Source organism: Ursus arctos, unplaced genomic scaffold (assembly GCF_023065955.2).
Source record: "Ursus arctos isolate Adak ecotype North America unplaced genomic scaffold, UrsArc2.0 scaffold_21, whole genome shotgun sequence".
Lineage (NCBI taxonomy): Eukaryota > Metazoa > Chordata > Mammalia > Carnivora > Ursidae > Ursus > Ursus arctos.
The window spans coordinates 14,277,908-14,422,086 of NW_026622886.1; the positions used below are offsets into that span (position 1 = coordinate 14,277,908).

The following is a 144,179-nucleotide window of genomic DNA, read 5'->3' on the forward strand; positions in this document are numbered from 1 at the left end:
AAAAACATGAGTATTTCAAGACTCTTCTTACCGTGTCTGAGTGTGAAATCAAGACAAAATTACAGGAACTGGAAATTCCTGTCAGGAGCCTTCCACGAACCCAAGACTGGTGTAATCTATAGAACTGTGTGTTCTAATAACTGACAAATTATTTCTATTATCTTGGTGATTATTAAAATGAGCCTTACTGAGACAACCTTCTAACAGATACAGCAACTTAGGGAACAAATACTACTACTTAATGGCAGAATCTTACAATCTCCTGGGAGCAGTGAATTCCACAAGTGTGAAAAGGGCAGTTTAAGTAGCAAAATCAGAACTATTCTCAAACTATGAGAGCTTAATATATGCAATTTCTCACATGAACCGAGTGATCAGAATGCATTCACAACACACAAAAAAGCACACTGAGAACTTGGTGCATATGTTTAAGTTTTAATACTTGAGAAAATAGAAGTTAAAATCTGATACAAACACTGCTGCACAAGAAAAGAATGTATAAAAATTTGGATTCCAATGGAGTCAGTACGTGAACCTGGATGTACAAATGTAACAAAACAACCTTTTATTGAAGGCTTTTAAAGAAGTAATAGATTTTTAAGTCACGTAGAGATTAATAGATTACAGAAGGAACAGTAATTGTTTCTCAAAAAATTTCCCTTATCCATTAAGAACTGTAAACTCCGTGTGGCGAGGAAAGTTAGAGGTCACATAATTCATCAAGGTATTCTGAAGACTTAAGACACAAACGCCCGCTGTACGTCCAACCAATCTAAAAGTAACCAGTATTTCGTTTTCCTCCGAAGATCAGTTTGATACACCAGTTTGATTTTATGAAAAATAAAAACTCATTCCATTCTTTTTTGAAAATACACGTTATTTCTTCCGCCAAGTGCTTTAGTAATTTAAGCTTAATTCATTTTGTTAAATATGAAACATGAAATATCTTCTAAGACCTTGCACTCTTAGTAAGAGGAAATGAAAACTTCTTTCCAACTTCAACAATGTTATTTTAAAATTTGTGAAAATGATTAGAAACACCAGCCCTTTAAGAGCATTTCAAAATATATTTGAAGAAAGTAACTTTCAGCTGTTGTTTATTTTTAAAAATCTTTATCTTGAAAGGGGAAGCTTCAAGGGTATCTTGAAAGGGATCATTCAACACCAATATAATTAGAGAAATTCCCTACTGATGAAGAATAGGGTCATTTATAAACTAACTTCCAATTTTCCAAAAAATTCTTGGAATTTGTGCCAGGTGCCTGTGGGATACTTTTATTCCTGCTTACTCTCAATACAAAAGTTACTGTTTAATATTGTAAAATCTACTTTATTTCATGGGTTGGTTGGATTATCATTGCTTTTTAAGTTCTAGAAGTTACCAATGCCTAAGTATTGCTTGATCTTATGAGGGAATAAACTCCTTCTTGATGGTTAAATTCTTCCTCTTTGAAAGATGCATTAAATACTTCTGGTCACTAAAAATGTAAAGCTTCTAGCACTTCTTGAACACTGATTTCACTTTGCAAAAATGTAAATATTCTCTCAAAGCCCAGAGCAACAGAACTAAACCAAATATTTGGTGACTGTCTCTTTTAAGAAGAGACAATTTTTATTGTTATTATTATCAATTATTTCAAAAACTAGCCTGCATATATCTCTGATTTTAACTGTATTCCTCAGACAAAAGATCACTTCGTTTTATACAAAGTTTTCTTGCTTTATAATCTATAGAATGTTAGTAGTCAGCTTAAGATGCTTATCTTATAATTGCACCCTTGTGTAAACCATTATTTTTCTTTAGAAAACACATTTTAGCTTAAAATAGGGAAACACAAACCTCCGTATTGAATATAATAACCTATGATAACCGATAATACTATAAAGTTATTAAACACACCCCTAAAAACTTCTGAAAGTACATTAATAATTTTTTAAATAGCCACAATCCCTTAAAAAACAAATTCTTTACAAATACCTTAGAGCAATGGAACCTATGCAGTCGTTACATGATGTGGGCATGTTCCTCGGAGAATCTGCCTACAGAGAAGAAAATGCTGCATACATACTGTCCACTTGCCATTGGGAAACCGAAAGCAGCATGACTTGATTAAAGAAAATTAATATGATTGGAAGGATCTAATTAAAACTGGCATTGTGCTATCTAAAGAAAAATAACAATCACATGATAGAATTTTTTATATAGCACCACCATAAGATTCTTTAATAACACCTTAATTTTAAGATTGTCAACACATAATTCTGATGTTAAAACATTATTTTAATGTAAAAATTCATATCTGCACTCAGAGGAAACTATATTAAACATAGCTGTAATATGCTAAAACATACTAAATCAGTTTCCCCTTTCACATTGCACAATATCCATCTAAAATATAAGGTGTTCATGCTTATAAATAATATATAAAAATTCTTTTTTTTTTTTTTACCAAATTTCAGTTTATATTTCAATATCTTGTGGTTTTTTTACCAAAAATATTACAAATTTTTTACAAAAAATATTAAAAAATATTACCAATGTTAATATAAGCCAGTCAAAAATCAGTTCCTTCTGATTTGGAAAGCTTAAAAAATTTTAAGTAACAGGATTCTACCAACCCTAGAGTAACGTCAAGCTAATTAGCAGCAGCATGGGTACTTAGTATTGTTCCATCAGGTAATCCTGGTCAAGAATGAAATTAGGTGCCTTTTGTAAGACAAGTGCCAAACCGTTGCTATTTTACTAAAATGCAATAACTAATATTAAAAGCATCACCGTTGCTATTAGCCGGTATATAACCTCCATATTTAATACATATTCTGAAATACAGCAACTATAATTATAATTCTAGTAGTGTTATTTAACTCTACATTTCCCTTAGAGGGCAGACATTAACAAAGATGCTATGTACTGAAAATCATATCAATGTGTATCATTAATAACAACCTTATGGCGATTTTACAACTGTCTGCCTCAATAGGGTACCTTCTGGCGAACTCAGAAATGTGAATTCTGATGCACCCTCTACTCCCATCCCCAACTTCCAACCCCCACCCTACTGTGCCTAATGTCTGAACCTATTTGGACAAACACAAACTGGAGAAACTTTTAAGACACGATGCTAACACATTCATTCTCTAAGGGGTTTTCTGTCTTTCTTAAAATGACACATCTATATTTATTTTCCTGTTTTCTTAAAATGACACATCTATATTTATTTTCTAGGTTTCTTACTTCCAGTCATAACAAAATAATGGTCATCGTCTTCCTTTTTCTTTGCAGTAGGTTTTTTATCTCCACTCACCGCTTCCTTACCAGATGAGGGTGGTTTCCTGGTTGAAGCCGGGGCTTTGCCACTTCTTGGAGGCCCTTTCGCTGAATACTGGCTCTTAGTGGCAGCCTGTGCTGGCTTTGGTGCGGGTTGTGTCTTGACAGAGGACTGGGGAAGACTCATGAGGGACAGTGGGGTACGGCCAGGGGACTTCGAGGAGCTGGGTCCTATCTTCTGGGATGTACTTTTATTCTGAGGCTGCTTTTTGGCAACTGAAACCATATTCTTATCTTTTGACTCCTGTGCAGCTTTTGTGGGTACAACTGAGGATACGGAGAGCGGCTGGTTTACATTTAGGGCTGACTTCAGCTTCTGTGCTGGTCTTGTCCTGGCTTGTGGGGCTCCGTCAGAGGGCTGAGACCGCGTTCCTAGACTTGTGGGTATAGTTTTGGCACTGGATTTTGTCATTTTTGCAGGAGAATGGAGAGAGGGGGAAGGTTTAGACCTTACGTGTATATTTGCTTTAGGCGGCTTTGGTGATGAATCTGAATGTGCTGCTGAGCGAGACTCTGCATCATCCCTGGAAGGTACAGGGGTGTGTTTCAAATGCTTTGGTTCAGTTTTTCCAGAAGCCTTCTTTGGCAAAAGTGCAGACTCGGGCACATCTCTGGGCCTCTGGGCCGTGACAAGCTTGGCCTTAGGAGTATTGGGTGATGAGATACGTTTTCTCAATGACTGAGATTCACAAGGTGGGGTTCTTGATGAAGCGGGTGAAGAAGTGCTTTTACCTACTGCATTGTTTGAAGGAGCCTGTGGTTTCTTGGCTATGCCTTTTGAAGATTTGAGCTTAAGGTGAGAAGACGCTGCTGGAGAATTTGGCAATTTGGAACGGACTGACACGGAGCCCAGATTCCCTCCTTTCAGGGAAGATGCTGACAGCAACCCACCCGGTGGACATACCTGCTTTTCTTTGCTTCTTGGAGTACCAACTGGTGTGCCAGGTTTTGACTTTTGTTTCTGAAACATGCTAACGGCTGACAAAGGATTCATTTCAGGAGGCTGAGGTGTTCTGGTGGACGAATCAGGTACACTTTCGTTGGAAACTCCTTTTTGAAAGGCTAGAATTTTTTGTTCTAGAGTAGCAAATTGTAATATTCGGCAGGGATCATATTTAAGCAAAAATCCTTGAAGAGTATCCCAGCCTCCACCAACACGGACCATGACATGTTTTCCATGAAGCATCTTTTCCCCCAAAAGAAAGTTAAAAAAAACAAAAACAAAACCATAAGGTCCACAGTTATAATTCATTAGCAGTCACAATTTGTGATGTTTATGATCTATGAAATTCAGAGCGTTTGCCAGCAGCTTCACTATAAATTGATAGCCTATTTCTTAGATTATGAAAATAATCAATTTAATTCATATTGAATCATACAACTAAATATAGGTGCTCTGATTTTAAGAAAAAAATTTGCACATAATTTGCATCCTAAAAATCCAAATTACAAATATACAGAATTGCAAGGGCAATATTGTTCAATAAAGAGGAAGAAAAAGGAAAGGAAAGGGGGAGGGAGTGGAAGAGAAGGAGAAATGAGGACTTACAGAAACTATGCCTCATAATAAAGAAAAAAACTATGGGGAAAAGACAAAAACAACTAAAATTTGTACTTTACAATTTAATAAATTACTTCCACATATATTTTAGCAATTTAACCTTTCAAAAACTTTGATATAATTTATGATTTAGTTCCTCTTTGCAGACAAGAAAATTATGGCTCTGCAAGGTTGAGGAAATTGTCTCAAATCACACAGCTTTGGCCTGGCCTCAAACATAACAGGCTGTGCAACCCAAACGGTGCTTTTGTGCAGAGAGGATGCATCCTGGGTCAGCCAGCACAACCCCAAGCTGATCTTCAGGCCCCTATCCATTCAGCAGGCAACTCTGCCCCATTGTAGGAAATTGCCCTGCAAATTTTAACTCCAAATCCCGCTCTGTGCATCATCATTACATCAGACTGCCTTAAAAAAAGAAAGCTAATTAAAAATAGAAAGTCTTGGAAATGTTTTCATGTGAGTTGGGCGGGGTGTGGGGAGGTAATGATAATATATGAAACTTAAACATATGGATGGTGAAATATTTTTAAATACTTTTATATTATATTCCTAAGTTGGGAATAAAAGAGCTCTTGTATCAGAAGTGGACAGAATGCTGAACAGGTGAAACTTCAATCTCTTTACCAATCAAGGGTACAGTTAATCACCTGCGGATCACAGAAGGGAGAAAGGAAGGGGATGAACTCGCGCATCAGCATACTCGTAAACACACTGATGCTGCGTCAGTGAAAGAAGTTTTATACTTTAGACCCAATCTATACGTTATTACAAACTTCAACATTTCCACCTCCTTTTCTGATTACTGATATTTAATCTTATTACATGTATTGTTTTAGCTTTTTCTTCTTATGATCGGAAATTATGCCTTTTCAGAAAATTTAAAAAATGGAATAAATTAGCTGAGGTATACAAACATTTTTTTTCCACACAATGATATTAAATGTCTGAATAGTCTTAGCAAACCTTACCCAAACTCATTATATACTCATGAAAGCAAGTATTCCATATTTTTCCTGTACAGTAAAATTCTTCCATTAATAACACTACCTATTCCAATTTTTTAAAAAGTAAAAGGGAAGTGAAAGGAATTTGGTAAAATAATAAATCCAATTTCAAAATAAGATCTGTATGTACATAGGATAAAAATGGACTTACTCTTATAAACAGTATTTTATCCCCAAGTCGGTACCGTCCTTCAGATAAGTACTCAATAGAGAATCGATGGGAACAACTACAAGGAGGGTCTTCAGCAATATGTTTAACCTAAGATTAAAAATAAACAAAATACAGTGCTTGTGACAAAAGACATTTAACACTAAAATGCAAGGTTATTTGATAGATGGGAAAATCAAACTCAAAAGATAAAAATTTAAAGGCAGTTGAACCATTTAGTATCTCTCCTTGTTGACAAATACTGAGATTAGGATTTTTTTTTTTTAAAGTAATCTCTACACCCAACATGGGGCTTGAACTCATGACCCTGAGGATCAAGAGTCACATGCACCACAGACTGAGCCAGCATGGCTCCCCGAGAGATACTGAGATTAGACATTAGCTAATCCAATCAAAGCTGACAGTGACAAAGTCTTTTTTTTTTTCCTTTTTTAAAGTAGGCTCCACACCCAATGTAGGGTTCGAACTCAGGACCGTGAGATAAAGAGTCGCATGCTCTACTGACTGAGCCAGCCAGGAGCCCCAGTGATGAAATCTTGAATCTTCTTCTCTCCCTCCCTACCCCACCTCTTCCTCTCTCTCCCTCTCTCTGCCTAAGTGCAGTCAGGGTCCTAGTGCATTCACTGACTGCTGGAGGCCTGTGAAGGTCTGTGAATGTGTACAACAGGGAAGTCAATTCAAAACACATTCATTAAGTCATGGAAACACATGAGTTCATTATTAAACTTTAGTAGAAATTCTCACTTGTCCCTTAAAACTATGCTAAACTAACATTTGGAGGGGGATATCTAGATTATTCCAAAGTTACTGTTAAAATAATCAGAGGCATATTATTTTATCTATTCACCCAAGATTGGGTGAAATTTTAAAGAATTCAATTCAAGAGGCATTTTTCTTAAAGTGTTCACTTTGTTTCAATGGTGTGCTAGGGAGATGAGAACCGGAGAGAAATCCCTACTTCTATCCCTCAAGGAGCGTACAGAATCTTTAACCGCAGTAAGGTCTAAAAAATTATAAAAACGAATATAAAAAGAAATTCAGGAATTCTATACTTGGAATGTGGAAATTATAATAAACTGATTAAAAATAAAAATATCAATTGAGATGTTTGACTGAAAAAAAGTTGTATATCAGTCACCATAGAAAATATTTTGTTTTCCTAAAATTACATTTTTGAAGAAGCAAGGCCACGAATATTTTTCTCAATTATTTGTCACACAGAGTATATCTACACAAACCCATTTAATTTGAATTTGGGTATGATGCTAAACCAAAGTCTCTTCAGATATGCCTAATTTAACTAATAGAAATGCATGATTGTCTTATCTACCCAAAATGAACAGCCACAGGTGGACTCGCCAGGACAGGATCGGAAGGGTCCAGAATTTATCTCCTTACATCATTCATTTAACAAAATAATATGATCATAAATAGAACCGATTTTCATAAGCCATTCAATTAAGCTTCTCTCGTTCATGGCCTGGTATATGTGCCTGTGTACACGCACATTCACGCACACACGCGGCACATGCATAAAATGGCTAAATATACACTGAACGTGGGTAAAGTATTTACAATTATTAGAACCATTTACACATTAGTTAACCAAAGTAATCAGGAAAGAGGTATTTTTTTCGGTCACCACTTTCTACCCACCAAAGTTTCATAAGCATACAGAATTACAGCTGAATACAGCACTCTAAATAATGAATCAGATGATAATTGTTCCTCACTTTAAACATGACCCCCAAATCTCTGTAGCTCATGTATGTACAGGCGGACACTGAATGTACTCATGCAGCATATGCATATTTAAAGAAATGAGTTCCTTTTCAGTGTTCACCACAAGAATGTAGACATAAAAAGTCACTTGTTTTCTTTGTTTAAAATATCCAAATACCACTTACATTCAGCAGTAAAAATTAGCCTTAACCCATAATCTAAAAAAAGGAGTAGGCCTAAAAGAAATAAGAGCTGAGGATAAAAAGTGTTCTCTTACAGTTTTATCTACCGCACAATTAACATTAAAACACTAAAGGAAATAGTTAAAGAAATTAAAATCATCTAAAAAGGCACTAACCTACTATCAATTATTTTCATTCTCCTTTTTCTTATAGTTTGTCTATATATACACACTTTTCACCAAATGTTTTTGTTGTTGCTATGTAGTCTTCATACTGATCACACAGAATGATTATTCTGTTAAGATAATGAATCCTAACTCACCCAGCCATTGCTCTATTTGAGAGTATTCACATTGCTTCCAATTTTCACCATTATAAATAGAACAATAAATACTTTCATTTGTTCTACTTTTTAATCTCCCTTCAATTACAATAAAAATGAAAGAGGAACATTTTTATGGTTCTCGGTATCCATTTGTCAACTTGTTTTTCAAAAGTTTACATCATTTTCCATCACAAGTAGCAAATCCTAAGTATAGTTTTGCCAGAATTTACCAGCACCAGGTTTCATAATTTAAAAAAATTTTTACTAATAAGGCAAATTGTGTATCTTAAATCCTTGATTCTCAGCAAGAATCAACACTGTATTTTCCTCTTGTGTGAACAACACTCCTTGCCCATTTACCTTCTGGAAATGCTTTTCTTATCAAACTGTACATGGTCTTTCCTATTCAATAAAAAAATACTTTACCAGTGTTTTCTTCTTTATTTAATTATCATTACTTTAGGTTATGTAAGATTTAAAATAAGTTTTATTTTTTAACCTACTGCATTATCACTGTGTCACATACTGACATTGACAGTCGTCATACAAATCATTTATATAATATAGATAAATATATTTTGGCCTGGTAAAGAATATTCAGGCTGACATTTTCTTAATCTGTCTTGCAAGGATATGCAAATCTTTTACTATAGACTTTTATTATGTTAAACAAAACAATCAAAGCAACACTTTCTAAATGTTTATCAGTAATGACTTATTCGTTATTTCTTTAAATAATTTTGGACATTAAGCACTTTCATAAAATGCAACAGCCTGAAAAAGACCATAATTCTAACCAACAGTGGAAGCAGAAAAAAAAGTTTGCCACTCAGTTCACCTCCACCACTCACTGGACTGTAGTCTCTATGGAAGACACAGCCAGGACAACAGCAGCTGTCGTGACCTCTGAATACGGACGACCAGGTAAAGCTCAAAGACTTCCCAGCTGAGACCCACCATCTAAAAGTCTGCATTCATTCTGTCGGGGGAATATTCCCAAAACCCCATCAATTTGCTCTCACAACTTTGCCTCCTCCTATACTTTCCAAGTACCAGTGTACCATTTATTTAGAAACCTCAAAAATTACCTTAGGTTTTCTCCCTCCTTATCAGAATTAGGATTCTTCAATTCTACCTCCTAAATATGTCCTGTTATTGTTCCTTTTGCTCCATCTTCACTACTGCTGCTCTAGTTCCAGTTCTCATCACCTTACACCTGGATTACTACAATAAAACCAACATAACCGCTACACGACCATGAGAGTAAGCCTTATAATTTGCAGATCAGATTAGAACATTACCATGTTTTAAAAAAGAATCAATGAATTCTTGTGGCCTCCAGTACCCTTCATGACGGATTCCAGCCTATTTGCCTCCCCACTCAACTACACATCCATTCCTCACCTTTAACATACAGTGCCCTAAACTCATCAAGGAGAGGAAGTTAGTGCTGGTGTATGTTCTGAATAAGAAACAGTCTCTTTTAAACACAGCATCACCTGTGGTAAACTATGAGACCCTGACACATCACAGCTGACAGAAAATACAGCGATTACTTACAGCCTCATGCAGCTCTTCATGCTGACAGCACGATTTCGGAATGTTAATGGAATCTTCAGGCCCAGAAGTATTAAGTAAGGTCTCTTCCAGTTCAATTTCTTTCTCAAGTTTTACTAATACTGGTGGCTCAACCCCATATCTGAAAACCAGTTAGGAGATCTCATCATTCAAGAAAAGTCCGACCCATTCACTTCCCTGAATATCACAGTAGGTTATGTTTATTTTTAAAGTGAAGTCTATTTGACTCTCTTCTACCAACCGTTTCACTGGAACATCTGGAAATGCTTTTTAATGTCCCACAGACCGTGAAAAAATTCAGGATATAATCTTCACATTCTAGCATATATTGAGATTACTGGATGCTCCAATATTCAACCTGGGATCCTGAAAATCAGTCACCTTTACAGTCAGCTTGAGAATAAAGATGGGCCTGAGCCAGGTATAGAGGACACTAAGCCTCAGACTTCTTACCAGTTCTTCTTTGCTTCCAGAGGATTTGCCTTGCCTTGAACTGCTAAAAGACTTTTACATGCTCTTACCCTATTCTTAGTCTAAAAAATTTAAGCAACCACTTTTACAGTTTAATACTAAATGATGGCAAAGTATATGGGGTGAGCAGATGTTGACACATGACACAGCTCACGCAAACAGAACAAAGTTAATTAAAAAACAAAAACAAAAGGAAATTATTTTATTTCAATCAAGATTTTCTTTTATTTATAGAAAATAGTGTTCTATCTAAAATAAAGCAGCTTTTAAAAAATCAATGACATAGGAGTTCTGAAATAATGTGAAATACACACCTCGACACAATTCGGCCAATTTCAAGAAGACAAAGATAAACCTGTCTTGGATCTTTGTGCAAAACTGTGAAAAAATAAGACCACATATTTTAAAGGGCAACATTAAATAGGGAAATACATTTCTGGCATGGAAGAAGTGAAAAAAAAAAAAAGAAGAATGAAGACAGTAGGTTTACTTGTTTGGAGACTTAGAAAAGACTTTTTTTCTACTTTTTTTCATCCATAAATTAAAAAAAAAAACTGGCTAAAAAAAAAAAAAAACTGGCTAATAAGAAGAGGATGAAAACTTAGCATGTACCCTAATTTGTAGCATTTTAAATCTAAAAAATTAAGGGCTTAGTAACATTAAATAATTTGTATTTCAGATTTCACAACAGGAGATATTATTTGAAGAGATAATCATCTCAATTTTATTCTAAACTATCTTTAGCTTAGGACTATGTGTTAATGGCCTTCTCTAACTTTTTCAAAATCAGAAAAGAAGGAGTACTTCCTAACTCATTCTATGAGGGCAATATTACCCTGATACCAAAGCCAGAAAAATCTATCACAAGAAAACTAAAGACTAATATCCTTTATGAATACAGATGTAAAAATATTCAATGCAATACTGGCAAACTGAATCCAGCAGCAAGTGAGATTAATCCCAGGAATGCAAGGTTGGTTCAACATCTGAAAATCAATCAATGTAATCCACTATATTAATAAAGGAAAAGAAACACAATTATCTCAGTAGACACAGAAAATGCATTTGACAAAATCAAATACCCTTCTCATGATAAAGAAAAAAAAAGACTCAACAAACTAGGAATAGAAGGAAACTTTATAAATCTGAAAATAGATATCTATGTAAAACCCATAGTTATCATCATTCTTAATGGTGAAAGACTGAGAATCTTCCTCTTAAGATTAGGGAGAAGACAAGGATGTCCACTCTCACCTCTTTTATTCAAAATTGTACAGGAAGTTCTAGGCAAGAAAAACAAATAAAAGGCATCCGGATTGGAAAGGAGGAAGGAAAAACTATCTCCACTCAGATGACACTGTCCTTTGCATAAAAATACCCTAAGGAATCTACAGAAAAAAGTATTAGGGCAAACTCCAGTTCAGCAAAGTTGCAGGATACAAGATTAATATACAAAAATCATTTCACTTTATACACCAACAATAAACAATTTGAAGATGTAATTTAAAAAACAATTCAATTTACAACGCTTCAAGAAGAATAAAGTACTTAGGAACAAATTTAACCAAAGAATTTTATGACTTGTTTATTGAAAACTACAAAATATTGTTGAAAGAAATTAAGGAAGTTACAAATAAATGGAAAGACATCCTGTTCATGGACTGGAAGACATAATATTGTTAAGATGACGAAACTCTTCAAACTGACCTACAGATTCAGTGCAATCCCTATCAAAATTCCAACAGCCTTTTTTTACAGAAATGGTTAAGCCGATAAAATTCATATAGAATTGTAAAAGACAGAATAGCCAAAACAAGAACAAAGTTGAAAGCCTCGCAATTCCCAATTTCAAAACTTACAACAAAGCTACAGTATTCAAGACAGTGTGTTACTGGCATAAGGATAGACATAGAGACCAGTGGAATGGAACTGAGTGTCCAAAAATAAACCCAGATGTTTGTGTTCAATTGATTTTCAAAAAGGGTGGCAAGAGGGGTGCCTGGGTGGCTCAGTCGTTAAGCGTCTGCCTTCGGCTCAGGTCATGATCCCAGGGTCCTGGGATCGAGCCCCACATCGGGTTCCCTGCTCCACTGAGAGCCTGCTTCTTCCTCTCCTCACTCCCCCTGCTTGTGTTCCCTCTCTCACTGGCTGTCTCTCTCTGTCAAATAAATAAATAAAATCTTTAAAAAAAATTTAAAAAAGAGGATACTAGCACAGTGCCCCTTAGAAGTTTAAAAAAAAAAAAAAAAAGGGTGGCAAGACAACTCACTCAATAAGGAAAACAGCAGTCTTTTCAACAGATGATGCTAGAACAACTGGATATCTACATGCAAAAGAATGAATTTAGACCCTTACTTCACAACATATACAAAAAAATAACTCAAAATGGATCAAAGACCTAAATATAAGAGCTAGCACTATAAAACTCTTAGAAGGAAAAAGAGGTGAAAATCTGTGTGACCTTGGATTAGGCCATAGTATTTTAAATATGACACCAAAAGCACAAGCAATCAAAGAAAAGATAAATTGAACTTAATCAAAATTTAAAATTTTCACCCATCAAAGGACATACTAACAAGAAAGTGAAAAGGCAGCCCAAATACTGGATGAAAATATTTGCAAATCATATATATGATACGGGCAAATAAAAAACTCTTACAAGTCAACCAAAAAAGACAAAAGATCTCCCCCAAAAATGAGCAAAAGATTTGAATACATATTTCCCCAAAGAGACACACAAGTGGCCAATAAGCCATGAAAAGATGTTCAACATCGTTAATCATTAAGGAAATGCAAATCGAAACCACAATGAGCCATCACTTCTCACATCCACTAAGATATCACTAAAAAAAAAAAAAGAACAATAACAATAACAAGTGTTGGCGGAGATGTGAAGTTGTGCGTTGCCAGCGGGAATGTAAAATGGTGCAGCCACCGTGAACAGTTTGGTAGTTCCTCAAAAAGATAAACATAGAATTACCATATGATTCAACAATTCCACTTCTAGGTATATCCCTGAGAGAATTAAAAACATATGTTCACTCAAAAATCTGTAAACGAACGTAGATATTATTATGCATATTGACCAAAAAGAAAAAACAATCAAAATATCCATCAGATGATAATGTTTTTTAAAAATGTAGTATGTCCATACATGGACTCATTCAGCCACATAAAGGAATGAAGTACTGTTGAATGCTATGACATAAATGAAACATGCTAAATGAAAAAAGCCAGACACAAAAAGCCACATACGGTATGATTCTATTTACTTAGTGTCCAGAACATGCAAATCCATAGATGCCAGGAGATGCCAGGACTAATTGTTAAGAGCTATGAGTTTTCTTTTGTGAATAATGAAAATGTTATGGAATTAATTAGTGGTGATGGTTGCATAACACAGCAAATATATTAAAAACCACTTAAGTGTACATTTTGAAATGATGAATTTTATGTTATGTGAAGTACATCTCACATCAGAGTGAGAGCGAGCGAGCACGCGTGCGCAAGTAGGGGGAGGAGCAGAGGGAGGGTAAGCAGACTCCACGCGGAGCACAGAGCCCAATGCGAGCTTGATCCCATGACTCTGAAATCACAACCCAAGCCGAAGTCAAGAGTCAGATGCTCAACCGACTAATTGAGGGGCCCCAAAGTATATCCCAATTTTAAAAAATGCTATAAATAAAACAAAACCTACTATGCTTAAAATGGTTAAGATGGTAGATTATGATGGTATATTTATGCTAGCACATTGGGAAATTTTATTTTTTTAAAGGAACTCAAATACTAATCTAATGATTCAAACAAAGATCTCTAATAAAAAATAAGGCCGGACAAACAAAAAACCCTGATCGTTAGAACTCAGCTAAATGCACCAATATGGTAGTTGTGATCACCTACCTTCCCGCTCCTGTCCTTAGAGATAAAAGTTCTAGGAAACTTCGGAGCCCTAAAAGAATACTGGTGTGTGTGGGTGATGAATAACATGCACACTGACTCCCCCAGTGGAAATGGCAGTTGTTGTTTGATTTACGAATATCATCTATTTTATACCCCAAGCACAAAGTACACCCTTCCAAAGCAATAAAAAGGCCTATATTTGACTTCAAATTTCATACCAAAAGGAATTTGTCCTGCAACTTTTATTCAACTTGTTTCTCTAAAAGTAGCTGTTAAGCATAATTTAAGCATAGCACTATTTTTTTTTAATTGCTTTGATTTCCTAGCAAAATGTAAAAATATAGAGGCTTATCTCTGAAACCTTCAGAAATTAAAAATATTAGCTCTTCAGTTCAATGCCTAGAAATTAATTAATGTTATTGGCTGTGCCTTATTTAGTCCTATACTGACCTTCAGGACAGTCAGAAGATGCCTTCTACTGACAATGAGAAATATACAATTTTATATCCTTTCAGAAACAATAAACTGGAAACTAGAGAATTCAAAGCATTTCTTCTTTCCTTTGATCTCTACAACCTGCCTATGCCATGAATCAACCTCATTGTCAATAACAATCAGCACACCTGGATTAAAATGCGGTACAAAATGGGAAGTAAAATAGTAACCCATTACATTTTTTTAATTGTATGCTGGACAGGAATATCCAGAGGCGTATCAGATGGGTGGCAGTGGGAGCAGCCTACCCTGTCCTGTGTGCAGGCAACGAGCATATGCACAGTCAGAGCATTTTATTTTACTTTGTTCTGTTTTTAGTTTATTTTCTTAGTTTGTGTTTGGTATGGAACTATGAACAGATGGTTACCTAATAACCTGAATCTTTGCTTAAGGCAGTGAACTAGTTATTCCCTTTTTTTTTAAATTCAGAGAATTTTCAAACTATAATAAAACCACCTAAAAATTTGTTTGTTTTTTATTATCACCATGAAACAGCAATTCCAAACAATGTCAGTGATAAAGTACTTCTCTCTACCAGGGTACAGTACTACTCCCATGATCTCGGCCCACCCTTGGTATGCTACTGCTCCTGTCAAAACGTTATAAATTCTATGTGTGTATGTATATACAAATCTGAATGCTCTAAGGAAATATATATATATATATATATATATATATAGTAGTCTAAAACTTAGCTAGCTTCCACGTTAGTCACTGCGCAGATGCTTCTATTGACTGAAAGTAAATGAGCCAATATGTCAATAATTATTCGACAGAGCATGACGTTTTAAAATGAATTGTCAAAAACATGAATCCGTTTAGATAATCAACTCGGCAGCTGCTGTGTACCAGGTAAATCTAAATACCATGAGTCTACGTCAATTGGCCTTCTGTTATTTCTATAATTATCCAGTTAAAAAGAAATTACTAGTAATTTAGATTTTGGTAGAGCAATTCTTGATGAAAACATTAATTAGCAAAGCATTAGTCCAGAACCTTTCCTTGGCCAACTCATTTAGGAAGTAAAATATTTCTAGGGTGTTCTAAATATAAAAGATCTTTAACTATAAATGAAAAGCTAAATATATATGGTTTAGAATCTGATTCTCCAATTGTTTTACATATATTTAAAGTATAAATTTTTCTAGGAAAATGAGATATGGCATTTGAGTCCTTATTTGGAAAAAAATCAGATGTGAGACATACAAAAATACCCTAATAAATAATTAAACATAGTGATGACAACAACACTTACCTAAACCTTCAGATTCAAAGAGGTAGGTCTCATCGACCCCAATATGCCGGCACCAGTGAAGGAAGTTCGCAGTATTGTCTCTAGCAAAGAATGAACCTGAGGCAGCATCCTTCTTACAGGGCACTTTTCTCATTGGAAAATTCTGGAAAAGATGAAAGAATAATTTCAAAAATTCCTATCAAGGACATTTTCATTAGATATCCATTTTAATATTACTAAATGTTTGGTGTATTGAATATGACTAAAAAGTACACAACATTAGGAGGAAAAGCTATTTTCAAAAATTTTGTTTGTTCCAGAAAATGACTCCTAGGAAATCAATCTAGTCAAAATTAGCAGTAGGATCAAGCATCTCTAACCTCTTTCTTCTTAAAACGACACAAGAGTCTTAATTAAAATAAAAAATGACAGTCTAATAATTCCAAAGCACATCTCTAAATGTCTCTCCATACAGAGTTCAATACAAACACAAAATTATTGCTGTTAAAGGTTAATGGACATGCTCATTTTTGCTTCCTTCCTTATTTGCAGATTCCTAAATATGGTTCTGGGTTTCTTGAGGAGACTGTCAAATAAGGAAGTAGTACCCCATTCTTAATTGGACTTCTTTGAAAATTAACAGTCTAAGTTTTATATAATCCTAATTTTTTAACTATCTGGATCAAGAATAGTTAGATAATCCTGCTGAGGCAGAGGGGTTTTAGTTCTGTTTTAAATTTTTACTTGAAAAAGCAATTTATGCCTAAGATTTTTTTAAAATGCAATAGGCACAATAGGGCATAAGTCTGTCTCCCACCTCTACCACTCAGTTCCTCTCTCTTCCTAGAGATGACCACTATTACCAGTTCCTTATATACCTTTCCTGTTGTTGTACTTTCCAGAATTAAAAGGGCCTTGTGAGTTTTTCTAATCATCAGCTGAAATCTTCGCACTCACATGTTAGTAAGCATCTCCAGGCACACGGGTACGCCTATCTGCATCTACAGAATGCTACACAAACGTGCTAGCCCGCAATCTGATCTGTGTGTGTGTGTGTGTGTGTGTGTATACACACTTAACAACAGGCTGTGGGCATCTTTTGGGGGTGCAAAATAACAGATTAAAATAGTCCTTTCTAATGAATGGATAACGCATTTCACTCAGTTTAGGTACATAATTAATTCTTAACAACTTCTTTATTGATGAGCATTTAAACTGTTCTTCAATTTTTCTGCACAATCATTTTTGTGAATTTGTAATTATTTTCTTAAGTTCCTAGGAGAATTATGTTACGTATCAAAAGATGTGCTCTACTTTCAATGGGATCTATATCACCCACTGTCTCCCAGAAAGATGATAGCAATTTATATTTCCACCAACACTATGTGAATATCCAGATGCCGCACTCACAGACCCCAGATCTCATAGGCGACCAATGTTTGAGGAAAACTTATCTAGTTCAAATCATGATTTCAGGGCCAACGGAGGAAAACTGCCTAAAAAAAAATCATTATTCATTTAATCAAATTATAGAATTTACAAGACAAAATATGGGGAATATAAAGATGGTGATGATGATGGTAATAATAATAGTAAAAATAATAACTGTGTGTCAGAAACCGTCACAAGCTCTTTTCTCATTTAACTCTCACAACGAATGAGAGTATCATTCTCAAGGAGAGATAAATACTTACTGGATATTTACTTACATTAGGCACTAATCTAAATACCATCCATACATTACTTCATTTAATTTCACCAAATCCTTGCAAATAAATCTAACAACGTAAATGTTAATTCTCCCATTTTGCAAGATTAGGTAAATTATCTAAGGTCTTATACATAGTTGGTGGAGGTTTGTAACCTTTCAGATATGATAAGAAATGTACATAAACAAATTAATATGTACCAAGGTATAAAATCACCTACTGTCAGGGCACCTGAGTGGCTCGGTCGGTTAAGTGTCCGACTCTTGGTTTCAGCTCAGTTCATGATCTCGCAGTCAATAAATGGAACGCCACATTGGGCTCTGTGCTCAGTGTTGAGTCTGCTTCCGATTCTCTCTCTCCCTTGCCCTCTGCCCCTCCCCCTGCTCGCTCTCTCAAATAAATAAATACATAAATAAGTAAATTTTAAAAAATCACCAACTGTCAAACACGTTCTTACCCCAAGTTCTTCAGAGTCGCAAGCTTTCACCATGTTTTGAAGGACATCAATCAGTTGGCATAATAGTACTCCATTATCAAGTTCTTCCAATAACCTTTCTGCCTTAACTTCAATACCTAAAAACATATTTCAAAGTTAAGATTCTACTAGAAACAGTAAATTCAAGCAATATGGTTAAAACTTAATAAATGTAACTAGATTTTAGCTGAAATACGAGACAAATATTAGATCGGACTCCAAGTATTCACTCTTAGAAGCTACAGTTAAAATAGATAATGCAAAATTAAGTAAAAGACCACTGAAACAAAAATGTCTGTGATGTAGAAGAAAAAATAAAATGACATTTTATTGCATTTCTTAAAAACCAGAATATTTTACATTTCAATTTTAACTGTTACGGTTAAATTTTGATTCCCTGAACATTACTACTGCTTGCAGAAGAAAAAAGATTCTCCAGAAATAAGATGGACTTTGTTATGATTTTAAAATTAAAGATAATAGCGTAACACACACCCTGGGAATACCGACTTTTTGCCCCTAAAACCCTTTCTTTAGAACCATTATTATTACATAAATAACTTTTTAAAAAATTATCCCACTCATCAAATTGATATGAGGTAATTAGAGTGTGCAGTGTTTTTAATTATCTCAGGAAGGCCATATACGAAATTCTGTATTTAAAAGAAAGTGTTTTTCTGGGGAGAAAGTTCAGAGCACTCCTAGTCTCTAACTGAGTAAAGAAATATGAAGGCAGATATTCTCCAAGCTGACACCTCCTCCTAGGTTTCACATGCCTCTGCCCCTCAAGGCCTCAGAAGTAGCAATCATATTAACTACGATACACAGTCCACTCAGAATTTCATGCTTTATATGAGATGGGGGGGTACATCGGTAATAGAGACCCCAAATCAGACCTATACACTTTAAAAAAAAAAAGGTTTTAACACTGGCAGTGAAAATGTTGATAATTCAAAGATTACTACAGACCTCTTCTGTTAAGCCTCAAACTTCCTTACCATCCAAGCCCTAAGGTTCGGGGTGAACTGGAATACCTCCCCAGCTGGAATGTGAGAACAAGGATATCAAATATTCCATTCACTAGAGTATCCCCAGCCTGTAACAATCACGCCTCGACAAAGAGTAAGATTCTCAATAAATATTTCGTAAATAAAAACTACCATTCTGAGTACCTTTTCAAGCCTTACCTAATAAACCAGAGAGCCAGATCGACAGATCCTCCTGCATGGGCAGCAGGGTGGCTGCATGCCTCACGGCTATCCACTCATCATACTGACAGACGTCAGCCAAGCCTGGCCCGTGTCTGGGGGTCAGAGGACTCCGTGGACTTAGAGGCAGGTCTTCTCCAAACCAAACCTAGAGAAAACACCCACCAAACGGATGCAACCTTTTTAAAAGTTAGTATAATCCACACTTATACGTAAATGAATCATAGACCATATATAATACACACATGTCTAAAACCGCAGCAGTTCACAGAACGTTTATAAACTAGAAGCTAACTGTTAATCTCAAAACTTGAGACACTTTCAATATTCAATACTGTGGTAAATATAAGTGAATCCCTAAGCAACGAATGGATTCTACTATCAAACTAGAGGGTAACAGTCAACAAATCATATTTTTCATTCATTTGCTAGCTAAGTTTAATAAATTACTTGAACCACAGCTTCAGCCTCGCAGCTATAAAATCAGTCAGTTACCTGCCTTACAAGATACATCCTTGTAGCACCTAGCATCGGGCCTAGCAACATTTGTTGTATAATGGATAAATGAATGAATAAATGCATAAATGGCATTTTATAACTTCTGATCATAATAAGTGTTAGCTTAAAAAAATTCTAGATAATCTGTCATGTCACCTGATTTTTGCATGTCCCACAATCTAAGAACGGTTTTTACATTTTAAAATGGTTGTTGTATAAGCACCTACGTAATAGCCTCAATTTTGCCTACTGACTCTCAAAGCCAAGAATATTTACTACCTGGCCAATCCCTCATTAAGAATAAAAATTGACATAAACAGGGGCGCCTGGGTGGCTCAGTCGTTGAGCGTCTGCCTTCGGCTCAGGGCGTGATGCCGGCATTCTGGGATCGAGCCCCGCATCGGGCTCTTCTGCTGGGAGCCTGCTTCTCCCTCTTACACCCCCCCTGCTTGTGTTCCCTCTCTCGCTGGCTGTCTCTTTCTCTGTCAAATAAATAAATAAAATCTTAAAAAAAAAAAACTGACATAAACATACTATCAAACCAACACTTGCAAAATTTTGAAATACAATTGGATATGCTTTAATATAAGATTATTTAGAGAAAAGACTTTCACTTCTCAATTCAGGAAGGTGTACTCGAGCACAGGTGAAGTGATGGGGGATGCTCACTGGAGGGAAGCTTGACATGAAGGGCCAGAGCTTGAGTGAGATGAGAGAGTATGCACACATGGGAACAGCCTTGTGCACAGTATCAGGCCCTGGGTAGGATGAGGAGGGTGTCCCCAGGGGACGATGGAGGAACATCCCAGTGCGGGGTGTCAGAGCCCAAGTGAGCTGAAAAGGCCATTAACTCAGGGACGGGGTGGCAGCAACAATGGAAGATTGTGATATTCACAGGGATTATCGAACGGAAGCCAGGTTTCTCACTGCCTAAGAAGAGAGGTACAACTCTTCTACGGAATGAGAGAAAACTAGAATGAATCCTATGGTGACTGGAATACCTCTTACCAGAAAGCAAAGAAGGGCTCAAATACTGATGGGGACAAACCAAAAGGACACCGAAGTCAACATGGAGGGACTGGTACTGGCTAAATCAAGGGCAACTTCAGCACACAATCATATAAATGGATTATAGCACATTGAATAAAATAGAGAACTGTTAGTTCATATAGATACAAATATATGAATAAACTGGAATTTTGACGAGGAATGAGATTTTTATATAGTTTCAAAGTACTTCCCTACAAAATACTTATTACAAAGAGAAGAAAGAGTAATTTTATAGTGGAGAAACCTGACAGACAGCAACTTAACCAAGTGACAAAAGTAAACACCATCAATAATGGGACAAATCAAAATCACATTCCACCTGAGAGGATGCAAAGAGAAAACACAGTATCCCTCTATGATCTCCCTGCCAAAGATGCATAACCTGAACCTAATCATGAGAATATAACAGGCAAATCCAAACTGAGGGACATCCCACAAAATAATTGGTCTATGATATTCAAAAGTGTCAAGGTCATTGAAGAAAGCAAAGGTACTGTTCTAGACAGATCAAGGGACGTGACAACTAAATGCGGCACGTAATTCTGAACTGGACCTTATGGGAAGAACTGACAATACTTGAATGTGGTCTGAGTATTAGGTGGCAGGACTGTACCGATGTTAACATCCTGGTTCCAATCATTTCATTGCAGTTGTGTAGGACGATGTCCTTTTTTGTGAGAAGGACACACTGAAGTATTCAGAGGTAATGGGGCATCAGACTGGCAACTTATTCTCAAATGGTTCCACAACCAAATATCTATGTTCTACACTTAACAGCTACTTTGCAGGTTTGTGATTACTTTAAAATAAAGGTTTTCTAATTTTTTTTAAAGAGGTATGAGTACAGGTAATACCAAGTGGATCTATATTCCCTTCTTGATTTTTAAATGTAGATAATTTTCCCTCTAAAATAGATTAAACTTACTGAGGTGTACTTAAGGCAAGTCTTACTACACCAAATCAAAATCCATAACACCATTGTTAATCCAGACCAACTTTGGAGGAAAAAAGAAAGAAAGAAAGAAAGAAAGAGCAGCTTCCAAGTTCCTTTGATGAGAAACAAACACATTTAAAAAATCCCAAATGCAAAGAAAGAACATGAATACATAGCACAAGAGGCAAGCAGGAGTAGTGAAACTCAATAACAATATCCAAAGATAAAAACAACAACACATAACTTATTTGAGGTCCGTTATTTCAGGAACTAAGGGTAGAGGTTAGGAAATGAACTCCTAAATATATAAAGATCTTATAAAGTTTTAGGAAAAAGACAAGATGTCTTTTTAATTTATTTCTCTGAATTCTCTTAAAATTATTTCAAAGGGAGTACAGCAAAGATTTACTATCTAAATTTTCCTTTCATAAGCATGTCTTATTTCTGTTTGTAATCCCAGAACTCAGTATAAGATATAGCACATGGTATTCAGTTAAATATTTGTTGAATAATTGAGGACATTAGCAAGTGACTCTTTGCACCATCAAAATCAAGATGCATCTTACAGTTGAAGGTAATTTATAGCCAATAGAATGTTATTTGTCTTAACCATTTGGCTGAGCTGAAAAAAGGCAGAGCAGCTGCAAAAGTTTGTCAAGAAAAGATGTGCAAGAGTTAGAAGGGTGGTTTTGGAAAAAATCACGTGTGTAAATGGAGAAGCAAACATTAAGCCATTCTAATTTCTTGCCACATTAGGGAAAAGAGTACTTGGATTCTCCTACTCTTGCCAATAAAAGTCTCTATAATAACCTGGGCTAGTCCATAGCATATTAATGTTGTTAAAAGTTAGATGTCAAAGCAAAAACTGCATGTATAAAGGTTGTTCTCAAACATGTGAAAGCTGTCATATTGCAAAGATTCTTAATCCACAGTCTATAAACTTGAGTATGTACATAAACTTAACTTACAATTAGGTAAAATTTTATGCCTATATACAAATGGGTCTCTTCTCAGTTCATAGCTTTTTGTCAGATTCTCAAAGGGGACTATGTATGGCCCAAAAGAGATCAGGAACTATAGTTCATTGATTTTTAGGCTGTATGTTTATTTACTAATCAGAATGAATGATATAAAAAAAAGGGGAGACAAGGAAGATCTTAATGTATTAAATTAATAAGAAATCAATTGATAAGCTATCTACTGGATGGCTCCTCTCTACAAGGCACTTATGAATAACTACATAACTGTCTAATATAATTAGAAAAGAAAGAGGTGAAAATCCTACAAAGTTTTCACACTCATCAGGGAGGAAAGCAAAAACGTCCATGACCAGATGTCAAGAGTATTCTTGGAGAAGAATTAATAAAGTTGGATCTATAGACACTAGATCAGAGAAGGTTTCATGGAACTATAAAACAGAACTATGAAGAAAGTCACCAAGTTAAGAAAATATTAATGGCATTAGGGTAGAATGAGAAAAATATAGTCAATGCAGAAATTATAAAAAGCACCCTATAGAGAATCAAGAAAATATAATTAACACGAAACTGATGATGTTTCTGAGACTTAGATAAAGAGAGGACAAATAGAAATAATCAGATAAAAAATGGTTTTGAGTAATAAAGGAGTTTTGAGCATACTCAATATGGATTTGAGAGGACCCCAAGAGCAAGAATAAGACCTTTTGGGAGACTGCCATGTACTCCCAAGTCCCAAAAGGAAAAATGTATAATAGATCTCTTTATAACACACATAGGACAGAGAATAAGCAGGATTATATTCAGAATTGTTAACATTTGATAAATAATCTTTAGTTTTCACCCACTGTCATCTTGCTAAGCCTTCTTTCAAAAGAAAGAAACAAAGAAAGGAAGGAAGGAAGAAAGGCTTTCATGACACAGGTATAATCTCCAGTTTTATATGTGAAGAATTTTGTTATACCAATGATACAACCAAATTTCTGAAGTGTCTACTATACGACATACATTCTAGCAGGCACTTTGCTCATGTTCTCTCGTTGATTCCATTGATTTCCTGAACAATGACCCTGAAAAATAAGTGCTATTATATTCACCTAGGAGGTGAGGAAGCAGAGGTAAAATAAATTGCCAGAATCTCACAATCAGAGTGGCAGAACCCAAACCAGAAATGATTGATTATAAAGTTCTCGCTTTGCAAGGCAAAGTGCTTACATCTTTATAGGTAGAATTTCAATGTGATTTTTATCTTTAAATTAAGATTCAAACATATTCTAGTTATATCAAAAGAAAACTTTTGAAAGAATACAAGAACAATATAGCAAATACCAATTCTGGAAATCATTCAAATGTGAGATTATTCTGGTTTATCTAATTATCTCTATCTTGCCTCCCCTCACCAAAAAACGAACAAAAAAACACTTCACATTTTAATTTTTAATGTCTGGTCATTTATAGGCATTAGAGGCCACAGGCATAATTATCTAAAATAAATAATTTATAATTGTTTTCATTGAGAGCTCTTTTACTTTCAAATACATACTAAATTGTAAGGAAAGGAAAACGATAAAATGTTCCGATTCTCTTCCCAACGTAGTGTAAGTAAGATGGACTCACCAATTCTAAGGAATTTTTGACTCTTACAAATAATTTGTATAAATGACAGCTTCAAATTAAAATCTTTTCAAAACTAGAAAGTTAAAATATAGTAATTCCTGTTATTAAAATCTGATGCTTAAAAGAACTAGTACAGTAAAAACATTTCGGGATAATTTTAGTATTCTACTAATTATTATAATTTTATATAATCTCATATAATTATTATCTCATAATTTAAATACATTGTTTTCCAAGAAAAACACTTACTTGAATTGCAGGTTGCATGGTCATCTATATTGAAATGAAATTGCTTTTCTGAAAATAGAACAAAACATTAATATGCAAATAACAGTAGCTTTCCTACTCCCCAAACCCTCAAATTACAAGGAATCTGCTTTAGTCTGCTATTTGTCTGAAAACCCAAAACTTTTCTTCTATTTGGAATAGTGTGACTGTAGCAGAATTCAATAATCACTCCTAGCTTCTCACTTATGAAAGTACTCCTCATTTGGAAGAGGAAAACCTGAAACACATTTAATATGTAGTTTCTGGCACTAATATCAAGGTAATTCCGGAAGCATCTGGCTAGAAAAATAAAACTGACAATAAAACTTAGCACATACAAAAGTCTCCCCCAATTTTCCCCTGTAAACATATTGTAAACTATAATGCAAACACCAACAGCACAACAACTGATACTGAAGTCAAGTATCTCTCATCTGGTTTTTATAAAGAGATCATATCATATAAGTTCATCTGGACTTTGTAGAAATTCACAAGCTTAGCCATTAGCTTCTTCTGCCAGACAACAAGGTAATAAAGACAGACGTCAACTTTAACTATAAAACAATACAATGCCTTTCCATAATAATTTTTCATAAGCTATTTTCTCCATTAGGTGCTAAAGACAAAAAGAAAAGAAAAGAAAAAAGAAAAGAAAAGAGAAGAAAAGAAAGGAGAAGAAAAGAAAAGAAAAGAAAAGAAAAGAAAAGAAAAGAAAAGAAACAGCAATTTTAACTTCAAAGTACTATTTTTGAAATCTATAGGAAAAAAATACAATTTTAATTAATTAGGTTAATACAATTATTTAATGTTTTTTTAGATGGGGAAAAAAGTGAAGAGTTTAAAAACACTCAGAATAATAGAGACTATATAAAACCTAGGATTTTTGATTGCTTAAAACAGCATAATATAGTAGTCTATTTTTTATTATAAACCACCATTAAAACATTAGAAGAAAAAAATAAAAATGGTCTATAATGCTGTCAATTTCCAAGGAAAAGTTACTTTCTCCTCTAAGTTATACCAAACATACCTCATGCACAGTATCAACTACATATACCACTTTCCTTTAAGGAACATTTCTTCTGGTACCAAAGTCGAACTTGAGCTAATTCTAACTGAAAAGTCTAATATTACACCACGTTTTCTTTGTGGCAAGGCAAAGGACAGCAGAATGTCCTTTTTGATGTCATTTTTCCTTCTCTCTACCACAGCAAAAGGCCAAAGTACAATTGAGCATTACAAATGAGCTTGTTATGCTTCCCACGAGCTAATTCAGTGCGGAATACATTTTCCTTTAGCATAAATAATCCTTTGTCCTCAACAAAGATCCACAGTAAGAAGCTTCCGAGACCATTTTTTAAAAATGCAGCAAAGAAGCTGCTGCCATTAAAATAAGGAGTCCCACATAATCAGACAAGAGCTTTAACAGTTGGAACTGCCAACCCAAAACAAAAGAAGGCCTAAATTATAAGGCGTGTGCAAATCAAGAACAGTGACATATTCACAAAGAAGCTATCACAAGAATGTTTAGTAGTTGCACTTTTTATGGAAAACCCAACAAAGTCGGTTTTACGAAAGAAATGAAGAATTTGTGTACAACCTTCAGTCACTTGAACTTTTAGAAGAATCTTTTATATACATATTTTTCAAAGCATTCTTCTTGTGTAATGCAAAGAACGACTTTAAAGATGAGAAAAATATAACCATCTGAATTACCTTTAAAAAGAAATTCTCTAGGGGCGCCTGGGTGGCACAGCGGTTAAGTGTCTGCCTTCGGCTCAGGGCGTGATCCTGGCGTTATGGGATCAAGCCCCACATCAGGCGCCTCTGTTGTGAGCCTGCTTCTTCCTCTCCCACTCCCCCTGCTTGTGTTCCCTCTCTCTCGCTGGCTGTCTCTATCTCTGTCGAATAAATAAATAAAATCTTTAAAAAAAAAAAAGAAATTCTCTAATGAAATTGTACTCAGATAAGCTATAAATGTATCTTCATATATGAAAAACTATCATATATGCAAATATATGTTCTTATTGGGAAACCTCTATAAACTGATGAGATGGCATCAGTGAATCAATTAATTAACGATTACTCATCATATTCCTGGATGCTGAAAGCCAGTTATTGATATTTTCTAGTCATTTCTGTGTCCTCGAGCATTTAATCCAAAGAGTAAAATCTGTTCCATAGTTATCCCCCCCAAGTCTGCATCACAACCACAATTCTTGCCTCTCACTCATTTCGTTACTACTCATTTTCCTCTTTTCTATCTTTCCCTAGAAGTCTCAGTCTCTATTTTTCTCACATAAACCAATTACGTTGAATCAGCAACACGTCATTTTTGGAGCTGCGTCTTAATCAGCAAATCATTGCCTTTTTTTGTTTTGTTTTGCTTTTGTCTTTCTCTCTTTTGGAAGGAGCCTATTTCAATTCTTTGCCAACTTTAGGAAGTCTTTTCCCTTAGATTTGGGCAAAAAGATCTCTCATGTGACCAAGCCCAAACTATACTGTAATCCTGCTGGGAACCATTCACAAGACCAGGAGTTTATACAGAGATCTTAGAGGAAGAGTACTATACTTACAAAATCTGAGAAAAACAGAAACACAGAAGGCACTCACTCATCCACCTGGAACCTGAACAGGATTTGGACCTAACCCACTCATCTCAAAAACAGGTTCAGCCATGAGATCCTCAAGATCATTTATGGTTAGCCTCTTAGTACTAATTTGACTTCAGATCACGATGGGGGAAAATGCCAACCTGTTGAACGGATCCTTTTTCCCATAGCTGTAGGCTTGGAAACTGAGTTATCCCGCATCCACATTATAAGATATGATGGCAGAGCATAAGGTGGCATAGCTCATTCCTGGTACAAATGGGGGGGGGGGAAGAATGGCAAAAAAGCAAAGAAACAAGTTTTTTTCAGAAAAATAATGACATTAACTGCCACTGAACCACATTTAGCCCTCAGACATGAGACTACTGCCAAAACACATAAGCTGCAGGGATATGATAAATGCCAAAATTGGGATAGTGGAATACTGCTTACTGCTGAGGAGAGGGAGGAAGATGAGACTGGGAAGGAATGCACAGAAGCCTTCCAACTGTACTGGTAAGATTTTATTTCAAGATAAATGGTGAGAACACAGGTGGTATTATACTAGCCTGTATGACTTTCTGTATGTCAAAAGCCATTTCCTCAATTTTTAATGCTTCATTTAGAAAAACAACTGAAGAAAATAGCCTCTCTGATTTACTTGTGGTTGGAGGGAACTTTCTTAGTTTTAAAATTCTGGGTTAAATATTTCCTAATTGTCTAATAAGGAAAATAGAAATGCTATAGCCATACCAAAGATATTTCGTTTTTTTAAATGTGTACTAAAATAACTCAAAATAAAGGCACCAACTATGGTAGTAGAAAGTAGCAGACACATCCGGTTTGAAGTCCAGGTCCAGCATATTAGCTATACGACCTTCGGGTGCTTAACTTTTCTGATTCTCAGTGTTCTCATCTGTAAAATGGGATATCACCACCTCCTTCATATGGTTATTTCAAAGATTAAATAAGATGATACACATGAAGTAGCTGACACATAACTATCACTTAACAAATGAGTTGGTATGATTAATGCTATGATGAGACATAATTATAGTTCATTTAATATAACTTATCAAATTAAAAAGAAATAAGGCTAATAATACCCAGAAATCATTAAACATAATATGGGAAGCTTCTTTTACTAACAGATAAATAAATATAGTTATAAGTGAAAGCAAAAGCTTTAAAATAGCCATGTCATCATGGGGAGGATACTCAGGTATGAATTTGTGACTCACAGTTCTCTTTGCTAGAATACAAGTCTTCGGGAACTTATGTAACATCAGCCCTTCACTCCATTCAGCCTGTCTCCTCGTTGTCCTCCCTCAGTTTTGTTCATTTTTGTGGCTACATCACTGTTCAGGCTGTATGCTTTTCCATGGGATGTACACTCAGTCACTGATTCAACAAGCATCTACTCTTCCTCTTTAATGAACTAGCACCACAGCCAAGAGACACAGTAATGAACGTAACAGATGTGTGCCTGCCCTTACGGAACCAATACACCAGTCGGGAAAATTTTAAAAAGCAACCACACAAATGAATACACAGTGTTAAATCATGATAATTTTACTTTGAAGGAAAGAACAGGGAAGGAAACAGCAGGGGCCTACTTTAGACTTAGATTGAATGATTAGAAATGGTTTTGCTGGAGGGAAAACATGAATTTGAAAAATGGTAGGAATTAGTCAGGGAATGAGAGGAAGAGTTCTAAGTACAGAGAATAATTTTTGTGAAGACTCTAAGGAATGTGGCATATTCCTAGAATGGAAAGAAGCAGGTATGGCTGCAGCATGGACAGGGTGTGACTTAGGAGGGGTTGGAAAAGTTAGGCAGCAGCCCGGTCACACAAGGCCTGCTGAAGAAATTAGAGTTTATTCTAGCTGCAGTGAGAAGCCATGGGAGAGCTTTAACCAAGTGAGAGACAGTCTCATTCCGAGTTTCAAAAGAGCTCTTTGAGGGGGAGAGAGGAACACAATAGTGAAATAGTGATGGGTTTAACAGAGAAAGAGGGAAGGAAACAGAATGGGGATGGATAGAGATGCAGGGGAAAGAACCAGGGGAAACAATGAAAGAAGGAGTCACAGAGAGGGTAGAAACAGTGAGACCATACAGGAAATGGGAGCACACAGGAAAAGAGACGGAGAGGAGCCTGGCCGAGGAAGAGTTAGAAAATCTGCAAGACTGCAGTAGTTCAGTGACAAATGATGGTGACTGATCTAGAATGCCAACATTGTCTCCACTCAAGAGAAGTGGATGGAGTTTATATCCACTTCAGTCAGAACCAAGACCTGATAATGGTTAGAGAGGAAGGGTGGAAGGGAAGGATTAAGGGCAGAGTGAAATGTCAAGAATGACTCCCAGGTTTCTGGCTTAAGCAATTGAGCAAATACAGAGTGGGAGCATTATTGAGCTGAGGATGACAGGAGTATGAACAAATCGAGGCAGGGAACACAGTACTGATCGGTCAAAAGTGCTGAGTTTTGATCATGTTTAATTTGGGAAGGCTTTAAAGACATCCAAGTGGAAGTGTCTGTCTGGCAGTTGGTAATACTAATCTAGAGCTGAGAAGAAAGTTCAAGAGGAGGTAGAAATTGTCGGCAAATACTTGGAAGGTAAAGCCATTGAGAAGAATGAGATCTGAGGAAAGAAATGGAGAAAGCAGTGATAAGGGCCTAAGAATAAGTCCTGAGAAAATCCAACATTTAAACATGAGAGGAGTTAGCAAAGGAGATAGAGAAAGAATAGCTGAAAAGATTCTTCATCATCTCAACTAACCCAGGCTTATAATTTATTTGACTTACCTCCTCCCAGTAGCCCTTCCTGACTGGACTGAATGACTTCTGATTTTATCTTTCGCTCTTGAATTCAAAGAGCATTTCCCCAATCACTTGCCTTTACACTGCTTCATACCATTTTGTGTTATTTCTGTACATTGCTTTGCCAACTATATTGTAAGTTCCTGGACTGCTGCTGGAAGTAGTACTGAAAGAAGTATTCAAGCCTAAAGTTTAGGAAACACTTTTGGTAGGAGAAATATCTAGGGAAAATTGGGTTGTCTCCCTTCTCCACAGTGTTTCTGCTGTGGAACAAAATGTGACAGCAGCTTGGAAGCAGCTACACAGTAGACAAGTATCTACTGGGAGACCTTTTTTTGGTATTCTTTATTATTTTTATTTATTTTGTGACATCAGTTGAAAAATGATTTTGCCTCTCACCCAGCATGTCCAAGGTGGAATACATATAGTGGTTACTGGTCAAAGTACCAGCAGGTCAAGTGAGATGCCTAATAACCAAAAGAATCTCAAAGGAAAAAAGATGACTAAGAATGGTGTATAGGCGGAGGGTCCAAGTGAAAAGGATTCTGGAAGCAATGTGCTACTCAGGAATTTGTGTACCTCAGTGGACAAGTACGTTTTTATCACATCTTAAATAAACTCTATTTGTGGTAGTCAGAATAACGGTTTCCCAAAATGTTTACATCCTAATCCCCAGAACCTGTGAAAATGCTACCTTTGTGGGCAAAATGGGCATTGCAGATTGAATAAATTAAAGACTTTGGGATGAGAGATTATCTTGGTAGGTCAAATGTCAAATCACAAGAGTCTTTATAAGAGGAATGCAGAGGCCAAAATCCCTGATGAACATAGATGGAAAAATCCTCAACAAAGTATTAGCAAACTGAATTCAACATACATTAAAGGGATCATATACCATAATCAAGTGGGATTTACTTCAGGAATGCAAGGATGGTTCAACACCCACAAATCAATCAACGTGATATACCATGTTAACAAAATAAAAATCATATGATCACTTCAATTGATATAGAAATAGCATTTAACAAAATTCAAAAATGATTTATGAGAAATTCTCAACAGAGTGGGTATAGAGGGAACATAACTCAACATAATAAAGGTCATATATGACAAGCCAACAGCTAACATCATATGGTCAAAAGCTGAGTATCTTTCCTCTAAGATCAAGAACAGGACATGGATACCTACTCTCACCACTTTTATGCAACATAGTATTTGGCAGTTGTAGCCAAGACAATTAGACAAGAAAAAGAAAAGTATCCAAATTGGAAAGGATGAAATAAAACTGTCACTATTTGCACATTACATGATATTATATATAAAAAACCCCAAAGACCACCAAAAAACTCTTAGAATAAATGCATTCAGCAAAGTTTCAGGATTTAAAAATCAATGCATAGAAATCTGTTGTTTCTATACACTGGTAACAAATTATCAGAAAGAGAAATTAAGAAAACAATCTCCTTTAGAGTTGCATCAAAAAGAATAAATTACCTGGGAATAAATTTAACCAAGGAGGTTAAAGACCTGTACAAACTGAAAATTATAAGACATTGATGACAGAAATTGAAGAAGATGCAAATATATGAAAAGATATTCCATGCTCTTAAACTGGAAGAATCAAATTGTTAAAATGTCCACATTACTCAAAGTAATCTACAGATTCAATGCAATCCCTCTCAAGATTCCAGTGGCATTTTTCACAGAAACAGAATAGAACAATCCTAAAATGTATATGTAACCACAAGACCCCAAATAACCAAAGCAATCTTAAGGAAGAACAAAGCTAGAGGCATCACTCTCCCAGTTTTCAAACTATATTACAAAACTGTAATAATCAAAACGTGTGGGGTAACTACACTTGCGGTAAACACAGCATAATGTATAGACTTGTGGAATCACTATGTTGTACACTTGAAACGAATGTAACGTTGTGTGTTACATACACTTCAATTAAAAAAAAAAAAAAACAGAGGCACCTGGGTGTCGCTCAGTCCGTTAAGTGTCTGCCTTTGGCTCATGTCATGATTCTGGGGTGCTGGGATTGAGCCCCATGTCAGGCTCCCTGCTCATCAGGGAGTCTGCTTCTTCCTCTCCCTCCACCCCTCCCCCTCACTCATTCTCTCTCTCTCTCTCTCTCTCAAAATAAATAAACAAAATCTTTAAAAACACACATTATGGTACTGGCATGAAAACAGACACATAAGTCAATGGAACAAATTAGAGAACCCAGAAATAAACCCACACATTTATGGTCAATTTATAACAAAGGAGCCTAAAATATGTTATAGCGAATGGATAGTTTCTTCAGTAAATGGTGTTGGGAAAACTGGACAACCACATGCAAAAAATGTAACTGGACCACTATCTTATACCATACACAAAAATTAACTCAAAATGGATTAAAGAGTTGAATTTGAATGTAAAACCTGAAACCATAAAACTCCTAGAAGAAAACATAGGTGGTAAGTTCCTTGACATCAGTCTTGAAGATGATTTTTGGCTGACTCCCAAGGCAAAGGCAACAAAAGCCAAAATAAATAAGTGGGACTACACGAACTAAAAAGCTGATGCACAGCGAAGTAAACCATCAACAAAATGAAAAGGCAGCCTACAGAATGGGAGAAAATATTTGCATATCATATATCTGATAAGCAGTTACTATCCAACTCAACTCAATAGCAAAACCAACAATCTGATTAAAAAATGGACAGAAGACCTGAATAGATATTTGTCCAAAGACGACATACAGATGGCCAACAGACACATGAAAAGACACTCAAAATCACTCATCATCAAGGAAATGCAAATCAAACCCACAATGAGATACCACCTTGCACCTGTCAGAATGACTTTTATCAAAAAGACAAGAAATAACAAGTGTTGGTGAGGATGGAGAGAAAAGGGAAACCTCATGCACTGTTGGTGGGAATGTAAATTGGTGCAGCCACTATGAAAAACAGTATCGAGGTTCCTCAAAAAATGAAAAACAGAACTACCATATGATCTAGCAATTCCACTTCCTGGTATTTATTCAAAGAAAATGAAAACACTGATTCGAAAAGCTATACGCATCCCCACATTCACTACAGCATTGTTTACAATAGCCAAAATACAAAAACAACCTAAGTGTCCACTGATGGATGAATGGATAAAGATGTGATATACAAATACAATGGAATATTACTCAGCCATAAAAAAGAATGAAATCTTGTCATTTGTGACAATATAGATGGACCTTAAGGGCATTATGCTAAGTGAAATAAGTCAGATAGGGAAAGACAAATACTGTATGATCTCACTAATATGTGGATTCTAAACAAACCAACCAACCAAGCTTATATATAAAGAGAACAGATTGGTGGTTGCCAGAGGTGGGAACTAGGGGGTGGGCAAAACGGGTGAAGGGGTTCAAAGGGTGAAAACCTACAGTTTATATGTCATAGGGATGTAATACATAGCATGGTGACTATAGTTAATAATACTGTATTGCACATTTGAAAGCTGCTAAGAGAGTAGATCTTAAGGGTCCTCATCACAAGAAAAAAATTATAACTATGTATGGGATGGATGCTAGCTAGATTTATTATGGTGATCATTTTACAATCTATACAAATAACAAATCATGTATGTTATATATCTGAAACTAATATAATAGGATATGTCAATTATACCTCAATAAAAATAAATACTTTTTTTTTAAAAGAGGGATGCAGAAAAGTCAGAGAATGATGTGAGAAGCATAGAAACAGATTGAGTTGCATCACTGCCAGCCTTGAAAATGGAGGAAGATGCCAAGGAACACAGGTGCCCTCTCAAAGCTGGAAAAGGGAAAGAAATGGACTTTCCCTTGGAGCCTCCAGAACAAAGGAAGCCCTGATAACATCTTTTTTTTTTTTTTTTTTTTTTTTTTTTTTAGCTCATTTAGGGTTTGTGACCTCCCAAACCATAAGATAAGAAGTTTGTGTTGTTTTCAACCACTCAGTTTGTGGTAATTTGTTCCAGCAGTAATAGGAAAGTAATACACATCTTAAGTGGAGAAAGGAAGCTGTGCCCAGAGGGTCAAGACATTTGGCCCCGAGAAAGCGATATGCATCCAGAACATGATGGGAAGACATAGTGAGCCCAACATATTGAAACAACGAGAAAAATGGCAACAGTTTATATAGTATCCTAAAACATAAATAAAACCAACCAAACAAAAACATGCAAAATTTATATAGGTAAAACCCACTCTGCTATGTGCTATCATCGTCGTCATCATCATCATCATCATCACCATCATCACATCATCATCATCATCATCTTCAAATGGCCCTACTTTTGTTTAACTGAGATCATTTATTCATATACTCACTCATTTAAATATTTACAAAGGCTTCTCGTGTTTACTATTTCAGGGAACAGCACCAACATTCACCAAGTTAAATAGGTCATCCATGATTCCTTCCTCTCCCACGTCTCCACTGCCTCCTTGCATCCCTCAGTCAAAACAGTGACAATATCTTGTTGCTTCTACCTCTAAATTTTCTCCTCAGTATCTGTAGCCACTCCTCTAGTTCAAGCCACCATCACCCCCTCTAGGTTTACTGAAACAGCTTCCAACCAGGCGCCCTTTCCCCAGCTCTGCAAGCCTCCAACCGGCTCTTCATGTGCTGCAGCCAGGTTGATCCTTCGCAAACCCTCATCTGAGGACACCTTTCTACTTCCCTGCTTAAAACCCTAATGACCCTCCAGTGCCTTCAGGATAAAGCCCCAACTCCTCAACAAAGCTAACAAAGCCTGGTCGATCCCCTCCAGCCTCTCCTTATGACCCTCATACTCCAAACTTCTTTTAGACCCTTCAAGCATGCTCTCTCACCTCTGGGACTTTGCACCTGATGATCTATCTACATGCAACAATCTTCCTCCTCTTTTCTTCCAGACTCATTCCTACTTATCTTGATTCAATTCCTCTAAAAAAACTTCCCAAACTCCCTCCCTAATTTAGGTTACACAGCAATATATGCTTTTATTTTACTCTATACTTTCTCAAATAAGAACCTTATGGGGGTAACATTCTGCATTTCTTCTATTACTAGGTAGAAATTAGTGTTAAAATTAGTACCAGAATTACTCCTAAATACAATAAATGTTGCATTTATCACTAAAGAGAAAATGAAACAGTAATGAAGTAAATCTGTCGTACACTCATTTAAGGAAAAAGCAGCTTCCAAAGCAGATAAATATTTTCAAGAGAAAGAAGTAAGATTCTTACAGCTTCACAAAAACACCACATGTTATTTGCAAAATTATAAAGATTATTCATTTGTTGGGAATCTTTGCTTTTCTATTCGAAATTTTTCTCTTGCAATGTTTTGTAGTGATTCAACCTGAGTAACTTAATTTTTTGTTCAATAGAACTATTCATTGATCATAAAATTTTTAAAGAACTTAAAATCAGTTTGCCTTTATATATGAAAAACTAAAAAACTCTATGGAAAACATACTCATACACAAACACTAATAGAAAGAAATGTAAAAAACAACATAAAGCATCTATTAACAGGAAACTGCTCAAATAAGTTGTATTACATTCATACAGTGGATTCATTCAGCCACTTGAAAAAATAAGAGCTATATCTACTGATATGAAAAGATGCTATGTGACCAAAAACAATCTGCAGAACAGTATCTATAATTACGTCATTGGGAGCACAATGTTTTCTAAATTGGGGGAGGAGGTATAAAAAAGAAAAACTTCTGAACACAGTCAAACAAGTTTTTCAACAGCCAATTTTATTTTTAGAATCCAAAATAGTAACGTCATCCATCAAGAGAAAATAAAAGTCATTATGTTTGAAACTATATAAAGTGAGCTCTTCGACCATAGTTAATTGTATACTGTTACAGAAAAGTATACGTTGTGTGACAATAGGCAGAAATCTCTATCAGTCAGCACTTCAGCAATATCTGTCATATGACTGATGGTCATAGTACTATAAATTCCTAAGATGCTTTCAACATCAAAGATGAAATTAACATTTAGTGCATATGCTACATTTTATTACATTCTAGTTCTTTGGAAATTAGCAATTTGTTGATAAAATAAATGGCAACTTTCTTTTAAAACAACGATGTATTAACATGAGAAAACCTTTTGTTTTTAGAAGGAGAAACACTAAAGAAATACAAATGCAATGACTGCCTTATCTTGTGAACATGCCCTCTGAGGCATTTCTTTATGGCAGTTAAATTTCAATTAAAAATTGTGAAACTGGAAGTGAGATAAACTTACTGACAGACTCAAGTTTCCTATTCTCTCAAATTCTATGTGATGTACATAGATGCACTGGCCAATTCTCCAAACACCATCAGACTCATTTAGTTTTTTAGTAATAGCATGTATATTGCTGACATTCTTCTCTTATCAGACACTTTGATCTACCGTCAAATTATTTCTTACTATTTTTTTATTAAATATTCAAAAATAAAACTGTGCCCATGGCAGAAATGAACCTGGGCCATACAAACAACTCTGTGCAGAGAAGTCATGTAACGGCATGAATATAAATGAAGGGCAGTGTGACCCACAAAAAACGGGGGTGGACTAAATTCCAAGTGGACTTAGTAGGTTATCTGCTTTCTCTGAGCTACAGTTTCCTCACCTATAACATGCAGATAACACCAACTACATTACAGGATTACTAAGAGGTTTAACATTAATGTAAGTAAAGGACCTAAAACACATACCTGCACCGTCTAGGTAATAATGTATTTGATAAATAGCAATAGTTACTATTTTTAGTGCTTACAGGTATTAAATTAATCAATGAATAAGAACTCATCACTGCCTCTGGCACTACCCTTACCTCTGTGCCTCTCAGTCCTTTGGGTGTAGCTTGAAACCTTTAATCCAAATTAAACAGAACAGAAATAATAATAGCTATATGTCAGGCACTGTACTAAACTATTTACATGGATTATTTCATTTAATCCTCAAGACAATCCTCCCATCGATAAGGTAGGAACTATTATTAACCTTCTTTTACAGATTAGGAAATTTAGGCTCAGAAAGATTAAATAACTTGCCTAAGGTCACCGCATGGTAAACCCTGATTTCAGAGCCTGCATGCTTAGCAACTTTGCTATGCTAAAAAGAAATATTACTCTTAATTCAATAATGTCAAAATAGCAGACACCTACTATCCAAAGCTGTTAATGAATTTTTGAAACAGATGAATCAGACAGACAACTTGTATCAGAATTTATGCTAGAAGACTCTCACCAGTTTCCACTTTTTCATTCAAAGCCAACCCAATCTCCTCCCAAGGAAAATCCGAGGTGGCTAGAATTCCAATTCCTAATAATTTAAGCGCCAAGAAAGATGATCATATAGTAGTTCACCAACTGCTTATCTTCTGATAAATTAGTTATTAGCGCTCTTCACACGAGTAAAACAAAATCCAAAGTGTGACTTGGACTGGGCTTGCAAAAACCATCTCTTCACTTAAGGACTAGGTCAGCAACTCCGCCATGCATACCACAAAGCACTCTTAAATCCATAAAATTCAATTTGAAAAGATTAGTTAGGAACCAGGCGTGACTGCGTGAGGAAGGACGCCTTCCGAAAGTTTCCCCAGATTTCCAGGGCAATCTACAAGGCTTCCCTTTCTTTTACAATACAACCCCCAAGGCAGCCCTCCAAACTAAGGGGTGCAGCTGGGAAAGCAGAGCCCTTCCCGGATTGGAGAGAATAGAGAAGAGGCTGTAAACTTTCCCAGAGGGCAAAATAACCGTCTGTGTAGTTCTCTTTCCAAGGTCAGTGACTTCATTAATTCTTCCAAAGGGTGGTGTTGAGGACCTGAGTGACCCTATATGTGCTAGGCGCTTGGGAATGAGGGTGCCCCTGGAGATCTTCAACTAGCTTCAGGCTCTGATCCCTCTCTGGATTCTAAAGCAGACCGGTAACGGCCCGATACCTCTTACTCAATCTACTACTTCCGCACCTGTCCTTCCCCGGCCCCTGCACACCTGTTGCCCCTCTCTCTGCACCAAGGTGGGCAGGAGAGGGCAGGCAAAACTTCACCTTGACAGCCCCAGGAACCAATCAGAGGACGCGGCTCCCGCGGCGGGCCAATCGCAGAGCGTCTTGAATCCTGCAGCTTCGAGACCCAACCAAACAAGCGCATCGACTCGGCGGAGCGCCGAGGGTCTTCGAGCCCGCAGACTGAAGCGCAGCAGCCCCAAGAAGGCGAAGAAAGGCTCGCGAGGAAAAGAGAAGGCAGACAGGGAAGTACTCACCCGCCCTGGCGCGGGATGGTCACTTCTCCCTGCAGGGTGACATCTCGGTTCAATCTGTGCGAAGTCGGCACGCCCCAGACCAACCGCCGCCGCCGCCGCCGCCGCCGCTGCCGCCTCCGCCTGGGTCTTAGGGCTCGCCGCGGTTCGCTGCCTGTTTCGAAAGGACCAATCAGAAGGCGGAGGGAGGGCGTGGCTGGAGGCCCCGCCCCGGCCGCCGGGAGCGCGCGACCTTCGCGCGCGTCTCAGTCAGTCCGGGGCGCCCCGCCTTCCACCGCTTGGAGTCTCCCAAGTCTCGTGGCCCAGCCCCGCTTTTCACCGAAAGGCGAAGTGGCTTGGTCACGGGGCAAGTCCCCCCATTTGGCCCCTCGGCGACCTCAACAGCCCCGATATTTGTCCGGATAGGCAGAAGAAGTGAATCGACGTCGCCTGTAAGCATCCTGGAGAGTTCCAGGGTTAGAGTTCAAGGGTGTTGCCCTGAGTCTTACCCTCTTCTGTTAAGAGCCCCTCCCAACCGTAAACCACTGGAGATCTGGCTGTACTGAGGGCGCCACGGTTTCCGGAGACAAACTGTCACCCAGTAGGAATGGGAGTCCTAAGCAGAAACCTTCCCGACAGACGTCCCGCTTCCTGTGAGTGTCGGTGTTGAAAGATGGAGAGGATCCTGTAGCTTTCGGCCACAACTGGAGGCAAACAGAGGATGTTGGCTCTTACTTCAGGAAACACACAAGATGGGGGGGGGGGGTAAAAAATTAACCTCATCACAATGAGGGACGCTTACTAGCTCGGAGGGGTGAAATAGAGCAAGGACTGGACTTCAGTGTAGCAGTAATTCGGTCTCTGATAACTAACTGTAATGGGACTTGTTAATAGTGGGGGCGGGGGGGGGGGGACTCAGTAGCCAAAAGCCTGGAGGTCCCTGCCTCTTAGTTCGATTTTGTCAGATCATGTCACCACTCTGGGCCTCAGTTTCCCATCTGTAAAATGAGGGCATTGATCTGGAATGATGTTCTCTCTCTAGAATTTATTCCTTCATTCAGTCATCAAAAACAATGGGCGCCTGGGTGGTTTAGTCCGTAAGCGTCTGCCTTGGGCTCAGGTCATGATCGCAGGGTCGTGGTATTGAGCCTGCCTGGGGCTCCCTGCTCAGCGGGGAGCCTGCTGCTCCCCCTGCTTGTGCTTGCTCTCTCTCTCTGTCAAATAAATAAAATCTTAAAAAAAAAAAAAACAAACGAACAATGAGGTGAGGCGGTCCTGCTGCTGCTTTGCTGAGGAGACAAAAATGAAGAAGACAGTTCCTGCTTTCAAAGTGCTCACCAGCGTGGTAAAGGCTCAGTGGAGGTCTGCAAAGCAGGGGACACCTAACAGGCTTGGAAGGTGATGGTCAGGGGTTTGAAAGGAGCTGAGTTTTGAAGGGTGATTAGGAATCTGACAAGAGCAAGGATAATTGGGATTAAGGAGTACTTTCCAGGCAAAGAGAACACATGGTTCCAGAGATGTGAGAGCACCTGGAATGTTCTGGGAATAGTAGTTTTGAATGATTAAAGATTGGAGATTGGGAGATAGATCAAGCTGGAAGAGTAGGCACAGATGAAAGTTCTGGTAGATGCTGAGGAGTTTAGAATTTTTCTTGTAGTCATTTGGGATTGGTTATAAAAAAGGAATGATATGATGGTATGTTTTAGAAAAAATTTTTCAAGGATTTTTGAAAAACGGAGTGAGACTGGCGACAATTCTAAAAACTAAAAGTTAACAATTACCTAAACTAATTCAAAAGAGATGGAAAGGAAGAAGCCTCTTAAGATGCTGACTGATCTGGACTTAGTAATCATGTGATAATGGTGTCACTCTAAGGAACACAGGGAAAATAACCATGGGGAAAGAAAACTGCACTTTGGTTTGGAGTGTGTTCAGTTGGAAGTGTGAGAGGAACATGCAGGTAGAGATGCTCAGAAGTGGTTTAATTGGTTGGTGCAGGAGAAACAGATTTGAGAATTTAATTCAACAAAATTATTGAGTACTTGACCCACACCAGACTCTATCCTAGCACAAAGGGTCCTGTTCTCACAGAACTTACATTCTGGGGTGGGTGGGTAAGATGGTCATCCAAAACTTGACATATAAGTGGGAATTGAACCTGATGCCCTATACTGGTTGCTCTTTCTTTTTTACTGAAGTTGATCCCAGAACCCTTTGATGCCCCTGACTACAATAGATCATTTTCACCTGTTTTTCAAATAAATGTATGTTATTATAGTGTTTCTGTTTAAAACTAAGGACAATTTGTCGTATTACTTCATGTAGCCAAATTTCAAAGTGGAGTTGTAGCTTTAAATTGGATTTATTGAGTACTAATATCAAAATCTGTACACTTCTCTACAGAAGTTTGATGAATCATTAGTCATTAGTTAACAATTTTTTCTTACATGTGTACTATGTGCCTAAACATTTGAATACCACTTACTAAAAATTGAAAGTATGCTATACTCATATATGTACATAAACACTCTGTGTGTATGTCTCTCTCACACATAGACACACACACACACACACACATCACACTTAATATTTCTAAACCATTTACTGAAACTTTGGCAGGGTATTTTATGCTTGCTTTCTTCTTATTCTCATTGTCTATGTGGTTTGTCTTGGTAACTTCTGTACCTTATAAAGATAGAAGAGAGGAGGAAAGTGAATCTTCAATCAAAAAGTCTAAGCAAATCACTTCTCTTTATGCCCATATCCCTCACTGGTTAAATGTGTACATTGGGTGAGGAGTTCTCTTCTAAGTTCTTTGATTCTTGTTGCTTTTCCCTTCTGTATAATAAGTAAGAAAGTTTCTTGTTGCTTTCTTAACCTCATTTTTACATGAGTTCCCTGTTAGTACCCCACTCCCTAAGTACACTCACCATCTTACCTATCTTGATTTTAACACTACAATTAGTAATTGAGGGTTCCACCTAATGAGGTAAAATCTACTTTCATGTGTAGATTTTCTAATTGGTGGTTAGGTTAATAGCTATATTGTAAAGGTTCTTACTTTACTTGAAATTGCCATGGTTGCAACACGCAGAGCAAGCCTCACCGGTCTGTTTTCATCAGATGATAAAGTCTATTAGTTACGATTTTACCAGAATTGTGAAGATGTGCCCCCACTTTAAGAAAGCACTATGCTTGGGGGCGCCTGGGTGGCACAGCGGTTAAGCATCTACCTTCGGCTCAGGGTGTGATCCTGGCGTTATGAGATCGCTCCTCTGCTATGAGCCTGCTTCTTCCTCTCCCACTCCCCCTGCTTGTGTTCCCTCTCTCGCTGGCTGTCTCTATCTCTGTCAAATAAATAAATAAAATATTAAAAAAAAAAAAAGCACTATGCTTGGAAATCTAAATTTTAAGTTATTACATTTGGAATAATCATTTATCTGATTAATCAAACAGAAGAGCCTCTCAAAATCATATACTCCTTGGATGTTGAGATATGATTTGGCTTTTTCACAGCTCTGCAAGAATGCTCTATTACTTAAAACATACTGTAGTTACAAAAATAAACTCAAAACGGATTAAGGACTTAAATGTGAGACCTGAAACCATAAGAATCCTAGAAGAGAGCACAGGCAGTAATTTTTCTTACATCAGCCGTAGGACCATCTGCGGTGCCTGGGTGACTCTGTCGGTGAAGTGTCCTGGGATCATTGACTATTATAAGGTCTTAACCACATGAATAAATCCACACCTACAGGATAAACTCCTAGCTCTGTCTACAGTGCCCCCTCAGTTCCAGCTCATTTCCCATCACTTTCCCTACAGATGCCTTGTAATCTGGGAAACACCAAACCACATCCAGTTCCTCAAACTGGATCTCTGCCTTGAGGCATACAGAAACTGGCTTCTCTGTCTGACGTGTCCTTTCTTTACCACCCCTCTCCCTTGCTGGGCCTGCAACTTCCTACTTTTCATTCATTAGCTCAATCCCTTGAGATGGTAGGTGCTGGTATCTTCATTTCACATTGGTGAAACTGAGGCTCAGGGTTGTGCTAAGGGTTGTCTCTCCCCAGATTACTTGTGCTTTTTTTTTTTTTTTTTTTGACAGAGACAGCCAGCGAGAGAGGGAACACGAGGTGGGGGGGGAGAGGAAGAAGCAGGCTCCCTGCAGAGGAGCCTGATGTGAGGCTCGATCCCATAAGGCCGGGATCACGCCCTGAGCCAAAGGCCAGACGCTTACCGACTGCGCCCCCCAGGTGCCCCTATTTGTGCTTTGTTAACATCTGCACAACTCACCACCCTGTACTTTTGCTCCTGCCACTCCTTTCACCTTGAATCCCCTTCCCACTCACCCTCACCCAAGGAAGTTCTGGCTACCCTTCCAAGTCCAAGGGAAATGCCACCTCTTCCATGAGACTTGCCCAGTGACCCCATAGAACTTGCCTCTGCACTTCTTTGTAAACCCTCCCAGGCAGTTACTGTGTCCCTTTAGGGATCTTGTTCTTAGGATTCAAGTCTTCTTGTAGCATGTGGAATCCAACTAATGCTAGCCCCATCTCATTCCCTTTTCCACTATGTTTAGGACTTTGGGGTTGCTCTAATATTTTAATACAAAAAAACTTTGCATGCTAAGCAAGCTCCATTTTGTCTGACTTCAGGAGAAAGGGACATATAAGTCCATTACTTATAGAAGGTGTTTTATTGTATTCACCAAAGGATAATGGGGAGAAGAATGCAACAGTGTAACAATGAATGAAGGAAATGAACTAATTCCTGCTTTGGGGGAAGTATACAACAGCTGTGCACCCAGCTGTAGGAGTGTTTTCCAAAAGCAAAACAAAACAAACCAAAAAAAAAAAAAAAAAGATTAATTATATGCACTGAAGCCAACAGTGCTTTTAAGAGAGAAAAGGGAATATCCCATAATGGAAGTTGTCTGCATTTGTAAATGCTGCTTGGAGACCCTAACTGTGAGACCCTAATTGCTTGAGAGAATACTTTACTTGAGAATCGTTAACTTTTCTATATGTTATCTCTTTGAACTTCAAAGAAAATAAATGATCCAAGGGCTATTACAAATAAATGAATATTCACCAGGGCTTCTTCAGGGATGAGAAAAACACCATTTGTGTTGTGAGAGTTCATCTTTTTTGTAAATTACCCATCACCCAACCCCCCCCCCAACACACACACACCAGGCCCAATAGGGTGTCATTCACCATTTAAAGAAATAAGTTTGCATATTTTTCAAACTTTGCTCCAGAAGAAAATCCTGTTGCCTTTATGTTCAGTTTATTGCCAAAATTGAACACAACGCTTTGATATAATATATGCAATAAGGTTAGATGAAGAGCAAAATAGAAATCATCCCTATTTCAAGGAGAGAAGTGAAGAATGATCAATTTAATTAGGCAAACAGGGCATGCCAATTAGAATGAAAGAGTCCCTGAGGCCTTGTAAAATACAATGTAAAGAATGTAATCCTATCTAGCTCTATATTTACAACTGTGGAAGTTATGTAATTACTGCATAAATATTCATCAAAATTCTTTGTGAAACCAGGTACAAATGAAATAAAAGAAAGTTATACATCAGATTTATATTATGAGGAAAATAAAGAGCTAGATGCAGTTGCCCCTGCAAAGCTCATCACTGCACATCCCAGATTTCACAGAGAAGTGGGGTAAACTTGTGGTCATTTACTCTCCATGACATCAGCATCTCTGCATGGTGATGATTGAATGTCCGCAACTCAGTCAAGCGACCCAGGAGACAGGCGAAATGTTGAGGATTTTCAGGCTGATAAATCTTGCACAACTTTTGGAGCACATCAAGCAATGGTTCCTGAAGCTTCTCTACCGCCTCTCGGTCCTTTATGTATTGTCTGTCTGTTTTGAGGTTTCAAATAAAATGACAAAATTCAAAAGTGGAGAAGTATTTAATTTGGCATAATTATAGCAACAGTAACTTGCTTGCAATGTAACTTATAAATGTGCACTTTTAAATGTACAAATTGTTTAACTTGATGAATTTACACACACACACACACGTGATCATGACTAGTTCAAGATATAAAACATTTACTACCCCCCTAGAAGTCTCCCCAAATTCTCCTTCCAATCTGTGCCCCTAAAGGTAACCCATATGGTGGACATAAGCATCATTTCTAGTGGGTTTCTTCTAAGTAGCAGACTTGCTGGGTCATAGAGTATATATGTGTGTAACTTTAGTATGTATGACCAAAAAGTTTTTCTTTATTTTAATTATTTGTTTGGTTTTATGGTAAAACAAATAAAGTAACAACTAGCTTCTGCTTCGGTATTATGTATAAAAATGGTTTAAGGCTAACACTGAAATTATGATTTATAAATCATGAATGTGGCATCACTCTCAGATAATTAAAATAATCCAAAAATATAAGCAAATTTTATGCAAAGAGATATTCATTTTGACATTGTTTAAAACAACAACAACAAAAATGGGAACATCCTGGATATTCAAACATGGTAACAATTAAGTAAATGATTGTACGTCAATATGATGGATACATATATTTCAACAAACTTTTACTGATATAATTTTTTTTTTGAAAGAGGGAGGGGGCATGCATGTGCACTAAATCGGGGAGGGACAGAGGAGGAGAGAGAATCTCAAGTAGGCTCCATGCTCGGTTCAGACCCTAACAGGGGCTTGATCTCACAACCTGGAGATCATGACCTGAGCTGAAATCAAGACTCAGGCGCTTAACGAACTGAGCCACCCAGGTGTCCCATTACTGATATAATTTTTTAATGACATGGAAAATAAACTTTAAGACTTCCTCCGCTCATTCTCTATTCTGTTAAAAAAGTATGTAATTCCATTTAGGTCCCTGTTCAAATATCAACCCCTTGGAAAGCCTTTCCTGACCAGTAATTATAGTAACGTTCTGCTATCACTTTCTTTCCTTATATCCTCATCTCTATATTTTTCTTTTAGCATTACCACCTCCTGAAAATTATTTTTGTTTCCTCATTTGTCTTTCTCAACTACTGGATTGAAAGCTCCAAGAAGCTGTCTCCTGCCTGTTTCTTTACTGTTGTAACCCCCAATGTCAGGAACCATGTTTAGTGCATAGTAGGGGTTCAAAGTGCAATTATTCAATGAATGAGTGAGATGTTTAGAAAAAAGGCCAAGAAGAACTACACTGAAATATTAACAATGATTCCATTTGAGTGGTGGGATTACAGGCCATTTTACTTTTTCTTTGTGTTGCTGTGTCTTCCAGATTTTCTTTAAGAAACGTTATTACTATCATACTGGAGAGGGAGTAGAACAAACAAATGGCAGAAAAATAAAAATGCAGCCACGAAATTACCTGGAGAGAGGATAACAATTGCTGTAAGCAGAGCATACTCTTCCTGAGTCATCTTCAATTCTGCAATGCTTTTATAAAAGCTAAACATAGGTGCTATGTACTCATCTGAGATACCTATGGGGGAAAGATGAAAAATTGCAGAGGCATAATCGAATTTCTGAATGACTGAAAAGTGTAAAACTACAAACATGTTGTACATACATGCACATGTTAATATTTATGCACAAATGCGTAAATAATGACTATATATTATGTGTCCAGTCAAAGGCAGGTCATTGTAAAGAAGGTCAGTTAACAAAACCCTCAAAATACCACCTCATCAGTGATTAGTGTGTCCCTGATTTCAGCAGTACCTTTGTTTCAGTCACTACAGTCCGACAATAAACGATAATGTTCTCAAATTGCCCAAAGAATCCCCCAACTTCACCATTTTCTACATGGGGTTTGGTTAATCTTTTTCATATTAATATCTATAACCAAGGTATAGGTAGCATCTTAAACAACCAACAAAAAATTATTGTTCTTAAGCCCAGAAGTATAAACATCTCCACTTAGTACATAAGCTAGGGTTCTTCTCAGAGTTCCATTGCCTACTAGGGCATAGGTAGTTGGCTGTTCTCTTCAAAGACAATATGTCCAAAATCAAAAATACCATGTACAGAACTAAACTCCTCATCATCCTCCAAATCCATCCCTTTCCTGGTATTTCCGTTCTCAGCGACTGATGTCTTCACCCATCCAGCTGCCCCTGCCTGACAACGGAGACTTGTCCCCCTCTCTAACTCGGGCAGGTGCCGAGTCTTATCATTCAAACTGCTGCCTCGCCCTGGGTGCTCCCTCTCCTCTCCATGACATCCAGAATTGACTTCATCTAAGTCCTTATTTCTCTTCATCTGGATTACTACACTGTCTCCTCACTGGTTTTCCTGTCTTCAGTTCAGTCCCAGAATCACAAAATTCAAATCACACCCTGTCCCCCCAATTCTTACAAACCTTCAAAAACTCTCAGAGGCCTTTGTCATAAATGTCCCCTGCCTATCCCACCACCCACTACTTACCTACATGATAATAATAGTAGGATCCACATTTATTAAGCACTCATTATGTATTAGGCATTGTTCCAAGCACTTCTTATGCTATTATTCATTCAATCTTCCTAATACCCCATGAGATAAGCACCGAGAAGTTATATAATTTGCCCACAGACACACAGTTGGTGAGAGGTGGAAGCAGGATTCGAACCACAGCTAGCAGGCTCCAGAGTCCTGGCTCTTAGCTGTCACTAAGCTGCAGGACCTTACTATCACACAGCCTTTACTCCAGCCATGTTCAGCCACTTGGTGCTCCCTAAATAACTCACACTGCCCAGTTTTTATATTCTTTCTAGTTGGAATATCATCCTTCTCCTTTAATCTAGCTTGCACCTCTTCGTAATTTAAGACTCCTTTAAGACTTCCTCCACTCATTCAACAAATATTAATTTTGTGCCTGTTCTGTACGTGGCTCCACTCCAGAAGAGCTTTGACTAGGGAATTATAGAGAAAATAAGGAGGAGAAGAAGGAGGAGGAAGAAGAAGAGGAGGGGAGGAGAAGGAGGAGAAGAAAAAGACCATGGGAATAATAAAAAAAAAAAGACTGTGATGTGATTTATGGATGAATTAAGATGAGGATGAATTTCCCAGAATTGATCTACACTAAAAAGACTGCTCTATTCTAATCCAGACCAGACCGAGAGCCGTACAGCTTTGGCCAAACCAAACTAGAATACAGTTGGATTCCAGAAATAAAGACAATTATCATCTAATATTATGCTTCACAGAATCAGAAAGCCTTCAGAATCAGACAGTCTAAATCCTTACCTTTAGAATAATTTAGAGTCTTCCCAAACTGAATCCCTGGCCTTTCTCTCTTTTAGTCAAAATACCACACTTTTCTTCCCCTTTGACTTTTGATCTTTTAATCAATCCCTGTGGGCTGTCTTAACAACAGTGTCTTTGTTCAGCAACTTGGGTGTTACATCATGTGGAAGAGTCCAGCTTTTACAGATTGAACTGAATACTCATGACTAAACTAGATACAACTTAAAAATGCAGAAGGTTGAAGTATATGAGCCTGGAAATACCGGTCCTGGTTCCCAAAAACATAGAGGTTAAGAGTTAGTGAGCTAGCTCTGAATTTGAAATCTGACCTATGACTTGATGTTGGTTACAGTATGTAAGCTTCCATAAGCCTCAGTTTCTTCATCTGTGAAATGTGAATTATATCAATAGCCTCACATGAGATAATTTATGTGGCATGCTTAGCATAATGCCTGGTTGACAGCAAACCCTCAATATATGTTACAGCAATACTATTATTGTTATTCAAGAAATTGGATCAATTTTAGTACATTAGTTCATTTTTATCTCAGGTCATCTTAATTTTAGTTAGATTAAACTCACTTACTTTTGTGTTTACAAAGCTATGTTTTTGTTCTGTTTTTACATTCTGCACTTTCCTAGAGATGAATACAAATTGGCTGATCAGTGATTTGCCTCGGTATTTTTCTAGGTGTTAAAGCTAAACTAAGATCTATATTTTCCTGGTAAGGTTGTTCTTTTTTACTCTAAAGAAGAAAAATGGCAGTATCTGGGCTTTCCTCGGCATTCAGGGACTACACCCACCATCTGTGACTACCTGACATAATAACTCATGACCATGCTGGTTTTTAAAATAGTATACAAGGATCCGGCGATAATATTAAAGGCGGCTGATTTGAAAATATTTAATTTTTAGAAATCATCTTTGACTACCTAACTTCCTATTCTGTCTTTCTAAATCCCCATTAACCTTCCAAAAATGTTACCTCCATTAGCTATCTAATTATAGCCAATACTTTTCAGGAAAAAAGAGGTAAAGATATTTGTTATGATTGTTCATGTTGTATGTATTGTACAAGCTAACAGTGAACATAGTGAAAATGTAGAAAATAATAGAATTTTTAAAAAAATACATTTCCTACAGTATAGATCAAATATAAATCTGCTTTTAGAATTGGAGTTAATAATCAGAATTAACCACAGCACCATCAACAAAGGGGTGTTTTAAGTGTTTATAAACCAGCAATTTCTAACCTGAGAAATGTAACAATAATATCATTCCGAAGGGACAATCTTTTCTTGTTTCCCTCCCTCCTCCTTTCTGGAGATTTGCTTCAAGTTTTTCTTTTTTTTGCTCTTATGCCCAATTAGCTAATTTTTGGCCACAAGGGGGGGCTATTTTCTAACTTAACGGCAAAGACTACTGTGGGAAAGGGCAGAGTCGTAAAAAAATAAAGTATGTTTCTGCTCCTCTGTTTCTTGTTTTGTCTTTTTTAAAGAAAGAGGTATGTAACTGATAGATTGTTCAATAACCATAAATAGCCTTTGAAGGAAAAACTACTTGATAGAATTAACTCGATGCTATTTTAAGTTATTTTGAATGTAAATGTCTTTTGGTTCTTAATTAACTTCCAAGTTTTGATTGGGAACAAAAAATAAAGCAGAGGGATGTGTGTGTGAGATACAAGAATACATATTATATAAGACACCATTCCTGGTATTTTAAATACCTCTATCTGATTTATTATAATTGATGGGATCGAGATAGACCAAGAATCTTACAAAAAATGATCCTTTTTGCTCAAAATCACTTAATTTACATTTTCCTAGAAATGACACCGCCTCATAGCATAGAAGTTAAGGTATAAGTCTCTGACATGCCCTACAAAGCAATGTTTGCCTTCTGCTTTCCTTTCAAACTAAGCTCTCTCCATCCCAGTAGTTTCCCTATGAGCTAATGACACCAACTCTTGGTTCCTGAAGCTGATTCACATCACTGTCTACACAACTTCTCTACCTCCCCCTCCTCCCCAGTCTCATGGCCAATGTACAATGGCAGAGGCAGACTGAAGCTCCAGCCCATTTCTCTTGTCAGAGGCTGGTGTAGTCAGCGGCAGTACAATTCTGGCCAATGAGACAAAGGGGGATCTCCTCAGGAGGTCTCAAGGAAGATTTCTGTACTCAGGAAGTGGCCATTAAGTGTCTCCATTAAGTTTCTTTTTCTTTTGGCCACCGTTGCATCTGGATGTGATGCCTAGAAATGCTGTGGCCAGGAAGAGAATCAGCCTGAGGGTAAAGCCAATCCACCAAGGATAGCAGAGCAGAAATTTGAAAAAGACCTGTCTCTCTGATAATGTGTTGAGCTCCTTCATTAACCAATTCTGCCACCATCTTTCCTCTGGGTTTCTCATTTGAGCTAATGTCCTTACTTTTGAGGCCATATTGAATTGGATTTTCTGTAATCATCAGCCAAGGGTATCCTAACAGATAGTTCCTCTAACAAATAAGATACATTTTTTAAGTCTTCCTGCTTTTTGCCTGAAATATAAGGCAGAATCCCTGTTAGGCTAGGACACACCACCCATGTTTCAAGGCAACATTCAAATTTAGTTGTTTCCTTCTCTAGGTTCATTTCTGTTGCATCTATCACAATTCATATCTCTCACTCCCAATAGAGTGTGAAATACCAGAAAAAATTCTATGAGAACAGGAACCAACGCTGTATTCCCAGTGCCTGGCATACCGCTTGACCACTAAAAGGTGTCCATAGATGCTTCTCATTCATCTCTGTATCCTCAGTAACCAGCATGCTGCTGGAGACATGGTAGAGATTAGCAAATGTTTGTTAAATTGGGCAATATTCTGTTTTGCTAGTTCCCTGCAACAAAGATGACATAGTTTTGAGACAGGATGGGGCAAGGGATGCCCTAAAGACAATGGAAACATTCTCATGGTATTAAGAGATTGGACCCTATCCTCTATTTCAACTGCTAAATCCTACCCAGTGAATCATTTGTGCCATACTGATGGCCTTAAGTAAAAAGCTGCCATCAAATTAGCAATTCAAAAAATAACTACTTATAATATAAAACATTTAATATGAAATATTTAATAAATACCATGCTTCCCGTTAGTCCTAGTGGCTAAAGGTTATGTGGCTAAATTAGATCTCACTGGTGTTTAGGAGTTGCCGGGGTTTGGATTGTCAAGTTCCAGATTCATCTCAACAAAATTCACCAATTTTTGTACCCCAACTGTGTCCCAGGCACTGTGATAATACTGGGAACAACATTCTAGCAGTCAACAGATTAATGGAAGAAACAGACACATAAATAAATACATATTGTCCAATACTGGGCAAGTATAAAAGGCTTAGGGAATACAGCTGAGAGCCAATGAAAATGCTAACTCCAATATTAATTTAATTCTTTCTTTTATTTTGAAAATGCCTTTTTCCTACACTTTGAACCTCAAATTTGTCTATGCCAAAATTACATGACCACTTTGAAAAGCCAAATGGTTAAGAACTCCAAATTTTGACTTATGCATTTGCTTCTCTTATAAATATTCTTTTTTCTTAACTTTTCCAACCCCTTTTTCAACGTCAGTATCTGAACTGATAATCAGCTTACATCAGCTTCTTTAGAAAAGTTAGTTCTTACAATTGTTTTCATTTGTTGCCAAAGCTAAAGCAATGAAATCGTGTATATTTAAAGAGCAGAAAAATAAGCACAGTATACGGCACCGAGTATACTCGCTACAGCTCCATCATGCTAACAAGGGTCTCTCATTTCTCTGACCTCCCTGATTCTATTCACTTTATCATTTACCTAAAGCCAATTTCAAATAGCTATCTGCTCCTTACACGCTCTCTCTCAAAGGACAGGAACTGTGTATTACTAGGTCTTTGCATTCCCTACTAGCTGATAGTAGAGCAAATATTAGACTACGGTGAGTGACAGGTGCAACGTATAGAAAGAACACCAGGCTTTGAGTTGGATCACCTGCGTTCATCTCCTGGCAATCTGCTGATTAGCTGTGTGACGTTGGGCAGGTCAATTAGCTTCTCTAAGCCTGTTTCCTTATCTATAACATAGGAGCATAACACCCACCTCTAGGGGCCATTGAGAATACAAACAAGATGATGTGTATAAAAGCAAACCATTGCACTGTCATCCTGATAAACACAACTGAATTGAATATTTCATTTATGTCTGTTATGGGAATCAAAAAAAGTCCAAAAAATATCATAAATTTCAGAGGTTATTTATATTTGAAGTTAACAGAACAAGTTGCATTGGTCTGTGAAGAGTTATTGTTCATTTCCTTAATGTTAAAATGTAAACTCATTCAATGTTAGCAATTTCAGTGCTGTCATATTTTATGGTATCATATGATTATTCCTAGTTTTAATAAATATTTAAGCTTTAAAACCTACTTTGCATAATAGTACATTAGGAATAATATAATTGAGGCACTAGAATTATATAGAAATAGCTCAACCACAGGTTATGTCAGACATAATGTTCTGAAGCCTCAATTAACATAAATAAACACCATAACCCTCATTAAGGAAATGTATCTCAGGAGACAGTACTTTTGTGTATGTAATTGGGATTTAATAATAGCAAACAAAAGACTATGAATTTGAAGAACAAGAAAGGAAATTTCACGTTATATTCTTTAAAGAGTTCTGTAGGCATAGACAGGACAAATTTGAGATGCTATGTTTCTCTAGAATTAAATGTACAATAGAAAGAAGAATGTGTTATATTTGCATAAGAATAAAAAGTTACTCTGAAAGGTCATCTTGCAAGATCAGGTTTTTATGTGGTGTGTGGAAGAGGCAATGTTCTGAAAATCCATTGGGAGAAGCAAATTCATAAATATTAATAAATGGAAGCATCATTATAGATAATAAAACACGAAGCAGCATGTGAGTTTGGATGGTTTTTATTGTCACAATATGTGGCTGATGTTTAGGTAAAGTAATGTACTTGCGAACTAGAGGCATGCATATTTATTTATACAGTTTGTATTCTGGAAAACTTCATTCTTGAACTTTTCTGCAACTTGCAAAATCGCAAGTTCTGAAACCTATGTTAATCAAGCAAGGGTTTTTTTTTTTTCTATTTTATTACCTGTATTTAACCTGCAAGACCCTCACCACTTCTCACCTAGTTATTGCATTGATTTCTTTATAGACTTGTCTCAATCCCTCTAAAACTCCCTTCATATTACTGCTTGAAAGACCTTTCTATAGTACTCCTAGGGTCATGTTACATCTGCTCAGTACATTACAAAGACTCCTCATTATACAAGAACTACATTAAACTATTTTTATGGTGTTCGATGTCCTTAAATATCTAGCATTTACTACATTTCACCTTCAGAAATACTATTTTTCAGCAATATCAAGGTATTTGTGAGTCCAACACATGGACGCTCTCTCACATCTCCACCACTTTGCACCTGCAATTTCTATATTATTATTTAATGACTATAGCTCTTGGAGTGCCTTTCTCAGATTTTTGTGGCTTGACGAGGTCTTAACTATCCTCCATGATTCACTTGTCAACTTTGTAAGCCTTTTCTGACTCAGCAAGTAGACTCAGGGGAGGCAAACACATCTTTCTGCTTCAATTTCATGTCATAGTCCCTGTTACACTGTACATTGTTTTGGAAACCTTTGCTTATACCTCTTCCCCATTAGTCTGTAAGCTCCTGGGGGACAAAGATCCTATTTCCTCATCTCCATACCCTCAATTATTATACAGTGCTTGGCACAAATCAAGTATTCAATGTATATTTGTTGAACAGAAAGATTTCCTTTATTGTGCCTATTGATTAGTAACTCATTTCCCCCTCCTACTCAGTGGGCATAAAGTTTCAGTTAAGCAAGATGAATTATCTGCTATACAACATTGTTCCCTGTAGGCAACAATGCTGAATTGTACACTTAAAATTTTGCTAATAGTGTAGCTCTCGTGCTAAGTGTTCTTATCACAATAAAAATAAATCAAGATACTCTAGGAGCTGCCCAAGTGACTGGCTAAACCAGCAGTCAGAAAAATTGATTAGTTAAGAGAAGACAAGCAGTAAGACTAATAGAACTGAATGGTGCCTTTGAGGTTACCTGATTCAACCCTTCTCCCTCACCCCTAGCCTCCTGATGGATGGACAGATGAATGAACACACACACACACACAACTATACATCCCAGAACATGTAAAATAAAATCTTGTCCAGAATAAGAATCCATATTTCTTGATAATATACTGTCTTTCAAAGGGTGAAAATCTCCAACAATATATTTCTCAGACTCTTTCCCTTCTTTCCATTTCTTCCGGGAGCATGTCCTTGAAACTGAGAGTTGTCTCCCATCCTGGCTTATCCTGACATTGTTGCAAGACTCGTAAAACATGACTGATGTTTTCCCTCCCTTGCTCAAAAATTTTCAGTGTTTCCCTATTTCTTAGAAAATAAAGAATAAAGCCTTTAGCCTAGAATTGAAGGCCCTCAACCATTTGATTCTGACTTTTAAAAAATTCTATTTCCCTTTGATGTAACCCTTAATCCAATCAAACAACTATTCATTCTTCTTTGTGTGCATAACCTGAGCTTTCTTGCCTCAGTCCTTTGTTTCTACTGGTCCTTCTCTCTCGTACCTCCACACTGAATATTCATACCTAATATCATTCAAGGCCCAGCTTGCCAATGAAATCTGTCCAGAGCCCTACCAACTAGAAGTCACCCCTACCTCATTTCTCTTCCACATTTTATTATAACTATTAATGTACAGTTCATGTCTTCCTACTAGACTATAAGCTTCCTAAGAGAAGGAGCATGCCTGATTCCTCTCTTTCACTACCTCCACAGTACCTTGCCCTTAAATATATGTTAAACTAATAAATCAATGGCTATATATGAATAATGCATCTTTTTTTAAAATGTGTATTCTTTAAATCTATCAATGATGATAATTATGCTGTCAGTGCTTATGAGAAGAAAACACAACAACTACGGGATGGCTGCTTTTAAAAAATAATTTCCAATTTTTCAATTATTTTCCTTATATTGCAAGTGCAGGACTTCCTAAAAACTTTCCATCCAATCTCTATTCTAAAACACTGATTTTATAAGTATTTAAAATTGTTCTAGTCATTCATGAAAGGATACTACTTTGGGAAGAAAGGAACCTGAGCCATCATTTCATCTCATTTCATCATTTCATCCCTCCCCTCGCAATCCATGTATACAGTATCTCAGGAAAGTAAAAACTTATCCTATTTTAAGACTCTTCTAAGGTAAATTACACAGAATTCCTGGAAATTTATTCCAATGTTTCCTAGCCCGTTCTGTCACAGTATTCCTTGATAATAAGTTCAACTCATACTACTATTTCATTTTGTCTCTTGAGAGGTCATGTAGCATAGCAGTGTAGACACACGGCTTCTGAAGTCAGACTTCCTGTCTGTCTCAGGGAAAGTTATTAACAACACCCTGTGTCAGTTTCCTCATCTATTAACTTTGAATAATAATAGTACTTATTTCATAGGACTTTGCAAGGATTTGAAGAAATCATACAGGTAAGGTATTTAGAACAGTGTCTAAAACCTAGTAAATGTTGTATAAATATTGCTATTAATAATTCATTTTATTTTACTTTGAATAGAGAATGGATAATAGTTTGATCCATATTCATTCATACATGAAGGTTTTGAACAAATGAATTTTTTTGACTGAATAATCTTAGCTCCTGTGTACTATGTTTTTTATCAGACTAATTTTTCAAACTTTAAAAAATTCCTCCTTTTGCCCTTTATCTTAATATAGGGCAAAGAGTATTTTTGGTATTTTGCTAATACAACAAGGATTTTTGAACCAACCCTCTAAAGATCTCGTCTATTTAACACATAGCTTTTTAGAGCCGTTCTCCGTACTAGTCGCGATGGACACATAACCTTGCATAGGATAGGCAAGAAGCCTGCCTTCATGTCATGTACAAATTCTTACTTGCAGGAGCAAATTTCTTTACCATTAACCAAATCACTTACCACTCTTCCGAACTCTTTCTTCCAATAGGTCAGCATGTCCAGCTGGAAGTTTCTTATTGAAAATCTCAGCTGAACGGAGGCACATAGCTTCAACTGCAGACCCTTTCAGCAAAGCAATCTGATCTTCATGGTCCAAAGTCTGAAATCCTGGAGGAAGATGATAATCAAATCAGTATGAGGGAATTGTGAATTCTATATAACAATATTTCATCATCACTATCATCCCCATTGATAAGGCATTTCCATAAAGTGATTTTATAATTGTTTTAAGATTGGTCAGATCAACACCAAAAATACATATTATGGCAGAACAGTCTGATCCAGATGAAGCAACCCTCAGAAATTACAAGCAAATAGATTCTCTTTGAGCCATTATGTTAGTCACTTCTGGTGTCATAAGGTCAACTCTGCAGAATGGAAGCATCCACAAACCAGAAAAAAATCTTTACATGTATCCAGACATTCAATGGAATATTTGTCTGACTCATTAGTCAATCTGGAGAATGGGGGCATTAACAACAACAAAAAAAAAACAACACCAAACAAACAAGGTCATGTTAAGATGTCTGTTCTGAGCTCCGCACTGTATCACTCAGGGTAGAAAAAAATCAGAGAAATATGGGAATGAATTGATAACCTGAAGGAACATAACACCACTTGGAAAATCCAAAGTCCTTATCCTGGCTTATATACCACAGTCCCCAGCAGCCTCTCTGACATCATTTCTTCCTCGTCCTTCCCCTCACTCACTGTGCTCTAGCTACACTGACCCTTGACTCTGCTGTGAACATACAAGCTTGCTTTGGGGGTAAATGCCCTTCCCCAGCTGTCCCCATGTCTCACTCCCCCACTGTATGCAGATCTCTGCTTCAAGGTAATCCTACTAAAATAATACTCCCCAGAATTCACTGGTTCCTACCTGCTTTATTTTTTATTCATAGAATTTACCACTACCTGACATAATACATTTATTTGCATATTTGTTAATTTTCTGCCACATTGTCACATCTAATAGAGTATAAACTTCTTGGGGGGCAGAGACTGCCATTTTGTTCACTTTTGTAGCCCCAGTGCCTGGCACATAATTGATATCCAAGAATTATTTGTTGAATAATTGGATAACTGAATAAATGGGAAACAAACACAAGATCCTATGTACAGGTATACACACATGCATACAACACATTAAGGATAAACTAATACTATCAGGGTCCAAATGATTAGAAAAGTATTAAATAACAATGGGAGTTTAGAGAAGAGAGTAATGAGAAGGATTAAGAGCCTAATGGCTCCTGCAAGGTCTCCAGCACCCTGGACAGTGCCTGGCACAGCTCACCTCTTTCTTTCACAAACACCATTTCATTTTTGGAATTATAGCACTATTATTACTATTTATAATAATGTCATTTCCATTATTATTGTTAAAATATTAATTTTAACTATATTGTTAGTATTGTTAAAATTTCTTTCTCAGGAGTTTTGGGTCTTTGATTTCCTTCTGCATTTTAATTTTTTCCTTTTTAAAAGGTTTTTTTATTTTTTAAATTTTTTTAAAGTTTAGTTTTAAGTAATTTCTACTCCCAAAGTGAGGCTCGAACTCACAACCCCAAAATTAAGAGTCACATGCTCTCTCAACTGAGCCAGCCAAGTGCCCTTGCTTTACTCATTAAACACACATTAATTGTACTCTATCCTCCCCTCAGGAACTAGTCTAAGCATGGGGAAAAAAGAGGTGTGTCAGTTATTGCTGTTGCCTTCACATAAGCTACCTTTTATGAATAAGATTTTTTTTCTTCTATTATTTTGTGGTTCAAGACCAACAGACCATTTGAACTGAAAAACTCTCTTTTCACAAACAGCCAAAAACATCATATTTCTCCCTTTCCCAATTCCTCCTCCCACACTTTCCAGTCTTGTATAATCTTGTTTTTGATCAAGATTGCCTTAATTAGCATATAACAAATTAAATCCTCCTTTCATTGTTAATAAAGAAATGAGAGAATATTAATGTTAAAATGATAATGAGAACTTTCTCCTCACATTTTATGAGTTTTATGTAGGCTTATGTCTACCAATGACACTTTAATAAAATAACAGCCTAATGCCAGCCAAAGAAGACAAATCAACCTGTCTAATTAAAATCTTACATCAGAAGTCACCTTCTATAATTTAATATTATAGGGTTATGCTGTTGTACAAGATATTAATTATACTCTTCTAGATCATGGAATTCTATTTTTTAATATATTTTTTAAACACTGAAACAAATGTATTGGCTTAGATAGCATTGATAATGTAACTGGAAGAGTTGGGAAGCTGGGAGCTAAGAATCTTGAATTCTAGTTTCTGTACTGGCACCATCCAACTGACTATGGATAGGTTCCTCTCCCTCTTTCCACAAATATAATTGTTCATTAAGCCCTATCAATTTTTGAATCTCTCTTCATTATGTTTTCTTTTCAGTCTCCCACTGTTATTGTTTTATTTCAAGCCCTCTGCCTTGACTGTAACAGTAGCATCCTAACTGATCCCTCCTCTCTGGTCCCTCCCCATTCAAATCCATCTTATATAAAACTGACCAAGTCATATCTGTATAATATAAATCCATTACATCCCTGTCAACACAAACAACAACAAAGAGATACCAAAAGTTCTCTATCGTCCAGGAGATGATGATTAAATTCCTTAGTTAGTCCCTTATCAGTCTGGTACCAACTACCTATGTCTAACCAAGGAGCCCGCCACACGATGCTGCAGTCACATTGAATTTTCCTCTCTCATCTCTAATAATCCTATTTTTGTTAATGTCTTACATTTTACATTTTCACAAGCAGATCTCTCGACTTGGAAGGTGCCTTCTCTTCTGTACCACCAGGAAAATTGCTTTATCTTTTAGATCCAATTAAAACACTATTTTCTTTGAAGTCTCCCTGTCTTTCTCAGATACAATTAGCAACCACTTCCTCTCTGTCAAACAGCACTTTGTATATAATTTTTTTATTATAGCCTTTCTTTAATCAGTCCCCTTGAAGGTAATAGCTAGGTACTTAGTATGAAATAAGTATCAACAAATGTTTATTAAATGAATAAATGGATGAATGACAACCTTGCAAAGCCTCGATTTCTTAGTCTATCAATTCAGAAGAACTATTATAAATGATTTCACATATCTTATCTGGTTCTAACATTTCATGTCTGTAGTAGTTAGACACATTAATTAATTTATTTTTTTAAATTTAAATCAGATGTAAAATAATCCCTGCTTTACAATGAACAGATCTGACTCTCTCAATGTCACAAGAATATCGCACAGTATAACAGAAAAGTATCTACATGTAAAAATACCTGGCAGTTTTTTTGTGAATTCTACGAGAATCTGTACATGACTAGTTGCCATTTCAGTTAAAATGAGAAAGTTTTCTTCTGCACTGAATTCTTCTTTTAACTAAATTTTAAGGGAAAAAAACCAAATGATTAATAAGTAGATAAAAGGATAAATCAGTACAAAATCATTAGACTAAAGAACCAGATTTGGATAATAAAATTTAAATTCCAGCTCATATCTTTTAAATCCTTGGAGAACAATTACTATAACCTAGATAGACATGAGACTTCTTATTCTTTAATGCTGCTAAAAGTTTAAATGTATAAACTAAATTCTCGGCTCTAATTATTTCAAAATAACAAATGCATATATGAATTCTACCACCCAGGTACTAAAAGCTCCAGAAAATATTAACTTTAAACCTATGTATTTTCAGATATTTGTACGTACAATTTTATTTGTTATTTCCTGAGGCATCTTCTGTTTGCTGTATGAATCCATAATATAATGCAGAAGATTCTGTTGATCTGGGGTGAGTTCAGTTTTCTCCTACACTGGCAAAAAAATACAAGGTGTTAGGGAAGATGGTTATTAGGCATTTTTTGTATATGTGCAAACTAATCTCAGAAATTATTGATAAAAGCCCTAAATACAGCAGGAACTATGCTCTCTGATATAATGTGTACCGTAATCGCTTAATCTGGGTCCTTGGGCAAGCCATATCACATTTCACTAAATGTGTCCCAAGTTGTTCATTTTTCTATCTGTAAAATAGGGATAACAAAATATCCATTTCATGAACTTCTTGGGAATATATCATAGTCTGGATATGAAAGTCTATCAAGCCCATTCATACAGAAGTCCAGTGAAAGTTCAAGATTTAGTCACTAAGGAAAAGTTCCCACATTTAAGAGCATTCATACAGAGCCGTCAAACTGTGGCCGTCAACCAAATCCACCTGGTTTTGTGACTCTCTTGGAACACAACCACACTCACTTGGTTATGTGTTTTCTGTGCTGCTTCTGCGCTAAAATGGCGGAGTTGAATAGTTGTCATGGAGACTTTGTGCCCAAAGCCTAAAATATGTGACCCTTTACAGAAGAAAGTGTTTGCCTAGCCCTGAAGTAGAGTCATCAGTCTGGACAATTCAGACCCTGAACATCACTCTCTCCCTTACTAGCACCATTTGAAGAGTGTAGATAATTGTGTCAACTCTTTGCTTCCTTACACCAAAGTGTGACTGATGAAGTACCATGGCAAGATAATACGAAATTATTTTTTTCTGAAATGAATGCAAAATACTATACTTAGAAAACTAAATGTGGATGAGGAGTTCCTGGTCAGTAGTATAATAAGTATTAAGAGGAGTGTGACTTAAACAATCATGGACTTTTGTTTTCTCAACTAACGGCAAATTCAAGTTCCTCCAAATACCCTATGGCTTATCACCATGCGTTTAACCAATCATCCAAAATGCTGTTCCTCAGTTTTGTCTCGAGTTGTTCAAAGGATTTCTTGCATAATTTGTGAGCTCGATGGGACAGGCTTTTCTCTATTGTTCCACATGTGTAGCCACCCAATGTCACCCATTGATAGGGACTAATCCAAAAACCTTTACTGAATACACTTCTTTCCCACCTTACGCTTCTTTTCCTAATGACAGAAAAGAAAATGGTCATCAAAACTCAACCTGAGGGGCGCCTGGGGGGCTCAGTCGGTTAAGCATCTGCCTTTGGCTCAGGTCATGATCCCAGGGTCCTGGGATCCAGCCCCACATCTGGCTCCCGGCTCTGCAGGGAGCCTGCTTCTCCCTCTCCCTCTGCCTGCCACTCCCCCTGCTTTTACTGTTTCTCTCTCTCTCTGTCAAATAAATGAAATCTTTAAAAAAAAAAAAAAGCGTAACCTGAAAAATCCATTTTCTACACTGAGCTGTTTCTACTGGCAACCTCTTGGTAGTAGGAGTGGAATGGAGCCAGGGAGACAGAGAGCATTCATTTTGCTTTATTTACTGCTATTATTTGAATTTCTACACAGGCATTACTTCCTCAATTAAAAAGAAGAAACCCACTTAATGCACAACTGGAATGAAGTTCTGTTTATGGCGGCTCTAATTTTAAAGCCTCCCAGCCAGGTGACTACATGCCTAGAAGTTCAGCTGCTATGGGCTTTAGCGGACCCATTGCATGTGATTACCCTGCATGACTTGGTTGTCGAGGTCACTTGTCTCAAATCCCGACCTTCGCTGTCTTCATGAATGGTCTGATCTGCGTGCTGCTTCACGTTTTTTCTTAGTCGTTTAGATTTACACTGAATTTCAGTTAACAAGCCTGGAAAAATAAAACACAGAGATTTCACCCCAGAGTCCGAATGGGCCTGTGGTCGTGAGGCAGCTGAGGTGTGGCTGGCTCCCATCTACACAATTTGGCACAGAGCTAATTCTAGCCCTTCTGAATTTTGAGGCTCGGCCTTGAACAAGAAATTTATCCCTCTGTGAGTCTCAGTTTCTCCATTTATAAAATAGGAAAAATATCTACCTCAAAGAATTTTGTATAGATTAAGTATAACTGGGTCTTTTTTTTTTTAAATGTACTTTGTGTAAAGAATTTGCAATACCAAAGCATTGTACAAATGCAAGGTATTCAGTCAATAAAAAAGTGAATGACACTCTCCCCATTCCTGGTCTAGGGGACCCTGAAAGCTACTGTTTCACAACATAGTGTTAATATGATTTCTCATCCATGTTTACATAACTGTATCATAAAAAGTATATTCAATTTCACATTAAACACATAAGTAAACACATGCTGAGCAAAACAAATGTCAACCTCCTTTAGGGAAAATTCTAAATCTCCTTAATTTTCAGAACTGTATATATTATTGAGAACATAGAGATGAAAATAACTCAAAGGGACTTTGAAATTTCCTTTTGAAGAGTCATATAATATCATTCATTTACACTTAAACAAGCTATAAAAATAATGCAGAACAATCTTCCATATTCCCATTTAACATCCTTATTCTCTCAGTGTTAAAGAAACTAAGTTCCAGGAATTTCTTTGTCCAGGGAATTTATTTTATAAGATCACACGAAACCTCTGCTCTGTTCCCTGACAACTTTGCATTAACAGTAGTATAGACTCTTGTAGGTGGAATCATGGAAAATGTCCTCAGTGCTCCCATTGGAAGTAGTTCATATTTAAGTGATGAGCAACACGAAACCCCCGCCCCCATCAAAGTAACAGTTTCCATTGCAAGATTGGATTCCAGCAGTAGTCCCTACTGCAGTCTCTTGTTTCATATGCTAAGAGGAGATAGTGATCACCGACCATAAAACTTTCATCCACCCAGAGCTGGATTATTTACACTGACCTATTTTTCCCCCTCCTGCACACATTATTTCTCTGGGTCCATCCCAGTCGCCCGTACAGTGTGGGAACAATAGAATTGGAGTCACCTTCCAAAGGCTTTTATTCCATGTGGCATTCCCTCCCTGAATGTTATCATCCCCTTGGTGACATTTGTTTGTCATTTGTGTTTTGAGGAGGAATAGGACATATCTCAAAATCTGAGTGGTCTGTAGAATTTGCAGAATGAAAAATTAATATGTTATATACTAGCATGCATTCCAAATTGATGAAGATTGGGTTCCTCACAAAACCAGCAGTTAATACAGTGTCTCTTTATCAGATCAGAGGGCCAAATTATATTAAAACCCACAGTAGTTAATTTCCTGTGTAAACCTATACAAATTGGTTCAAAGCTGCACTAAGAGAAGAAGGACTTCTAATAAAATGACTTGGTTTAAAACTCTATTTAGACAATTCAGAGGCAGTTATACCTTATAAAACATTCTTAATCTTTCCCACAACTGTGAATTTTTATGCAAATTAAATAATAAGAAAGATATTAAATCAAATTTGGAGAAAATTTTTAGGCTGTTGTCATTCTTGGTAGCTTATTAAAATGTGTTATTTTCACTGTAGATTAATGCCACTCCACATATGATTCCTTGCAACAATGAACAACAAAAGCTACTTCTTTCAGGGGAATAAAATGCTCTTTTGCTGACACTTTGGACAATTGCAGTAGTTCATTACCCTTTTCAAGAACTTCGATGGCTTAGTAAATCCCTTTTTTAGTATGTGAAGTACCATTCTAATCAGACGAGTTACCTGCCATCTGCCTCCTTAAGAGATTTTTAGTGGAATTTAATTGCTTGATGTGAATACCTGTATACATACATTCAGCCAACATTCCCATCTCTCTGCATTTCCTTAGGCGACACTCTTGGCACTTTCTTCGCATGTACATGTCCATCACACAGTTGCCCCCATTTTTACACTTGTACACGGCATTTTTGGTAATGCTTCTCCTGAAGAAACCTGTGGAAGAAACACAGAAAGGAGTAAAAGGGCTAACAACTGCTACTCAGAAAAACACATTAGAATTAAGTGATGCCGGAGCATTGTCTCAAGAGCCCCTGGAGAGCACCCAGACCATCCTTGAGTGTACAGGTGACAAAGGTACTTTCAACCTCACTGCGTCATCCAGAAGGCTGTTCTGTTCAATTTCTCTGTCAAAGATAAAGACACGTTTGACTTATAGCCTCTCTTAAGAAAAACATTAACTTTTGCAGGGGGTGGTTAAAGATTTATTTGTTTGTTTGAGAGAAAGAGCAGTAGGAGGGACAGAAGGAGAAGGAGAGAGAATCTCAAGCAGACTCCCTGCTGAACTCAGAGCCTAGCTGGGGCTCGGTCTCAGGACCCTGAGATCATGACCTGAGCTGAAACCAAGAGTCCGTCACTTAACCCATTGCACCACCTAGGGGCCTCCTTACTTTGTTTTTTAAGATAGGTTACTTTCCTTATATCTTTATTGGGAGACAACTGCGTGCCAGGGAGCTGTCGGCAACGGAGGTACAGAGGCGGGTAAGTCGTCCCTGCCCTCTTAGTGTTTATAGCCTGGTTGAGGGCAAAGCCATGCAAACAACCGAACAAGTGGAATTAAGTGTTCCTGGGCTGGGCTAGGCTGAGCAGGGGAAGCAGGGAACCGGTCAGTTCTGGGTGAAGAGATCAGACTCGGAAGTAAGTGTTGAGCCAAGCCTTGCAAAACGAGTTGCTATTTACCAGGCGGACTGGGAGAGGTCACATTGAAGGTTTCAATTCAGTACTCGATATGCCCAGCCTAGTGTAATAATACAAATGTCAACCTTGATTTAAAAGCAAACACCTCCCCTGAGAGGGTGTAGCCACAGCAGAAGCCTGCTACAGTTAAGCCTCAGGCAGGAAGGAAACACAATGGCCTTTCTTTCTCTTTTTCCCCACTTGCCACTTCCACTCTTTCTCCTCCACCTGGCTAACTGTGATTTCTGACACTTCCAGAGTCAAGGTGAAGTGGTGAATAAGGAAAGGATTGTGGGAGGCAAGGGGAAGAAGTAACCGGAAAGTGCTAAGATGCCTGTACTGTTAGAAGCTGGCTTGTGCCCAGCAAGTTTCTGAAATTGACTCTTTCTCTTTTGGGTTGGGTTCTTTAGAGAATGCCCATCACGGGGATTTGTTCCTTTGCAATTCCTTGATGGGGGCAGATACATCTCTATTCTAGCCCATGACTTGTACCCCCTTCTTTTGCATCCAGGAATTTGGCAATTCACCACCATCCTCTTTACTCTGAAGTCCCTCCATGTGGCCTTCTTGTCATGAGCTTAAAATAACCCTGTGCCTGCTTTCTCTGGTCCAGAAAATCGTGGGGAGGAGAAATCTCTCCCATTTTTCCATAAACAGCTACCATACCTCTTGCCCTCTCAGCTTCTCAGGTGCAAGTCCGATGCCAGTCTCCTGTGTCCCTCAGCTGTAGGGATACATATAAATCTCCTCAAGTGATCCTGAAGACCCTTTCATTGGGCTTGGGGCAGCAGGGCCTCCCTAGTGTATAGATTACACCTGGGATGGGGACACATTTTCCTAATCCTCACAAAATTACCATACTTTCAGTGGTGGTCCCCATGGAAGATACCTGCATCCCACACCCCTGCCCCTTTGCAATGGGGATATGGGATTTATAGCACACTGGTCACATGCTCCAAAATCTTTAAAGACTACTCTAGAATTTCCAACTCCTGACCACTTCATGCCCTCAAAGTAGGTGAGGTTTTAACTATTTCTTAACTACCCACTGCAAGATGTGCTCACTTTGGATATAGCAACTAGTGTCTTCATGAATGTTGAAATTGAGACAGCAAGAGTCCCTTCCTATTTTAACAGCCTGTTGGAATAATAACCAACATTTATTAAATGCTCACTGGCTGTTGTTCTAACCAATTCACCTGCATTTAGTTGTTTAACCTTCATAACAATTTTAGGATGAAGATAGTATTATAGTCCCCGTATTATAGATGTGGAAGAGAGACACAGAGATTGAGCATCCTGGCCATGATCATATGGTTAATAAGTGGATTATGAGGATTCAAACTCAGCAATTTCATCACAGACCTGGAGATTTGCACATTTGTTATGACAGTTTTTCCAGAAGGCAATAAAAATTGTTCTAGTAAAATAAGTATAATATGACAATGTCCCAAAAGCTAAAAATTGAGTGTCTTGAGGAAAAGGCATTATATGGCTAGGAATGGCCCTGATTAATTCTGAGTAGGGGAAATCAGAGAGAACTTCATAAAGGAAGTAGAATTTAGCCAGGCATTAGAGAATAAGTAGGGTTTTGAAACATGGACTGTGAGGGAGGAAGGACATTCCAGGAAGTGAGAAAGTTATGGAAATGCCAAGGAAGGGTAGATGATCTATTTTGGTGGGAGGGTAGAGTATAGGGAGAATTAGTGGGAGGTGGGTAAGGGCATGTGGTGGGACAGAATACGTTTAATGACCTTTAACATGAGACAAAAGCTGTTGAGTTTTTACCATGCAGAGAAGTCGTTAGAGGGTTTTGGCAGAAGAGGGTGTGACCTAACCTGCATCTTGGGAAGAATCCTTGGTGCAAGGTGAAAAAAAGTGGAACAGCCGAGAGGTGATTTTTGCCTGAACTGGATGGTAGAAGAGGGAGGAAGAAACAGGGGAACTCAGGACTTGGTAACTAACTCAACATAAAAACGGAGGCTGAAGAAAAAGTTAGAGAGAGCAAGGTTTAAAAAGTCATAGAGTTGCTTGTGAATCTGTCAGCTGGTATACCTTCAGTAGGAAAGATCTTACATTTTCCTAAATGTCAAATCCAACCACACAAAGTCTAAAAAAAGACTGTGCTTCAGATCAACACTGATACTGGGAATGCAAATACCAAAGCATGCATTTTGAAAGAGTCTCTAGGCAAGAAAAGGAAGGAAGGGAAGAAGGAAGGAAGGGAAGAAGGAAGGAAGGGAGGGAGGGAGGAGGGAAGAAAGAAAAAGGAAGGAAGGAAGGAAGGAAGGAAGGAAGGAAGGAAGGAAGGAAGGAAGGAAGGAAGGAAGTTTTTTTTCTTGTACGAAATCAATGAGCTCAGTGATGTTTCTTAGTCAACCTGAGTCAATCTTCACATGAATATTCAGCCCCTCCCACGAATGACTCCATTCAAAACCATCGTAGAGACTGATAGCTCAATAGTTAACAGAAATAAACCTCCTTATTCCAAGATGAATCAAAGGAACAGTGCTAGGACAATTCTGCTGGGGTTTTGTTTTTTTTTTAAACTCTGGTACTAACTGAGAAAGAAATCATTATCATCTCAATAGCTGAATTAATTAGCTTTCACTCTGAGATGGCAACACAATATTATCATTATATCACTTAAATGTGGGTACGGATACTGTATCTAAACTTATGCAAATCTATCCATACACCTAGCTCGGCCTCTATCTTGTGCATATTCAACAATGCTCAGAAAAGTCATTTGAAAATGAATGGAAAGGAAATTCACTGAGCAACAGAGACTCCCCCGTAATGAAAGATGAGTAGACGAGGGCTGGCATTGCCATCTGAGGAAGGTGTAGCACTAGGGGAATTCCTGTGGTGGCAGGAGAATGCCTATAGGATAGGAAAATGGATCCTTCAAATATGCAGAATATTACACATCCTGTTTCTCTGCTTCTTTGTACAGATATAACTCACATATCTTACCCTACTCTCAATGCATATATACATACGTGTGTGTGCACACACATGCACATACAAGGATACATGCACGTGCACACATCAGACTCCAGTGACTGACAGTAACTACCCATTAATTTTAAATCAATAAAATATTGGTTGTTTAAAAATTTTCAGGGTCTTGGGATGCCTGTGTGGCTCAGTGGGTTAAGCATCAGACTCTTGATTTCTGCTCAGGTCATGATCTCAGGGTTCTCAGATCAAGCCCGGTGTCAGGCTCCGTGCTCAGCAGGGAGTCCACTTGAGATTTTCTCCCTCTTCCTCTGGCCCTCCCCTGCTTGCTCTCTCTCTCTCTCTCAAATAAATAAATAAATAAATCCTAAAAAAAAAAAAAAAAAAACTTTCGGGGTCTCCATACTTTTTAAACAGCGACGAATGCACAGAGCTGAATAACTCTTTATAACCTCAACAGAGTCAGACTTTAGGTCTATCTCAACACATTGTCAAATAAAAAGGACTCCACCACCCACTTAAAAAGAACTTACTTTGTATCAGGCACTAAGTACTTTGCATATGGTGATTCATTTAATATTCATATCAATCCTATGAAGTAGATTCTATTATTATCTCCCTCTTACAGCTAAGGAGACTGAGTTACACAGAGATGAAACATTTTGCTCGAGGTCTCACAGATAATAAATGGTGGAGCTTTGATTTGAACCCTGATAGGCTCAGTTCCAAACTCTATGTTCTTTTTTATTTTTTTTAAGATTTTATTTTATTTATTTGACAGAGAGAGAGACAGCCAGCGAGAGAGGGAACACAGGCAGGGGGAGTGGGAGAGGAAGAAGCAGGCTCCCAGCAGAGGAGACTGATGTGGGGCTCGATCCCAGAACGCCGGGATCACGCCCTGAGCTGAAGGAAGACGCTTAACGACTGCGCCACCCAGGCGCCCCCCAAACTCTATGCTCTTAATCAGTACATTAGGCTGTCCTTCTAGTAAGGAGCTTACATTGTTAAACATTGTCTGTAGACATTAATCTTTTCAGAACTTAATTACAGACTCCTTATCACCTGGCAGAAGCTGTTTCAGACTAATATTTTCGGAAAAGCAACCCTCAAACTTCTGAGATGAAGTTGATGGAAATTATTATTTTTTTAAACTTTCACTTTAATTAGAATTAGTTAACACAAGTGTTATATTAGTTTCAGGTGTACAATATAGTGAGTGATTCAACACTTCCATACAACACCTGGTGCTCATCTTAAGTCCACTCCCTAATTCCCATCCCCTATTTCACGCATCCCCCCAACTGCTTTCCCTCTGGTGACCACCAGTTTGTTCCCTATGAGTCTATTTCTTGGTTTCTCTATTTATCTATCTCTCCCTCTCTCTCTTTTCCCTTTGATCATTTGTTTTGTTTCCTAAATTCCACATATGAGTGAAATCATATGGTATTTATCTTTCTCTGACTTATTTTGCTTAGCATAATACTCTCTAGCTCCAGCCATGTCGTGCAAATGGCAAGATTTCATTCTTTTTATAGCTGAGTAATATTCCATTGTATATGTATACTGCATCTTCTTTATCCATTCATCTACCAATGGACATTTGGGCTGCTTCCATCTCTTGACTATTATAAATAATGCTACTATAAACATAGGGGTGCATGTATCCCTTTGAATTACCGTTTTAGTATTCTTTAGGTAAATACCCAGTAGTGCAATTACTGAATCACAGGGTAGTTCTATTTTCAACTTTTTGAGGAACCTCCATACTGTTTTCCACAGTGGCTGCACCAGTTTGCATTCCCACCAACAGCGCAAGAGGGTCCCATTTTCTCCACATTTCTCACCAACACCAGTTGTTACTTCTGATGAAAATTATTATTGACTATTTAGTGCCTGCTAATAATTTTGAGTTTTCCCCCTCTTTAACCTACTGGAGAGCCACAGACAGACAAAAAAAATTTCACCTGACTTTTCCAACCCTTTTACCAACTATAATCCCTATTGATTTTTTTTTCTTAAATACATTTTAAAAGAACTGACTTTGAACTATTTTGGGAAGTTGGCTAACATCCTTTCAAAGTAGACAAATCTACAAACAATTTAGTAGTCAAAGGGCATTCATCGAGCTTCTACACCCCCTTCTGTCAAAAAATACCACAAAATAAGAGAAAAGTTCATGGAAACAGCATAGTCTCTAAGAGTTAGAATACAAATCCTTCAGTGTATCAGAAATGTTGATGAAACTCTGGAAATTAGGAAACAGAGTAAACTTATGAAAAACATTGCCCAAAACAGGTGCAGAGAATGCAGGATTAGGAGCAATGGAGGAAACTCCAAGTTCAGATACAAGATGCTGACAGTCTACAAGTATTCATTCAGCGGAAGCACTGTGCTAAGCCAGGAGTTGGCTAACTACAACATGCAGGGCAAATTCTACCCTCTGCTGCTTATTTCTGCATGATCTGCAACCTAAGAGTGGTTTTTACATGTTTAGTGAGTGAAAAAAAGTCAATGGGTAATTATTTTGTGGTATGTAAAAGTTGTATGACATTCACATTTTAGTGTCCTTAAATAAAGTTTTATTGGAACATAGCCACACTCATTCATTTACATGCACGTCTGTTTTCACACTACAGTAGCAGTCAAATAGTTGTGACAGAGACCCTAATAGCTACAAAACCTAAAATATTAACTATCTGGCCCTTTACAAAAAGTTTGCCGTCCATCTAAGCCATGGAGAACAGTGTATTTGCATGCAGTCCTAAGCAATAAATATAAACCAGAGTGGAAAGGCAATGCCCAGCAGGAATGGGGAGTCCCCATGCCTAGAAGATAAGGACCAAAACATTCTATCCAACCACACATCTTGTCCTTCCTCCAGATCTAAAAGCAGGCTGCACAAACACAAAGAGCGTCTCAGAGGGGTGAACAGGGAATCTTAGAGGCTACTTAACAAAACCATTCTCCTTTCTAAAGTCACTAGAGAATTGCGTTTGTGTGAGTTTGCCTGGGAGGCAACTCTCAGTCTATTCCTACTTTCACCTTAACTTATTAATACAAGGTTCAGGGTCAAAGTATAAGACATTGCAAGGTAAGTTCCCACAAAAGCAATTCTTTAATTATATATTCTAATGCTCATATGTATCACAATTAGAAATGAAGATACTTAGATGCCTCATTCTTTATTTTTAAAAGTGATATGACTAGTGGTTGTCATTTCTATGTGTGAAAGGGGCTGACAACCCTACTTAGTTATTAAAAAGATGGTCTATTTTGTACACAAGTGAGTATTGTTCAATAATTTTTAGTTGTCTCCTGCTTTTGTAAAGTATGTTGGTAGAGAACACCAGGAGATCATTCTGTCAAACAACCAATGGGTTTGGATTCCCATCACCTAGATTTTGTTTGTTTTTCTCTTTGTTGGTGTGTTTTTTCCCTAAACACAGAACCAACTTTTAAAACACTCATTTTCCTTGCATATGCTTTAATGCTGTCTTTGGAAAGTCATCGACAGAAGGATACAAGGAAAGACAGCACAGAGAATAAAGTATATCTCAGGAGTCCTGACGATTTGACAACAATTCTACTCCACTCTTTCATAGCTGTGAGACCTGGACAATTTTCTGCGTGTTGGTATCTTTATTTGCAAAAGGGAGATGATAATACCATCTACTGGAGCCATTGTAAGGATAAATGAAATAAACAGTCTATGGCAGGGATTGCTCTGCCCATAACAGAGAGTCATTACCTTCCCCAATTGTTTGAGTCCATGAATGTGTATTTTTTCAATAACTTTAGCAATGCTAATATGAAAGGATAATTTATTGAGTGATTCATGTATGCTTTGTTCTTTTTCCTACTGGTTTTTTTTTGGAGGGTTATCCTTTTCTTCCCACCCCACCCCCCTTTATTTTTTTTGCTTTTCTTTCCCATCCCAAGAGGGTAGCCATTTTTCTATATTCACTTGATAAAACAAAAGCTAAAGTTGTCCATCTCTAAAAAGCGATAATTCTCACATAGGGCTTTGTTTTCAACCGCTCATCGAAAGGGTTATACTGGGTCATCTCAAAGATGATGGAGGTGGACGTCAATGCTTTTACACTGGGAAAATGAGGGGAGGGGTAAAGATGCTCTGTGTGAGCTTGATTTTGCACATCTTTAAGAGCCATTCAGACTCCCAGGTGGGCAAACTCCCAGGAACTGGAGGCTTAGGCAAACTAGAGGGTTTTTAGTCACTACTTTCATATTTACATATTGCTTATATATTTAGTTTAAACATTTTTTCTTGTTTAAATGTAATTTTTACTGTCTTAGGTTTGTCTTGCCTCGTTGCTATATATTTCTTTGAAATTTCAGTTTTTACCCACTGGAAATCATCCTTTTACCATTTAATTTTTCTGTATGTTCTTTTTAATACCATTTCATTGCTTCTATATTTTTTAATCTTTTTTTTTTTTTTTTGGTCTTACTGTTTTCCCTTTTTGTCTATTTTAGGTCAGTTATATAAACTGTTTCCCTGCTTTGCTTTAAAATGGTGACTAAGAGAGCTGGAATTTTGTCTGTTTTGTTCACCACTGCATCTCCTAGGCTTAGAATAGTGCCTGGCATATGGCTGGTACCTAATAATAGTTGCTGGATAAAGAACTGAATTAATGAACTCAAACTCTCAGGAGCTGGAGGCTTACTTAATTAATAGGAAGAGAGAGAGTTTTGAAGACTGCGTAGGATCAAAGTTTGGGAGGCTGGATGAACAGAAGAATAACAACAATAAAATAATAAGAATTCACCAACAAAGCAGCAATAATAATGCTTATTGAGCATTCAAGTGTGCCAGGCATAGAGCTAGATGTTTCAAAAACAATGTCTCATTTTTTTCTTCACAACTATTCAATGATAATAGGAATAATAATGGACATTTTTTGACGGTTCACCATAGGCAAGTACTGTGTTAATTGCTTTACACACATTATCTTGTTTAATCCTCCCACTAAACCCTAGGTACCTACCTCAAAGGGTGGTCCTGAAGATTAAATGAGTTATTATGGGTAAAGTCCCAGATAAAGCCTACACATAATAATCGTTAGATATATCTTATCTATCAGCAGCATCACCATCATTCCTCCTCATCTTTATTACTATCGTCATGTTATAGGAGAAAAGTCTGAAGCCCAGGCACATTCAGTAACTTGAAACATCTGGGAAGAGAATCAGCGGTGGGAGAAGGGGGTGTTGAAATCTGGGTTGTCTGTCATCAGAATCTGATTCCTCTTGTGATTTTTATAACACTTATTACAAGAGGCTTCCAATGCAGTGAAATAGTTTAAGCCTTACCCCCTTGCATCCCACTGTAAGATAATTTGACCAATAGAATTCAGTAGGATCATTATCAGATATTATAAAATCAGACCTCAAAATCAAATAGGATTTGAGGAAGTTTCTGTGGGAGTCAGGGCACCTCAGCCCTGACCCATAAACAAAGGGCCCATTGGAAACATTCTGCATGTACTCTACAAACCAGAATAGTTTCAACAACTATGGAGTCTTTTCTAAGACTTCAGAACTAAGTCAGAATATGTTCAAAAGGACAAGAGGTCACCCATTTACTCATAAAATGCCTTTTAAGAATTCTACCATTCTCTTGTTGATAGGTGAAGGCTCTCCCAGCCTGGAGATGGATGTGACTGACATTGACCTGTTTGGAAATGTGGCCATTTGAAATTTCCAGTCAGATGCAGATCAGTTTTGTTAGTTGAAGCTTGAAGTTTGAATCAAAATTCATCCACACTTGAACACATTTTCATATGCCCCGCTGAAAAGCGAGAGAAAAGAAAGCTCTTGGTGTAATCTGGTGCCGAGCAAACGGCAGTCGCTGTCAGTGCGTTATGCTTGTGTTCTTACAATTATTACTTTTAAAAATGTATTGAAATTTCTCTGATTGATGCCATAAATGTCGACAATAAAACATTCATTAAAATTAAAATATTTCTAACAGAAACAGATATGAGACCAATGAAATCAGGATGTCTAACCATGATCTTTGTTTTGTTTTTAAGTTTTAAAAATTTTTCGTGTGTGTGTGTGTGTCTGTGTGTCTGTGTGTCTGTATGTCTGTGTGTAAGTATCACAGGTCTGACAGACCCACAGTGAGATCCTAAAGCAAGAGAGCTGCCAGGACCTTTACATATAAAATTAAGTTAATTCTACAAAGACCCTGTGAAATAGATATTACCTTTTTTTGTAGTGTGGGGGCTCAGAGAAGCAAAATAATACTTAAACTAAGAATTGGCTGGCTGGATACCCATGGCACCTATTTCTACTCTAGTGTATGTTCTCTATTGTAAAGGCAGGAGAATTGGACACAATCTTTCCCAGACTCCCTTGCAGCTAACATTGTGGATATGATTTAGGCTCTGCAAGACAATAACCTTGTGAGACTGTTGTTTCTGCCGGCAAGCAGGGCTCTGGAATTGTGCTGTGGCAGCATCTTGGTTTCCAGGTGCTAGCTTCAAGGGCATCGAAAGGCAAGACACAGGGCATCCCTCATGTGTCTATTAGATTTAGCTGGCAGCCATTGCTTTAGAGCCAGTAATTATGGTGGAGGCACCTTTCCCATGCCTAGGTGGCAGCTAAGGTGGCGTCCTTCTGGAGCCAACAGCTCTGTGTTAGCTTCCTGTTTCCCCATCTTCTTGACTGTAGCAGCTCCCTGGAAGCCCACCTCTGGGGTGTGACCCCGAGCATCTTCTTGGAGACTCAGCATCAAACCTGCTCCTCCGCCCTTCCAACTTCTCTTGTATTAATTCCTAACTGCTTGAAATTTTGGTTTCTGTTTTATTTCACTGAACTCTGCCCAGTATATTAAGTGACATGCTTACTCAGCCAAGAATGACGGTCTAGATTCAATGCATGCCTGTGAAACCCCAAAGTCCGCACACTTCCTTTGACAGAAAGCTACAGAGTTAAGATTCATTTTGAATCTGGTAAGCACAGATATCCAAGGGGTGTGGATGGGGGACCAAGTTGGCTAAGCTGTTAGGCCTGCCTGGCATTGGGTACCGGTTCTTTCCCTTGTACTCTACCCTGTGCTCTGAACCTTCTCCCTATTCACTAAGCTAGGGTAATTTTCATTTGTTTCCTCAAGAGAACATATACAAAGCACAAAGGAGCTGATTATTGGCTTTTTAGTCACCAAAGCCTAAGCCTCAAGATCCCAGACACTAAATTTCCCCAAGTTGGGGGAGATAGACAAATAAAGAGAAAGTGAAAAGAGCCAAGACGTGTTAAGTGCATGAGAAGGCGCTGAGCTCTGTCCTTCCCTCCTTCATGCCCAGACTGCACCCTGGGACACATGGATTGAAAGATGATAGAATCTTCACATCATTCGGGAATCCCAGGACAGAAGAGTTCTTGTGTCCTTTCCTGGAGACACCTGGAGAGACACCTGGGGTTGCCTGCCCTCAGGGCGGCATAAGAGCAGATGAAACGGTCTCTCTGGGCAGCCAGGCAGGCCAGCACCACACTGGAGAAACATCAGGAACCCACCCACCTGAGCCGCGGGACAGCAGGCAGGCCAGACAGGAAGGAGAAGTGCGCTCAAGGCCCCAGAAGAAGCCTCAGAGACCCTTCCCACTGGCCACTGAAGACCAGAGAGAATAATGCCCAGCAGATGCTGCACTGTGTTAACAGAGCTCCACCCGCAGCGCCCAACCCCTGCGTGACACTGCATACCCGTGAAATTGAGACAAAACCCCAGAGAAAGGTGGAGTGTTTTTTGGGGGGCAGGGGTGAGCCGAATAATCCTGAATTGAATGAAATAGAGTTTCCATGAATTCAGTCCAGCTACACAATCCAGTCCAGCTACACAAAATGAGTTTACGTGTCTCATACCCATGCCCTGAGTGTTGTACTCTCTCGCTACCCAGCTTCCAGTTAATTCTCACACTCACCCTCCAGACTCATTGGTCTAGGACACGGTCAGCAAACTACAGCTAGGCCTATGGGCCATATTCAGCCGACTGCCTGTTTTTGTTGTTGTTGTTGTTTTGTTTTGTTTTTTTAATTTCCTTGCCTATTTTTGTAGGTTAAATAAAGCCACGGCTCTGCCCCTTCTTGATGTGGGTGTGTTTGCAGAGTTGAGTAATCACAACAGAAACCGGTACGGTGCAAAGCCTGAAATATTTACTCCTCACAGAAAAAAACACTGCCAACCCCTGATGTGGAACACAGGCTCTTGCTGGCTCCATCTCAACTTCTCCCTGCACTCTGGTCCTTTTGCTTCCACCATGGGGGCAAAGTCTCAAGTCAGAATCAATGAAAAAGCTCCTCCTTTCTCTGCTCTTAAAAATTATATTTATACCCACATCCAGCTTTTCCTTCCTGAATTACCCCCAAGGATGGTTCTCTCTTGAGCACTTTTCTGTTCCCTTGTGTCTGATGATCCTGCACTTTCCTAAGCCCCTCCCATCTCTGGCTTCCTTCTATATCCTTTAGGGGCGACTCTTTCCCTGCTTGCTTTTAAAGTTAATGCTTTTGGGGGTTGTCCTAGACACACTGGTTTCACTCCAGTCACCCCAGATGTCCCAGATTTTTTTCAGGAGGACCAGGTTTCACCAAATGTTCACCTGTAAGGAGGTGAGCGGGACCAGATTACTGACTTCAGGGATTTATTCCCTTGGCCCAGACAATACCAATACTTTGTCCATTGGTTTGGTCAATATTAGCCTGGAGCAAATAGCTCAAAGAGTAGAATGATCACTCAGTAGGCAAGGATTAAAAGACAGGGTAGTCTGGTGGTTAACCCCTGAGGCTCTGGAGTTAGACTATAAGCTGTAGATTTGAAGCTCTACCCCTAATTAGCTTGAGTAAGTTCATTAACCTCCTGTGTTGCACTTTTTTCATCTGTAAAATGGGAATGAAGTATTAGAACTAATAAGTTTACTACTGAGGTATAATAAATACATCACATAATAAAGTCTTATTCTCCTCGATCTCAGTTTTAAAAGAGATGAGTTCAACAGTTCCTCCTTCTTTTAAAAAACAACAGGGGTGCCTGGATGGTGCCGGATTCTTAATTTTGACTCAGGTCATGATCTCAGGGTTGTGGGATCAAGAACCACGTCAGGCTCTGTGCTGGGCGTGGAGCTTGCTTGGGGTTCTATCTCTCTCTCCCTCTCTAACTCTCTCTTTACCCTTCCCCCCGATCGCTTTCTCTCTCCCCAAAACAAACAAAAAACCCATAATCCATAAATTTTTTTTAACCATATGTGAGGTTGTAAATAGGCAACGGTTTACTTCTATATAAGCGAAATACACTAAAAGGGTTTTCCTAGAGATTTATAGCAGGTAGGAGTGGAGGAAGAGAAAATGAGAAGTTATCTGGGAAAAGGGAAGAATCCAGTCTGAGGGATGTCAACAACCAATACGGTAAAACCTCAAGAAGAAAATGGCCAACCAGAGATGCTTACCTTTGCACCCCTCACAGGTCAGCGCATTGTAATGGTACCCAGATGCTCTGTCTCCACAGACAACACACAGTTCATCCCCTTTTATTCTCCCTGCTGACGCACCCGTTCGGGCCTTTTTCGTTACAGGAATGTCTGCTACCTCAATCTGTCCCTGGTAGAGAGTCTCCGCTGGCATTCGCCTGAGTTCATACACTCCAGGAGAATACCACTCCTCAGGCTGCTGGGGGTAGAAGCCCAGGTTGGAGTAATAGGATGACGAGGAAATCTGTGGTTGAACTTGCGGAAAAGGAACATTGTTGTATTGTGGGTATGGTTCCACTTCTAGATTCTGTCCCAAAGGTCCTGCTGCTTGCTCTGTTAGGACACCTGAACAAGAGTAACAAAACTGGAATTAATGTCTAAGAAAAGATCAAAATCTAACGATATAAGAAATGACAACTTTTTTACAGCCAAAAAAACAAAAAACAAAAAACAAAACCCTTTAAAAAGAATTTAATGGTGAATTACAAGCTCAGAAAACTATCTGCAACATAAAGGACAGACCAAAGACTCATACTGTGGATAGGTAAAGAGTGCTTGCAAACCAATAAGAAAAATTACAACCTCATGGGAAAAAAAAGATAAAGGATATGAATGGGCAGTTTTTAGAAATACAAACGCAAAGTGTTTTATAAACATACAAAAATGCACTCACCTTTATCAACAATTAAATTTAAACTGCAACATAAAATATGACCATGTTCATCCTCAAATGAGTAAAGGTTAAAAATGCTAGATAGAACACCCTTGGAAAAGCAAACGTTCTCAGAGGACAATTTTTCAATATCTTTCAGCATTTGAAACTCAAATACTCTTTTAACCCAGCAATTAGATTGCAAGGAAATTTATTTTAGAGACAGGCATGTATCTGTGTGAAAGGCTTCTGTAAAGATGTCCATGTGTAGGAACATCTGTAAAAACTATAAATCAGGAACAATTTAACTATCCATCAATAGGAGTCTGGTTAAATAAATTACATTATGTCCACGCACTGAAATACTATGTAGATATGAAACAATGATTCACATCTCTATGTACTGGTAAAGAAAGGTTTCTATTATATGATGCTATTTGAAAATATTAAATTATAGAATAATGTATATATGGGGTATTTAAGGGTATTTAAAGAACGGTGTGTGTGTGTACACGCACGTGTGCAAGGCAAATTTCTGCATGATACAAAAGAAACTGGATGATGGTGACTGGAAAGTGAGATTGTTGCATTGTTTTCTGGGGTGGGAGGTTGCACAGCTTTTATGCTGTTTGTAACCTTGCCATGTAGATTAGTATTTTAATCATGATAAGACAAAGAAGGAGCTTTAAAAAAAAAAAGAATGCAGTGCCTGGAATTATGAGTGTGGTTCAAATCCCAGTCCTATTACTTATTTTCTGTGTGTCTTGGCAATTTATTTAATGTCTTTAGGTATCAAATTTCTCTTCATGAAACAGGGAATAATAGCTACCTCATTAGGTTAATGTAAGAATTAAACAAGATAATGCGCACCAAGCACTTTCTAAATGTTTGGCATGCAAGGAGTGCCTGATCAATTATAGTTGCTATTAAAATAGTAGTAATAATTAGTATTCCTACTGCCATTATTACAAAATGAGCCTTTTATCTATAAAACCTCTAGGTATTAGAAAGCTATCAGGTTGTGAAAATGCTTCTATTTCCTAGAGGTACAAACAAAGACTCTTTAGAAAATAAAAATATTTAGGGGCTCCTGGGTGACACAGTCGTTAAGCGTCTGCCTTCGGCTTAGGGCATGATCCCAGAGTCCTGGGATCAAGCAAGCCCCGCATCAGGCTCCCTGCTCCACTAGGAAGCCTGCTTCTTCCTCTCCCACTCCCCTTGCTTGTGTTCCCTCTCTCGCTGGCTGTCTCTCTGTCAAATAAATAAATCTTTAAAATAAAAAAAAGAAAAGAAAAATATTTAAACTATGTAAAACACTAAAAAATTTAATAAACATAAAGAAGACCTAGGAGAGTATACAAATGTGTCTGATTCTTCAAAGCATAGTCAGGCAATGCTCGACTGAAATTCCAGCTCCACCTCCAATGAAGAATGGGACTTTGGGCAAATTACTGGAACTACGGATGAACCCCAGTTTTGGTGGCAGCAAGCCTGGGGTGAAAATATCTATATCAAGCGTTCTGCTGAGGACTGAATGCAATAATACATATTCACAGTTTCTCATCTGAAACCTTGGGGTCACATGTGTTTTAGAATTCAGAACTGATAGTTTGTGTTTTAGAGCAGAATACAGTGTTATTTCTTCCCGCGAGGTCTGGGACAGAACTCAGAATCAAACACGGCAGCCTTTTCCATGGTGAAATGTATAAATATTCATACGACACGGAATAAATAAAGGCCATAAATATCCTCACATCCATTCAGGTCAGGTTTTGCCACCAGAGACGTTTGCGTCAAACTTTGGATAAAATGTTTAGTGTGTAGAGCTTTCGGAATTTCGACCTGTCCGTTAGGGACTGTGGATTTACACATCTGTCCATTTGCAGTGCCCCCAAAATGGTTGTGGTTGTCATTGTTGCTACCACTGCTGTCAGAAAACTTTTAGAGACTCCATCCTAGTGCCAGGTACTTGGGTATTTTCAACTCTTTCTCACAAAATCTTCGGAGGTGGCTAACATTCATTTCCTAATTTACAAAGGAGTAGCCTGAGGCACAGAGAAGTGAGGCAACTTTACTCCTACATAGCTAAGTAGCTGAGATTTGAACTTCGACAGTTGGACTTCAAAGCTATGTGCTGAATCACTCCTCTCTGGGATCATTTCAGATGCATGATGCTTTAAAGCATGAGAGTAAGTGCTTTTCTCTTCCTCCCTCTGTTCTTTAGTCGGGGAGTCCCTTCCATGCCTCTGCTTGCAAGTAAGCTGCTACCAGGTGTGTGAGGCTCCACACGATCCTACCTTTTCTCTTCCAGCTCTTTCTCACGTTTTGACTTCTCTAATCCTCAAATGTGCGTTGTTGCCTCCAGACTCAGCTGCGCTGCTTCCTGAGCCTGGAACCTTAGCCATTCGCTCACAGAGCTTCATCTCACTATTCTCCCCTTACCTATCTCTAAGTTTCCTTTGAAGTATTGTTTCTCTTGGGAAGTCTTCCCTGATTCTAGGTCCCTGGGCATCCTGAATCTCGTTACATGGTCCCTACCTATCCTCCCTGGGCTGCCCTTTGCTCGTCCGTAAAGAAAAGACTTCCTGCTAGATGACTTACAATTCTTCTTCATATCTAAAATCTCCAGAAATATATGACCAATAGACTGCAGGCATGAGAATTCAGGGCTCTTGCACAATGGCAAAGTGGAATACATGCTCAACAAAAGTTTGTTGAAAAGAATGCTTTCTGCATTGATCCAGAAAAAGATTGTTGAAGCACCAAGTATGCACTATCTGGGCAGAAATTAACTTCCTGTCTTTTATGTCTGACTTCTCCATGTAAAACCAGCATCGAGTCAGTATATCTGACAGACATAGTTTTTGCAATGGTGCTTTGTCTTATTTCCACAAAAGGGAAGAATATGAAAAAATATGATTACAGCAAAAAGAAGAGATAAAATATAAGCAAAAGCCTGATCTATTTCATAACCACGTATGACTAAAATTTGTGGAGTGAATAGGTTTAAAAAGAATTGAAAAGCATTAAAAACATTAGTTTCACTTACACTTATTGCTGGATTTTATTCCCCAACTGATCTTACCCCATCAATTACCTGTTCCCACCCCCGGCCCCGGATTCTCTCTGCCTCCACATCCAGCAAGGTGAAGCAACTTCCTTGAGGTCAATTAGTGACAAAATCTGGATTTTACAAAATCCAGGGAAATGTGTAATTTTTTTCTCCTCACGTGACAATTCCCAGATCTCAAAGCATTGTTTCAATAACATTGGCATTCTTGTAATCAACAGACACAATGTAGTCCCAACTGAAGTCAGATCATGGAACCAATATCATATCGATCTTTGGAATCATTTCAAGCAAAATGGAAAGCTTCCGCAAAGACACTGATAGTATTCCATGAGAACAAGAAAACATGGTAAGAATATGAGAACAGCACATAGTATTATTAAAGAAGGCTTCTATCCTCAAAGCACACCCTCCTGTAATACCTCAGTGTCCCCACCAAATCTCCAGAGCATGCAGGCAACTCGTAATAAAAAACCCAGCCTGGTCAGCATCACCCAAAATAGTGGGATCAGAACAACTTCCATCATGAACTATGAGACTTTGAACGACTGCCTAACATTTTTCTGTTTTAATTTCTTCTGTAAAATGGGACTTTTCAGCCTTGCTATCTCCTAAGGTAGTTCTGAATATAAAATAAAGTAGTTGAGAAAAGGTTTTGATAAGTTGGATGCCATAAAAAGACATGTTTGTTTCCTAAAGAACCTAGCAAAATCCTGATTTTAATAGTTAAATGATAGTTAATTAGTGATTATGAACACTTAGTCTGTTTTGATCACATGAGTTATAGGATACTTCTTTCATTTATAAATATATACTGAACACTTGCTATTTTCCAGACAGTGTGCTAGGCTCTGAGGATACAGTAGTGAACAAGACAGATGGACTACAGATACAAAAGGCCCCAGTCATTCTCTATACACGTAAGCATGCGTTTTGGGGGGGGTGGACAGGGGGAGAGATATCAAGAGCTGGGACAAAGACAAGCAAACAAATACCAAGCCCAATGCAGGGCTCACTCTCACAACCCAGATATCATGACCTGAGCCAAAATCAAGAGTTGGACAATTAACCAGTGAGCCACCCAGGCACCCCTAGGAAGAGCTTTTATTTTTTTTTTTTAAGATTTTATTTATTTATTTATTTATTTATTTATTTGACAGGGAGAGAGAGCACAAGCAGGGGAGAGGGAGAAGCATGCTCCCCACTGAGCAGGGAGTCCAATGCGGGGCTCGATCACAGGACCCTGGGATCATGACCTAAGCTGAAGGCAGTTGCTGAACCAACTGAGCCACCCAGGGGGGCCCTAGGAAGAGCTTTTAAATGGGGACACATGATTGGACGGATACCTGGGAAGTCTGAGACCCCCTGCAAAGGAAAGCAAAATTCTTCTGGGCAGAGAGTATCTAGTATTCAGTAGTTTCTCTAAAGGAGTACCAACTAATGGAACTTTCTGAGGTGATAGAAATGTTCTATACCACCAATATGGTAGCCACTAACCATATGAGAATGTGGAACACTTGAAATGTGGCTAGCGATATTGAGAAACTGAGTTTGAAGTTTTAATTTTAAATAATCAAATTAAAAATTACACAGCCACATGTGGCTAATGACTACTATATTAAACACTACAGCTCCACGGAGTTTGTTATCAGAATCCCTATGTACCCAAATGCGAGAATCGGGTTCATGGAGTAATGAAGGCACTCTCCCATGATCTCACAGTTTGTTTCTGATGAGCATGGCAAGGGTTTACATAATATCAATTTTTTTGCCCCTGGCACAATGCTGACCATAGTAAATGTTTCATGACCATTTGTTAAAATGTTTCATGAATGGAAAAACTGCCTTCTCTGCCTTCCTTTATTTCCTAATCCATGGTTTCTTTTTTTTTTTTTTTTTTAAGATTTTATTTATTTATTTGACAGAGAGAGACAGCCAGTGAGAGAGGGAACACAGGCAGGGGGAGTGGGAGAGGAAGAAGCAGACTCTTAGTGGAGGAGCCTGATGTGGGGCTCGATCCCAGAACGCTGGGATCACGCCCTGAGCGTAAGGCAGATGCCCAACCGCTGTGCTACCCAGGCACCCCTAATCCATGGTTTCTTAACTAGGTGATATGGCTTCATTTGTAAGCTGTTTGCCATTCCTGCCCTTTTGATGTTGGTGCCCTTCCCTGGCTTGCCAGCTGACCACCTCCTCTGTGAGGCCTGTCCTAGCTCCCCTTGGTTGATCTCACCTACTCTCTGTCCACACCCCTACTACAGCACATAGAAGCATATACAATTGTTTGGTCTGTTGTCAGGCTTGCCTTCCAGGCTAAAGTCGAAGTGGTATGACACACTGGTTACAAGGGCCCTGCTGCATAGACAAATCTGGATTAAATTCACCTGCAACTTGCTAGATGAATGAACTTGGCAAAGACGCTGAACTTCTTTAAGCTTCTCTTCCTTCCTCTATAATGTGGAATAATATAGTACCTGGGTGAGAGGTTGTAGTACAGATAAGCTAAGGCAAAGAATGTAAACTGCACAGTGCTGGGCACAGCATGAACATTCAATGCATTTTTTTATTGTTGCAGTTAGCCTGTGAACTCTTTGGGGAATATATTAGGTTATACTCCCCTCCACGCTTTTTTTCCCCCATGCCTGGAGCCTTACACAAAGCCTGACACAGTGTGCTTAATAAATGTCTGTTAAATCAAAATGATGGAAAAATTTGCTTCTCTTGCCTTCCAACTAATTTCCTAAATACAGTGTCAGTCACTTTTAAACACCATATTTAAATTAAATAGTATGCTGCTAAGTCTATGATCAAAAATAGGTTCAAAATTATAATTATTGTAAAAATGATTAGAGTTTCTCTTTTAACTGAAAATTTAAAAGGTAAGATTCTGTTTTGAAAAAAATATTAAAATAGACAATATTACATTATATGGTCTATGTTTTAATTTTAATCTACATTTTACTTCAGAGAAAACAAACAGCCTAAACCTGAAGCTGAACTCTTTACTCATCTGATTTTCCATCGATTTGGGAGAAATCTGCTATGAAACTAGTTCAGTAAATCAGTGTTTCTCAACCTCTTTTTATTTTTCTTGCCACAACTCATAGTTTGAGATACATCTTATAACATAACTCCGGTATACACTTAAACATACGTAGAAGTAACTGAAACAAGATTTCCATGAAATAACACTTATCCTTACTTCTTAAAGTGCACTCTGACATTTCTATTCTACTCTACTCTACTCTATTCTATTCTGTTCTAGTTTTCTTTCTATTCTACTCTATTCTTTCTATTTCTTTCTATTCTACTCTATTCTATTCTATTCTATTCTATTCTATTCTATTCTATTCTAGTTTTCAATGGTGGTCATAAGCCACAAATAGACTTCATGACCCACTGGGATCTGAGACATGCCATTTTTAAAACTCTGTATTAAGTAAAGTACTTCAAAGTGTTTTTTCAAGTGTCTACAGGCATTAATGTTAGAATTGCCTAGTGTTTAACTTGAAAAAATCTTGCTAATTTTACATAATATTTAATGAAGAATTTTAGAGAAAACATACTTAGATTTTTATCTCAATAAGATACTCACCGGCCTTGAATCCTCAAAAATCACCCCACCCCAACTTCTCACCCCAGTCTTCCGGTTCTGACCGAGGCATCTTTGACAGAGATCTGTCTCTAAAATCTCAAACAAAAGCCCCCCCACTTCCTCCATCCAGTTGCAGAAGTTCGGCCAAGAGCACCTGTGAACTGTGTCTTACCTTTATCAGGCTTCATGCTCATCATTTCCATGATAAATCCTGATGATGTGTGCCTATGGTGAGGACTACTTTGAACTGGATTTTCTAACCCCTGAAACTGCATTACCATTCTTAGCTTACTCACAGCAACTGAAAATGAGACCAGGTAAGGAGCAAAGAGGCCAGAGGTTGTATGGTTTACTGATTAACTTCATTACAGAGCAGAATATTTGTAAATGTTTATGAGAAAAGTCCTCGATGCCAAGTTGCCTAGTAAGCTGGAAACCAGTCTCTTAGCTAAATATTTTTGGGGAGCACTTTCCAGTTTTAGAACTCAATATGTAGAGTAGATTTATGTTCAGTGGCTCTAAAAGTGGATTTGGGTCAAGCGTCATACTCTGTGTCTTGACATTTGTTCCTATCAAAAGGCTACAGAATAATATAATTTTGTTATGTCAGGAAGCATTAGAGCATAATGCTTAAAGATATAAGGCCAAATGATCTGGGTTTATAACTAATGTTAGAGGAATTGTATACCCCCCTCCAAATTGGTATGTTGAAGTTCTAACCCCCAGACCTCAGCATGTGACATATTTGGAGAGAGGGTTTTTATAAAGGTAATCAAGTTAAAATGAGGTCATGAGGGTGGTCCCTAATCCCATATAACTGGTGTCCTTATACAAATGGGAAATGGAGACACTGAGATAGACAGACATTAAGAGAAGACGATATAAAGAGATACAGGGAAAAGGCAGTTATCTACAAGCAAGGAGGGGGCCAGGAATAGACACGTCCCCCACAGATTTCAGAAGGAATCAACCCACTAACCCCTTGATTTTGGACTTCTAGCCTCAAGAACAGTGAAACAGTCCATCTCTGTTCTTTAAACCACCCAGTCTTGTCCTTCATCACCACCTCCTTAGCAAACTAATATATCCAGACTCCCTTGGTACTCACTAGCCTGTGGACATGGACAAATTCCTGAACCATTTCCTCACCTGTAGAATGGGCTGATAACCATACAACTTCATAGAGTTACTGTGAGCATTAAATAAGATAATATTTATAAAATGCTTAGCACAGTAGATGGCTACCCACCATCGTTACATTGATGTTATGATTATGCGGCTTTGGACTGAGGTTGTAGGGTGGCTTGCTGACTGAGTAGGAATGATTTCTGCAGCATAACCTGTGGATATCAAGCTTGTGACTGTTGGTTATTTTTTGGAAGAGAGGGCTTTAGAATAGGATTCGGTAGGCCCAGGGTTAAGCTCACACTTAATGCAACCAGACGCCCTGTATAACCTTAGGCCAGTCTCTCAGCTTCTGTGGGCCTCATTTGTCTACATCAACAGATGGTAAAGCATAGATAACAACTCTTGCCCTACTTCCCTCATGGATGTGTTATGAAGATAAAAACACAATAAATACGAAAGCAGTTTGAAAGGCAAAAGTGACCTATGTAAATGCAATCATCATAGCCAAGACATTCTACAGCATTCACACGTTCACAAGTGGTTCCATATGCATTACATCATTTGATCCTACTTGCGTCCTCTGAGGAAGGCATTATTTATGATGCCCCCTCTCTTCTACCGTATTTTACAGACTCTACAAGGAAACTTAGTGACGCTAAGTGATTTGTCTAAAGTCACGCAGGTAGGGAGGCATTAAGTTAGAACTTTAACCCAGGTCTTCTGACTCAAACCCCGTGGTTGAAACACTAAGGCACACTTGCCCTCATTGCCAAGAAAAAGAAAAAGAATGATGGTCCACGGTTCTATTTCAGTTTGGATTGCTAAATCAAGACTTATCGTTTGCAAAGTTATTCTCAATCCTCAGTCTACTGCTGACCTCATTCTCTCCTCCTCACAACCCCAGAGCTAGCCTTGCCTTGAGAGGATCGTGGGTGGGAGAGCTACCCAGAGGATGTAAACCAGGACAAACTCTCTCTGAATTTTCTATTTTTTTATAAAGATTTTATTTACTTATTCAACAGAGAGAGAGAGAGAGAGCACAGCAAGGGGAATGGCAGGCAGAGGGAGAGGAAGAAGCAGGCTCCCCACTGAGCAAGGAACCCAATGTGGGGCTCAATCATAGGACCCTGGGATCATGACCTGAGCCGAAGGCAGATGCTTAACCAACTGAATCACCCAGGTGCCCCAATAAATCTTTTTTTTTTTTCTAAAAAGAGAATTCTCTACTGACTTTCTCAATGGTCAAAGAAATGGGCCTCTTGCCCTCAGAAACTGCTATACTAACAAGGAAATGAGTAGGACAATTTAGCTGATCCACGAAACTGTTGTTGCTGAGTAAAGTTCGCACAGGATATTCTCATAAGACTGACTTGACCGCTTTGCTTCTCTCTCAGTGATGACCAACTGCCTCATGCTATTTTTTTTCTAAAAATACATTTTCCCCTCTTCTGTGCATTGACATACTGGCCACTAGCCATATATGGCTACTTAAATTTAAATTAATTTAATTAAATTAGAATAAATTCCTCAGTTATGCTAGTCTTATTTTAAGTGTTTGATAGCCACATGTGGATAGCGGCTACCACATTAGACAAAGCAGATCTAGAATATTTCATCACCACAGAAAGTTCTATCGGTCCTGTTGTATATGGTACTTGGGAGCAATGTGAATGACGTGTCATTCCTGGTAAATGGGAGCATCAGCTATGAAGCCATGGAAAAAGGGAAGTCCCAGAACAAATATTGGCAATGCTTTTCTGAAAACTATCCTTGAGAAGAGAGTTGGCCAATAGACTTTGAGTGATATAATCTCATTGGAAAGTCTTTCTCCGCTGAGAAGGTGAAGAAGAGTGTTCTCTTTGCCTGGATCCTTAACCATCCAATTCAAACCGCTTGTCCTGATTATATCTTTAAATGCCACATATTACCTATGGAACCTTAAGCAGATTATTGAACATCTTTGAATCTCCACTTTTTCACCAGTAAAAGGGGAATAATAATGGTATGTACCTCACAGGAGTGTTGTGAGAATTAATATCAATGGCAGATAGTTATAGAGCATTTATGATGTGCCAGGCATTCTTCTGAGAACTTGATTAAATAAAGTAAGTCATTCACATAAAGTTAAGGAATTTGCCTAAGACCACATACCAGTAAACGACAGAGATGGACTTGAATGCAGGAAGTCTGCTAACAAATCTAAAATGTACGTAAGCATGATATTCTGACATATAGAAAGCACTCAAGAAATAGTAGCTGTTACCATTATCACAATTTTTTTTATCCCTCTAGATGTATAAATTTGCAATCTGATTTTATAGTCAACCTTTCTCAGCTTGGTTATTCTAAATGTCCTTGAGATCTGTTTCTTAGCCTGCAAGGTTGAGAGCAAGGCCCTGGATGGCAATGGAGTTGCCCACCAGCTGGCCACTTGTCTATAATTCTTCATCTCCCTCCATGCTTTTTCCAAACTATTCATGCCTTCTCAAAAGAAGCAGTAATACATTTTGTCATAAGTCTGTCGATAGTTCTTTACCTTCTTCCATTTCTTAACTCCACTAACAAGGGTTACCAGATCTGAGATTCCTGGGAGAGCATAAACCAAGCCATAGTAAATTAATAAGAATCTTAGATTCCACATAAATTTGTGAAAAATATTTGGGTAAGAAACACTATTTAAATTATGCTAAAACAAAGCTTCCATTTTGTCTGAGCCAATGGTATATTTCCATCTTCTGGAAATTTTCTGCTGTGATTTACCCATTAGATCAGAACTACACTCACTTGTGTTAAACCCAGTAAGATAAACCCAGTGACTTCAGATACCTGAAGTCAAATTCAGAAACATTCCACAAAACTGCATCTCAAGACCTTTCATTGTATTTTAAAACATCTGGCTGATTCTGTAACATCTGAAAGATTCTTTTAATTTAAGCAAAAAACATGAGCAAGAATCAGATTCCAAAGTGAATACCTTCTAATAAAAATAAAGCTTTACCCAGAGAAAACAGGCATAAGCAGCTGAAAGAAGCACAAAGTAATGAAAAATAGCTAAAGGAAAGGGATAATGGGAGATAGGCCTCCTGCCACTTGCTGGGCCTCATTCAGAATGGGTCTTTGGAAAGACTATAGATATGCTAACAAAAAATAATACGAAAACATGGATTCCACAGCTATTGTTAGCAATGCCATAATACCAAGATGAGACAGAACATGGGTTTCCTTCCTTAGGGCACCCAGACATTTATTTCCATGCCATCGGTTTTTGTTGGCTCCATGAAGATTCCATGCATTCAACAATGTTAAGATAAATAGAACTTCCTTCCCTTAATGAGTAGAGTGGTGCTTGTCATTTCAACAATTTAAATAGTAACAGCAATGTTGCAAACTCTGGATCTGATGCCTTCACATTTACGGAACACTTTCCCACACAGCCATTCAATTCTCCCAACAGACTGTGACGTGTCATCATTAACCCTGTTCACAAGAGACAAAACTAAACTTCAAAGTGTTTCCATGGCCTCCAAGACTATTTCTTTCAATTTCATTGCTTATTTCCACTCACATTCAGTGAACTTTTCCCAATATCACTGAGCTAAGAGAACCAGGACTCATTGCACTGGGACAATAGATATGGGAGCATAAGACAGTACATTCTCTTGCTTATTCTGTCCTACTGTTAGAATGCGTTCCTGTGAGTCTGAAATTCTACAATTTTTTGAGTTCTTAAAGCACAATTTGCTAAAAGAATACACAGGTTGTATTTAATATACCATCTCCTACCCTATTCACCATACCAAACCGTGGGAAGCTGTGGACTTTGCCATTATTACCTTTTATTATACACTAATTTCATAAAGACCCTGCCTTCTTCACTCATCAGAGAAGCCTTTCTCAATTCACTAAATTAATCTTTGACCAAGTTTCCTTGCTTGCAGGATGTCCCAAAGGAAAAGAGACTTATCTCTTTTGGGTCACCATGTCCTTCCATGCCGAGTCCTGTGTGTGGATTGAGTTACCAATGAGCTAGATTCCCATCTGGATTTATCAGGGATGCGTGGCAGCAGAATAAATTAAAGGACCTCACGAGGTCATTCCAGCCCCATCTCTACGATTCCATTCTGTCTTAGGCTTCTTTCCTTCTTTTCTGCAAGGACCAGCCTAAGAAAACAGAACTATAAAGCAAATCTGCACCATACTCCCCTCAGAATTGGAGCCTTCCTTTAAGTATTTAAACTGATTTGGGGGGGAAATCCCATTTATATTGGGTGGCAACCCCCCTGGTGGCAGTATCACATCCTTTGCTATGGCTACAGCTGAAATGAGGGGTGGGCTAAAGGATGTGATACTGCCACCAGCCCACCCCTCATTTCAGCTGTAGCCATAGCAAATGATCACACATGAGCTCAGACTCACTTCATACTCAGCCTGTCATTTCAGGAGCATGCCACACATCTTTTTGCCTTCTGCCCAAAACTTCTCCAACATCACAGGAGAGAGACCACTTGGCCTGATTCAACTGGGAGTAGTAAAAGCACAACCCAAATGTGCCGGAGAGCTCATACTCCCAGGGGTGACCTTCAACCTGTTAGTAACTGCCCCAGTTCCTGGTGCCTCAGAAGACAATTCTCTGTGCTACTCCCAGGGGAGTCAAGTCCCCCCGTCCACAGCAGTGACCCTCATAACTCATCTCGTGTTGGTTTTCTTCTTTTCCTGTCTCATGACCCCGGTCTTCTGCTTCCAAAACCCATGGTCACCTCTTACATATATTGCCTGCATATAAGTTCTTGCTTCGGGCTCTTCTCTTCAAGGTAACCATTCATACATGTGGAGCTGCTTCTCCTTCACCTGAAGCAAAGCCTTCAGAGAGTGAGGGGTCCATAGCCAGCTCTGGAAGACACTGAAAGGCCTCACTCCAGAGGTCATCACTGTCTCTGGTGCCCATTAGTGAGTGCTCATTAGTATTTGCTGAATAATCTTCATATCACCTTTCCAATGTCCTAACATGGATTTCATTATGGCCCTTATAGTTACCTGCAGGGAGGAGGACCATAGCCAAGGCCACCTTAAAAGTCACATTGTGTGCCAGATGAGTGCCAGTGAGTTCAAATCACCACTTTCTGGCACAACTCCAGCAATCTGTGGACTCAAATGTTAAAACTAGACAGTGGTTCTAGAATTCCTAGTCTAATAATCTCCTTTTACTCATGCTGGTTAATGGGAATGCCAGGTCCAGAGCCAGTTCTCTAGACCCTTTCAACTGACCTAAATAAAAATGAAAAGACAAGGCCCTTCCGAGTCCATGCCAGACTTTGAGCTTTTGCATTTACTATTTCCTCCTACTATTACATTCCACCTAGAATGTTCTCCTTGGCTTCTTGCCTTTCAGTCTCAGCTCAGTCGTCAACTCCTCAGAGCTCTTCCCCAACCACACGAGTTAGAGCAGTTACTCTGATATCACCCTGTCTTGTTGTTTTCATAGCACTCACCACTACCTGATGTTATTTTGTTTATTTATTTACTTGCATGTTTATTGTGAGTCTACCCTCCACTAGGATCTTGCCTGTCTTATTCCCTGCTTTATTCCAATGCCCAGTATATAGTTGGTACTCAACCTTTGGGTGGAAGGAATGATAGCTATCCATATGCTATACCATAAACCTCACTCTCCTATGTTGTAACAACGTGATAGCTGTTATTCATTACACAGACCATTAATCCCACTCTCCAGCTAGTTGAGCCCATGTGTTAACACTTTCAAGTCTCTGGCATAGCTCAAGATCCAGGAGTGGTGAGTTAGGCACTGCTGGTTACTCATCCATGGGCCACAGTGTTTTCCCCGGTGTTCTGCATTCTAAGCTCAGGGTGAGAAGCCCAAAGAATCCATCAGTGTCATCAGGACACAAAAGAAGATGGGGAGGAGGAATACGGAAATTGAAATGCACGTCTTCATCCACCCCTTTGGCATACCTTTAGCTCGGGTTTGTTAAGTAGAGCGAGACCAAGGGCCCGGGAGGAAAGAGATGTAATAAAAATGCTTACAGCTAGCTCTAGAATTTAATGCATAAAAGGAAAAGGTGTCCCAGTGATCACACCGGATATTAGTTTACCAGGAGAGAAGACCAGATGAAGATTCGAGGAAACTGCTCCAGCCAGGAATAACAGCTGTGCTTGCAGCTCATGCGGCTTGTATTTTCAGAAATCTTATAAATGACAGTGTCAGGAAACAAGATGAGAATGTGATCTAGCAAAGGAGAGCTGAGGGAAAAGCAACACTGAAAGCATGAGTCACAGTGCTTCCTTAAGCAATCATTCCCAGATGCTTCTAACTTGACAGCACCCCCACAACCTTTTCTCTATCTGTTCACATCTTTTTCACCTCATGGCTGATGAGGTCAGCCTTCGGTCTAACATGCTTGCTTGGAGATCTTACCATGTCATCATAAAATTTCAGTGAGGTGAAAAAAATAATCTTATATGAAATTTAGTCTATGATATGCACTCACAGTTCTAATTATCCTGTGAGTTCTGATTATTAGGCAAAAATTATGAATATGTGTATGCACTGATTATTTTAAGGACTAATAGAAGGGTAGACCAGAAGGAAGTGGTCAGGAAGCTGGACATGGAGGTAGGGCCAATTGGCCTTGAATGCACACACAGGATGAAGAAAAGCCAAATGGAAGAAATAAAACAAGTATGTCTGAGAACTGGCATTCCGTAAATAATTACTACTACTTTGGTCTCTCTGAGAGTTACTGATAAATATCTCTTTTTTCCCTTAAGCCTCTTTTCTCCTTCCCTTTTGTTATTTATTACTTGATTTTTATTTATCAAATGCAAACTAGGGTTAATAAAATATGGTCACTGCCCTTAAATGTTCTTACACTGCATGGGGCCGGTAGATATGTAAACAGGTAATACAAATAAAGACCTCTCCTTGGAAATGACCCACTAAACCATTACCCACTAAGATGCTAATGACCAGCTGGTAATAACATAAGCTATTAATCAATCTCTTTCAAGGATGTTTGCAACCAAATAGGGGATCATATCTTTAAACACTGAATTTTTTGGAATTTCAAATGTTTGCGTTTTCACTATCATAGTCTACCATGGTCCATGCATTAATAGAGAGCAGAAAACTGGGAGCATCTAAGTCTCCCAGCAGGGCTATTATACAGAAGGGAATTATTTTACGAGTGGCAGAAGGCTCCCTGCCTTATCCCAAATACTGCTGCTGTTGAGTCTATGCTGATGTTCTCAACTGAAACTCTTTATAATGAGAAGTTTTTTCATAAATGCATAAAGTGAAGCAATATATCATTTTATGGTATCATCTAGTTACAGATCTACTGAAAACAACTTAGAACAGTTTGTCCTCAATCCAATTTAAATGACTAATCATGACACTGTGCCATATATCCCCCAGCAGGAGATGAAGAGTGGAAAGGAAAGTATAATCTAAGTAACCTCAGTCTTTTATAGGTATAATATTAAACCATAAGAAGCATGATTTCATACTTTAGTACATGCTATAATAATATCAGAATTAGCCTGTAACAGGAATCCATTTCTACTCCCAGCTCTGTTAATTATCTAGCCTCATGGCCTTGGGCAAGTCACAAAGCTCTCAGTCTTACAGTCCTCGTCTATAAAAAAGAAGACCATTAGGTTCAATAAATTCAAGGTCTGATCTACCTCTAACCTTGCATGGTAGCTAATGTTTATTGAGTACTTAGAAGGAACAAACACATTTGCCAGGCTCTGTTGGATTTATCATTTAGGCTTTTTTCTCCTATATTTCCAAGTTGCACTTTGTATTTACTTATATTCGAATGAACTTGACAACTTACCAAATAAATTGTCAGAAAGAGAAAATTCTTCTGTGACAGGTAAGTGGGAGTGTTCAGTGAGATTCATTTTTGATCCCATCCAAACTGTTCTATTTGAGAATGCCCCTTCGTTATGGTAGTCTTCAAAAAAACAAAAACAAAATACAAAAAAATTCTGAAAGACAAATAAATAAGTAGAGAGTTTGAGGAAGGGTTGGAGGTGTAGATAGTTGGTTAAGACAGAGAGGGAGGGAGGGAGCAAGCTTATACACAAAATAGCAAATAGATCCCTTTGTAGACATTTTGCCATAGCCTTTCTGTACAGATCTGTTTTCAATATTTATCATTTTTACACCTCACTTGGACTCACAAATGTCCAGGATATGTGCCTTCTCTAATGTATCTGGGGAAACACCATATGTTTTTACTTACATTTCAGCGCTTGAGAAATTTGGGCAAGATTTGATGAAATTTTGGTTATGTCTTTATTTCTTTTACAAGTAGAAAAAAAGCCAGAAAGAAATAGGAAGGTATTGACTAAATATGGGATAAATCAATAACTTATTATCTTAAAACTTATTCCAAAGTTGAGCAGGTATTTACAAAGACACAAAAGTGATTTAAGACCACTTCCTGCTGGAATCTTCTTGAACAGGCACTATGTCAGCAAATCAAAAATTCAGAAAGTGTTGTCTCAAGATCTTAATTTTTGCTTTTTAGAGAAAATTTCAGGGGCTTGCATTTTCACTCTCAGGGTATACCATGGTCTTATATTTATGTGGGCTAAAAAAAAAAAAAGTTACAGTAAAAAGAAAAATAATGGTAAATCTCACCAAAGTGTCTGAAGTTTCATCCTGAGGAAATGTCCAGAATGAATCCAAGAGCCCAAAGAAGCAATGTCCACTTTTAGTTAAATTTTTAGGTCTTCTTTTCCTCCTGCCTTCCAATATGTCTCCTACTTTCCTGAAGAGGTAATTTGAAAGGTCAAGTAATGAAAAGTTGTGTTATCAGAATCTCTTTTCCAAGGTTGTTTTCCGAGAATGATTTTCAAACCTTTTTATCCTGTCTCTACCAAGAAATCATTTTGTTTACAAATAACTATTTATATTTGCTATTCAGGAAGAGAATATAGGGCTTCTGTTGGACAAATATTTATTTCATTAGACTGTCCCTACTATTTATGTCTTTATTTCTTTCTCTTTCACTCAGCGGAATGTTCCAGTTCAAGCAGAAGTGAGTTTCGGACACACTGGGCTACTGGCAAGGTAGTTTATCAAACTATGCTGTTGCATTCATTCCTTTATTCACGCTTTCAAAAAACATTTACTGAGAACTTATTCTGTACTAAGCTCTGGACTGGATCTTTGGAGATAAAACAGTAAAAGGAAAAAGAAATGTCCATGACCGATGACATCAATCTTAATAAAGAAGAGAGCACTAAAAAATAATCACATGTATGCACAGATGATTACAGACTGTCATTACATATGAAACTTAAGATTAGGGTGCTCTAACAGAGAGGTCTGGGTGTGAAAAGGAGTCAAGATAGGGAAATAGCTGATGAGGGATGTGGTTTGAAGGGCAATTTCTAAAGATGGTCAAGACCAGGGCACATCTGAATCGATGAGACGACACCAGAGAGGGAGTGGTTGAAGAAGCAAGAAAGAGAGAGAAACTCCTGCTACAGGATACAAACCATGCCCACTGTGGGAATGCAGACAAATTTGGGTCCATCTAGTGAACCAATGGCATGCCCCTACCGGAATCTATTCTCTGGGAAGCCAAGGGGCCTGTTGGGAGTAAACCCATTCGTTATAGCATCAGGTGGAGCCAAGAACCATGACCTTCACCCTAAAGCAAACCATAGTCATTTGAGAAATGTGTAATTCTCACTGTAGTACAGCGTTTGGCTCATACCTACTGGATTCGAAAGGCCCTCCTACCACCGTAAGGTGAGAGGGAAGGTGATAAATAAAAATGAAATCTAGAAGCATTGATGTATAAAGTAGAGGTAGATACTTCCAACAGAATACTTCCAACAAGTAGGAGAGAGTACTCATTTCAGCACCACCCTCACTCTCACACAACTCTGCCACATATCACAGTGGAACTTTGACCCCAAGAGGACCAGGGCCTTTCTGGGGCAATTGTGTAATAGTAGCAGCACGCTAGGTATCACCATAACGCATGGAGAAGCAGAGGAATCGTGACCACTGGTCGGGCACTGTTCTCACTCATGGACACGAGAAATAATGGAAGCAGCAGCCAGAACAAACCTGATCATGAACAAACATGAGGATACTCTAAGCACTTCTGAAATGCTTGGACTTTGACAGAAAGCTAAAGGTCCTGAGGAATAAACCAGTGAAAGTTGAGTTGCTCCTGTCAATGAGACCTCATTCCTACCCACAAGCTGGTTGCAGACGAGGGAAATTCAACGTTCAATATATGTACATGAATTATATAGGCATATATTCACTGTGTATATATTAATATATCAATTAATTACGTATAATAATTGTGTATACATATCTGCATATTGTATAATAAATGGGTTGAAAAGCCTCCCCAAAATTCAGACAGCTATTACTCTAAGTAGAGTTCCCCCTCTGGAATAGGAAGTTCCACAGTTTCCCATAATAATAATTTCCAGGAACCCACAATGTACATTCAGGAATTTTTCCTAATATTCAATCCAATTGTATATTCTGTAATGTAAGACCCATATCCTCTGGTCTTTTAAAAAAATAGGAGGGGGCGCCTGGGTGGCACAGTGGTTAAGCGTCTGCCTTCGGCTCAGGGCGTGATCCCGGAGTTCTGGGATCGAGCCCCACATCAGGCTCCTCCGCTATGAGCCTGCTTCTTCCTCTCCCACTCCCCCTGCTTGTGTTCCCTCTCTCGCTGGCTGTCTCTATCTCTGTCGAATAAATAAATAAAATCTTTAAAAAAAAAATAGGAGATTTTGGTTCTTTGACTCTTCCTTTGGGTTTTCTTCTGCGCTTTTTCTCATATTTATCTTTTTAATCTTTAGTCATGTTCATCAAGCTCCCTATTGTTAACTAAGTAATATTATAGGCAAACTATGAATAAATGTAATGATTGCTTGGGAGTATAAACCTATTAATATACATCTCAAAATAGTAGGGTCTATTAGCAGCTCCTTAATAGGACTGATGACTTTAGCCTTACTTGGCTTGTCATTTAATGAGCACCTACCTTGTCCCAAGTATTTGACAAGTGTTTCCATATATATTATTTCTTTAATCAGGGTTACTTCTATGTCCTCCTTTCTCTAATATTCTTCACCCCTTTGTTGGGGGAAGAACTGCAAGGGAAGACTAACTCCCAGGAGACCCCATATGTTAGTTCTGGAGGCTTTTTCCCCCCTCAAATCTTCCCTTCCATATAAGGAGTCATTTTATAGGTTGAGAATAAGCAATGGGTATTCTCTACACTAGTGGCCTGTGAATAGTTTTGTTCATTTACTCCCTACAAAAACTTTGAAAACCAATGTACTCCATCAATACATTTTTGGGTTTATATCTATAGATTTTCATTTTAAAAAGTTGCAAAAAAATTAACTTCTGACATATTATAAAAACTGACATTTTACATGCTGTTACATTACTCTTAAATCTATTCAATTACTGTCCAATGTACTCTTAAATACCACAGCAAGTTAATAGCCTCCCTCATCCTTCAAAGAAATGCCAAAAAAATGTTCTTTAACATCTGGAAAAAATTTTTATCATTCCTATTCCTCTGTGAGTTCACATTTCATTCCACTTCACTGCAGAAGTTTAATATAGCACATTTTATTCCTTGAATGTCAATTTTTGATCATCATATCCTACTTTTCTACAACAAAAACATACACATAAATTTGGATTTTAAAAAAAGTCTATTAAGATTTTTAATGTTTAAATAAGAAAATATTCTGGCTTGAGTGTATTAATAATTATTATCAGTATCCATTTCATTGAAACTACACATTGCCCCTTAGGCTTTCTCTGTGAATAGCATGGATCATTCTCCTTGGTGTCAAAGAGCACAGGCAGAGAGAGCAGTCCGTTGTGGATGAGAGAGCATGCAGATGAGAAAGGAAGTCACCACTGTCAGGCACCAGCCATAGCCAGCGTTGACTAACTACATGCCCCAGAAGAAGAACATCTCCTTAGAAATACAGTCAAGAGGTTCTGTTTAAATACTGAACATTGAGACACTGCAGCCAGAGAGCCTAAAAATTCTCCAGAGTTAGTCATCGAAGCCCAGATCACAGAAAGCCATCATTTCTATTCAGATGAATTCATGTGTGTGTTAATACACAAAGTTTAGAATCAGAACAAAGGAAGAAAAATATCGAATTTGCACACAGACTTCCCCAGCTCATGCCCTGTTTTCCTGAAAAGTTGTTAAATTTTTAAATGAAACTAGCTTTAAAATAAAGAAAATTGCAGAAAATTCAGACAATGCAAAAAAGCATTAAAGAATGCCAAATTGCATTCTATAATTTTTTTTTTCAATTTACACTCCCACCAGCATGGGATAAGGGTGCCTTTCTCACCACACTTTCATTAGCATTACTTTCAATAATCTTCTCTAATTTCGTAGGTGACAAATCCTATCTTACTGTATTAAATTGCATTTCTTTGATTGCTAGTAAAGTCGAAAAAATTTTTTACATCTTTATTGCCTATAAGTGATAGTTTCTTCCCATTTTCTGTTTATGTCCTTTTTTTCCTACAGAAGTGTTCATCTTTTCTATTGACTTAGAAGAGTTCTTCATATATTGAATGTATTAGCATTCTGGAATATTTACTACAAACATTTTTATTTGTCTTTTAATTATCTTTACCCGAAAATTTTTTCATTGTAGTTAGTTAAATATATTCAATTTTTTTGAAGCTCATTTTTATTCTTTTTTTATTTTTAGTTTATGGTACAAGGTGAGTTTTGTCAGAATTGCTTGTGGAATACTTTTTCCCATTGATTTATGCTCCTTTTATTGACACTGAATTTAGTTTCCCACTGATCATACAGCTCTATCTTGTACCAATATCACCCTTCCCTATTATCATTCATTCTTTTTCAGTATTTCCTAAGATAGTCTCATCTTTTTATTCTCTGTAATAAATCATCACATCTTGTGTCACATTCTTTAAAAAAAAGGGGGGGTTCTTAAAAAATTTTCTTTAGGAGTTTGAGATGGTTCCAAACCTAAATATTTAGGTAGGAAGATTTACATCTTTATAATATGTGATTTTGCCTTTCATGGGCAAGGTATGTCTCCATTTACTCAAATGTCCTCTTAGAGCTCTTAGTTCTGTAGATTTTTTTCCACGTCTGCCCCAACTTCTTCATGATGCTCCTCCATCATTTATCTTTCTCCTCCTCTGGTGGTAATTAATGATTTCACTACATCTGTCATCTTCCCCACTATAGCACCAGATTATAAATTTGAAGAAGACAGGAATCATAATTATTTATCATTAAGTATCATATGTTTCTTCTGAATCCCCTTATTACACCTGGCAGTGCTACACGTACACAGAAACAACAGCTGTGGTCTAGTAGAAATGTCATGGAGGATGAGATGTGAGATTAAGATAGAGAACTGTGCTGACCTTTCATAGCTTCATGGATGACCTAGGACTATTCACTTAACACTCCCGTCCCCATACTATATAAGTTTTTACACATTTGAACAGGTGACATGGACAAAAATGCTCACTGCATTGTTACCAATAGTAAAAAATTGGAAACAGTATAAATGCCCATCAACAAGACAATGGATACAATAAAGAAATAGTATATGCGTAATGTTCTAAGTATATTCATAAGTGTTATGCAGCGCTAAGTGAATGAAATAGGACTATATGTATTCATATGGATAAAATTAAAAACATCACATTGAGTAAAAGAATCAGGTTGCAGAAAAATACAAGCAGATTGATAAAATGTAACTTTAAAGATATACAAACAACACTACATATTACCATTGATACTGTAATACACGGGTCAGTAAACTCTGATTCATGAGCCAAATCCAGCCTGCCAAAGGCTAATTTCACCCTTTTGCTTACATATCTATGGCTGTCTTCACCCAACAATAGCAGAGTTAAGTAGTTTCGACACAGTCCACACGGTCTGCAAAGCCTAAAATATTCACTAACTGGCCTTTATAGAAAACGCTTATGACCCCTGCTCTAACCTATAGAGACATATATGGAAGTGTTGAACCCACAATCTGAATAGTGCTGCAGAAGGACTGGGTGGGTATATAGGGAATTTCCATAGCATCTGTTATGCTCTCCTTCTTAAGCTGAAGGGTAAATACAAGGAGGTTGATGATACTACTCAATTTTTTTTGCATGTGGGAAATATTTCATGATGAAGAAGATTGAATGAAATTATACATGTAAAAGTCTTCCTCATCTGTAAAGTTGCACAAGTTCATACAGGATTCTGTCCTTCTTACACATTCTTAAGGCTCTTAATAATAAAATGAAGATTTTATTTATTTATTTATTTATTATTTATTTGACAGAGAGACAGAGAGAGCACAAGCAGGGTGGAGGGAGGTGCAGAGAGAGAAGGAGAAGGAAGCTCCCCACTGAGCAGGGAGACCTACACAAGGCTCGATCTGGGATCATGACCTGAGCTGAAGGCAGACACTTAACTGACTGAGCCACCCAGGCGCCCTGGAAGTATTCCTTTTCATAAAATGTTTGGGGACTCTAACAGTGGTCAATGAGGCACTACTAGAAATGTTTAGTGGCACAATGAGATCTATGTTCTAGAGTACTCTAGTGAGAAGATGGAACGGGGAGGGTAAGCAGTGAAAGGCGGAAATTCGTGGCTGAAGTGAGGGGATCTCATGATTTGCATGGTGGTATCTGAAGAGATGGAAAAGAGGAGCCTTGAATACAGTAGGCATAAAGGAGGAGGGCAGAAAGAAAGAAGCCTGGTGATTCATAGGTTTAAGCCCGGGGTATTGGTGGAAGCAGGAACAAAATGTTTATTTTACTTTATGTTTATTTGTATGATGCTGTAAGCTAAGTCTTAACTTAAGGACCCAGGAATAGTTCAGAAATGGTACACACTGTTTGTTTTTAATGTGATAAGACACATAATGACTGGTAACTTAGACTCCCACTTTCTGATTATCAATTTTACTTGTTTAGATACTATGTGTCACTGGAAGTTCATGGTGTGTGGAGCTTCTCTGATGTAACATAAACTATTTGCAAATAGAGACCTTGGAAAGACCCTGTTCCAGTTAAACAGCTTTGACTCTGATTTAGAAAACATCTCAGTTCTCAGAAGATGAAGATAAAAACCAGTTACATGTGCTGGTTCTCTATAAACTCTTCACACCCAAGGACACCATCCTTGGTCACAGTTTTCTCAGATGAACCCAGTTCTTGATGACAAAGTTAAATATGTAAATGATTCTTAAAGAGCAGGAAACAAGTAGACTTTTTCTAGCTGTCATTTCACGCCCGGGGGAAGCTCTTGTTTCAGCCCAAAGTCTGGAAGAATGTTCTTAAGTGAAAAGAGAAAGTAACTCTTAAAAAAAAAAAAAATTGGTCTTCCCAGAAGCACTCAAACTGAAGTAATTCTTTTCAGGGCAAAAATACAAATTTAGGGGCGCCTGGGTGGCACAGCGGTTAAGCGTCTGCCTTCGGCTCAGGGCGTGATCCCGGCGTTATAGGATCGAGCCCCACATCAGGCTCTTCCGCTATGAGCCTGCTTCTTCCTCTCCCACTCCCCCTGCTTGTGTTCCCTCTCTCGCTGGCTGTCTCTATCTCTGTCGAATGAATAAATAAATAAAATCTTTTAAAAAAATACAAATTTAAGGTACTCAAATCCTTCCCAAAGTCCAGAGAGATGTATAAGACAATGTTTGGCCAGTACCAACCACAGGTCAGCCAAGGTGACCACAAGCCAGTATGGTCACTGTGACCACATTACTCTGAGAGCGGTGTCCTATAGTAATCAGATATTATTTATTACTATCACAGTAACTAGTACATATTTTGGGGGAGATAGATTAAAATAAGATCTACCATTTTATGAGTCCTTACTATGTGACAGCATCCAGGCTACATTATCTCATTTAATCTGTAATAAGCCAAGTAGGTATTAACATACACACTTTATAGATAAGAAAACTGAGGTTCAAAGTGATTCAGCAAACTTCTCAAGGTCCCACTGCTGGTGAGAAGCAGCACAGGGATGTAAACCCACATCTAACTCTGAATTCATGCTCACTAATGCAGCTCTCCCACAGAGACTCTCACCAACCACTCACCAATCCCTAGTGAGGGTGAATTGGCAGTTCTGCAAGGTCACTTCTGCCTAAGGCAGTCAATGTGTTCCTATGCACAAATTAATTAAGCCTGTACAGGGTTTGCCTATTATATTATTTTGTTTCTTCTTTCGTGTTTCTCAAGTCTCCATTTAAAAGTCTATTATCTTCAGGCATTGTGAACCAAAAATACTTAAGCCAACCAGACCTCTACAAATCTTTGAGTTTCTGTGCGTGGGAGGTTACACAATGGGGCCTACAGAGTGGCTGAGCTTTATTTCCAACTGGATATAAAAGTTGAGGCCCCTCGGGCCATGGACCTGACAGTGAGTAATCCTTCTATTCTGTACTTGGTCTCTTGCTTGTCTTGCTCAAGTCCCACCCCAGCTTCTCAACCACCTTGACTAGGACTAACCTCCAGGAGGTTTTCATACCAATGGGCACCGCTTCTTATCACAGTTTTAATTCTATCTTTGTTTTTGTGGTGATTGGTTGTCTATCTCCCCCACTGGACCATCGCTCCAGAAGAACTCACACTGGATCTCCAGTGCCTACCAGACTTCCAGGCACACATTCTTCCTTTCTACACACCCTTTTGCAATGTGAGTTTGTCCCTACCCATCAATAGATGAAGTCTATTCCCCAGCCCTTGAATTTGAGCTGGTCTGGTAACTTCCTTGACAAGTAGAATGGTGGATGCAATGCTATGAGACATGTGAGTTAGGCCACAAGAGGCCTTGGAGCTTTGCCCTGATACTGACACACACCAAGACTTCAGACCTATTAGTAAGGCCATCTTGGACCTTCCATTCTAGTTGATCTTCTATCTGAATAAGCCACATGAATGAGTCCATGCAAAACTAGTAGAGGGACTACTCAGCTGACTCATAGAAATATGAGGATTAATTACGAGTAATTATGAGAACTAATTATGAGTAATTATTCTTTTAAGTTATTATGCTTTGGGGTAGTTATTACAAAGTAAAAAATAACAGATATAGAAAGCAGTACCTGGAAGAGGGAGGATGTAAAAAAAAAAAAAAAAAGCTAAAATATGGCCAAATGGTTTGGGGATTGGGAATTGGGCAGAGCCTGAAAGAGCAGTAAGGAGACTACTCTGGAAATTGGAAAAACAGTGAAGAAATTACTATAGGAAGCTGGAAAGGGGATGGGTCATATTTTGTAATCATGAAACAATTGGTAACACTGTCACCTGTGGTAATTCAGAAGATGGAGAGTTTCCTAGTGAATTTGTGACCTGATTAAGGAGATTTCCAAGGAGCATAATGAGTGTGTCACTTGCTGTATTTAGCTGCACGCGATAAGCTCCATAAAGAAATAAACGAATTAAGGAAGACACAGTTCATTTTGCAAACAGAATTTAAAGTAAATATGAAGGGTTCAAGACATGCTAAGTTGAAAAGTAGTACTGTTTTGCATTTTTGGTCTCTCCATCTGGCAGAAGATTCTCAAGTAAGAAATAGCCCCAGGGTAAATATCACATCATGAGTGTGGCTATAAGGTCCTTTGCTAAGAGCTCAAAAGACTTAAGGAGGTGCCTAGTAGACATATGCATCCAGGTAAAAGGGCTTCTAAGAATGTCAGGGGCATTATCCCACAGCATTATTCCACAATAACTTGACATGTCCAAAGTAAAAAGGAGTCTGTCTCAAAATATTATGGATATAAGTTTTCAGGTACAGAGGGAGTCCTAAAAAGGTTCATAATAAATCCAGAAAGAGTTACACAAATTGTTCTAATGAGACCAATGTCATCTTGAACCAAAAGCTGACTTTGCAATTTTTCCCATTATGCAGGGAAGTCTCTTTCCCCACCCCTTTAATGAGTTATTATTATGACTTGCTTTGACCAACAGAGTTGTTCTACTTCTGAGGCTAAGCCTCCAGAAACCTGTGGCTTCTGTTTTCACCCTCTTGGATTGATGTCCTGAGACCATCATGCCATAAAGAGACCAGGAATGAAATACTCCAGGCAAAAGAGACTTAGCCATTCCAAGCATTCCAATCAACAGCAACATCAAGGACCCAGTCGTTGGAGTAAGATCTAGTTGATCCTCCAGGTGAAATCAGTTGTGTGATTGAGCCCAGGAAAAACCAGCAGAACCACCTAACCAACCCACAGAATTATAAGAAATGATACATCATTATCTTTTTAAGCCATTAAGTTTTGGGGTATCTAATAGTATTAGATAGTTGATTATAATCCCCCAAATGAACAATATAGCATGTTGGCTATTGTCTCACTGGAATCTAAAGAAAGTATTTTCTTTAAAGTAATATGTTTTACTCTTTAAAAATGGCATCTCAATGTTACTTTCCAATGTCATGCCAAGTGAATTCATTTATTCACTTATTTATTCAGCCAATATACATTTATTGACTCCGTGTCAGGCACCAGACATACAAAGACCAAAAAACCACGATCCTTCAAGAAGCTTAGTGGAAACATCTGGCAAGAAAAACCCAATTAAAGGGGCGCCTGGGTGGCACAGCGGTTAAGTGTCTGCCTTCGGCTCAGGGCGTGATCCCGGCGTTATGGGATCGAGCCCCACGTCAGGCTCCTCCACTATGAGCCTGCTTCTTCCTCTCCCACTCCCCCTGCTTGTGTTCCCTCTCTCGCTGGCTGTCTCTATCTCTGCCGAATAAATAAATAAAATCTTTAAAAAAAAAAAAGAAAGAAAGAAAAACCCAATTAAAGTAGTCTGGGGGTTGTGAAGACAGAGGTAAGCACAAGTCCCTTTAGGAGCATAACCAAGGACATTCATTCATTCAACATTCACTAATTCCCCACTATGTATCAGGCTTTGATCTAGATCTTGGAAATAGAGTGAGAGATGAGACAGAAAAAAAAAATCACCTCTGTCTTCAGAGATTTACATTCTAGGGCAAGACATGGATAATTTGCAAATAAACAAAAAGTGAGATTTCCACTGGTGATAATAAGAAAATAAAGGGGGCAAGGGATAGAGTGATGCCATTGGACACTATTTGGGACGGAGTGAACCAGGAAGAGCTCTCTGAAGAGTGGACGTTTGAGCTGAGAAGTGGAGGATAAGGAGTAAGCCATGCAAGAGGGAAATAAGACCAAAGGCTGAGTGGTCAGCAAGTGCTAAGAGCCTGAGCTTGGAATACAGGAGGAACAGCAAAAGCGCAATGAGGCTGGAGATGAGGGAGCAAAGGGACGGTACAGGAGATGAGGCCTGAGAGAAGACAGCTTTCAGATGGCCTCGTTGACTGTGGGAAAGAGTTTTGGTTCTACTCTAAATGGACGTCATTGGTGGGTGTCAAGCATACATGTGACTAGGAAATCTACCTGAGAGTGGAGGGCTGCCTCTTGAATTTGACCTTGAGTAGGCATTAGACTAGGCAGAGAGCATGCATGGGGATGGCTATAGGAAGGGAAATAGTGTGCTGTGTTCTGAGAAGCCATATGTTGTTCTTTACACTGTACCTGGTGGATTCAGCAGGAGCTAGTGGGGGAAGGATGACCTATTCAAGAAATAGTGCCCAGAAAATTGACTATTCCCTTGAGGAGGAAAAAAAACTAAAGATGTTTATCTTACATCATTCTTGAAAATAAGTGTCAGGTGGATTAAAAATTTTAAAAATTATAAAATTATTGGGAGAAAATACAGGAAAACACATCCATGACCTTTGTGAATGAAGAGGTTAAGAAGAATTTCTTGAACAAGAAATAAATAGGAAAAGAATAAATTTGACTATATCAAAATCAAAAAGAAATCAAGACACCATAAACAGAGCTAAATATATGAAACAAACTGGGAGAAAATATTTACAACATAAATAGTAGCCAAAAATTAGTACAAACAATACATAAATAACTCCTATAAATAAAAACAGAAAGGATAAACAATCCAGGAAAGAAATTGGCAAAGGATATAAAGAGGAAAATTCACCGAAAGGAAAAGAAAAGTGGCCAATAAACATACAAAACATTTGAAACTAATTAGTAATCAGAAAAATGTAAATTAAGATAACTAGATACCATTTCCACCTATCAGATTATCAAAAGTTTTTTGCATGGTAATATCTATTCTCACATACTGCTAGTGGGGGCATAGTTTTTCGGCCTTCTGGAGGGCCCTTGAGCAGTGTGTATTAAAATAAAATGCAATTCTAACTCTTAAATATCATCCCTGGATAAACCTTGGCACATGTGCACAGGATGTTCACTGCAGCATTGATTCGATTTAGAGGAGGAAGTAAAATCTCAAAGTTTTATTAGGATTTTATCTTGAAAAATGAAAATTAATAAAATTTTATATTATATTCACGCATACTAATTTTAGTCACCAGAACTCTGTTGTAATACTTACATCTAACAAAGTAAAAATGTATTCCTTTTTCTGTGCAGTATTTCACTTCACAATCAAGTTGTGTTATATTAGCATTGTATTGACACAAACTTACAGAAAGGAGAGAAAGGAAGAATAGCAGACACTGCTTTATTACCAAAATTGGAAAGGGGCAAACTGAGGGAGAAAATAACTCCCTGTAGAGGGCACAGGGGTTAGGGAATTGCACAGTGGGATGAGAGAAGAGAGAGGGGGATGGATATCTTTATAAAAGGACAACTTTTGCCTCCCCATGCAGCTGGGTAACTAAGGACACGTGTATAGTGATACCTTGTAACCACAATTCCACTGGCAGTAAATAATACTGCAATAAGAAATACCTGGGAAGAAGAAAATTTTTCTTATTTCTCTTAGCCCCTTCATGATCTCTGTTGCTAGGATGAAAGAGGAAAATGACTTTTAGCCAAACAAAGGGGAAATTCTCCCTATCAAGAAAAGAACACGTACCTCCATGCTTTCCTTCATCCACCCACCTAAGGACACCGTGAGCCTTTTCAAATCAGTCACATGGTAATGTGTATTCTCCTGACTTTCATAACCCGCAGACTCTGTGAACCACAGCAGTGCTGAGCTCTTCCTGCACATCCCTAATCATAGCCCCACGGTGGGTTCATGGAGTTTTTCATTAAAATGTTCATAACTGAAGTCTCCCACCCGCACTCCCAGACTAATCTCCAGGTTAAAGCAAGTAGTGTTGAAAGTCTCCACTTTCCCTGCTCATGGCTCAGTCACTAGAAAATGCCCTATGAGGCTATAGGACTCTTCACCACCGGGCGAGGGCTTAACACATCACGCCGGCTGGCTGAAATGTTTGCAAGCTGCTCTCCCTGCTCTCGCATTAGCCCAGCCTGCAAGTTTGCCCAGCTCCCAGCAATGCAGGGGTAGCAAGGAAAGGACTTTGGAGCCAGAGAGACCTGCCCTCATGTTCAGAACCTGCTACTTCCTGACTGTGTGACCGTGGATAGGTCATTTGTCCTCTCTGAGGGGCGCCTGGCTGGCTCAGGAGGTAGAACCTTGACTCTTGATCTCAGGGTTGTGAAGTCCTAGCCCCACGTTGGGGGTAGAGTCTACTCAAAAAAAAAAAAAAAAAAGGTTGTCCTCTTTGAGCCTCTGTTTGCTCATCTGTAGAATGAATATTAAAAAAACTCCCAAGCAGGCTTATTGTGAGAAGGAAACAGGCAGTGTAGGTAAAGCCTGTGGAACGTTAGCAGACGCTCGGATTCAGCGACCTCCATTACACACTCATGGACACACACATTTCTTTCCTTACAAAGTACTCAGGGCCTCACAACTATCGGGTGTTCCATCACAATCTGGCCAGATTTGGGAGGTGTGGAAGGTGTGGGAAGACCAGAGTCCATTCCTTCCCCTCTCAGACTCAGAGAGAGGGCAGAGGAGCCCGAGGAACACACAGCCGCAGACACTGAGGAGGGGTCTCGGGCCGAGAGTGTATCGTCCCTGGCTGGTACTCCTCAGCACCTCCAAGTTACATCAGCCACATTGCAACATTCTCAGCAAAACAGGAAAGTCCACGGTGCAAATGGCACAGGTCCATCATTTGGAGGAGGGGGTGACTCGAAGATCAAAGTGTTTATTATTTCATAAAATCACAGCTAGAAACCCAGCGACGGCTCCCTCGGTATCTTTCTCCCCTTCTCTTGTCGATACTGCTGATGTCCCACTATCTGAGGCAGCACCCCTGGCAACATTAGATTTCTTTAAAACTCAGGTGAGTTTCCCGGAGAAAGAATCCAAAGTGAGTCATGTGTATCCCCTCCCCCCTTCTAAATAAAAGCTCGGTTAGGAGAAACAATCCAGGCTCACCTTGTAGTTAGTTGCCTAATTCACTACGGCAGTAAGCAGACAAGGTGGTGCCTTATCTGTAGATTCAGACCTTGGACAATTTTAATATCAAAGTTCTTCCTAACATTTTCCCATCTTTTTTTAGTATTTCCATCCGATATTAAAATGGTAAGTGGAAACCAAATTTACAACCGAACTCAAAAGAGAAAACTTTTTAAACCTACTCTGCTTCTAGGAAAAACTTTTATTTCAGTTATGCATGGCTTAAACGGTGTCCTGTCCCTAGGTCCCAAGTCATTTGCGATTAGCAGTATTCCCAAATTCATAGCAAGATAAATCACCAAAATAGAGCACACTGTTCAGGTCAAATTGTCTATGGAATCAGAACAGAGACATTTCTGAAATTCACTGTCTCTGGTGATTCTCTTGGGTAACCACAATGTTTAAAAGATATCCCTAAATAAATTGTCAAAAAGGTAAGCAACTGTTGGACCCATGAACTCCTGCTTCCTCTTGTTTATTTTTAGAGTTTCTTTCTTTTTCTTTCCATTCTTGTTTTCAGGCTTTTACATTAGACTCTACTAACTTCGAATTCATTCATTGACCAAACTTCCTGATGTTAAAGAGAAATTTTAAATGACAACTTCCCCTCTGCTGCCTTCAGATAGACACCCGGTCCCAGAGGAATTAGGTACTCACTTGGACTGTCTCAGGTTGGAGATGAACTGTCAAGGCCCTCGGGGGATTCTGAGTCCAGTCTTCCTCTCCAAATCACAGCAGTTTTGCTACAAATGCTCAGAACCTGGGTTTGCATTGGGGTGAGTCCAGGAGACGGTGGTGTGAGGAGGAGGAGGAGAGGGTGGAGGAGGAAGAGGAGGGAGTTCTAGTAAAAGCTGTGGATGATCACAGGCGGCCTTCCGGCTAAGCAACATCTCTTCCTTGGCTCCGTGCCTCATGAACGCAGATTAGTCATTAACAATCCTTTCCCCGATAAATGATATAAACATAGAAAGGAACCTCGGGAGGGCCTCGAGATTCCCAGGACAAACTCCCAGAGCCGCAGAGTAGGGAATGGGACCGGGCTGAGGAGCCCTGAAGCTCGCCTTTTACAGTACTTCTCCTCAGCCTCCTTGGTAGGGTTCTGAGTCCCCAGGTTTCCACAGGCATGCTCTGAAAATGAACCGTCCTCTCCCCTCCCCCCAATTTCTTTTAATAACTCCACCACCTCCCAGAGACTGAAGTTAGCAACCGAGCCTTCTTGACCCTTCCCTCTCCTGGGCCTCCTATAACAAGTAATAACAGATCCATGTGGATTCTATCTTTGGAATGTCTCTTATTTCCAACTCACCCTGTTCCTCTGCGAATTTGGACCTACCACAGCCTCCTTTCTGAAGAACAGCATTGGCCCCATATCTCTTTTCTCTTTCCTTTTTTTTCCCCTCTGTTTTTGAAGTTGCATAGCAGTATAAAGTGTGGGCTCCAGTCACATGCGTGTTTGTTTGGCACAACCCTGGGCGAGACACATAGCCTCTCTGAGTCTTAGTTTCCTCCTCCATAGGGTGGAGAGAGAGTATCTCATGGGCTGTGGTGAGAATTACATGCATAGTTAAAAATGTGTAAAATGTTTGGAAAGTGCCTGACCTACAGCAAGCACCCAATAAATTTCAGCCATTATTATTTCTTTGCTTTATCAATTGAACTAATATTGAATAGTCAGCTGCATACTATGTACCCAGCAAGCACCTTGCTAGATGCTGTCCTAATCAAAATCCCCCAGTGGGTTCCCACTGCTGAAAAATAAATTTAAAATGCTTTGGTCTGACATTTAGAACTCCTTCCACCCTCTGACCATCTAGCCCTAACCTATCTTTCTAGCATTTTCTTAGATCTTGTCTCTTCAGAGATCCTAACCTCTTACCGATCTATGTCAAGCTCTCCTGGCTCCATGCCTTTGCATAAGTTCCTCCTTTTACTTAGATCACCTTCCTTTCATATCCTCAGGTCTGCCAGGCCCACCACAAGTGCCAAGCTCTTCCTGAAGCCAGCCCCATCACTCATCTGTCCCTATGCTGACCACCAACCCTCCTCATCCTTTATTTGTAGTTCTCTTATTGTCCCTTAATTCTTCTGACCTTGTATATTATAGTTACCTACTTACCTCTTTTATAAGAACAAAATTTCTGGAGGAAAAGCATGGTAGCAACTTGCCTTTGTGTCCATCCCTGGTCTTTGCATAGTTCCTCTCATAAAAAAACTATTGCATAACTATTTGTTAGCTAAATCAATGAGTGAGCTGAGAAAAGAACAACTTTCCAGAGTAGCATGTGCACGTGTGTGTGTGTGTGTGTGTGTGCGTGTGCGCGTGCACCAATATTCCCCATCGGGAAGTTAGTGGAAGGTCTACATTCAAATCTCTAATGAATGCTATATTTTACTTCTCTTATTAAATAGTCTGAAGGTCCTACAGACTCACACTCCCTATGCCTATGGGCTCCCTATATACTGAAGCACACCCCCAGACATACCCTTCATCACAAGGAAGAGGGGGAACCCAGGCTTGTAAATTCTCCCCTCCTATTTGAAGAGTCTGGGATGGCACTCACCCTGCTCTGTAGCTCTGGGATGCCTGACGGACTCCTGCATGACTCCCAGACCAATTCTTCTTCATTGGCAAGAGCAGTGGAAGGTGATGGGTGAGGACACAGACTCAGGAGCCTATCACTTGGGTTCAAATCTGAGCTCTGCCACATATAAGCTGAATGACCTTAGACCTTAGGATTTTACTTAACATCTCTACATCTCCTGATCTGTAAAATGGACATATAATTACTACCTATTTCACAGGGTTATTTTAAAGATTAAATCAATTAATATGTGCAAAGTGCTGGTACATAGAGAGTATCCGATACATAGACATGCTATTTAAGCCTTAGCTACTACTGTTTTTTCCTGGGCACTTCACACTATCATATCTGCCTCACTAGACTAGATCTGAAGGATCTCAGGTATTGGGAGTGAAAGGTATCGAGGACGAGAAAATTTCAGAGTAAGGAAAAGGCAACAGCAAAGGCTCTGAGCCAGGAGGTAGTTTGGAGAAACTCAGGAAGTAAAGAAGGCCAGTGTTTTTCAACTAAGAGCATGGAGGGGTGTGAGGAAATAGGGGTAGGGAAGTAGGGACAGTGGTGTACTGGGGAAGGTTTAACAACCAGCTCTCAGAGAGGGGCTTACACACACACACACACACACACACACACACACACACGCAGGTTCACATGTTTGGACTTTTTAGATATTAGAGATGTGTAATATGTTTCACAAATAATAACAAAACACAAAGTTTTTGTGCATTGTAAATTCCACGTAGCCAATTGACCCTCACAGAATGCTTTCATTTAGCTTTGCTGAACTCTTGTATCGCTAGCCGATTTTCAACCATGATTTGATCAATGGAACTGCATTCTGATCCACGAATACTTTTCCCCATACATTTGTCGTCATGAAGTCGCATGTGTGATATACTGTTGAACTGCTACCCTCACACAAGTTATATTCATTAAATCGCACCCTCTTTCAGTTCCAACATATATGTTGGAAATTCATGTATTAACCAGTGACACGAGCAGCTTCTTTGTTCAGGCACTGGTGTAGGTGTTCCTGGCAATGCACAGCTACAAGCAGGACACGCTTCTAAGTTTAATCTTTATGATTAACATTTTCTCCACCACCTGGGCCAGAGATCGCAAACTTTTCTCTCAAGGGCCAAAAAATAAATACTGTAGGTTTTGCAGCCACATCTGGTCTCTGCCATATTTTACATCCTGTTAAAATGTAAAACCTCGTCTTAGTTTGTAGGCTGTACCAGAATATCCATGGGCCAAATTCTGTCTGCCAGCCCCGCCTGCCTTAGACAATCGACAAAGCAATAAATCAAATCCTGATTCATAGATTTTTGCTCATTTCTGTAGTGGAAATATTCTCATCATGGCCAAACTATCAACGAGATGTTACTTAACACAAGGTAAGGAAGAGACGTAGGGTGGTACACCATTACTTAGTATTTCCACCTTACGGATACAACAGATATGAATAATAACCACAGGAGCATAGATAATTGTAAAATACAGTAAGATAACTAGGAGGTGATGAATTTTGAATATTTATTACATCTTTTTAAAAAATGTATTTAGGGGCGCCTGGGTGACTCAGCAGTGAAGTGTCTGCCTTCGGCTCAGGTCATGATCCCAGGGTCCTGGGATCGAGTCTCGCTTTAGGCTCTCTGCTCAGCAGGGAGCCTGCTTCTCCCTCTCCCTCTGCCTGCCGCTCTGCCTGCTTGTGTTCTCTCTCTTTCTATCTGTGTGTGTCAAATAAATGAATAAATAAAATCTTTTTAAAAATGCGAGTATATATACTTTAATTTTTTAATGTGGCTATGTTTACCAACCCACTCAGAAGTTCCTGAATATTTAACAAATGGCTCTTGTGAGCAAGCCAACTCAGCACCCCACTGAGGTCATGAAGGCCTCTTCCATCTAGCCCTTACAAGTTAGAAGCTGGGAAGTATTATCTCCATTGTACAAATGAGGAAACCTAGACCTAGAAATCAGTGACTTGTCAAAGCAACAAAGCTTTAAACTTAGGTTTGTTTTCTCCAAAGCTAATATAGTTCGTCCTATACTTTATTCCACTAGTAAGCCAGGCAAAGTGAGATCGAAATATTTATGAAATGCTTACCAGTCCTGGGATATTTTAATTAACTGCTGAATCGGAGAGAGGTGACGAAAGTCATTCACATGCTGTTAGTGATCAACTCTAGTAGACTAGTAGATGTGTAGCATAAAAGCCACTCTGCCAAAAAAAAGATCACTATTCGTAGAAATTCATACTTTTGATTAATGCTTTGGCTTCTTTATCTTCTTGAGATTTCCTCCCTTTTTTAATTGAAAAGTCCCCCACCCACCCTGATGAATGAGTTCATCATAGATCAAAGACAATAAAAGATCCTGAAGCAAATGGGAAGCAGAACAGGTAAACTTTGAACGTTGGAATAGCAAAGGTGTGACCTAACCGAGGGGCAGGAGGTGTGGGTGACCACCATAGTCAGGGAACAGAGACAGGACATTCAGCTTCCCAGGGCAGTGGCCACAAGGGGGACCCTAAAATAGAAAGGGAGGGGAGGAAAGAAAGGAAATGTCCTATGAGATGCCTTTAGTCCTCACTTACCCTACCCAGTACTGAAGCAACATGGGTATTCAAGCAGTGTCTTTTGAACTGTGTGACATGGCTCATTAGTGGTTCATAAAATCAAGTTAGTGGGTCATGACTAGCATTTGTTTGTTTTCAATGAAATACTGTATGTTTTAAAATAGCATGGCAAATATTTCTGTTGTAAGTAGAAAGGTACGTACCAATTAATGGAGCTTTTGTTTTACTTACACATGTGTGTGTTGATGAGGCCTAGATTTTAATGTAACACAATATAACTCAGCACTGGTTAGATCTAGACTAAGCACTGCTTAGTCAAAAGATCATAGAACCCGGGCTGATGAGGCTTGGATTCAGGGCATAATTTGGTAGGGGAAGGAAGCCAGGGGAACATAGAAAGGACACACATCCCATTTATATTCCCTGGTAGGAAAATGCTATTGATGGAAATGTGACAGAACTCTCAAAGGTACACAAAATTAGCTACTTTCAAAAAGTTTAACATAAGTCATGGTTTTAAGTAGGTGAAACTATAAACTTGAGGGTGTGACAAGAAATCGGTACCTCTCTTCTCCACGTATTTTAGGCACATTATGTCTATAGTTATAGATCTGCCTCGGCTTCTCCCTACCAGTCTTTGGAGGGCAACTCATCTAATCTCTCTAAGCCCCAGTTTCCCCACCTACAAAATGAGGGTGTCCACCCAGATGACAGCCAAGGTCCCTTCCACATCTGTGGCCCCAGGGGTCCGTGCTGTGCCTATCCATTGCTGATCCTTGCAGTCCATTAACAGGGCTGTTTATGAGCATGCAACATTTGTGGTCACAAGGGGTCCCTCACTTAGAAGGCCCTGTGTTTGGCTGAATGCTCTATTGTCATTGTTTTGAAAATTCCTAATAATTTTTTAACAAAGGGTCTCCTATTTTCATTTTCCATGGAGCCCCACAAATCATGTAGCTGGTCCAGTCTATTAACTCAGACATGAAGTCTTCCTGATAGGAACATGGCATTCTTTCAACCTTGGTGGATAAAGTACGAGCTGCTTAGAGGGTTTATGACCTACACTGTCTCAAAAGAGCTATGCACTAGGAAAACACATAAGGGATGCTGTTTAGAACTTTTGTTCTGCCCAAGGCTTGCGTTCAATTGTTCTAGCCCCAGCTGGAGTGGATTGCCAAACTGCACTCAACTCTTATTTAAAAAAAAAAAAAAAAGTCTTAAAATAGGATGACCCATTTAATGCCATGTGATGCTATACGGGCTAATTGGATGTGAAACATTTGCAGCAGGTTCTCAATAAAAGATACAATAGAAAGATGAAGGTCAATGTTGGGCCTGAGGGTTATATCATGCCCAACTTGCATTTTAAACCCAAAGGCTGTTAAAAAGATTATTAATAGGTAGAGCAAAGAACACATTTGGGGACACGGCCCATTTTATATTTGAAAAGGCCCCCATCTGTTGGGGAAATTCAGCTGATTGCTCAATGATAACCTATCTTTCTTCAGTGGGGACAAGGCTACTTATCAACAAGAAGGCATATTTTCAGAGCTTTACAGTGGTGGTGATAATGTATTTACACTACTCCTTTTGTGTTTCAGGGGCTGAATATAGGCCCTAACTATGGAGCAGAATCAGATATGATGAAAATCACCATGATGGTCTCCTTAGAAATGATTCTGAAACACAGGAGCCAACCAGGTTCTGAAAACATCAGCCTTTACACATAGAACAATCATTTATTAAACACCTGCCACTCAAAGGCTTTGTGTACCCTTCGCAGAATTCCCTAATCAGCATGGTCGCTATGAATGTTATCTCTTCTCTGTACCCTCAAAGCACCCCATGTTCACCCCTCTCAACGTACTGTTTATTCATTATTGCAACTGTTCATTTCCTCGTGTGTGTCCTTCACTAGTTTGTAAGCTCCTTGAAGGCAAGTCCTGTGGTGGTAGTATTTTTAATCTCTTTATCTCCAGTCCTAGCACAGCACCAAGCCTATTATAGGTGTTCAAAAAATCTCTACGGGTAAGTAAAAGAATGAATGACATATAATATATGAAGAGCTCCTACGAGTCAATCAGGAAAATCAAGAAAAAGATTAACAACATGAAAGAAAAAGGGGTGAACACGTGCAAAGATGATACATAGAAAAGAATGTACACATGACCATTACACATATAAAAAGACACTGAAACTCAATCATAATAAGAACTGTAATAAAAGACAAAAAAGACATATAAATGGCCGATAACACATAAAAAGACACCCACACTCAGTCATAAAAAGAGAAATCCAAGCTACACTGAGATATCATTTTTCACCCATCAGACGGGCACAGATAAGTCTGCTAACATCGTACTGATGAGGATGAAGAAAGAAGCACCTCCATCTGTTGCTGATGGGGATGAAAATTGGTACAATCTCTAAAGAGGACAGATTGCAAGTGTGCATAACCTTTTGCCCAGTAATTCCATTTCCAGGAGTCTATCCTAAAAGATAGACACACGCATGTGTGAAATGACATTTGAACACAGAGCTGAATTCACCCGGTATGCTCCAGGTGTGCTGTACTGATTGTTAAAATATTGAAATTCTTCCTGATGTATTGGTAAACACAGCTGTCCTGAGCCCACCCAACACCCTACTGCTGCCCTGTCATCCAGCCCCTCCCCCCACACCCCCAGACCTTGCTGCGACCCGGCAACTCAAGAGGTCACGCCTGATACTGCAGGGGCCGCCAGGACCATGCTTCAGCACTGTGGCCAGCCTCATGCTGATTGAGCAGTGCTTGCGCTGTAAGGGCTGTCAGATACTTGGATCTCACTCCTATGTTCAAGGTTGTTCGCTGCTGCATAGAACCCAATAGCAAAACTTGGGAAACAACCTAATCAAAAGCTAACATTTATTGAGAGCTGACTATGTGCCACACACTGTTCTAAGCACTTTACATTGACTCTCATATTTAATCCTTACAACAGCCCTAGGGAGGAGCTACTATTGTAATTCCCATTGTACAGACAATAAAACTGAGTCACGGAGAAGTTAAATAATTTACCCAATATCATAAAGCTAATCAGTGATGAGCCAGAACTCTGTCAAGGTAGTCTGGTTCCAAAGATTATGCTCTTAGAACAAAACATGCTTCAGTAGAGACTGATGACATTAATTAGGGTCTATCCATGGAATGGAAACTTATACAGGCATTAAGAAGATGGGGAAGCTCTTTATGAACTCATAATGAAATGGCATCCAAGCTAAACTACTCATTGAAAAGAAAGTACAGAAAAATGTGTGTAGTAGTTATCCAGTTTGTGGATCTACACACGTGTGCACATATATGTATTTGTAAACATATGTATATGTGTGCATACACACACACACATAAAGTCACAAATTGGATACATAGGATGTGTCTGGAATGATATAAGAAACTGGTAACACTGGTTGCCTACCTCTGGGGGACAAGGTATTAGGAAAAAATGTTTGTAGTATGTACCTTTTGAACCTTTTGAATCGTAGACTATGTGCACATACTGCCTTTTTTAAATATTAAACTACAAGTTAGTGCTTTAAATGAATGATATATACATAAAGATTCTGACGCAGAAAGTCAAAAGAGCTTATAGAGAAATACAAAAGGTGTACAGCTGGTCAGAGTTGAGTGAGAGTCCAACCTGCAGGTCATCAGGCAGAGCGGAGCCTTTAAAGAAAGGGGAAGTTGTGAGGATATTCAGAAAGCAGGGGAGGGCTCCCTGGGGTTGGGGCAGAGGTAAGGAGACCTTGATAAATTTTAGCATACAATGAAGTGGAGATCCCTGGAGGTCTGTGTGTCCTCTACGGTTGTGAATGCATGCACAGGAAGCCAAGATCTGGGTGTGTAGGGACTGGGAGGAGCCCCTGAGGTTGAATGCAGATTAGAAATCAGCCTTGTGATGCCCATTTTAGGGAAATTCAGAGGAACATAAATTAGAAGTGTCCGAACCTCATCCTGGCTCACATCCAGGGCTGGTAAGGAGTTAAGCTGTGGAGCCATTCTCAAAGGACTGAACAAGAAACAAAGAAGTAATTGAAGGGTTGGTGGAAAATGGGGCTGAGGAAAAATGGTTCAAGGAGCTGACATTGTTGGTTCTGAAGGAGGACAATTACTGTCCCCTACTTGTCAGCACATCATTGTCAGTGGGATGGTGACCAGCTGTTCTCTGCCGCCACAAAGGAGACAAAGAGGGAAAGGGCTTCAACTGCAGCATGAGCAATCTAAATTAGATTCAGAGAAAATCTTTTCTTCAGAAAAAAAAAAATGAAGTTGTTAAACATTGAGGGAACAGACTCTGAGGGAAGATAAGGTATCACTATCCCTCCCTCTAAATTAGACCTGATGGTGTAGACACCAAGCTGCGTCCACCTTAGTCATCCTTTGTGTCTCCCACGGTCTTCATCTGAAGCTCTGGGCAATAACACCAACCTCATAAAGTTGTTTTAAAGGTGAAAAGAGAGCCTGTGTGTAAAGCATTTAGAACAGGGCAGTAAATTCTGAACAATAACAGCTATTGTCCTTTATGGTAAAATAGACAGTGTCTACTAACCATGAAGGTCTTCAGTGATTGTGATGATTACTTGGGATGGTCCCAGATGGTCTTTTTAATTCAAGCAAACATCCCAAGTACTTCATCAATAGTTTTATGTCCACAGGTTTATAAGGACATTCTAACTTTTCTGGAATAAATAGTAGACCATTCATCTCATCTGCTTTGGTTGTAAGGAGTTCTGATGTCAGCCATGTTCCTAGAAGTCACATTTCTAACAACCTTATTCTCTGGGAGAGTAGAGACAAGTTTTTCAAATATTTTTGGATTGCAACCCATGATAATAAATAAATTTCATACCACAACACAGTATACAAACGTACACACACACACATTCACACATGCGTAACTGAAATGAAAGTTTGCCAAAAAAAGTGCTTAGGCTTTCTATGTGTTATCTATTCTGATGTTTTCTATTTTATTTTATTCTAATTTTTAAAACACTGATCTTGATCCACTGGATTGATTTCATGACCCACCCACGGATTGTGACACATAGTTTGAAAAATTTATGTCAAGTCTAAGACCATTGGGCAAGCTCCTGACCTGCTCTGGAGTCTACTAGCACAACTGTAAAAAGGGGATTAAATTATCGGTATTTGGTGTCTTATGAAGTTTAATTTAGAACACCGAGTAACACTGGGCCTAACATTTATTTAATAGACCCTCCTCAATTAAAGTTGATTATGCCATTAAAAGGGCCGCCCTGAAGTCCCTGTGTTAAAGGTGGGCATAGGTCCTGGCCCAGAGCCCATTTGCTGTTACTTGGTACGTATCCTCCCCAATAAAGGTGTTTGGTCTCCCCTCCAATAACAAATGCTCATCAGCAAACCTGAAAAGAATGTGACAGCAAGGTGAGAGGTAGTCACAATGCAAGAAACTAAAGCCTTCCCCAAAACATGAACAGACTGTGCTTAATATTAAAGCCCAGGTGAGAATGAGTGTTCAAGAGCTGCAGGGAAAGGTAAATTATGTCCTCTTCTTCCATTTAAAAGGCAGGGTAGAGCAGAATATACTTTAGGGGAAAAAAATCTGTTCAAAGTGGCAAAAATACAAAAAATAACTAATATTTTGCTTCTTAAAGAGTACATCTTGGGTGCTGAAAAAATTAATGGAAAGAGCTCTTCCTTCAACTAAGACAAATGAAATAAATATCAGTATCATTTGAAATAAATTAACAGAAAGAAGAGATGGGCATTTCACCTGTAAACACAGCCCCCTTTAACTAGGCAGTTATAATTCCTTGCCTGGATCCCGAAAGAACTAAATACAAACAGTTTTCAAATTTTGCTTCTGTCATGATTATAACTTCTTACCATGACCAGTGAAGCAAGATATTAATGGAATGATCATTTGTGTGGGTTGTCACTCTATTCTCCGGTCCCTCCAGAAAAGCCGCCATTCTACTAAGGGAGATAGATCTCGTGCGTTTCCTTTTCTTTGCCTACCCACCCCCAAGCCCCCACACATCCAACTGAGAAGAAAGTAGAAAATTCCTGAAAGACCTCTTCAAAGAGATTTTAGTGGTAACCAGAAAGTAGAGAGAAGAGAAGTGGTTTCGGGGCAAGATTAAGAATTTTAGAGACCCTGACTAAGAGGAACACGGTGGCAACATTACCATCCTCCAAACATAAATCAAAATAGAAACAATACTAACCCATAACATCAATAAAAAGAAATACAATTGAATTTAGATTTCTTTTGACCAATAAAATGATTTTTTTGAAATGTCAGTTATTTTAAAAGTGTGTGTGTGTGTGTGTGTGTGTGTGTGTGTGTGTGTGTCTGAGCCCCTGCATTATGAGTGCCCTAATTGACTATTTATTCTACCTTTGGGTTTATCTAACCCTTAATACTTGAAAGGAAAGAAGCGGAAGATTAGTAAGAATGCCCACTCTGCCTTGGGTAGTAGGGGCACTTCCAAGGGAATGGCTCCAATGGATTTCTAGAAAGTTTGGGCTCTATGCCCAGGAGTTCCAAGGTGCCTGCTGCCAAAGATTCAGGCACCCTAAGTGTGGTGCAGAAACTAGGGAGCTGCAGAAAGGGCCCCTGCAGGCTGGGACAATGGGCAGCCCAGTGGTGAACACGGTGGATGGTGTCCCATGATGGATGAAATTTGACTGTGTATAAGAGCTTGACACAACACTGGAGTAGAGTCCCAATAATGACCAAGATTGAATATCTTTCCAGTGTGGCAGAATGGGAAATAGGTTATTTTCATACACTTGAGTTTCTGGCCAGCAATTTAAACTTGATCACTCCTGGACCTGACACTGTGGTGGGACTTCTGCAGATATGGCTGAAATCTTCCTTCCTGGACCATGGAGCCTACAACCTTTGAGAACACTTCTTCTACTACATCAGGCAATTTTCTCCCTTGGTCCAGCTCAACCAATCAGACCTTATACCTTGGGTATAAGCTGTCAGGTTGGTGTCTTACAAGCAAGACTGGAGCAAAAGGCAAAGATAAGCTGAAAATCTATACCCATCTCTGGGATTTTACATTTCAGAAATAAACTCCTGTTCCTACAATAATACATCGTCATCCATTATATTAAGAGGATATAAGACAAGGTGACACTTTGGGGAGATACATCTCACTGCAAAATGATAAATTATTTCAGACATAAGATGTTGTCAGCCCATCCCCCTCTTTTCTGTTTGTAGCCAGAGGAAGAGAGTATGTCAGTATCAGATTTGGGGATCAGATATCACGGATGAAGCTGAAAAGAGTGAATGCTTTGTGACTTTAACAAAGCTCATTTTCAGAGCTTTGTCCCTCTCTGCTACTGTACTTATCAGAAAGAATCAGATTATCATCAGAATGAGGCCCAGCATAATTTTATAAAGAAAAATAGATCATTGCTCATTGGATTTTAATTACTAGGTTTAATTTTGTCGATGCCACCGCCTTTCATTTTTTTTCCTCCAAAACACATCCTTGGATGTTTCTCCCATCTTTTCTGATTTTATGATTTCCTATCTATGAGTATTAAATACTGGTTTATTAACATTTTTCTTAATTGACTTTTAAAATTCAGTTCTAAGCATCAGTCCCTATGAATCACTTTGGTAATATCTTCTCTGTGAAGATAATGGATAGCTTGTTAAAGTATTGCTCCTATAGCATAATATTAACAATGACATAATATTACTATCCACAAATGTAGGCTTCCCTTGGCTTAATTGCTGAGTGCACTATATTGAAAAAGCAAAGCTACTATCTACTTGATAAAATGAGCAAAATGTATCTATAACAACCACATTTGAAATCTAAAGTTATAATCAGAGCTGGAGTTCCTCTTCTCGCTCCTAAAATGTAAAAGGAAGTAAGACAGAGAAGGTGATTATGAAAATCAAAGGATCTTCAGCAATAGTAGAAAAGAGAGCATATGAATATCACTCAGACCCATGAGGTCACAGGGAAGGTTCAGACCCCAATCCTCAGGCACATTGTGATATTAGAAGGATGTTTTCCAGATCAGAAGCCTTGATGATTGGTGTAATGAAGATGAGTGTAGTTATGGGCACAAGCACTCCCCACAGTACCCTAATTCATTCATTCACTCACTTAGTCAATCATTCATTCAATACATATATATTGAACCCCTGCTCTGGGCCACTCAATGGGCACACAACAGTGCACAATGATGCATTTCCTGTCTTCATGAGACATATTATCCAGTAAACTCCAAATCTACTTTATATAAACAAACAACATGAAAACAATGTATAAACACACAAGCAACTGAAACAAATTTAGACGCCCATGGCTGCAAATAGGAATAAAAAAGTACTGCATAATAATCATCATTTTCATTCTGTCCTGACCTGCCATTCTACATGTAATTAGCCTAATACTAAAAAAAGTTTCCAAAGTAGATCCTGTTACCTACTTTACAGCTAAGGAAGCTGAAGTTGGCTAAGTGGCTTGCTTAAAGCCAACAGCCAGAAAGTCCAAGTGGTGGGATTTGAACCAAGACTCATCGACCTTCCAATACCACTCTTTCCCTGTATAGGGATGTCTTCTGTAGGCGGAGGGCTTTTCCTCCAAGAACCAGAATCATCATATTAGAACAACAGAAAGAACCTACCTAGAGCAGATTAGCCTAGCTCTTTCTAGAAGTGCTTCATAAGGATTTATCATCTCTTCTAAAGACCATTAGAAAAATAACTTTCATATATAGACCACTTCTGTTTCTTCTAAAAACTGCGGTTGAAGGTATCATCATTTACATTTACCCCTGTTATTAAGGTCCACACAATAACTTGTTTTGTCAAGCTTACATGCTTTCTTATGTTAGATATAGAATTCATTACGTTTCTCTTTTTGCTCTAGCTTCTAGGAAATTCTAAGCTTAGAATCTCTGATTTTACTTTAATTCACTCATTTGTTCATTCAAAAACATTTATGGAAAATGATTACTTTAGTGTGATTATTTTGTCCCTGTCTCAAAGGGCTTTTGATTTTCTTTTTATCTTTATTGCTATTATAATGTATTTTATTACATGGGTTTTTGGAAGTAGTCAGGAGAGTATAAAAATGTAAATGATAGACAACTAAAATGGTTTTACTGCAAAAATGATAGGATCTGGGATACACCGTAATAGCAGTGATGAGAGCACAGAGCTTATTATCGTGTAGACTCTGAGTTCAAATCTCGGTTCTGCCCCACTCACAGTGTAAACTGAAATAAATTACACTTCCTGAGCCTCTGTTTCGTAAAATGGGACTAAATATTCCCATACAAGATGTCTATAAAGATTAAATAAGGTAATATATATATATATAAAGCATCTGGCATGGCCTAGCATATAGTAAGTGTTTAATAATTACTATTTGGGATTAAAGCAGGTAAATATACAACAAATAATTCAACCCATAAACACCCAGTCTCTGAGGTGGGGTGAGCCTGGTTTCTATGGAAAATAAACGGACATTTTTAAAACCTCAAAATTTAAATTAATTTTAAACTGCTTCCTTTTGGTCCTCTCCAAGATTCTCGGCAATGTTCCATCACCCCTGGTTGTTGAGCCCTCTTGTCTAATTATAAACTAAATTCTGGCTTGTTAGCAGAAAAGATTTTCTCAGGCTCTGTTCTATAAACAATACCAGAGAAATCACAGATGCTTTGAAAACTGGGAAGGCCCTCCCAGTCTGCACTTTTTTCATCTTAAAGACCCCACAAATGACTTTGGCTTTAAAAGTTGTATATTTGCTACCAACAAGCACAGCACCTTATGCTTTCCTCATTGATGACAGAATCACACTGTCCTACAGTTTATTTCCATGTCTGCCTCACCCATAGGAAACTTCTTGAGGCCTGGAGGTATTTTTCATTCCCATTCATCCCACTTCCTAGCCCAGTGGCAGGCATATAGTATGTGCTCAATAAATATTTGCTGAACCAGTGAATGAACTAATGAATTAATGAAAAGCTACATGAGGCCAAAGACCATATCTAATGCATTGTGGTATCTTCCCACAGCACCTATCCTAGTGAATGAATATTTAGCTGAGTCCACTTGAGACACAAAGAACTTTTTAAATAATAACAATTTAAATAGAATTTTTTTTAGCTTAAGTCACAAAATAATAACTTTTTTAAATCCAAGAGTCAATTTTTAGAGAACTTTCGAAGCCATGACCAGCATTTAAATTTGGATTTCTTTGTGACTATTTTCATCAAAATTCTCAAGCAAAGCTTGTGAAGTTTTCATAATGTTCTGGTGTGGAGTCTTGGTGTTGCACTATTTCTCTTAGTGATAGGGGAAGCTTGGACAGAGGTGGGTGAATGGACTCCCCCAAAATCAGACGGAGTTTAGCAAGGCCCCCAGGTGGAGCCTGGGTTGTGTTCTTCCTAGAACTCAGATCTACTTCATGTCTAGAAGACGTGAAAGAGGCCTGCCGGGGGTTCAATAACTATGAACAGCCAGGAGACTCTGGGGAAATAACTCTTCAAAATTAGGTTCAAGGACACCAAGCCCATGGAAATGTGTGTGTGTATGGGGGGGGGGGTGATGTTAAGTACTTCCATTCATGAACTGTTCGCTTTCTCAAGTGGTCTCTGTCATGTACAATAACAGCATGCACCTGAAACTCGGCCCCTTCTGGATTCCCACTCACACATAGACCCAGCCTCACAGAGCCTTTCTTTGAGTGGTGACCTGATCAAAGTTTGGGGAGTCTAGACTTGTCAAGTAACTTGGGACCCCTCCCTTTCTCTTCTTCCCAATACCTTCATTTACTTATGCAGAGAAATAGCCAAACTCCTTTTATTCTACTTCTCTTCCTAGTCTTTGCCCTGATGCTTATATTTTCAAACTCAAATGACTCATGAAGATATTTCCCTAAACAAGGCACTTCCTTCCCTAAGAAGAATCTTGCACCAGCTGTTAAAGAATGATTTTCACCACTTGGGCAGAGTTGCCTAATTGTTTCCCAAAATCCAATCTCCTTTCATAAGCTTAAGATTAGAACTCCTGAATTTTAGCTGGGTACATGGACACCCAGAATAAAGACTTTCTCAGCCTCCTTTGCTGCCAGGTGTAGTCATGGAATATGAGCAGAATTAATATCAGCAACTTACTAGTATCTCCTTACAAAGAAGGAGCATGTCCTCCACTTCCTTTGTACCTGCTTCCTATTGGCTGAAATGTGGACATGATGGGAAACTTTGGAGCAGCCATCTTGGACCATGAGAGACGGTTGTGTGTTGAGAATGACAAAGCAACAGGATTGAAAGAGTCTGGGTCCCTGCCACCACACAGCTGCTACTTCTGTCCCAAACCACTTACACGCAGACTATTATGTGAAGAGCAAATAGACTTCTCTCTTATTTAAGCTACTTTTATTTTGGTTCTTTGTGACAGCCATTAAAACTATATCCTGCCTAATATACCTCTTTACACAGATATTGGCAAACGTAAGCAGCATCAGTAAATACTGTGACAGGCATACTAATTAGATTATCCATTAGAGTAAGCCCCACTCATTTCCTTTCTATTGCTTTTTTTGTTTTCCTTTTTCATGTAGAATCATTCTGCCAACTCTTATCAGGTTGACAGATCTCTATTGTTTTATAAATAAAAAGTTTAGCATTTTATATGCAACAGGATTTTTTTTAAACATTTCCAATTAACACAGCATGCTTCTGAATTTAGGTTAAGTTTACATTTAAGTTAAATTTGAATTTTCTATTTAAATTTCTACTAAATTTTCTATTTACTTTCAGTAATCTTAAAATTTTTATTTCTTTCAAATTTTTTCTTCTATAAATGTTTTACTCTGAAATCTTCAATAATACAGAGAAACAACATATTTTTAAAAAACCCCAAGAAATCACTAACAAATCATATTTAAGAAATCTTAAGGTTTTTTCAGACTTGGTTCACTTAAACTTTATGTATATTATTCTACAACTTGCTTTTTCATTCAACATTAGGCTCTAGTTCATTCATTTTCATTCTCTTTTCTAATTCTTCTGCAATGTATCCATTCTCCCATTGGTGAATATTAAGGTTGTTTTCGATTTTTCACTATTCCAATCAATGCTGAAATGAACATTCTCAAATCCAACTCTGGGGGCACAGGTTCAAATGTTTTCTAGGATATATCCCTGAACTGAAATGGTAGCACTGTAGTGTATGCACAATTTCAACTTTAAATAGACTTTACAGAATTTCTCTCCAAACTTGTTCTACCAATTATAATTTCATTTCCCTACATCTTCACTAACATACCTTGTCAGCTTTCTTACTTTTTGCCAATACCATAAGATTGAAATGATATTTCATTTTAATTTGCATTTCCTTGATTACTGGTTAGGTTTATTTGCCATTCAGTTTTCCTATTCTGTGAGATGCCTCTTTATAGTCTTTGCCCATTTTACTATTGGGTTGTTTGGATTTTTCATTGATTTATAGCTAAATCTTCACATATTTGCAATCTTAAATTTTTCTAGTTATATGCATTACAAATATGTTCTCTCTCTCTCTGCGCTTTTAACTTTCATGCACAGAATTTGAACATCGTAATGTCAGTTTTTTTCTCTATAAATTCTGCTTTTGTCTTAAGAAATCCTTTCCTACCTGAAACCATAAAAATATTCTTGAATATTTTATTACAATAATTTTGACGCTTTATTTTTCAAATAGAGGACTTTAATCCATGGAGAAGTAAACCTAAATTCAAACTTAAATGTTTTAAATTCTGGGAATACCCAGTTATAGCTTTTGTGACAATTGAAGGACTGGTGAAAGAAAAAAAAAATTGTGAGAAAGTAGAAAATACACCAAAAAGAGTCCAGAAAAAAGATGCAAGGTAGCTGAAAGAACTCTGTCACATGTATTTTTTTCTTTTTATGTCACTTTTAAAGTACTCTTCAGATTCTTTCGTCCATTTCTCATACAACATATGATCCTCAGCTTATGGACTGAGCTCAGTTTATGCCCCACTCCAGATCTGCTCATCCTCACATACCCTGCAGCCTTGGCCACTTGCCTTTCTTCCCAGGCTGGAGCAATCCCAGACATGGCTCACATCCCAGCTGCTGCCACCATCACCTCATATCCTAACATCTCCAATTTCCTCAGCCTCCCTAGGGATGAGGGCTGGGCTTGGCCACAGATTCCTCTCTGTGCCAGCTGTGTGGGAACAGTAGCAGGTCCAGGGTGCACCCCCAACCTGGTTTTCCCAGCCAGGGGTTGCCCAAAAGGGCAACATCAGGCAAGTAAGGGAAACTCAGTGCCCTGTAGGGCAGGCTTTTCCCAATGAAGCAAAAGATGGAAATAGGCTTGCAAATAAATGCCTCTATTCTTCTTCTACAATGGACTGTTCTAAGAAGAGGGGAATCCATGTGGCCACTCAGGAGATGTTCCACATTAGCTAGCAATGTTTTCTTGAAAAGGTGTGCCTAAGTGTGGCAACATACCAACTTGTATTGCTTTCCCTCCTTCTCTGCATTATTCCCGTTTTTCCCTCCCTCTTGCATTCTTAGGACTGCATCCTTTTCTCCAATGAGCATTGCATGAAAACTTTGCTTCATACTCTCTTTTCCAGGGATCCTACACTAAGAGAGTTTGCTTAAATTTTTCAAACATGTATTATTCATCAGTAACTAAAATTCATAATTTTTATCAAAACCAGTAAGCAGTTTTGAATTTGCATATATGACCCATTTCTAAGGCGAGGGAAGTTTACTGGGGAACTTCTAGGAGGGTCTTTTTCCCCTGATAAAACAGAGAGCAGCATGAGAAGAAAGCTCTCTTCTGCCTTCAAACCCCCTTCCTTCCATTCCTGATGTGTTATGTGGGAACCTGACGCTTGGAGCTTCAGCTGCCATCTTGAAACTCTATGATGCCCTTGCAAATGGCAGAGCTGAGGAAAGAGTCTTTGTACCTGATGACACCTCTGAACCCCTAAACCAACCCTGGAACAGACTATCTCCAGACTTCTTAATTCCATGAGATGACACTTAAAGATCATCATTGTTAGGCCGTTACTGGGTATTCTGGTGTTTGCAGTGAAAGTCTCCCTAAATAACACAGATATCTGCACACCCATGGTAATTGGAGCCATAGAAGTGGATGAGACCAGCAGAGAAGGCTTGCGGCAGGACTCTGAAAAATGCCATTGTTAAAAGGACAGATAGGAGGGAAAGGAACCTACCAAGGGTTGTTAGAAGGACCAGCTCAGACGTGAACACTCTCAAATAACAAAGGCAACAGTACTCATAATCTAGCAGCACCACAAGGAAGAAATGTAACTGAAAACTGTCGCTTTAGCTCTTTAATTGCAAATCTGTTCAAATATTTGATCGAGATAAGATGGAAAACAGGAGCAACAGGTTTTTATCTAAATAAACATTGTGCTTTCTAAAAAAATTCAGATAACTTAATTCTTTTTTTTTCACTCCATTATCTCAATCAAGAACTAGTATGGAGTCATTCATTGATATATAAAGTGAACATCTTCAAATTCCTTGCTTAAGAGTTTCCTATGGTGTTGGGTCATGAAATTCACTTGGCCCTGGAGAAATCATTGCTTGTCAGCGTGAAGCCAGGCTGATGAATAATTCTGACAACATCACACACCAAATTAGCTAACTGGCCAACTTCAGATTTCTCGACTAGCTACTGTTTTTGCCAACTTTCTAATTGTGAATGGACATGATAAGGTTATCCCTCTTCCTTCACTTAGAATAAATATTTGTACACTCACTGACATTACCCTGTCCATATAATGCATTTATTTGGTCATTGTGTTATTGGTGGTTTAAGGGGATAATACTTTGCTAGACCATAGCATAAAAGATGAGGTCGGGAAATACTTTGTGGGAGATAATAGTGCAATTTTAGAAATGTTTAAGGTAAACTAATTTAGCCCTAGAAAGAAGAAAGGGCCTGGGAAAGAGTCAGGTCAGAGTTGCTGTTGAATTTCAGCCTGTCACTTAGAAACTGAGAAATTAAGCAAGTTGCTTAGACTCTCTGAATCTCAGTTTTTGCTCTGCCAGAGATAATAATACCAACTCCCTAGGGTTGTTCTGAGGACTAAATCATGTCTGGAAAGAACTAGCACAGTGCCTGGCTCATAGTCCATTTTAATAACTAATGGTCTTAAATCAAAAAAATTTACAGGTTGTTTTTAATATTGGAAAACATTATTGAGTCTAACTATTAACTACATGCAAAAACATTTTCCCAAGCATCCTTAAGTTTCTTAACTTCGTACATAGTGTTTTTCTTTGGGCAAAAAATTTCCACTTTTATGTAGTCCTGTCTGTCCATTTTTTTCTCTTTATGGCTTCTGTGTTTATGTCTTGCTTAGGAAAGCCATTCTCATCTTTAGGATTTAAATATGTTGCCCCTTATTTTGTCCTAATACTTTCTTAGTTACATATATGTAATAATCTGAGACTTTGTGTTAGATTATGATCTAACTTTATTTTTTTTCCAAATCAATATCCCGTAATCTTTTCTACTGAAATGACAACTTTACCATAGATTAACTTCTGTAAATGTATGCCTTCGTTTCTAAACTTTGTCTTCTGTTTCATTGATCAATTTATCTATTTCCACGTAAGTACCACATTGTTTTCATTAATACTGCCTTATAGTATGTTTTAATATCTGGTAAGACAAGATCATCATTATTCTTTTTTCTCAAAATATTTTTTATTCTAGCCCAATTTTTTTCCATCAGATGAGCTTTGGAATCAGTTTATTAGTTTTCTTTCAAAAAAAAAAAAAATCCAGGTGTAAACATTATTGAGACTGGATTGAATTGCTATGTTTATGAAATTCAGTCTTCCCATACAGATCTATTCAAATGTCTTTTATGTTCTTTAAAAGAGCTTTCTGCACATTTCTGTTACGTTTATTCATATATATATATATATATATATATATATATATATATATATACCCAAACCCGTATGTATGCGTGTGTGTGTGTGTGTGTGTGTGTATATATATATATATATATATATATATAGTTTTTAAAGTACAATTCTTGTTGGGTTTTTTTGATGTCCATTTTAGAGTTTTATCACTAAGATAAACAGGAGTTTTATTTTATACTTTCGAATTGGTCCTCACAGCTGTGGTTTCTAGCTTCTTGTGTGATCATGTGTGATCTTCTGAGTCTTCTTATTAGCCTGCCTAGTTTTTCTATTGGTTTTCTTGAATCTCTAAAAATAGAACATCAGATTTTTACAAAAAGTGACAATTTTATCTCTTCCAATCAAATGTTTATACTTTCTTCTTTTTGTCATTATATTGCATGTTTTAAACCTTCCAGAATAATGTTGAATAATAACAGTGATAATGGGCTTCCTTGTCTTGTTTCTGACAGTAGTAGGAATTTTTCTGATTTTCACCGTTAGGTACAGTGATTTTTTCCCAATCCTACTTTTGCTGAGTGAGTTGATGAGGTACACATGCACCGAGTTTCATCAAATGCCTTTTCAGTATCTGCTTCCACCTGTTTGTAAATAGTTTTTCAAATAGTGAAGCATCCTTGTATTCCTGGGATAAACCCTACTTTTCTGTGAAATATTATTTTTTCTACATTGCTGGATTTAATAGGCTGATGTTTTAAGTATTTTTCATCCCTCTATCAATGGTGGGTATAAATTTTCCTTTGTGTGTGTGCTCTCTGTAATAGTTGTTGAGTTATTGTCGCTCAGGTCCAAACTCACCCTTCTATACTTTGACTCACGGTGCTAGAACTCTGCAAAACACATTTCTGCTCTGCCAGCTGGCTTTTATTAGGCTCTGACTAACAAAGAAGACTGCAGGGCTAGAGAAGGAAGAGGGGATTTGCTCCTTCCTGACAGCTTGCTATGATCTTCCTGTTCGCTCCTCTTCCTGTGTGTGGTATCTGGGCAACGCTTCTTCACCCAGGCAGCAGCAGTTCCTTCCCTTAGCAACAGCTGAGTCTGGTTGGTGGTTTTCTTCAAGACTTGCAGAACCAGCCTCAACATGCTCCACACCCCCTCCCCCCACTATATTCCAGACACCAGCACAAGTGGGACAGCAGCATCTCTTGAGAGATCTGAATTTCGGTTCATGGGGACCCTCCTCTAAACTTCTCTATATTAATAAATTTAAGTTCTTGCCTTTATTTCTTCATGCCCTGGGGTGAAGAACCTGGTCTCTGCAGTTGCAACAATGCTGATACCTTAGAGTTCTCTTTCCATCCTTTCGGTTACCTGGGTAACAATTTCATATCTAGTTATCAATTCTTTCCTTTATTTTATCATTTTTCAATAACTGGCAAGTTTCCTATCTCCTGACTGGACCTTCGCTCATCCACTCTCCTGTCTGACTTTGGTAACAGGGTCCGGTAGCCTCTTTGATTGAGTTAGAAAGTTTTCCTTTTTTATATCTGTTCCTTGAAGTTTAATAAAACTCTCCTATAGATACTTCTGGGCCTGGTGCCTTTTAAGAGGTATATATTGAAATTAATTTTTAATTTCTTTTGTAAATATAATTCTATTCAATTTTTCTATTTCTTCTTGAGTCAATTTTGGGGATCTATATTTTCCAAGAAGAGTGCCCATTTCAACTTTCTTTCCAAATTCATTCCTATTAAGCTGTTCACAATAGTCTCTTAAAATTCTGTTATCACTCATATTTTAATTTGCCTGGGTATAGAATCTTAGATTCAAAACCAAATCCTTTCAGGCCTTTGAAAATTTGGTACATTGTCTTTCAGCTTTCTTCCAACGAGAAGTCTGTTACTACTCAGCTTCTATCCCTTTAGTAGAGAAAGTCTTCCTTTCTATTGTATTCTTTCTTCCTCTATAAAAGTTTCCTAATTTTTTTCTTTATTCTTTTAGAGTGAAGAATTTTCCCGAGATGAATTTTGTTACAAAAAAAATTTCTGCTTGTAACTCTCTGTAAGAACGTCTATTTCAATGTAACATGTCTATTCAGTTCTAGAATTTTTTTATTGCTTGATAATCTTTGATTATCTCTTTCTCTGTCTGGTAATCTTATCAGATGAATGTTGCACCAGCTTTCACTCCTGCCCATGATTGGGTAACAGGACTGAATTTATGCTTTTGCCTTATATGACTAGAAAACTGGACAAAATATTAGAAATGATGGGTATTAGACATTAGATAGTAGAATTTTGGACCATCAATCCTGAGAAAAGTGAAACAAATGAAGTGACACTTAGAGTTGGACCAGCTTACTATTGGGAGGCAGTTTCCAGGCCATAATGCAGGGAGGCTGCTGCCAAACAGAGATCCCTTGGCAATTTTGTTGAGTTGAAGATATAGAAATCAGATTTTAGGGAGGTACCATTGCTCAGCTATCAGATGGACAAAAATTAAAAAGTATGACAGGACTGTGAGGTAACAGACACAGACACCCTCATACATGCTGGTGGGAGTGTAAACCGATAAAACTCTTCAGGAAGGAAATTTGACAATATATTACAAAACTACATGTGCACTTGCCTTTTGGACCAGCAATCTCACTTCTTGAAGATACATCTTCAGTTATATTATATATATATATATATATATATATATATATATATATATATATATATATATATATATATATATATTCACTGCATCATTGTTTACAACTACAAATATATGGAACAACCTAAATCCTCATATACAGGGGACTGGTTGGATAAACTATGATACAACCACACCACAGAGTAAAATGCCACTATAAATAAGAATGAGAAGATTTCTATGAGCTGATAGGGAGCAATCTCCAGGATATTGCCAACTGAAAAAAAAATCCAAGTACAAAGAGTGTATATAGTATTCTTCCTGTAAGAAAGAAAAGTATATAAGATAATACACATTTCTGCTCATCTGTGCAAAAGAAATGCAAGAAGGATTAACTAGAAACCAATGAGATTATTACCTGTGAGGAGTGGGTGAAAATGACATGGAAAGAATGGGGGAAGGGGAACGGGGTGGTAGGGATAAGAAGATTAATGACACTTCTCTGAATATACCTTTTGGATAGTCTTGACTCTTAGAATCATGGTCATGTTTCATATGCCAGAAGAGGAATAATCAATAATGCAGAGGAGAGGGGAAGAGGAGGACCCAAAATGGGATGTAAACAGTACAAGTGAACCTACCTATATTACATGTAAATAATAGAACCACATTTGCTGCACCACTGCAAAGTCAGATCAGAGTCCAAACCGTATAGCAAGGACCCACTGAACAAGCAATCATGAGACTGCCTCATAGCCAGAGACCTAACTTTGTTATGCTTTTTTGTGCCTGCACTTATGGAGCCCTCTAACTGTATTATTGGGTTTCAGTTATTTGTCATCATCCTTACCAACAATGTCAGTTAGCATGTGAAGAAGCCATAGGTTTAGGAAAACGTTCATTATTTTTAGATTTGGCTCTTAGTTTTAGAAATATCTGCTATTGGGATCAGGACCATGCCCTGACAAATAGGGGGGAGAGAATGAAAGAGATTGACTGGCATGGGGTTGGTGAAAAAGGAAATTCTCCTTTTGTGAAATAAAGAGCATGATGTTGGGTGAAAAGATTTCATAATCATCAGTTTCTACATGACTTTAGAATGTTCTTCATGCTCATTAACAAAGAAAGATTAATTATAGTTAGCCTTTTCAGTTTAATCAAAATTGGAAGAGAAGTAGGCACAGGTTTTAAAAGCCTGGTGAGACACTGAGTAAGTGAGTGCTTAAATGACTCACTGTTGGGGACCTTAACTCTCAGCTTATCATGATGTGTTAGGTATAATGCTGAGAAATAATCAATAATCAAGAAGTTATTATTTTACCTTTAAAAATATTGACCTGCTGATTTTACACTCAACTATTTCTCACAAGGATATCATCAGAGACACGCACAAGTGTTTATGTACAAAGATTGCAGCATTATTTTTCATAGCAATAATGGAAGGTACCTAGATGTCCAACAATAGAGAAATGGCTAAGGACATTATGTTACAGCTATGTTGTGGTATATTACACATCTATTTAAAATGTTTTCCAAAAAGTAAAAAAATAAAGTGTTTTCCAAAACCATCTAATGACATGGGGAAATACTCAGAATATTAGAAAATAATGCTGCAGGGAAGTTTGCCTGCATAATACTGTCTGCTAGCAGAAAAATGTTGGGTATCAATAGCTCAGGGGTATTTTCATTATGTTTTTTTTTTAAAGCAGGATAAATATGTGTGTGTGTGTACTGGTTTATATATGTATTTATATATTTTTATAAATATGTGTACATACACACACAGAGAAAAACCTAGAACAATTAACAAGGAAGGAAACAATGACTAGATGAAAACCCCAAATGTTAACAATGTTTATCTTTAGGTAATAGAAACTTTGGGTAATTGTTGTTTTCATACTTATATTTTAGATGTTTTCCAAATATTCTGCACTAAACATGAGTTACTTTTGATAATTTATTTTTCCGGTTGCTTAAGCCAATAATCTTGGAGCTATTCCAAACCTTTTTTCTGTAAGATCCCATATCCAATGCATTGGCAACCTGTCAACACTACCCTCAAAAGAGTTCTGAATCTATTCACTCACTTACTGCCTCCCCTTATTATGGTCCAAATCACTGTCATCTGGCACCTAAATTTCCGTCATAGCCTTCTTTCTGGTCTTTTGGTTTCCACATTTGCTCTCCACTTCCACCCCATCTCTAGAAGGACCAGAGGAGGGGTATCGAGAGAAAATTATGGGGAGTAAAACGGGGTTCCATTTACAGAACAACAAGCCAAAGTCTAAAGAGGAGCATTTCTAATGGGGGAATTGCAGGAAAGCCTGATGCATTTCAAGGAATAGTAGAGTCTGACATTGCATATGAAGTTATGTTCCCACTCTGTGATTAAATCACACACACCATCTACCATTATCCATTGAAAACACACAGTGAAAATCTCTTATCCAGAGTAAGGTTGAGTTAGGGGTGCGTTGGGTTGCTTGTGATAAGTCTATCCAGATCTACACAGAGAAAGTAGGAGACAAGATGACAAATGAAGAGCACGAAAGAAACTGGTGTGAGAAGTGACAGCCAGGAATCTTCAGAAAGCACTGAAGTAGGGTACTAAATTTCCCACAGTACATGTGACAGAGGTTTGAGCCATTTTATTCCCACGTGAAGAGAAATGGGACTTCAAAAGTCTGGAGAACATGGGGCAGTTGGTTGAGTGCCCAACTCTTGGTTTCAGCTCAGGTCATGATCTCAGGTCATGAGATCAAGCCCCACATTGGGCTCTGTGTTCATCGAGGAGTCTGCTTGAGATTCTCTTTCCCTCTTCCTCTGCCCCTCCCGCTCTTGCTTTCTCTATCTAAGATAAATAAATAAATAAAGCTTAAAAAAAAAAAGTCCGGAGAACTTAAGTACATCCACTCAGGCAATTTCATTACATTAACACAGTATCAGGGAAAAAATGGGTTGGACAGATGCCATTTTCACATTGCTTTCTAATTGGCTTCATGTGGAAATCTCCTGAGCAGAGGCAGTGCCTCATTAATCTTCATATGCCTGACACCTACCACAGGACCTCCCAAAAAACGGTGTCAGAAAATAGTCATGAAATGAGTGGATTAGTGAATTAGGAAGGAAGAAGGAAGGGAAGGAAAGAAGAAAGAAGGAAGGTTGAAAGGAAGGAGAGAAAGAGGGGAGGGAGGGAGGGAAAGGAGGAAAGAAGAATGAATGAATGAATTTACAGATAACAATAAATGCCTAGTGCTTCTGGAGCATTTACTACACCAGGTGCTCTTCTTAGTACTTTTATGTATTAACTCGTTGACTCAGGATTAGAACTCAGTTCCCCCTGGCTTTATGTACTTTGTATATCTTCATTATCAGCTTCACCAACGATCAGATTCACGGTGCAAAGAACTCTCTAATGAGACTGACTTATAAGAAGCAGATGTCCTTAATTAAAAAGAGGATGCTCATCAAAGCTGTTCTTATGTAAGTTGTCCAGGTGCTGTTGGCCTATGAAAATGTGTATGAGCACCAGAGGCTAGAAATGCCGAGGGATGTCCTCATTATTCCATTATATGAGCAACGAGAATTGACAGACTAAGTCAAAACAAAGTAATTATGCTGTAAATTCAGGCCTCGCCAAAAGGTGCTGGTCCCGGCAGTTGTCTTAGTTCACTAATAACAAACCGAACATAGATTTGTTCATTTTTCCCAAGGGTCTTTGAGTACATTCCCTTTCATTTAGTCACTTAACAAGTATTTATTGAGCACCTACTATGCACAAGGCACCACTCTAAGTGCCTGGGTACAGTAATAATCCAAACACTGTCACGGCTCCATGGACTTCACATGACCTCACAACTGAGGCAGCAGGACAGTAATCCCCACTTCATAGATAAAGAAGTTGAGGCTCAGATTGCTTAAGAGACTCTAATCATGATCAGAGATAATGGCACTAGATTCTAAGTCTTGCTACTTAGAATTTCAAACGTGATAACTTGTATAGAGAGATCTCCTTATATAGAGTTGAAATAGTTTACAGTATTTTGATTTCCCCTCAGACTGTAGAATATTTTTGTGTCTCACACACAATGTGAAGGTTGAACCCTCCATTCCCTAGTGGCAGTATTGCTTGCAGAATTCAATGGGGAGACTCCTGGTGGGAAAGCTGTCGGCCCCCTTGATTCAGCTCTTTCTATCAAATCCCACAGCAAATCTTATCCAGAAGCCCATCATTGCTACACTCTGGCCTAAGCCCTGTTCATCTCTTGTCTAGGTGTCTACCCTTCTTTTTCTCTTCACTTCTGTCACCATAATGGCCAGAAGGATCCTTTTAACATGTAAGTTGGATCTTGTCACTGCTCTGCCCAAAACTCTACAAAGACTCCCCCATTTCAGTGATAGTAAAAGCCAGCCAGCATCTTTAGAGTGGCTGACAAGGCCCTGCACAATCTGGCCCCCATTTCACCTGAACTCATCTCATTCATTCTCCTCTTTGACTCACACTGACCTTCTCACTGTTTCTCAAACCCACAGGGCATGTTTCCATCTCAGGGCATTTGCACCAGCTCTTCTCTCTGCCTCAAAGTTTCACCCTAGATATCTGCATCTTCAAGTCTTTGCTCAAGTATTATCTTCTTAGTGAAGGCTGCCCTGGGCACTCTATGTGAACTTGCCACACTCTCAGATACTTCCAGTCCCCCTTACCGTGCTCTATTCATTTTCCATGTCGCACTTACCACCTTCCAAAAAACTATATAAACTCTTTCTATATCATGATCATGGTCTTTCTTCTTCCACAAAGTCAGGAATCTCGCTTCCTTTTATTTTCTTATGTATTCCCAGAAACTAGAATAACATGTGGCATATTGTAGGGACACAGCATGCATAATCATTATAGTAATAATTATTATTGCTATTATTTGTGAATGTCAAGGGGCAGGAACTATGAGACCTTTAGAGAAAGAGATTTTCTCACTTGGAGACCCTAGACTTCAGAGAAGGAGATGAAAAATTTTCATAGTCAAAGATAATTAGATTTGAATCCTAGATCTGCCATTTACTTGGGGGCTTCCACCAGTTACTCAGTGCCTGTGAGTTTCAAGTCTCTTGAATGTCAAAATGGAAAACTAATACTTACCTCACAAGGTTGCAGTACAGATGAAGTGATATGATATATAGCAAGTATCTGGTGGTGCAATCCAAGCATAATTAATACTAACTCTCTCAAACTAATACTCAAGTAGCAGTTTTGTTTTACTGTGGCCAGATTATTACTTAACAGCATGGCTTTGAACACATTCCTTCCCCTTTAGAGCCTCGGTCCATAGAGCTATGTAATGAAGGAGTTCATCGCCATGTTCTCTCAGTAGGAGCCCATGACCATGGTTTGGAGAGTTCCAAGGGGACTGGTGGGAACCTTGGGCCTCACAAGACATTGCTTCATCCTTTCCAGCGGGTTAGCTAATGTGCCTCTGTTCGTTACCCAGCCCTTTAAAAGTCAACAGATAATAACAGGAGATAAATAAAACCTTTGTCACTTATTGCTGCCTCAGTTTTATGCAAGTGATGCAAAAGGAGTTGCAATAGGAACCTTTGAACAGGAGACCAGTCAAATGGCACATGCTGATAAACGCTTAGAATGCAGTTCCCCCCCCCCCCCACACTGGAATTTCTCAAAATTAACCAACTGCACTAACCAAGACCCTTCTAGACAGCTGTTTAGAGTAGCTACTCCCAAACTTCTTACCACTAGACATCCCCCTTTTTTTCCCCACAGCCTCCCCCACATAAGCTCAGGTCTCTGAAGTTCTTTCTACCAAATAAATTGGTGTATCAAGTGATAATTCCTGTATTTTACATTAGTCAAATTAATGACTATAGTCAAAGACTTATGCTCATTGGAGCTTCCAATCAGCATGAGGTAGACATACTGTCACACTGCATGGTTATCATTTGAGCCACAAACAAAGAAATGTGATATTTTACACAGCCTAAGCAGCCTAACTGGAAGTATATTCATTCATTCAACATATATTTAATGAACACCTATTATCCGTCAGACTCTATTCTAGATGCTACAGTAAAGCAGTGAACAAAATGCGCAAAAATTCCTATCCCTGTGGAGTTCACATTCTAATGAAGATAGACAATAAAGAAGAAAAATAAATAAACTATATAGATAGCATAAATGCTAAGGGAAACATAAAGCAGGAAGAAAATGGGATTCTCAAAACATGGTAGTGTTGTTCTTTTTAATGGCGAGGTTAGAAAAGTTCTGACTGAGAAGGTGACAATTGAAGAAAGATCTGGAGGATGTGATAGAGTGATCCCTTGAGACATATGAGAGAAGAGGAATAGCCCCTGAGGAGGAAGCATGCCCAGTATCTCTGGGGACAAACTAGAAGGCCAGGACAGCTGAGACAAAGGACAGAAGCAGGAGACACAGGAGAAAAGACCAAAGAAAAGTCTTGGAGTTTGTGCTCAGGATCAGTTTTACTATTAGTGAGAAGGGAGCCATTGAAGGCTTTTGAGAAAAGCAATGGCTTGATCTTCCATTTTAATGGCATCATTCTACCAGTTGTGTGAGACAATGGGGTGTTTCCAGTAGTACCCTTGAAATATTAAAAAGGGTACAGGAGGGGTGCCTGGCTAGCTCAGTCAGTGGAGCATGTGACTCTTGATCTCAGGATTGTGAGTTCAAGCCCCACTTTGGGAGTAGAGATTACTTAAATATAAAATCTCTTGAATAAAAAATTCCAAAATCGCTTTGTTAAAAACATTTAAATAAAAAGGGCTCATGAAAGTAGTAAAGGCTATCTCAAAGATGCAGAGCTTACGCATTACTAATAGTATGCCCAAAAGTGAAAACAACCCAAATGTCCATCAACTGATGAACAGATAAACAATATGTGGTATAGCCATATAATGGAATATTATTCAGCCATAAAAAGGAATGAAGTACTGAAGCATAACCACAGGGTTGAACCTTGAAAGCATTATGCTAAATGAAAGAAGCCAGTCACATAAGCCATATATGATCCCATGTATATGAAATGTTCACAACAGGCAAATCTGCAGAGACAGAAAGTAGATTAATGGTTGCCAAGAAATGGGGAAGGGGGAATGATGAGCAACTGCTAATGGGTACGAGGTTCTTTTGGGGTGACAAAAGATGCTCTGGATTAGATGATGATGTTGGCTGCATAACTTTGTGAATATACTAAAAGCTACTGAATTGTACATTTTATTTATTTTTTTAATTATTTTTTAAAGATTTTATCTATTTATTTGACAGAGAGACAGCCAGTGAGAGAGGGAACACAAGCAGGGGGAGTGGGAGAGGGAGAAGCAGGCTCCTAGCAGAGGAGCCTGATGTGGGGCTCGATCCCAGGACTCCAGGATCATGACCTGAGCCGAAGGCAGACGCCCAACGAATGAGCCACCCAGGCGCCCCTGAATTGTACATTTTAAAAGAGTAAATTTTATGGTATGTGAATTAATCTCAATTTTTTAAATAAAAGATTTTGGTTTTTGGAAAGCGGTGCCAAGAAAATGACTTCTTCTCACTGCTCTCTGCCCAGTCACCCTTCTTCCCTCAGGAAACATGCACATTAAGTAAAGTCAATTCTGTGAAACTAGTCAATGCTCAGCCAGAATAATTTAATCCAGGAGAGTGGATTGTGATTGTGACTTGTTTCCTTCTTCCAAATGCCTCTCGCACCTATCCTTGACTATATGTCGCTGTCACCATGACCCTTATCTACTTCCCATGGATAAATGCATCAGCCTGGCTGTAGTACCTATCTCTTTTTTCTTCATATCTCTAATCTCCAATATGTTCTAACAGAACAATCACAAGACACTGCTTTCATCACCCCTGTGCCCCACTTAAGAATCCAAAGTTGCTTACTCACTGCATTTCCCATGTCAGAGAACATATTTTCTAAAGAAAACAAACAAACAAACAAACAAAAAGATTTGTCGTTTAACTATGATTTTGTATTGCTTTTGCCTTAGAAATAGAGTTTGGATGCTAAAATGTTAAAGGATGTTTTATTGTTTTACATGGAAAATGGAATACAGTATTTCAAATCAGAGCTAGCTTAGAAAATTCAGGAAGAATGGTTGATGTACCAATGGTTTATTGAATCAAGTTTACCAGCCTATTCCTGGCATTTTTTATTCTGCAACATCCATTTCCTTTCTTCCTTGCTCCTCTTATGTCTGCTCTGATTGGGAGGCCTTCTTCCTCCCTCCACTGTTCTAAATCTTCTTTATAAGACCCAGCCCTGGTTCCTACTCCTCTGTGAAGTTTTCAGGCCAGGCCAGTGGTCCTTCACTTTGGCTGTTCTTTGGGATATGCTGGCATTACCAGTTATCTCGAGTGTAGTCCGGGCATTACTCCACACCCTCTGGGTGGATTTCAACTGTAGCCAAGGTTGAAACTCATTACGCTAGGCATATTTTTATCCTGGTATATATAGGAATAAACAAGACAGACAAAGCCTTAACTCCCACAGAACTCATACTGCAGTGGGAAAATAGGCGTATTTTTTAAAAGTAAGGTAATTTCAGAGAGTGATTTTAAAAAGAGATAAAAGCAAATAGGTAATAAAATAAAGAGTAGCTAAGAGAGTTGGAAGAGGCAACTTTAGACAGAGTAACTTTAAATATTATGAGAATTCTCACATGTGAAATCTAGAACAGTCACACTCAAAGAAGCAAAGAGTAAAATGGTGGTTACCAGGGACTGGGCCTGGTGGCAGGGAAAATAAGCAGGTGATGGTCAAAGGGTACAAAGTTTCAGTTATACAACATGAATACGTTCTGGAGATTACTATACAGCTTAGTGCCTACAACTAACAATACTGTACTGTATACTTAAAATTTGCTAACTGTAGATCGTATGTTAAGTGTTCCACACACTAATAATAATAATAAAAACAATAGGGGATGTGAGGAAATTTTTGGAGACGATGGACATGCCTTTGGTCTTATGGAGGTGATGGTTTCATGGATATATACCTATCCCCAAACTCATAGAGTTGTACATATTAAATATATACAGGTTTTTACATACCTCAATAAAGTGGTTTTAAGAAGAAAAAAGACTTTCAGTGACATTTAACTGAGACACGAAAGATGAGAGGAGCGAAGATTTGAGGAAGGAGAAATTCAGAGAGAGAATAACAAAGTGAGGCAGTTTGAGTGACAGAAAAGAGGGCAATAAACAAAGGGAAGCACGCAACAATATAAGATGGGTAAGGAAGGCAGGTGATGTAGCAACTTGTAGTTCATGACAAAATCGTGGTTCTTATTCTAAATGTGATGAGAAGCTGTGGTAGATTGTTTGCAAAGATGACCACTATAATCCTTTCATCCCTATGTGGATGCACCCATGCAAAATGATTTGGAGACTCCTTTCATCAAGAGGCAAAGTCTACTTTCCCTCTTCTTGAAGTGAGGAGGCTGGTTCTGGATCCACGGGAATGTGGCAGAAATTACATTGTGGGACATCTGAGACTTGACCTCAAGAGACCCTGCAGCTTCCATCCTCTCCTCCTTATAATGCTGCCCTGAGTTCACCATGTAAAGAAGCCCAGACCAGCCAACTGGAAGACGAGTCCATCCAAACACCATCAAACACAAGATGGCTGAAGTCACATGAGTGACCCCAGGAGAGACCATCAGAAGAATCAACTGCCTGAGCCCAACCCAAACTGCTGATGCATAGAACTGTGGGCTGTTACATAGTTTTGTTTCAAAAACATAAAAATTTAGTGGTGGCTTTTCTGCAGTGATAGACAGGCACTACAGAAATATTTGGAGTTTTAAATGAGTGAAATCAAATTTTTATCATTTAAAAAACCAGTTTCATCCCGAATACACTGATGAATCCATATGTAAAAACCATGGTCTTTGGGGCTCCTGAGTGGCTCAGTCGGTTAAGCTTCCAACTCTTGATTTTGGCTCAGGTCACAATCTCAGGGTTGTGGGATTGAGACCCACATCAAGCCCCTCATGGGCTCCATGCTGGGCATGGAGCCTGCTTGAGATTCTCTCTCTCCCTCTCCTTCTGCCCCTCCCCCCTTGCTTGCACAGGCATGTGCTCTCTCTCCCTCTCAAAAAATAAATAAATAAAAATAAAAACAAATTTTTAAAAAACCATGGTCTTCAATCTTTCTTGAAAAGATAAAAATATTATGACCTTTATTAGAGAGAATGCCACTTACAGGTCTATGTTGGACCGCAGGGGCCTTAAACCCTTCTCTTCAAAATGAAATCTTATCCTCAAGCATATTAAAACCATGTGAAACCACAAACACTAGACAAAAAAAGGAGCCAAAAGTCATTTGACTCTTTACCCCATTTCAGCTAAGAATAGTATGAGAAAAATTCTGATGAAAACCAGGATAGCACTTTAGACCAGAATTCATTATGAAATGTGTTTCTGAAGAAGATTAAAAAGGAAGTACCCATGAACCCTAAAATGTGGAGTTTTGATTCCATGTTATGCTGAAATAATCAAGGAAACATTACATCATTCTTAAAAATGTGGAAGATTAAAAGATGATCTTTGAACGTACAATCTTGGAAACAACTTTAAAACAACCAGCACTCTTAAAATACAAAAAGCTATTTTGTGGAAAAATCCTGTAATTAGTAAAAGCCAAGATGCTTGCTCTTGCTGTGCATAATTATTTGATCTGCAGAGAAATGGGATTCACTTTCGTTATATTAATAGCATGATTTTGTAAATGGTTCTTTAAGTGATAATATTTAACCAAGCTTTCTGGCTATTTATTCACAGTACCTCATAGTATTTTCCATTAATTTCTCAAGGATGTTAACATTATCTTCCTGGGGTGTTCATCATCATGGTTGATCACATATTATGGTCAAATGGTATATGGGCTTGAAAGAAAACTATGCATAGTAGTTTCAAAATGAGTTTACCTATTTAATTCCAACGTCTTATAATCATATCTTATAAGAAAAGTGGGAAAGGATGGGAGAGAAATAAATTAGAGAAGTTCTCACCTACCTGATCCCCCCACCACTCCAAGCCAAGCTCCCCCGCTCGGTCTGTGACAGCGAAGAAGAAAAGGAGTGTAGAAGCAGACAAAAATGAAGAAAGGAGAGCCCAAGTGAAGGAAGGAACTAGGGGGAAAGTGATAGAGAATCAACAAAGGAAGTTAGATGAGAAAAAGAGAAGGCGAGTCGCGGCCAGACGCTTGGGCCGGAGAACTCGGCTTTCACAAATGACATGTCAATTACAGCTACCGTGTAACTATTAGGTGCCTTCCATTTAGCACCTGTAGCTCGTTCTGGGCAAACCTTAGCCTCTTTTGGATCATGGAAAACTTTGAGAATATGATGACAGCTATAAAATATAGATAGATCCTCTTTCTGGGCAGAAGTGAACATAAACGTTTACTCACCATTTCCTTCATTTTTCTGGGGGTGTTCTATGAAATTTGGAGTTCTATCCCAAATCGAGAAGTTTCAAGGTCTCACAGCAAGGCACTCAGGTAGCTTCTCCCGCAACAACATTATCCGGAACCACAGTGGCTTTACTTTGCTTCAGGATCCAACTGTAATTGCTCCTCTTTCCCTGCTGATACTCCCTTCATATGAAGTTTGTGGCAAGGTGAGCGTTTGGCCAGAAAAGCTCAGCCTCCTCCCCTCGTTTGGGTAAACACGGCTACTTCTGCTCTGCCACAAGTCATGGCTGAAAGGTGGTGCTATCCACCTTAATTAGAGGAATTGAAGGAAGAAAGGAAGCAGAGTCACCTGGCAGCACCTCTCAAGCCAGTCTGCAAATCCTACAGATGCTACCCCACAGATGGCCGAACGAGTTGGAAGTCTCTTAAGTTGGTGGTAGGTCTTCGTTATTTGACTGAACTCAAACTTTCTTTCAGAATCCAGACATTATGAGTGGATGTGTGTATGTGGAATAATAAAGTTAATTCATATATCAGGACCCACAAATGAAGGCTGCCCTAGTGGCCCGGCCCACACCGCAAACCTCAACCCAACCCGGCCTGCACATACAGAAACAGCACTTGTCAGGGCAACCTAACGTACACCGATCACAGTCCCGCAACTCAGCGTTAGCCAGCTTACCTGACCCTAGAAAATAGGGCCTGCACGCCTGGTAGGAAATCCCCGACTTCCTAGCCAATCATGCCCTATTTCCATGTTGCCTCTTCTAATGCTCCCTAAACCTCCTGCCTGCCCCAAACCCTTGGGAACAGTGTCCCAACTGCTTGCGAGGCACTGTACTCCCCCAAGCCGTGTGTTGTTGTCCCTGGAAAAAGGGACACCAAACTCATTACTGAATTGTTTTAGTTTTTAAAAAGTTAAAAATAAAAGTAAATAAATTGCGTACTTTTGTCATCTGACAGGAGAGAGAGAGACTAAAGGGAAAGGGAGAGGAGGGGTGAAGAAGGAAAGGGAAGGGAGCGATGAGAGAAAAACACTATTACTCCATGCCATTCCTGTGTTTGAAGTACTTTCAGGCCCTGGAATTTTAATTAGCTAGTCTCTTCAAATATAACTATTATCATCTGTTCTGTCGTTGTTGTTAATAAGCTTAACTGGTTACTTATTGAATGATAAATAGAAATGGAAAGTCAGGTTAATTTTCCCTGGAAAATAGCTCTTACAGATGAAGTCAAGGATTTATAATCAAGAACTATTATTTAATAGTGAAAATTTAGAAATTGCCTAAAGCATTTAACAATTGGTCTAGGCACATAAGATGAAATAATGTCGATCAACCATTTTAAAAAATCATGTTTTGGGGGCGCCTGGGTGGCTCAGTTGGCTAAGCGTCTGCCTTCGGCTCAGGTCATGATCCTGGGTCCTGGAATCGAGCCCCATGTCAGGCTTCCTGCTTGGCAGGGAGCCCGCTTCTCCCTCAACCTCTGCCTGCCACTCCCCCTGCTTGTGCTCTCTCTCTCTCTGTCAAATAAATAAATAAAATATTTTTAAAGTAAATAAATAAAATAATTTTAAAATCACGTTTTCATCTGCAAGGCTGTAGAGCAATGGGAACTTATATTTATAATGATGGGAAA

General features: G+C 38.5%; 2 protein-coding genes across 9 annotated transcripts; both read right to left on the reverse strand.

Moving 5' to 3' along the window:
* Positions 1 to 424: 424 nt before the first annotated feature.
* GAS2L3 (growth arrest specific 2 like 3) lies at positions 425 to 38,546 on the reverse strand. Of its 3 annotated transcripts, none has more exons than XM_057316509.1 (10): positions 38,401 to 38,518; positions 26,421 to 26,605; positions 24,687 to 24,734; positions 19,341 to 19,509; positions 18,136 to 18,251; positions 15,991 to 16,132; positions 10,655 to 10,718; positions 9,852 to 9,990; positions 6,045 to 6,152; positions 425 to 4,514 (listed from the first exon to the last, which is right to left on the reverse strand). In XM_057316509.1, exons 3-10 carry the CDS (start codon positions 24,708 to 24,710, stop codon positions 3,216 to 3,218), a joined length of 2,061 nt encoding a protein of 686 aa, XP_057172492.1. In that variant the 5' UTR covers positions 24,711 to 24,734; positions 26,421 to 26,605; positions 38,401 to 38,518; the 3' UTR covers positions 425 to 3,215. The 3 variants fall into 3 exon arrangements, with proteins under 3 accessions (XP_057172492.1, XP_057172493.1, XP_026355604.2); XM_057316510.1 differs by lacking the exon at positions 38,401 to 38,518 and adding an exon at positions 27,460 to 27,924; XM_026499819.4 differs by lacking the exon at positions 26,421 to 26,605 and having other exon boundaries at positions 38,401 to 38,546.
* Positions 38,547 to 43,654: 5,108 nt separating this feature from the next.
* On the reverse strand, positions 43,655 to 109,577 carry NR1H4 (nuclear receptor subfamily 1 group H member 4). Of its 6 annotated transcripts, none has more exons than XM_026499823.4 (11): positions 108,030 to 109,577; positions 93,654 to 93,783; positions 92,842 to 92,961; positions 76,520 to 76,885; positions 63,216 to 63,356; positions 61,168 to 61,301; positions 59,425 to 59,523; positions 58,995 to 59,094; positions 55,650 to 55,796; positions 45,734 to 45,847; positions 43,655 to 44,264 (listed from the first exon to the last, which is right to left on the reverse strand). In XM_026499823.4, the coding sequence occupies exons 3-11, from the start codon at positions 92,918 to 92,920 to the stop codon at positions 44,026 to 44,028; spliced, it is 1,419 nt and encodes a 472-aa protein (XP_026355608.1). In that variant the 5' UTR covers positions 92,921 to 92,961; positions 93,654 to 93,783; positions 108,030 to 109,577; the 3' UTR covers positions 43,655 to 44,025. The 6 variants fall into 6 exon arrangements, with proteins under 6 accessions (XP_026355608.1, XP_044240422.1, XP_026355607.1 ...); XM_044384487.3 differs by having other exon boundaries at positions 63,204 to 63,356; positions 92,842 to 92,995; positions 108,030 to 108,562; XM_026499822.4 differs by having other exon boundaries at positions 63,204 to 63,356; positions 108,030 to 108,492.
* Between the last annotated feature and the right edge of the window lie 34,602 nt (positions 109,578 to 144,179).

What these genes read in the sequence shown, in the direction of transcription:
- GAS2L3 (XM_026499819.4), bottom strand. Translation starts at nt 24,710, where the DNA reads ATGACCATGCAACCTGCAATTCAA. An exon ending in GCGACTCTGAAGAACTTGGG is followed by an intron (nt 16,133 to 18,135) that starts GTAAGAACGTGT and finishes CATCTTTTCCAG; the next exon opens with AATTTTCCAATGAGAAAAGT. An exon ending in ATAAAATACTGTTTATAAGA is followed by an intron (nt 4,515 to 6,044) that starts GTAAGTCCATTT and finishes TTGGGGGAAAAG; the next exon opens with ATGCTTCATGGAAAACATGT.
- NR1H4 (XM_026499820.4), bottom strand. Translation starts at nt 84,138, where the DNA reads ATGGTAATGCAGTTTCAGGGGTTAGAAAATCCAGTTCAAAGTAGTCCT. An exon ending in GAGCATGAAGCCTGATAAAG is followed by an intron (nt 76,886 to 84,029) that starts GTAAGACACAGT and finishes ACTCTTGTTCAG; the next exon opens with GTGTCCTAACAGAGCAAGCA. An exon ending in AGGAAATAACAAATAAAATT is followed by an intron (nt 59,095 to 59,424) that starts GTACGTACAAAT and finishes CTTAAAATTTAG; the next exon opens with TTAAAAGAAGAATTCAGTGC.